Raw genomic sequence first — 144,179 nt, 5'->3', positions numbered from 1 at the left:
AGATTGTCACTGTGAACTCCACTGAAATGAGAGCCTGTGTTTGTAATACCTCCCTTCTCCAGAACCATTACAGGGGATTCAGGTCCATTAATGAGTTGTGAGTTACTTGGATTATTCTTGGGTTGATCCGTTATACCAGAAAATCATTTGAGTGAGCAAAGATCTCACAGCTGTACCACTGGCTGCATCATTGTGACCATTGGGATATCATGCGTTTGGGCCTCATCTTCTTTAGTTAGGCAATTAGAGTCCGATTCAATCAGCTGCTGGTGGGTTGAAGGTTCAGCCAAGTTGAAAGGTCATGGAGAAGGGAAGAGTTTAAAAAGTAAGCCGATAGGATTTTGTGATGTGGGGATGGATTTTGCCGGGGGGGCGGGTGCTCAGGTCGGGTCAGGTTGTATGCCGGGTCGGGTTGGACATGGGGACGGTTGGGCTGAGTTGGTCAGGCCTCAGGGTGGGTTGGGTTGATCCGGGCCTCGATATGCAGGGATGGGGCGGGGGACAGTGGGTGTATTTGGTGTCAAGTCAGGTCAGGCCTCAGGGGTGGTTTGAGTGGGTCGGGCGGTAGTCTTGTTGGGTCTGAGCAGGCGTTGGGTCAGGTCTGTGGAGTGGTTTGATTGGGTCTGGGGGGTTGTCATGTTGGGTCTGGTGGACGTTGCATCAGGTCGGGCCTCACAGGCGGTCAGATCAGGTCGGGCCTTGTGAAAAGGTGGCGTGAGAGTCTAGACTGGGGGATGGGGAAAATCCCACAGGTTGGGATTGGGGGAGTCCCCTGGGTGTGTAGTCAGGTGTTTGGAAGGAGACCCCTGGGGGTGAGCTGAGGTCTACTATTGCGGGATGGTCTGGGTCTGTGCAACAGTTACCCAGAAGTTAGAAAAGGTTGGAATTGGTCCAGCGTTTTCTGGGTAACTATTCATGCAACCCAGTTGGAACTATCCAAAGTTTGTGAACAGGATGGGAATAGAGGGATACGGACCCAGGAAGTGTAGAAGATTTTAGTTTAGACGTCAGCATGGTCGGCACAGGCTTGGAGGGCCGAAGGGCCTGTTCCTGTGCTGTACTTTTCTTTGTTCTTTGTTCTTTGTGATCTGAACTGCATTTTTGGATGGTTCCCAGTTCTGCGCAATTCCCCATTGGAAGTTTGCACTTCCCAGGCAATTGCCATGCAAATCTTACCTGTGAACCTCCTGGAGAGGTGGGGGGGGGGGTGCAGTGTTCGCCGGTTCATCTTTGGATTACCCCCAATATGATACCCTGTAGATCTGAATGTGGTCCAACGACTCTGATATGGAGACGTACTTGAACTAGACAGTATCAATCAGGAGCGAATTGGTCATCAAGTCGTACAGCACAAAAAAGGCCCTTTGGCCCATCGATTTACACTAACAATAACTACCACTAAACTCATTCTGATTGTACCTACCAGCACCTGTCCCATACCCTTGAATGTGATGGGTTGGGATTCTCCGTTGCCCGACACTGAAATTGACGGCAATTGGGCAGATAATGGCTCCAAGCGCCAAAATCGCGGCAGGCGTCGGATTGATGCCGGGTTGCGATGCTCCACCCCCTCGAAATTGGCATCATCGACACGCACGCCGAGCGCAGTCGCAACCCCGATTTAATATCATTATCGGACCCACCCGCGATGCTCCGCCTCCGATGGTCCGAGTATCCGACAGCGCGGGCCACGTGTAGTCTCAGTAGTCGTGGAGCCTGGCGTGGTGGTTGCGAGAGAAAAGAGAGGGCATGTGGAGAGTGTCCAGGACTGCCATACTTCGCCGAGAGCCAGTGTTGGTGGCCGGGGGGGGGTCTGCCAGGGCTGGGGGAGGGGGGAATAGTGGGGGTGGCCAGGAGGTGGGCCGTCGGGTCAGGGTTGACTGGTATGCGGTCCTGCACAACCAGCATCTTCTTTTCCGGTGTGATTAGTGCATGTGTGGGGGGTGTAGGTGAGCGCGCGGCTGCAGCTTGTCAGCCCTGCGCATGTCCAGCACGGACCAGCGATTCTCCCACCATTTTTCGCATGTTGTGGAATCAGTTCCGTCGTGAAACACCAAGGATCCTCCGTTGGCACCAGCACTCAGACATAAGAACAGAGAATCCAGCCCAGGGTGTTTCAAGTGCTCATTCAAGTGCTTTTTAATGATTGTTGGGTTTCCTGCCAACACTTCCTTTCCAAGAACTGCATTCCAGATTCTCACCAACTCTGAGTGAATTTTCTTTTTCTCAAATCCCCGCAATAGTGGACCAGAGCATGACCCAGAAATAGGGTCTGGCAGCCACCATAAAGGGAAGGCAGTAACCCAACTAGCAGCTCTAACAGAGAGTGAGGCTTCAGCTCGGAAGAAACCTTTGTCCTTGTTACATTCAAGAGAATATCTTAACTCCAAATATCACCGCCAAGCCTTCCTTTTCCATTTTGGCATAGTGGCGTTCCACATCTGCCAGAATTCTCATGCAAAAGCAGTAGGGCACTCCATGCGATCATCCCACAGTGGGTGAGCACTGCCCTGTTACCATAGGGGGAGGCATTGCGTGTCAGGACGTGTGGTCAGGCTGGGTCATAATGGGTGAGGAGCTGTGAGTACGATAGATGCTTCTTCAGCCGGTGAATGCTTTTTCTTGTCAGGCATGCCAAACCCACTTCTGGTTCTTCTTTATTGATATGTGGAGGGGCACCAAATGGGTGGTCCTGTTTGATAACTTCAGATAATAATTCACCATTCCCAAAAATGGTTGGAGATCAGTGGCGTTCCTCAGAGTTGGGGCCCATTTTACTCCTCCACAGAGTGCAGGCAATCCCTGTACCCCAAGTATTATACCCCCTTGGCTCTGAACACATATTTGCTCCTCTTCAGCTGGGTGTCCACTTGGGAACCATCTGAGTACTTCTTTCAGGTAATCCATATGCAACTTATTGGGGAAACCCTTGATGTCACCCATGGGGGTCACTGTCTGTGCGGAGTCTGCACATGCTCTCCGTGTGTGCGTGGGTTTCCACCGGGTGCTCCGGTTTCCTCCTACAGTCCAAAGATGTGCGGGTTACGCGGATTGGCCATGATAAATTGCCCATAGTGTCCAAAATTGCCCTTAGTGTTGGGTGGGGTTACTGGGTTATAGGGATAGGGTGGAGGTGTTGACCTTGGGTAGGGTGCTCTTTCCAAGAGCCGGTGCAGACTCGATGGGCCGAATGGCCTCGTTCTGCACTGTAAATTCTATGATTCTATGATGCACATCATCCAATATACAGAGACCTTCAGCAGATCTTGAAGAATGTCCTCCATCGCTTGCTGGAAGGTTGCCAAAGCTGACAAGACCCCAAATGAGAGGCAGGTGTACTCAAATAACCCTCTGGGGGTGTTTAGGCAGCTGCCCTGGGCAGCATTCTCTTTGCCGGTTCTGGTGGCTCTACCCAGCACATGTTCTCCGTCCACATATCTGACAAGGTGGTCGGCTTTCCCCTTCATCATCAGGGTGGTACACTGCAGGTCTGCAGTGGTGCTTGAGTACTGGGCCTGACTGCGGAATTGTGCCTTGGGTTGCCTCTTGGGAGGTGACCTAGCCTGTTTTGCACTTTCCCGTAATGCGACAGGAGTCCCGTACAGAGAACAGGCCAATGTATGGACCCCTGAAACTCATGTATCCCTCCCTCTGCATTTTCCCAGGTTAACGACAACTCAATGGCCTATTTGAAGTCTGACGTGGGCTCCCCTAACAGCTTCCTTTGTGTGGCCGTTTGGTTAATCCACAAACCAGCCTATCCCTCAACATTTCTGAGAGGGATGTCCTGAATTCGCAGTGCTCCACCAGCCATCTAAGGCAGGTGAAAATGTCAGTTGCCGACTCACCCGGAGACCGCACTGTCGTTTTGAATCTATAACACCGCATTATAATGGAAGGTTTTGGATCATAATGTTCAGCCATTAGTGCAACCAACTCGTCGTATGATTTGGAAACCAGCTAGGTAAGTAAGACTCTTTATATTCCCACAGGTCAGGGCCCCCCAGGCTGTCATGAGAATCACTTTTTGACAGTCTTCTCCCAAGATATCGTTGGCCTGAAAGAAGTACTTCATACATTCCGCATATTGCCCCCAATCTTCCAGGCCCGGGTTGAAGGCCTCTAGCTTACCAAACCGGCATTTAAAAATTTTATCTTCATGTTCCTGCAGTGTAATCGTCCAGGGTCGCTGGGCACTTTAACAAACAAATCTGGAGTCTCCTTTGTCCTTGTCACCAGTTTAACCACCAAGGAAGCCAGCGGAAGGAAGGGAAAGATTTATTTTACTTTTGATAATAAGCTGCCCACAGCAGTGACCATCTACAATCACAGTCCCCTTTGGTACAACCAACATACCGGTCCCTGCTCAGGCAGGCATTTCTGCTCAGTTCTAAGGAGCCCCAGCTGGGTGGATCTGGGAAGCTCGTACACCACAAGCTCCATCGGGAGATGAATAATGGTTTCCCCGTGTGCCTCGTGAGGGTTATGAAAAAGACTTAATCCAGCACCAAATGTGAACCTTGATGATGGATGTGGTGAGGTGGAGCTGGGAATGACAGCATCATATTGTGTCATGTCCCCCGTGGTGCATACATAGAACATAGAACATAGAAAATACAGCACAGAACAGGCCCTTCGGCCCACGATGTTGTGCCGAACCTTTGTCCTAGATTAATCATAGATTATCATTGAATTTACAGTGCAGAAGGAGGCCATTCGGCCCTTTGAGTCTGCACCGGCTCTTGGAAAGAGCACCCTACCCAAACTCAACACCTCCACCCAACACCAAGGGCAATTTGGACATTAAGGGCAATTTATCATTGGCCAATTCACCTAACCCGCACATCTTTGGACTGTGGGAGGAAACCGGAGCACCCGGAGGAAACCCACGCAGACACGGGGAGGACGTGCAGACTCCGCACAGACAATGACCCAATCCGGAATCGAACCTGGGACCATGGAGCTGTGAAGCAATTGTGCTATGCACAATGCTACCGTGCTGCCCTTAAGAACAAATAAATCTACACTATATCATTTTACCGTAATCCATGTACCTATCCAATAGCTGCTTGAAGGTCCCTAATGTTTCCGACTCAACTACTTCCACAGGCAGTGCATTCCATGCCCCCACTACTCTCTGGGTAAAGAACCTACCTCTGATATCCCTCCTATATCTTCCACCTTTCACCTTAAATTTATGTCCCCTTGTAATGGTGTGTTCCACCCGGGGAAAAAGTCTCTGTCTACTCTATCTATTCCCCTGATCATCTTATAAACCTCTATCAAGTCGCCCCTCATCCTTCTCCGCTCTAATGAGAAAAGGCCTAGCACCCTCAACCTTTCCTCGTAAGACCTACTCTCCATTCCAGGCAACATCCTGGTACATGTGTGTGTCGGGGGCAGCACGGTGGCGCAGTGGGTTAGCCCTGTTGCCTCACGGCGCCGAGGTCCCAGGTTTGATGCCAGCTCTGGGTCACTGTCCGTGTGGAGTTTGCACATTCTCCCGGTGTTTGCGTGGGTTCCGCCCCCACAACCCAAAGATGTGCAGGGTAGGTGAATTGGCCACGCTAAATTGCCCCTTAATTGGAAAAAATTAATTGGGTACTCTAAAAGTTTTTTCAAAATACAAGTGTGTGTGAGTTGCTGCGATCTCCGTGTCTTTCCATGGTGTTGCACAGTACTCATTTTTCTTCTTTCTTCCAGAGGTGTCGCAGTTGCTTAACCAGGAGACATATTGCGTGGGGGTTGTGGTTTACATCTGGCTTTTCAGAAGAGGAGGTACATTCAAGCCATGATACTAGACAAGATCTGGTGAGCAGAAATCTGTAATGGAAGAAGCTGGAGCCAGCCTGTCTTCCACATATGTTTATTCTCAAAACCCAATATAACATAAGTTCAGACTACTTTTCCCATCCAGAAAATTTCTCCCCCATACCAGTAGAAACTAATTCTTTGAGATGTGCCCTAACCTTTTCCCATTTAGTATCAGCTGCTCAAGCACAACAAGAGCATACACTCAGTTGTCACAGCGTTTACAGCATTAACACTCAGCACTGAGGATATGTTAAATAGCTCCATCAGCTTTTTCCCATTCCTTGTGGGTGTTCAAAGATCTTCATCAGAACTTCTTTCCTGGTCATAGGGCAAAGAAATTAACTTAAGTCTCTCAAGCTTCTAACTCCTCACAAGCAGTCCACCGAGTAAAGTCTATAAATTAAACACGTCTGTTCATTTTTCTGCATTTTACGAGGTGATATCATCGATCAATGTCAGCCTGTGTTCGCTCTCTCACAGCCTACAAAACACTGAAGACCATTGGAATTAGCATTTTTTGAAACATACCAATCCATTATCATTGTGCATTTAGACATAATAGACTGGACTTTCAAACCTCTGTCCATCTCCGAGCGGAGGCTGGGTGGGGATTTACAAAATGCTGATGGGACCTGAGATTCTGGGATTATTGCTGTTTCCATTGTGTGGAATTTTTATAACCCTGGAATCAGGCTTCAACTATTGACCTCACACGTAGCAATGCCACCCATGTTTACCCCATTGTAAGGGTGGGCATTTTGAAATCTCGCTATTTCCATGGAAATGGCCTGTTTTCGTATGCGATTGAAGTTCACAGTGCCTCGGGTGATGTGACTCATGGGGGAAGTCTATTGTCAAGTGAAGGACCTTTTCACAGAACACAGGGCTGGCATTAAAAGAGGAGATAGTTAGGCTACAGTCAAGCTATATTCCCAGGAAGAGCGCAGAGACATGGAGAGTAAGTTGAAGCAGAAAAATAGTACATATGACAGGTGAAATGTTTATGAATTAAGTGAGAACAAGGTTGAAAAACGAGGGAAAGTTTCGAGGGAAAATTGGGGAAAGAAAATAAGAGATGCAAAGAGAGTATGAAAAGAGACTGGAAGCTAACATAAAATGGAATCCAAACATCTACTATTGGCATATAAATAGTAAAAGGGGCCAGTTAACTGCCAAAAAGGGATTCTAAACATGGTGGGAAAGGGGGTGGCTGAGGTCCTAAGGTTATTTTGCATCTGCCCTTATCCAGGGAGAACATGCTGTTAATGTTATAATGAAAGATGAGGTAGCTGTGATTCAGGATGGGCTAAAAAAATTAAAGAGGATGTATTAGAAAGGCTGTGTTACTCAAAGTTGCTAAGTTGCGTGGAACAGATGGGATGCATTCAAGGACCCTGCAGGCAGAAGGAGAGTGGAAAATGCAGAGGCACTGGCCAAAAGCATCCAATCCTCTTTGGACTCAGGGGTGGTGTCAGAAAACTGGGAATTTGCAAATGTGACACCATTGTTCAGAAAAGGGGGTAAGGATAAATCCAGCAATGACAGGCCAGGCAGTTTAAGCTTGGAGGTGAAAACATTTGACGAAACAATAATCCAGGTCAAAATGTGGTCTCTTGGACATGTGTGGGTTAATTCAGGAAAGGAAGCACGTTAAAGACAAATCCTATTTAACTACCAGATGTTGAATTTGTTGGTGTGTCACCGACAGCTGGGGAAGGTGTTTTATGTGCTGCCTGCTGTTGAAAGGAATTAAGCCAGGTGGTTTGGCAAAGAATTAAAAATATTGTATTTTCAGAACAATGTGACAAGAATTTGAAGCCTTTGTTTATTATGCCTGTGTAGAGGAGCAGGTAAGTGGGACTTCGATGTCCCAACTTTGGACTTCAGTGTGGGTTGGGGCAATTTTGGCAGGCCACCAGCAGAGGTAGCTGGCCCGAGAGATTGCTGGACAGTGGTCTCAGTTGGCCCTATGCGCCACCCCCCCCCCCACTCCAAGGGAAGAAGTAAAGTCTTTGGCAGACTGGGGGCAGCGCCAGAGCCCAGAGTGCAGGCTGGAGCAGGGGCAAAGGCAGGAACTAGGAGGAGGGAGGGGGAGAGAGCAGCAGCAAACAGAAACTGAATCCCAGTGTTTGTAAGTTAGAGCATGGTTACAGCCAGGGCCACAAATAGGGCAGAGGCACAGTGGTTAGCACTGCTGCCTCACAGTGCCAGGGACCCGGGTTCAATTCCAGCCTTGGGTCACTGTCTGTGTGGAGTTTGCACGTTCTCCCAGTGTCTGCGTGGGTTCCGTCCGGGTGCTCCGGTTTCCTCCATAGTCCAACAATGTGCTGGTTATGTGCATTGGCCATGCTAAATTGCTCCTCAGTGTCCAAATGTTAGGTGAGGTTACAGGGATAGGGTGGGGTCTGGGCCTGGGTGCTCTGTCGGAGGGTCACTGTAGACCTGCTGGGTCGAATGGCCTCTTTCTGCACTATAGGGATTCTATGATTGTCTCTGGCGAGGAACCAGAAAGTGGAATTGGGGCAGATATACAGCAACTGACGACCTAGGCAGACTGGCTGGCCAGCACCTCCTGGTCTGAGAAGCTGCAAGGGGAGGAGGGTTCCCTAATTAAAGATCAGGAGATAACCTCTCAGTGCTATCCGGTTAGATCTGGAATATTGGCCATGGGTGTCCACTTTAAAGATCATCTCTCGGAATTAAGCTTTTCCATTGAGGTTTGTAAAGATTTGATGCCAGTGGAATAAAAGATCTTTGTTTTATAACATTGATGCAGTCATGTTCCATCTTGGTAGCAGAATTGGGATTTCACAATACCGATATCAAATCACGGTGGAGGAAATGGAAATGCGCCTGGCCGAGATGGAGCAGGCGGTGAAAGAACTGGAAGTGGCGCTGTCGGTGAGGGCATCTGATGGAACTGCTGCTCTACCTGAGGATGAGTCTTCACAGGATGAAGCGTAGATTCAAAGTCGTGACCACAAAGTGGCTTCCAGTGTGGTTCCCCCTTCACACAGCAGGGAAAGGATGGAATATTTCTGCACAGGTATTCTACCTGTCAATGGGTAAGGGCTGGGTCAGATTCGGGGGAAGACTGGGGACACCCAATAACCCAGTGGCTGAAGACTGGACCAAGGATGCTGATTATGGCAGCCAGGAGCCTCAATAAGAGGGAGCAGTTGGCAACACCGATGTTCCAAAAGTCCACTGTGGGTCTTTGAGGTCCTGCAGAGGGTATCTGGGGACAGTGGTAGCCTGCCCAAATTACAGCAGAGGTTTTAGGATTACAGGCAAACTGAAGAAGAAAACCTGGTCTCCCATATTCATGGAGCTGGTGAAGTTGTTCAACTGCATCATCCTCCTGGATGCGTCCTACAAATTGACCATGGACACACAGCTGAAGGGCTGCCGAGCTGAAGTAGTGAGAGATGGAACCATCCAGATGGAGTTGAAGAGGCTGGATAGTGACAAACCCCAATTGTTCTTCTTTGACAGGTGGGAGCCACATCATCCAGACCAGATTCCAAAGACCAGGAAAGAAGCCTCCTTTAGGGAGGTGGCTGCTAGTATGGATGGGGATGTAGACCTCAGCCTGAGGAGGCAAGTGGGACAGATTGCCGCACAACAAGCACCAATCCAGTCCTTGTTGTCTAATCTCCATGCAAACCCTTATGATTAATTCCCCCCTAAGGGATTCTCCAAACAGGTGCTAGAATTGCAATGGGGCTGGACACAAACGAGACTGCACAAACATCAGGCAAAGAGACTCCACCCAGTTCACTGGCCTCCCTTCCAATAGACATTAATCCAATTGTTACTTGGGATTCTCACCGAAGCTCAGGCGGCATCATGTGGGTCGGGGAGGTTATTTTGGGAAGAGACTCAGTCTTATGCAGAGCGATAGAGACTTACCCTCCATCTGGTGTGAGATTTGTATGGTGCAGTTGTCAACCGTTACTCGCCAGTTCTTCCGATAGCATCTTACTAAGGAGTGCGAGTTGATCGACGTCTCTTCCCTCATCCGAATGTCTGCTTTGCAGGTATCAGACATCCCATATCATGGCTACATTGAACTCTCCCTATCCGCCCTCAATCTCATCTTTCATAAACTGGGGTTTCTGGTAGATTGCGACCTATAGATATTTGAGGATAAGGAAGTTGAGAATACCTGTGGTGTTGGGGTCAAAATGTGTTCAGAAATATCTGGGCAGCTTTGGAAGGCATATAAGATATAGGCAGCACGTTATGAAGTCAGTACGAGCGGGTCAAGAGTCCTCGGCCTTGTTCCATGCACTCAAGGTTTGTCGGCCTGCATGGAACTTTAGGGCTGTTTTGAGTAGCAGGGAATCAGACCATTCTTTTTCCCGCCCACATCATAACTGTCCTTGAAGGTTCATGTCAACGGCTTCCAAATGGCCAGCAATAGACATTACTAGTGCGTCATGTTACTCAAACAGTGGGACTATCACTTGGTGTAACTCTGAGAGCTGCCCTTGCCACTGTGGGAGGAAAGGGAAGGATATCCATGCAGATTCCCAATTTCAGCGACAAAGATGTTTCCCTCCAACTGAGAATGCCCGTCGCTGTCATTAAACCTGCCACTGTCCTGGTCACGGACGACATTCCCAACTCGATTGAAAGATGGACATCGGGGAGTTGGTTGAGAATCAGGAAGCAGCTTATTTCAACTTTCACCAAGTACAGGGCAGCTGTCAGTAAGGATGGTAATAACATTGGGTACTATGACCTGGGGTGCCACAAGATGTAACGGCAGATAACTAACCAGCAAGGATTCCTCACCACCAGATCCCATCCCATCACTGGGAGAGAGTCAGCGAGTACCTGCAGAAGGACTTGATATCATCCGAAGGTCATTGGGACCATACACCTCCCCCATAGTCCTCAAGAGGAAGGAAGATGGAAACCTGAGAATGTGTCTGGAATACTGGGCACTAAATGCAAAGATTCATAAGGATACTTATCCTCTACCTAGGTTTGAGGAAACCTTACAAATCTTTATTTCCACAGTCTCTATTTGGACCATCTTTATAACCAGCACAGTAGCACAAGTGGATAGCACTGTGGCTTCACAGCGCCAGGGTCCCAGGTTCGTTTACCCGCTGGGTCACTGTCTGTGCGGAGTCTGCACATTCTCCCCGCGTCTGCGTGGGTTTCCTCCAGGTGTTCTGGTTTTCTCCCACAGTCCAAAGATGTATTGGTTAGGTGGATTGGCCGTGATAAATTGCCCTTAGTGACCAAAAAAGGTTGGGAGGGATTATTGGGTTACAGGGATAGGATGGAAGTGAGGGCTTAAATGGGTCAGTGCAGACTCGATGGGCCAAATGGCCTCCTTCTGCACTGTATGTTCTATGTTCTATGTACCCATCACTGAGCAAGACATTGAAAAAGCAACATTCAAACCCAATACCGGATAACTTTACAAATACACAAGAATGCTGTTCCGGCTTTGTAATGTGCCTGCCACCTTCATTCATGTGAATTTCCAATCCCTCTTTGCGTACCTGCACGATATGTTCACCTTCAGCTCAATGTTCGAGGGGACCCTTGAAAGACGAGGCACCATCTGAGCCCACTTGTTCAAGTTCAACTTGATAATCAAACCAGGGAAGTGGCAACATTTCTGAACAGGAGTCAGGTATCTTGGGCACATGACCTCCAGGGATGACGATGATGACAAAATCCGAATAGTCCGGGAGTGACCGGATCTCAGACGGAGAGGGGACGGTGTAGGTTCCTTGGTTTGGATTGCTGCTATAGGTCAGCGCAAGGCTGGGCACAGGTGGCGCGTTGCTCAGTTCCTTGCTGAGGAGACCAGAGAATATAAGAATGCCAAAGAAGCAGGTGGGGCTGGTGGATGGTGAGGGGGTGGTGGAGGATGAAGGGACAAGACTGTGGTCTGTGCAAGACTGGGCACCAGTGGTTCCTTGCTTTTTGACTTGCTGAGGAGACGAAAGAATGCCAATGGAGTGGGTGATGCCAATGTGGTGGGTGAGGGGGCAGTGGAGAGTGAAGGGGCGGTGGAGGGTGAGTGGGCGGTGGCTAAAGGTGCCAAGGCATGATTCTTCACGGAGTATCATGGAGTTGGACCTCAGCATGTGAAAACTCCTTTTGGACTCTCGTGCAGAAGCTCGGGTGGGATTCTCCGCAATCGGCGCGATGTCCGCCGACCGGCGCCAAAAACGGCGCGAATCAGTCCAGCATCGCGCCGCCCCATAGGTGCGGAATCCTCCGCATCTTGAGGGGCCGAGCCCTAACCGTGAGGGGCTAGGCCCACGCCGGACTGATTTCCGCCCCGCCAGCTGGCGGGATAAGCCTTTGGTGCCCCGGCAGCTGGCGCGAAACTGACTTTGCCGTGCGGCGCATGCGTGGGGATGCCGTGAACGGCTGCTGACGCTCCCGCGCATGCACAGTGGAGTTGGCATCCTCCGCCTCCGCCATAGTGGAGACCATGGCGAAGGCGGAAGGAAAAGAGTGCCCCCACGGCACAGGCCCGCCCCGATCGCGGGCCAGGCCACCGTGGGGGCACCCCCCGGGGCCAGATCATCCCGCCGGTAAGAGAGGTGGTTTGATTCTCGCCGGCGGGACAGGCATTCCAGCAGCGGGACTTCGGCCCATGGCGGGCCAGAGAATCGCCGGGGGGTGCCCGCCAACCGGCGCGGCACGATTCCCACCCCCGCCGAATATCCGGTGCCGGAGAATTCGGCAACCGGCGGGGGTGGGATTCACGCCAGTCCCCAGTGATTCTCCGACCCGGCAGGGGGTCAGAGAATCCCGCCCCTCATCTCATTTATTACCATCTCTGAAAACCAATACCAATTTTCTTGGCCTCAGAGCGGGAATGGCACATTCTTGGCCTCAGAGCGGGTTCAAGGTCAGAAAGGCATGGTTATCGCTTATGCCAGTTAGAGCTTCAAGCCGAACAAGAGGAATGTGCAGAATTATTCCAGTGCGAAACTCAGATTGTGAGCTTCGAGATAGGCTATTCCCAGAAGTTAAGGATTGGTGCAGAGTTTGAAGTATTTACACAGAACAACCTACTCAGCTACTTTCAAACATCTGCCAAGCTTGGAGCAACAGAAACTTGATGAACCAGTGAACTCGCTCAGTTCCCATCCTAGATCAGGTTCAAAGGCAGTATTCAAACCGCTACTCTCCATGACATTCAGGCTCGGAGGATGGAGTTCTCTATCTGCTGCTTCATTGAAACAGAGAGATGAAGCAACTCACCCTTCTGACAGTCACAGGTGTCATGCGTTGACAATGGTTCATGGTCAGGCAGGGGCCCAAGCATCAGAAATGACAACTGTGCTGACCAGGCAATGCTGTGGTGTGACTGGGCAGGATAACTGCCAATATTGAGGACAACTGTCAGAATTGTGAGAGGTGTAGCCAAATCAAGGAAGCAAATTCAACACAGCATGGGTTCCTTGGTTGCCAGTAAGCCTTCAGAGGTCCTCAACCAGTGTAGTAAAGTGACTGAGCACAGTCTAATACTCACCAATGTCTTCACCAAGTTCACGCTAGCTGTTCCAACCATTGACAGAGGCCCGCCCAGTGATCCTCTGCTACCGACCGGCCGAGTTCCCGACAGTGTGGAACTCACCTGCTATTGCTGGTCGGGGTGCAGGCGTGGTGGCTGCGGACTCAGTCCGCGACCGCCCTGGTGGGGGGCGGGGGGATCGGACAGCTGGGGTGGGGCCCTTATAGGTGGCCGGGGGACAGATCCGTGCGGTCGGATGCGCATGTCCAATGGGGGGGTCTAGCTTTTATGTATGTGTCCACGGTCTGAGTCTGCCATGGCGCTCAGCGCGACTGCTGGAGGCCGCCGCCGGCGTGGGGACATCGTCCCATTTTGGGAGAATGATGTCTGGGATTCTGAATCCCACAAAGTCATCAAGCATCTTAATACTGGTGGCAACCTCTATATGTCCTTCAGAATTCCTACTATGCAGAAGGAGGCCATTTGGCCCATCCAGTCAGCACCGACCCTCTGAAAGAGCACCCTACCTTGGCTCACTCCCCTCCAGTCCTGTAATGCCACCTAACCTTTGGACACTAAGGGGCAATTTAACATGGACAATACACCTAACCTACATATCTTTGGACTGTTATGAAACATGTAGCTGCAGGGCAACCTCAGAAAATGGTTCACAGAGGGAGCTAAATATGAAGTGTCAGTGGGGCAGTGGCCCCAGCTACTTGGAGTCGAATAGCGATGGAGAATCCTGGAACAACCAGTGTGTCGTGAATCAGGGGGTGCATCCATGTGAGAAGTGTAATGTGTATTACAATCCCTGACCAGACTCCAACAGTGGCTGGTATACTGGACAGAAACCCCAATATTTTATTGCAATTTTGCAAGACTGTGAGCAAAGGATACTTCACTTCAGGAGTGATTACACAAAGAATTGGGGATATGGTTTTTTAAAACAAACTTTGTTACTAACATAGTATTAAAATATCTTTAACATCACAACAGAAAATAATTTTCAATTAACCCTTAAGCTACACTGTTCAATACAGTGAATACAATACCCTGAACCGCTATCGTTATTCCCACTTAAACAGCAAGATAAAAAAAAATCTCAGCTATCCATCCACTATTAAAATACAATTAATACTTAGGAATACCTGCTTTACAGAGATGTTCCTTGAGAAAGAGCAATCTCTTGATACTGCTTTAAAGAAAAGACCTGACTCCTGTCAAACCCATGCAGAAACTCTGGTTGTGTCTCTTCAGAAGCTGTTTCAGCTGGTTTGTTCACCTTTCCAAAAACACTACTCTTCTGTCTGCAGACAAATCGTTTAACTGAGCAATGGTCACAGGTTCAACTAGTTCTGCACTAACCTGATTTCCCTGTAAAATGTCTGACAACTTAGCTCCATCCAGTAATGACAGCATCTTTCCCAGCTGAAATCTAATTACCTCCACGGGGAATCTTCTTAATCCAAACTACATTCCATTCGACCAAGCTTTTTAATAATGGTTTAATTGCACCCCTGGCTCCCAACATTTCAAACCAAGATGATTTCAAAACATGATGGCAGCAGTCACGCACACACACACTAACTCAGGATTTTAACCCAGACTGCACCAAATACCAATAATACAATACATCTGAGATTCCTATATCACAAGTGACAAGTGCTGTGGGTCATATGGTACTTGGAGGTGGATCCTGACCCGTCACAAAGCCTGAATCCCAATGAAAACACCAGTTTTAAAGAAGGACTGAGAGGGTCATCTCGAGGAAAGGTTGGATATCAGCCCAACCCTTACCATTTGCCCAGATCAGTGATGCCTGAAGGCAATCGCTGCCACCCATGTGGATTCTCATGTGTCAGCTATTGTAGCTTAGTCGAACCGGCTGATTGTACAATTGCTTAGTAAACCTTGCCTTATCATGCGGATAATTGCCAGGGGAGCAACTCTCAGAGAAGTCTGTTGTTGGGAAGTTTGTGTGGGTTCCTCGGCTGTTTCTGCCTTTGGAGGGGGGCCAGATGCCCGGTCCACTGGGAGATATTCCTTGTGGGACACTGGGTCTGCACAAGCAGAGGTCATCAACCCGGGAGGACAGCGAGCAGAGGGGTCGAGAAGAAAAGTCCTCAGCATGCTGGTGGCAGACCCTGAGTCCAGAGCGTGAGCTGAAAAAAGTCTGAAACCATGAGGAGAGCGTGAAAGAGAGCAACAGCAAAGAGCCGAAGAAGAGCCACATAGACCACAGCGTTCAAGGAAGCAGCTCACCACCATATTCTCAAGGGCAATTAGAGATGGGCAATAAATGCTGGCCTAGCTAGTGACTTGAACATCCTATGAATGAATTTAAACAACATAGCTGCTGGAGACCTAGGCACACAAACAGTCCATTGTAAGTTAAGTTTTTCCGATAATGTTTATAATGATGTGATCCTTGTGAAATAAAGGATCCCTGTTTTATACCTTTGTGCAGTTTGTGTGCTTACCCATAACAGCTGTCTGCAATGTAGCTATGAATGCCTCTTATCAACAAACAGCACTCCAAGAGGGATTGTATTCCCCTTTGTCGCACTCACATCCATTATTTTGAAAATCTGCTGCAAATAGTTAGTAAAACATAAATGATACTTATTATGAACAATGCAAACAGAATTCCCTCTCTTTTAATAAACTCATTCCAGACTCCTTTGTGTTATTTTCCACCTATGACATCTATTTGAACTTCTGTTATCCTTTGTCCCTAACCTATGAGGTACCCTGCACCAAGGAAACATTCATTTAAGATTTAAGATTTTCATATAGGTGACCTGGCCACTAAAGCAGATAATCTGGTCATTGTCATCATAGAATCCCTACAGTGAAGAAGGAGGTCATTCGGCCCATCGAGTCTGGACCGACCCTCTGAAAGAGCACTCGACCGAGGTCTTCTCCTGTGCCTTACCCAAGTAATCGCCTTGATCATGGCCAATCCAGCTAACCTGCACATCTTTGGACTGTGGGAGGAAACCGGAGCACCCGGAGGAAACCCACGTAGACAGGGTGATAATATGCAAACTCCAAAGGCTGGAATTTAACCTGGGTCCTTGGCAATGTGAGGCAGCATTGTGTCACTGTGCCATCTTAACATTACTGTTTGTGGGAGATAGCTGTGTACAATTGGTTGTCCCATTTCCTGCATTAATAACAATATTTATTGTCACAAGTAGGCTTACATTAACACTGCATGAAGTTACTGTGAAATGCCCCTAGTCGCCACATTCCAGCACCTGTTTGGGTACACAGAGGGAGAATTCAGAATGTCCAAATTATCTAACAGCACGGGCGTCATTCTCCGCCGGCGGGAGTCTCCGTTTTGCCGGCGCCCGGGGGTTTCCCGACGGCGTGGGGCTGCCCCACAATGGAAAACCCCATTGACCGGTGTTACGGAGACTCCCGCCGGCCGGTCGGGGCAGAAATGTGGCGGGGCGGGTAGGAGAATTTCGCCCCATGTCTTTAGGGTCTTGTGCGAGGAAACTGGAGCTCCCGGAGGAAACCCACGCAGACACGGGAGAACGTGCAGATTCCGCACAGATAGTGACCCATGCTGGGAATCGAACTTGGGACTCCGGCGCTGCAAAGCAACAGTGCTAACCACTGTGCTACTGTGCCACCCTAAAGAACCACTGAAAGAAATATAGAATTGAGAGTATGTATGGATTTGGGAGAGATAAATCATTAAGTTCTGAGGGGAAATAGCAGATCAGATGGACATGATTCCAGGATTCCATTATGGCAAAACGTTGATAAAGCATCAGATAGGAAATGATCCATGGTGTGAATAAATGAGGTTTTTATCAATGTGTCTACATGGCAAAAGCACTTCATTGGCTATAACATACTTTGAGATGTCTGGTGGCCACCAAGAGAGCTATATAAGTCCAAATGCTTTCATTTATCTTTGGCAATAGTGCACCACTGGGGAAGTAAAACAGAGACAAAACTGTTCTTCTGAAAACAGTTCTGGGTGTTTGGGATGATGTGCATTGTCTTGCAGTGTTTGCAAAAGGTAGGAAACTCTTCAGGTATCCTAGTCATTAATAGCATCGCTCTCTGTGAGTTACTGCACTCTGAATATTAGCTGCTGTAAGGCCACTGACACTATCAACCTGAAACAGATAAAAAACATCAAAGGCAGCAACAGAAAAAGTCGAATACTCGAGACAAAACACAAACATCTTGCTTTGTCATAAATCTTGTTCTGTATTGTTGAGTCTTAACAATTGGGAAATAAAATATTATCGGCAAATGCAGTAGAGGCTGTTAACTTGTAACTGAGTCTGCTCTTTGTCAGCCATTTGCAATCACACTTTTTTTCTGTACATTTAGAAGATGTATGTAGACCAGTCAGTTGGGATCTGGGATCTTAGTGGATTCAGGGCTTCCATCCTTGATGGTTGGTCCTGTTTCTAAGCACCCTTTGGGTTACAATCAAATTTACACCCACATTCCCATAGCTCTCTGATTAGGGCTGCCATTCCTGTAATAATAATAATCACTTATTGTCACAAGTAGGCTTCAATGAAGTTATTGTGAAAAGCCCCAAGTCGCCACATTCCGGCACCTGTTCGGGGAGGACGGTACAGTAAAGACATAGTCGGAAAATTAAAAAATTATGCCTTTTTAAAATGGAAAAAGGGCCAGGATTTTCCCCTACCCGGCGGGGCGGGGGGTCCCGGCGGAATGGAGTAGCGGGAACCACTCCGGCGTCGGGCCGCCCCAAAGGTGCGGATTTCTCCGCACCTTTAGGGGCCAAGCCCTCACCTTGAGGGGCTAGGCCCGCGCCAGAGTGGCCAGCGGGAAAGGCCTTTGGCGCCACACCAGCGGCTGCTGACGTCATCCACGCGCATGCGCAGAGGGGGGTGTCACTTCCGCATCGGCCATCGCAGAGGCTATGGCCGAGGCAGAAGGAAAAGAGTGCCCCCACGGCACAGGCCCTCCTGCGGATCGGTCGGCCCTGATCGTGGGCCAGGTCACCGTGGGGGCACCCCCAATGGCCAGATCGCCCCGCGCCCCCCCCAGGACCCCGGAGCCCGCCCGCGCCGCCAGTCCCGCCGGTAAGGTAGATGGATGATTCACGCCGGCGGGACTGACATGGCAGCAGCGGGCCCATCGTGGTCCGGAGAATCGCCGGGGGGGGGCGGGGGGGGGGGCGGGGGGGGGGGGGGGGCGTGCCGACCGGGGCGGTGTGAATCCCGCTCCCGCCGAATTTTCGGTGCCGGAGAATTTGGCGGCTGGCAGGGGCGGGATTCACGCGCCCCCCCCCGGCGATTCTCCGACCTGCCGGGGGGTTGGAAAATCCCACCCATGATCTTTCAGAAACTTAGAGAAATAAAAGTCCCCGGACTGCTATGATTTACAGGACATTTGGTGTAGCTTGGAAACACAAGGGCCATCTGGTTTTCCAGTTTCAATAGACTCCATTATATGCATTTCCCAGGATTGTAATGACAGTTGAGCCGATTATAAATGCATGACTGAGTTTTGAAAAGTCTGGAATCATTTACTTCAACAAGGGTCGGTGTTCACATTTCATGTGGCAGTTTTAATGGTTATTAAATGATTATCTGTCTTTACAGTAGTGAAATATATTTGTTGTTTCTCTAATAGGTTGACCACTTGAGAGGATTTACATTTCTGAATGGATTTTATGAATGAGAGTTTTTTCACTTGGAAGTGAGATGATTGAGGAATCCATTAGATTATTATAAGTTTATTTTTTTCAACTCGATTTCAAGGAAGTGGCTCCTGAGGTCTGCCCATGGTGGATACTTGATGAGTAATTAGAAAGGATGTATGGAGGGCATGGATTAGGTATTGAGGGGGCATGGGATAAGTGAGGCATAGAGAGGCATGTGGGTTCAGTGGGAGCTAGGCAGAGAGCATTGAGAGGATGATGGTCTGACATTCATTATTAAATCTGAGGCAATGTTCCAGTAATAGATGTGGGTGTTTTAGCTTCTAAGTCTTGTTATCTGCACGCCTCCATTGCTGCTGTAGGCATGCCCAACTCCATCCTGCCCACATCTCTCTCACACAAATTAGATGGATGAAGTACTTTTTAAAGGAGTCAGGTCTGCCAGGTAAAGAAGTTTCCTGACTCGATCTTCTTGCCTTCAACTCAGAAACAGACTTCCAACTGCCTAAGGTGGGGAATCTACTCACCATATAGATTGGGTAGGATGGTAACACAGTGGTTATCACTATTGCTTCACAGCACCAGGGACCTTGGTTCAATTCCTGGTTTGGGTCACTGTGTGGAGTCTGCACATTCTCCCCGTGTCTGCATGGGTTTCCTCCGGGTGCTCTGGTTTCCTCCCACAAGTCAGGTTCATAGCTCCTTGAAGGTGGAGTCGCAGGTGGACAGGGTGGTGAAGAAGGCATTCGGCATGCTTGGTTTCATTGGTCAGAACTTTGAATACAGGAGTTGGGACGTCTTGTTGAAGTTGTACAAGACATTGGTACGGCCACACTTGGAATACTGTGTGCAGTTCTGGTCACCCTATTATAGAAAGGATATTATTAAACTAGAAAGAGTGCAGAAAAGATTTACTAGGATGTTACCGGGACTTGATGGTTTGAGTTATAAGGAGAGGCTGGATAGACTGGGACTTTTTTCCCTGGAGCGTAGGAGGCTTAGGGGTGATCTTATAGAGGTCTATAAAATAATGAGGGGCATAGATAAGGTAGATAGTCAACATCTTTTCCCAAAGGTAGGGGAGTCTAAAACTAGAGGGCATAGGTTTAAGGTGAGAGGGGAGAGATTCAGAAGGGCCCAGAGGGGCAATTTCTTCACTCAGAGGCTAGTGAGTGTCTGGAATGGGCTGCCAGAGGTAGTAGTAGAGACGGGTACAATTGTGTCTTTTAAAAAGCATTTAGATAGTTACATGGGTAAGATGGGTATAGAGGGTTATGGGCCAAGTGCGGGCAACTGGGACTAGCTTAATGGTAAAAACTGGGCTGGTTGGGCCGAAGGGCCTGTTTCCATGCTGTAAACTTCTATGATTCTATGATTCTAAGTCCCGAAAGACTTAGGTTAGGTGAACTGGACATTCAGAATTCTCCCTCCATGTACCCGAACAGGCGCTGGAGTGTGGCGACTTGGAGATTTTCACAGTAACTTCATTAACTTCATGAGGGGAGGCTCTAAATGAATATTTTGCTTCAGTTTTCACTAGAGAGAGGGACCTTGTTGCTCATGAGAACAGTGTGAACCAGGTTAGTAGACTCGAACAGGTTGATATTAAGAAGGAGGATGTGCTGGAAAGTTTGAAAAGCATCAGGATAGCCTGACGGGATACACCCAAGGTTACTACGGGAAGTGAGGGAGGAGATTGCTGCGCCGTTGGTGCTGATCTTTGCGTTCTCACTCTCCACTGGAGTAGTACTGGATGATTGGAGGGAGGCGAATGTTGTTCCCCTGTTCAAGAAAGGGAATAGGGAAATCCCTGGGAATTATAGACGAGTCAGTCTTACGTCTGTGGTGAGCAAAATACTGGAAAGGATTCTAAGAGATAGGATTTATGATTATTTAGAAAAACATAGTTTGATTCAAGATAATCAGAATGGCTTTGTGAGGGGCAGGTCATGCCTCACAAGCCTCATTGAATTCTTTGAGGATGTGACAAGACACATTGATGAAGGTCGGGCAGTGGATGTGGTGTATATGGATTTCAGTGAGGCATTTGATGAGGTTCCCCATGATAGGCACATTCAGAAAGTCAGGGGCATGGGATACAAGGAAATTTGGCTGCCTGGATACAAAATTGGCTGGCCGAAAGAAGCCAGCGAGTGGTAGTGAATGGTAAGTATTCCGCATGGAGGTCAGTGACCTAGGGCGGGATTCTCAGCAATCGGCACGATGTCCGCTGACCGGTGCCAAAAACGGCGCAAATCAGTCTGGCATCGCGCTGCCCCAAAGGTGCGGAAGTCTCCGCATCTTGAGGGGCCGAGCCCTCACCTTGAAGTGTTAGGCCCGCGCCAGACTGATTTCCGCACCGCCAGCTGGCGGGATAGGCCTTTGGTGCCCCGCCAACTGGCGCAAAACTGACTTTGCCGGGCGGCGTATGCGCGGGAGCGTCAGCGGCTGCTCACGGCATTCCCGCGCATGCGCAGTGGAGGGGGTCTCTTCCGCCTCCGCCATAGTGTAGACCATGGCGAAGACGGAAGGAAAAGAGTGCCCCCACAGCACAGGCCCGCCCGCAGATCGGTGGGCCCCGATCGCAGGCCAGGCCACCGTGGGGGCACCCCCCGGGGCCAGATCGCCCCGCGCACCCCCCAGGACCTCGGAGCCTGCCCGCGCCGCCTTGTCCCGCCGGTACAAGAGGTGGTTTGATTCTCGCCGGCGGGACAGGCATTCCAGCAGTGGGACTTCGGGCCGGAGAATCGCCGGGGGGGGGCCCGCCAACCGGCGCGGCGCGATTCCCGCCAACGCTGAATATCTGATGCCGGAGAATTCGGCAACCGGCGAGGGCGGGATTCACGCCAGCCCCCGGCGATTCTCCGACCTGGCGGGGAGGCGGAGAATCCCACCCCAGTGGTGTCCCGCAGGTTTCGGTTCTGGGACCTTTGCTCTTTATGGTTTTTTTAAATGACTTGGATGAGGAAGTGGAAGGGTGGGTTAGTAAGTTTGCCGATGACACAAAGGTAGGTGGAGTTGAAGATAGTCTTGCGGGCTGTTGCAGGTACAACAGTACACTGACAGGATGCAGAGCTGGGCTGAGAAGTGGCAGATGGAGTTCAACCGAGAGAAATGTGAAGTGATTCATTTTAGAAGGTCAAATTTTAATGCTGAATACAGGGTTAGAGGCAGGATTCTCGCATGTGTGGAGGAACAGAGGGATCTTGGGTTCCACGTACATAGATCCCTCAAAGTTGCCACCCAAGTTGATAGGGTTGTTAAGAAGGCGTATGGTGTGTTGGCTTTCATTAATAGGGGGATTGAGTTTAAGAGCTGAGCGGTTTTGCTGCAGCTTTATAAAACCCTAGTTAGACCACACTTGGAATATTGTGATCAGTTCTGGTCGCCACATTATAGGAAGGATGTTGGAGAGGGTGCCTGGACTGGAGTGCATGTCTTCTGAAGAAAGGTTGAGGGAGCTAGGGCTTCTCTCACTGGAATGAAGAAGGAAGACTGGTGACTTGATAGAGATATACAAGGTGATGAGAGGCATGGACAGCCAGAGAATTTTCCCCAAGGCGGAAATGGCTGTCACAAGGGGACATAATTTGAAGGTGATTGGAGGAAGGTATAGGGGAGATGTCAGAGGTAGGTTCTTTACACAGAGAGTGGTGGGTGCATTGAATGCACTGTCAGCAGAGGTGGTGGAGTCAGAGTCATTAGGGACATTTAAACGCCTCTTGGACAGGCACATGGACAGCAGTAAATTGAAGTGGTGTCGGTTAGGTTGATCCTATTTTAGGATAAATGGTCAACACGACATCGTGGGCCGAAGGACCTGTACTGTTCTATGTTCTATTGCAGTGTTAATGTAAGCCTACCTGTGACCCCAATATAGATTATCATTATTATATGAGCATGGGATCAAAAAGGCTAGGAAAATGGGATACCTTCGTTAGGTATAAATTTTTGGTAGCCATTTGTGCAGCAGATAGTTTCCCTGGAGTCCTGGCCAACAATCCCATTATCTGATTAATCATTCATCTCACTCTGTTTGCGCCTGACTGCTGTGTGAAAAAAGGACTGCTGTTTTCATCTAGAGTAAGAAAAATATCTCCCTTCAAGATCATTAAGTATGCATTGCACTTTGGATGGTTCTGAAACACATGCTAAGTTGCTGGATCTATCGAAGTCTGTCTTTACCCCTTTGTATGAATTTAATTACATCAATGTGCATTTATAATGGGCTAATTCTGCTGTCAGAGTGAATCTAGCAGCATCTGCCATTAATTAGACTTGCCCTAGCCCATTCAATCACAATAATATTTTTTACCATAAGATGCTGAAAGTGTGAGCTGATAAAAGCATAGTCAGAGAAAGCAGAAATCGGCATGAACTGAACAAGTGATGGTGATCCTCCTTAACCAATCCAATTGAGCCATTGATAATAAAATGTGTAAGGATAGACAAGGAAATGTGAGTTAAAGTGGGTGAATTCAATGTCAAATCGGACACAGAAAGAGAAATAAAGGCCAGGATTTTACCAGCAGCCCATGGTCTTATTGCCAGGACCAAATGTGTGTCCCAAAACAACATGTATGGAAGAGTGGAACTGCAGTGGGGGATTTATTGGCAACAGCCAAAGAGGCCAAGACTGCTGTCCCATTAAAGATGGTAGCCTGCCTTTCCAAGCTACCAGTGCAACCAGTGGACTGGCAGCTCTGTAGCCTTGGCTGCCACATGGATACAAGTCGCCACTGCTGAGGCTGCAAGGAGAAGGCAAGAGTGCCTCCATATTGACATACCCTTGGAGTACTGACAGAAAAAGCAGTTATGTGAGAGGGGTCAGCAAGGCAGACTCTGGCAAATGAAGGTTAGTCCCACCAGAGGCAGCACTGGGGTAACTAAGGTGGCCATTGACAATGGTGGGGCCCTCAGGGGGCCATGATGCTTGGGCAAAGACAGGTCCTTGTTCAGGAAACCACTGGGAGACTGCCTTGGTGCAGCTAGCAGACTCATTATGCAGCGGGCAGGAGGCAGTTTTGTCACTGGTAAAATTATAGCAGGGTCATAAAATGGCACTCCGTTATTTAGCTAATTAGCTGCCTGCCTCTGGTCAGCAACTGCCTAAACCGTTACTGTTTTTGCATTTGTCACTATCTGGTGGTGGCAGGGTCATGAAGGTCTCCCCTCCTAGGACCTTCTGCCACCATTGTATGATTGCTGTAGCCTGCCCAGATCTTATTGAGTAGGGATAATTGGTTACCCCTTGGATTTATTTTAGTTTATTGACAGTTCCTTTGTACAAGAAAACCCAAGGCAATTACAAAACAATTACATAAAACAATAAACAGGCAACAATACAATAAGGCCACCAACAGTCCACCTTTACAATGAAGACAAACTAAATCGCAGAACAGTGACATGAACCAAAAATACAGACAACACTACAATGAAAATACCAGCAACCAAATCAACTCACCCCTCCCTCCTTCGCAGCTCCTGACAGCGTGACGCAGCAATGCACCAGAAAGTCACACTGGAACAGAGCACAGCAGAAGAGCGAAAGAACGCCCCCTCCAAGGGCGAATCTACTAAGGGGCCGGAGCTGATAAGCACACGGCCTCCAAATAACAACAGTGGACAATTAACAATCTAATAAGGATACCAGCATCTAAATCAACCAGCTACTCCCTCCCCCTCCCACAGCACCCAGCTACAGGATGCAGTGGAAGAGTGAGGGAGCACCCTATTCGGGAACCAAGCCACAGACAAAAGGGGCAGCAGCTGACAAACACATGGCCTCCAGACATCAAACAATACAGAATCAACAGTACAAAACCTCTCCCTCCCTTAGACCCAGCAGTAGTCCCGCATCTGTGCAAAGTCGCTAAACCAGTTCATCGGTAAAGTCACACCGACACAGAGCATGGCAAGAGAGAGAGAGCAGCACCCCATCCCCCTCTGCAGCACTGGCAGTGATTCCAGATACTCCAGGTCATCAGAAGCAAGAGGGGCTACAGCAGACATGCCAACAGCCTCTGGGCAGTAAACAGTAAACAACAAGATTGCAATGACAAGCATAGGACTTCCAAACATGAAATATATTCAGGCAACAATACAAAAAAGCACTAGTATTTTAAGCACTAAATAGTTACCAGTGCAATAAAGTCACCATTAGTCCACTAGGTATCTCAGCACAGCCTTCAGGTTGTTCACTTCCCCTCCTCCCATGCAGTACCAGCATCTGATCACCTGACACCACCCAGTCCAAGGCCCAGGCAACAGGAATGAAAGAAACAGTAGCAAGCAACTTGATGCGCAATCAATTACACTCAAGATGAAGTGATTCCATAACTGAAGCTTTAATCTGCAAGAACCTTTTCCCCAGCAGCTTTGATACAGAAAGTGAAGGCTGCTGGGACGGCACCATCTCTTATACCCCACCTTCAGGGCGGAGCTACGCAATACAGCCAATGGTAGACTCCAGGGTCTAACAAATGGTCATCAGCCTCTCAGGTACCGCAATACCTGGTACTACCACACAACTCACACTTCCAAACATGAAATAGTCAAAGGTCAATAAACAGTCAATGTTGCAACAAAAGTACCAGCAAACTGCAAAAGCGGACCCTTCCCTATCTACAGCTTGGCCTTCCACTTGCCTCATTCCAGATAAAAGAAGCAGAAGGGGCAGCAATGAGCAGATGCAGAGTCTTAGATAGTTGCAGTAACATTCCTCTCTTACTCGCTCTGGCAGTTCCAGCAGCAGACTCTCAAGCCAGAAGCCAGAAACAATCAATATTGAAAGACACGCAAATACAAAGCATAGCCGACGGGGTGAGATAGCACCCCTTCCCAGCCTTCAGTTCAATAGCCAGTCAACCAAAGCCTTCCCTTGCCTCACACCAGGTCAAAGAAGCAGAGGGGGAAATAGCAAACAGACCACAGCCTCCAGGTAGCTGTGGTATTGTCCAAGTCACTGCTCCTCTCCCTCTTCTTCTGGCACTGAGAAAGCACCCCTCTCACTTCTTCAGTCCAGTAGCAGGTCAGCTCACTCCAGGTCAAAGAAGCAGAAGGGACAGCAATCAGAAGATAGAAAGTAAGCCTGCAAGCAGTTTGTTGCTGAAAGCAGAAGCATGCAGAAGACACAACCGGCAGCTACTTGGGTAATGGGGAATGTGAGTTACCCCAATAAGGGGGTGAGGCAATCTTTAACTTTTCAGCTATATAAATAGAGACAGCCAGTATGGTACCGGTAGAGCGAGAACCTGTTATCAACTATTGGTCCATCTCATAAGAAATAAGAGCAGGACCAATATTTCTGTTAACATGCGGACTAATGTTTGGGGGTTTGGTGGGAGGATGGGATCGTTGTTATTGATATGGGGATTGACATTACATTAATTACTGATTATTGTTTATTGTTGGGTGTAAATTTGGGAGAAAGTGTGAAAAAGGAGAATAAAAATATTTGAAAAAGAAATAATAGGAGTAGACCACATGGTCCCTTGAATGTGCTCCACCAATCAATAGGATTATTCGCTTCAAATTCACTTTCCTGCCTGCTCCCCACATCCTTTGATTCTCTGCAAGACCAGAAGCTTGTCTATCCAAGTGTTAAATACAGTCAGTAACCGAGATTTCACAACTTTCTTGAGGAGAGAATTTCAAAGATTTGCAACTCTCTTGGATGAAGGAATTTATCCTCATCTCAGTCCTAAAGGATCGGCCCCGTAGCCTGTAAATATCATGTAAATAAATGCAAATGGAACCGCCCTCCCGTGCCTCTCCGGTCCCCGTGATAGTGAATCAAGTGGGCACGATTCACTTTGCCCTCTCTACAACTGTGACCCTGGCCCCCGTTGATCTGCTGCTAGGCCTACCATGCCAGGGCCATGATCGGAGAAACCTTCTGAGCCTATCTGAGGCCCAACGTTTCCCCACCCCCTGTACCGCACATCGGTCCCGACCCCGCTTTCTGCACTGCATAGCAACCCCCAAACCCCAGATTGCCTGATTGTTCCACCCACCCCCGCGTACAGGGGTTACCTGACTAGCCCCCCCACCAGGACCCCTGTAAAAGGGAAACCACCCCCAGGGACTACTGTGATAGGCAGATCCCCCACCACAGGGACCCCTGTGATAAGGGGAACCCCACAGCGACCCAGGGCTCCTGCAATAGGGGGACACTACCAGAAAAGCGATCCCTGTCAGGAAGTCCCCCAGAAGAGCGGTCCAGACAGAGACAATGAAAAGAATCACTTCTTTAACACTCACCTGGGCACTCTGCGCTCTCTCTCTCGCACTCTGCGCTCTCAGTACCTGTGCCTGTGCTCAGGTACAGGAAGCAGCACCTGAAAATTCCTGGAAAGAGCAAAGCAGTCAACTGGGATTAAACCCCCTCAGATCTTTGATCTGCAAGCCATTCATTAATTTTTATGTTTTTTGTAAGAGTACAAAGAGTGCAAGGAGAGCGGCGGGGACACAGTGAAAGAGCACGAGGAGAGCGGCGGAGACACAGCTGCCGGAGAAGAGGGCTTCAGATTTTTGGCGGGAGCAGTGGCCAGGGGTCTATCGGGAAGGTAAGTTTGCCTCTTTAAAAACTTACCTTGAGGAGTGACATCACAGCAAAGCAGTGACCTGATTGGCTGTTAAGGAAAGTGCTCCAATTAGCAGTAGCTGGGAGAAATTTAACTCTTTGTGTGTTGGTAAGTATTGTGATTGGTAAGTAAAATCTTTATTCCTTTCACTTATTCATTATTTGATATTATATTTGTAATCAGTTAAGGTAAAGTGTAAAAATGGCAGGAGATCCCAGACCCGTGTCATGCTCCTCGTGCTCAATGTGGGAGTTCAGGGACGCAGCCGATGCCCCTGACTCCTTCATGTGCAGGTACTGTGTCCAGCTGCAGCACCTGTTAGACCGCATGACGGCTCTGGAGCTGCGGATGGACTCATTCTGGAGCATCCGCGATGCTGAGGAGGTCGTAAACAGCACGTTCGGTGAGTTGGTCACAGCGCAGATTAGGATTGGTGAGGGAGACAGGGAATGGGTGACCAAAAGGCAGAGAAAGAGCAGGAAGGCAGTGTAGGTGTCCCCTGCGGTCATCTCCCTCCAAAACAGGAATGCCATTTTGGATACTGTTGGGGGAGATGACTCACCAGGGGAAGGCAGTAGTAGCCAGGCTCATGGCACCGTGGCTGGCTCTGCTGCACAGAAGCACGGGAAAAAGACTGGCAGGGCTATAGTCGTAGGGCATTCAATCGTAAAAAGGGAATGTGGTCCTACAATCAGAATTTAGGGAGTTAGGAGATATGTTAAAAAGTAGGACCTCAAAGGTAGTAATCTCAGGATTGCTACCAGTGCCATGAGACAGTCAGAGAAGAAATTCAAGAATAGTCAGAATGAATATGTGGCTTGAGAGATGGTGCAGGAGGGAGGGGTTCAGATTTTTGGGACATTGGAACTGGTTCTGGAGGCGGTGTGACCATTACAAATCGGATGGTCTACACCTGGGCAGGACTGGAACCAATGTCCTCGGGGTGCTTTTGCTAACACTGTTGGGGAGGTTTTAAACGAATTTGGCAGGGGGATGGGAACCAGATTAGGAAGTTAGAGGTCAGTAAAGAGGCAGCAACTAAAGCCAGTCAGGTACTAGATAATAAACTCAATGTGACTAAGGGGAAGAGTACACAGGGAAGAGATGATGAACGCAAAGGAACAGGTGGTCTGAGGTGCATTTGTTTTAATGCGAGAAGTGTAGCAGGTAAGGCAAATGAACTTAGGGCTTGGATTAGTACCTGGGAATATGATGTTATTGGTATTACGGAGACTTGGTTGAGGGAAGGGCAAGACTGGCAACTAAATATCCCAGGGTATAGATGCTTCAGGAGAGATAGAGAGGGAGGTAAAAGGGGTGGAGGAGTTGCATTACTGGTCAGAGATGATATCACAGCTGTGATTAAGGAGGGCACGATGGAGGATTCGAGCACTGAGGCAATATGGGTAGAGCTAAGAAATAGGAAGGGTGCAGTAACATTGTTGGGACTTTACTACAGGCCTCCCAAAAGTGAGCGTGAAGGAGAGGTACAAATATGTAGACAGATTATAGAAAAATGTGGGAGCAATAGGATGGTCGTGATGGGAGATTTTAACTTCCCCAACATTGAATGGGACTCATGTAGTGTTGGAGGTGCAGATGGAGCAGAATTTATAAGGAGCATCCAGGAGAGATTTTTGGAGCAGTATGTAAATAGTCCAACTTGGAAGGGGCCATACTGGACCTGGTGTTGGGGAATGATCCCGGCCAGGTGGTTGAAGTTTCAGTCGGTGATTACTTTGGGAATAGCGATCACAATTCCGTAAGTTTTAGAATACTCATGGACAAAGACGAGAGTGGTCTAAAGGAGGAGTGCTAAATTGGGGAAAGGCCAAGTATAACAAAATTCAGCAGGAGCTAGGGAATGTGGATTGGGAGCAGCTGTTTAATGGTAAATCCACATTTGAAATGTGGGAGTCTTTTAAGGAAAGGTTGATTAGAGTGCAGGACAGACATGTCCCTGTGAAAATGAGGGATAGAAATGGCAAGATTAGGGAACATTGGATGACAAGTGGAATTGTGAAACTAGCTAAGATGAAAAAGGAAGCATACATAAGATCTAGGCGACTTAAAACCGATGAAGCTTTGGAGGAATATCGGGAAAGTAGGACAAATCTCAAACGCGCAATAAAGAGGGCTAAAAGCTGTCATGAAATATCTTTGGCTAACAGGGTTAAGGAAAATCTCAATGCCTTTTATTCGTATATAAGGAGCAAGAGGGTAACGAGAGAAAGGATTGTCCCACTCAAAGACAAAAGAGGGAATTTATGCATGGAGTCAGAGGAAATGGGTGAGATTCTTAATGAGTACTTTGCATCAGTATTCACCGAGGAGAGGGACATGACGGATGTTGAGGCTAGGGATGGATGTTTAAATACTCTAGGTTAAGTCGGCATAAAGAAGGGGGAAGTTTTGGGTATTCTAAAAGGCATTAAGGTGGACAAGTCCCCAGGTCCGGATAGGATCTATCCCAGGCTACTACTGAGGTAAGCGAGGGACAGAGTTGCTGGGGCCTTAACAGATATCTTTGTAGCATCCTTGAGCATGGGTGAGGTCCCGGAGGACTGGAGAATTGCTAATGTTGTCCCTTTGTTTAAGAAGGGTAGCAGGGATAATCCAGGGAATTATAGACCTGTGAGCTTGACGTCAGTGGTAGGCAAACTGTTGGAGAAGATACTGAGGGATAGGACCTATTCACATTTGGAAGAAAATAGACTTATCAGTGAGAGGCAGCATGGTTTTGTGCAGGGAAGGTAATGTCTTACAAACCTGATAGAATTCTTTGAGGAATTTAGGGAGCTAGGGTGGAAGCTGAGAGCCAGGATAAACCATGTTGTCATCTCTGGTTTGTTGCCGGTGCCACGTGCTAGTGAGGTGAGGAACAGGGAGAGAGTGCAGATAAACACATGGCTGCAGGGATGGTGTAGGAGGGAGGGTTTCAGTTACGTGGATAATTGGAGCATCTTCTGGGGAAGGTGGGACCTGTACAGACAGGATGGTTTGCACCTGAACCAGAGGGGCACCAATATCCTGGGAGGGAAATTTGCTACGGCTCTTCGGGGGAGTTTAAACTAATTTGTCAGTGGGACTGGGAAAACGAGCTGTCTTCCAGAAGCCAATGTCGAGAGTAGTGAGGTACTGAGGAGGGTATCAACCTCGCAGGAGTGTAACGGCAGACAGAAAGGTGTGTTGTAGTGTGTCTACTTCAATGCAAGGAGCATCCGGAATAAGATCGGTGAACGTGGAGCGTAGATTGGTACTTGGGACTACGATGTTGTGGCCTTTACGGAGACATGGTTAGAACAGGGACAGGAATGGTTGTTGGAAGTTCCGGGGTATAGATGTTTCAGTAAGAGTAGGGAAGGTGGTAAAAGAGGTGGAGAAGTAGCATTGTTAATCAAGGAGAGTTTAACGGCTGCAGAAAGGCAGTTTGAAGGGGATCTGCCTACTGAGGTAATATGGGCCGAAGTTAGAAATAGGAAAGGAGCAGTCACATTGTTAGGAGTTTCTATAGGCCTCCAAATAGTAATGGAGATGTGGAGGAAGAAATTGCAAAACAGATTATGGATAGGTGTGGAGGTCTCAGGGTGTTTGTCATGGGAGACTTTAACTTTCCAAATATTGATTGGAACCTCTATCGGTCGAACAGTTCGGAAGGGGCAGTTTTTGTACAGTGTGTGGAGGAGGGTTTCCTGACACAATATGTGGATAGGCCAACAAGAGGGGGGGCCACATTGGATTTAGTACTGGGTAATGAACTGGGCCAAGTGTTAGATTTGTTTGTGGGAGAGCACTTTGGAGATAGTGACCACAATTCGGTGTCTTTCACTATTGCAATGGAGAGGGATAGGGCCATACGGCAGGGCAAGGTTTATAATTGGGGGAGGGGTAATTATGATGCGATTAGGCAAGAATTAGGGAGCATAAGATGGGAACAGAAACTGTCAGGGACAGGCACAAATGAAAAGTGGAGCTTGTTCAAGGAACAAATTCTGTGTGTCTTTGGTAGGTATGTCCCTGTCAGGCAGGGAGGAAATGGCCGTGTGAGGGAACCATGATTCACAAAAGAGGTTGAATGTCTTGTCAAGAGGAAAAAGGAAGAGTATGTAAGGATGAGAAAACAAAGTTCAGTAGGGTCGCTTGAGGGTTACAAGGTAGCAAGGAATGAGCTGAAAAAAGTGCTTAGGAGAGCTAGGAGGGGGCATGAGAAGTCCTTGGCGGGTCGGATCAAGAAAAACCCTCAGGTTTTTTACTCTTATGTGAGAAATAAAAGAATGACCAGGGTGAGGTTAGGGCCGGTCAAGGACAATAGTGGGAACTTGTGCATGGAGTCAGAAGAAATAGGAGAGGTATTGAATGAATACTTTTCTTCAGTGTTCACATGTTTTTGAGGATGAGCGTGTGATTCAGGTGGGTAGGCTGGAAGAAGTAGATATTCTGAGGAAGGATGTATTAGCAATTTTGAAAAACCTGAGGGTCAACAAGTCTCCTTGGCCAGATGGGATATTCCCAAGGATTCTTTGGGAGGCAAGGGATGAGATTGCAGAGCCTTTGATCTTTGGGTCCTCACTGTCCACGGGATAGTGCCAGAGGACTGGAGAGTGGCGAATGTTGTTCCTCTGTTCAAGAAAGGGAATAGGAATGACCCTGGTAATTATAGGCCAGTTAGTCTTACTTCGGTGGTCGGGAAGATAATGGAAAAGGTCCTGAAGGATAGGATTTATGACCATTAGGAAAGATGCAGCTTAATCCGGGATAGACAACACGGATTTGTGAAGGGTAAGTCTGCCTCACAAATTTGATTGAATTCTTTGAGGAGGTAACTAGGTGGGTCGATGAAGGTAGAGCATTGATGTCGTATACAGGGATTTTAGTAAGGCGTTTGATAATGTTCCCATGGTCGGCTCATGAAGAAAGTAAGGAGGTGTGGGATAGAGGGAAATTTGGCCAATTGGATAAGTAACTGGCTATCACATAGAAGACAGAGAGTGGTGGTGGATGGAAAATTTTCAGACTGGAGACCATTTACCAGCGGTGTACCACAGGGATCAGTGCTGGGTCCTCTGCTATTTGTGATTTTTATCAATGACTTGGAGGAGGGGGCTGAAAGGTGGGTCTGTAAACTTGCTGATGACACCAAGATTGGTGGAGTAGTGGATGAGATGGAGGGCTGTTGTAGGCTGCAAAGAGACATTGATAGCATGCAGAGCTGGGCCGAAAAATGGCAGATGGGGTTTAACACTGATAAGTGCGAGGTGATTCATTTTGGTAGGACAAATTTGAATGCGGATTACAGGGTCAACGGCAGGATTCTGAGGAATGTGGAGGAACAGAGAGATCTTGGGGTTCATGTCCACAGATCTCTGAAGGTTGCCACTCAAGTGGATAGAGCCGTGAAGAAGGCCGATAGTGTGTTAGCGTTTATTAACAGGGGGCTTGAGTTTAAGAGCCGCGGGGTTATGCTGCAACTGTACATGACCCTGGTGAGACCACATTTGGAGTATTGCGTGCAGTTCTGGTCACCTCATTATAGGAAGGATGTGGAAGCATTGGAAAAGGTGCAAAGGAGATTTACCAGGATGCTGCCTGGTTTGCAGGATAGGTCTTATGAGGAAAGGTTGAGGGAGCTAGGGTTTTTCTCTTTGGAGCGGAGGAGGATGAGAGGTGACTTCATAGAGGTTAATAAGATGATGAGGGGGATAGAAAGAGTGGACGTTCAGAGACTATTTCCTCGTGTGGATTTAGCTGTTACAAGGGGGCATAACTATAAGGTTCGGGGTGGGAGATATAGGAGGGATGTCTGAGGTAGGTTCTTTACTCAGAGAGTGGTTAGAATGTGGAATGGACAGCCTGCTGTGATAGTGGAGTCGGACACTTTTAGGAACTTTCAAGCGGTTATTGGATAGGCACATGGAGCACACCAGAATGACAGGGAGTGAGATAGCTTGATCTTGGTTTCGGACAAAGCTAGGCACAAGATCGGGGCCGAAGGGCCTGTTCTGTGCTGTACTGTTCTATGTAAGAGCGAGATGTTTGTGGTGCAGGAAAGGGGCCAGGAGAATAGGCTGAAGGAGCTGCCATTTAGGCCATTTCCAGCAGAGTTGGTAGAGGCGGGCACGATTGCATCATTCAAGATGCATCTAGACAGATATATGAACAGGCGGGAACAGAGGGAAAATAGGCGACAGGTTTAGATAAAGGATCTGAATCGGCGCATGCTGGGAGGACCGAAGGGCCTGTTCCTGTGCTGTAATTTTCTTTGTTCCTTGTGCAAGTCATAGGTCATAGATCATAGAATTTACAGTGCAGAAGGGGGCCATTCGGCCCATCGAGTCTGCACCGGCTCCTGGAAAGAGCACCCTACCCAAGGTCAACACCTCCACCCCACAACCCAGCAACCCCACCCAACACTAAGGGCAATTTTGGACACTAAGGGCAATTTATCACGGCCAATCCACCTAACCTGCACATCTTTGGACTGTGGGAGGAAACCGGAGCACCCGGAGGAAACCCACGCACATACGGGGAGGACGTGCAGACTCCGCACAGACAATGACCCAAGCTGAAATCGAACCTGGGACCCTGGAGCTGTGAAGCAATTGTGCTATCCACAATGCAACCGTGCTGCCCACAAGTCCCTCTGAATGTCAACATTTATAATTTAATGCCTCTTAAAAGTAGTCTGCTTTTCTATTCTTTATATCAAAGTGAATGACCTCAGGCTTTCCATGCTTTGCTCCATCTGCCCATAACTCTTTGCAACATCTTTGCGTCATCCTCAAAGCTTCCACTTCCATATAGCTTTCTATCATCAGTAAATATAGATCCATTGCTTTCTGTTTCTTTGGTTCAATCATTAATATAGATTGCAAATAACTGAGGCCCCAGCAATTATCCTTGCAACACTCCACTAGTTTTAGACTGCGAACTTGAAAAGTCCCAATTTATCTCGACCCTTTATTTCCTGTTTGTTAACCAATTCTTTAATCCATTTAAATATATAACCCCAAACTACATAAGCCCTTATCTTTGTGTATTAACCATTTGCATGGCACATTATTGAATGCCTTTTGGCAATTCAGGTATACAATGTCTTCTGTGTTCCCTGTATCTACCCTACTAGTTACATTCTCAAAATACTTAAATAAAGTTGTCAAGGAATTTGATGAACCAATTTTTCTTTGCCTGATCATATTCTGATTTTCTAAGTGCATTTTGAGACTTCCTTGATAACAGATTAAAGTACTTTCCTCATGACTGATATGCAGTTAGCTGTACTTTGTTAGGACAGTGGTTAGGCTAGTGGTTAACACAGTTGCTTCACAGCTCCAGGGTCCCAGGTTCAATTCCCGGCTTGGGTCACTGTCTGTGCGGAATCTGCACGGTCTCCCCGTACCTGTGTGGGTTTCCTCCGGGTGTTCCAGTTTCCTCCCACAGTCCAATGATGTGCAGGTTAGGTGGATTGGCCATGCCAAATTGCCCTTAGTGTCCAAAAAATGTTAGGTGGGGATAGGTCTTAAATGGGGTGCTCTTTCAAGGGCTAGTGCAGACTCGATGGGCCGAATGGCCTCCTTCTGCACTGCAAATGATTCTATGAAAACAAAGGTAGTTTTAGGCGATTTATATTTATATTGATAAACATTAGAAAAAATATACAGTTTTGTGTGTTTAATTTAACATTTCTGTGACTGGAAAAAAAAACCCTCTAGTTTGGTTCGTGCTGAACAAAAGTATTTGTATATGTAGTGGTTGATTTCAATTCCAACTGTGATTCTATTGTGCTCAGGAAGGATTATGGCATGAAGAATCAACAGTTGTAGCAGTTGTTGCCTAGCAACTGGAAGCCTTTGTAAGGTCAGAAAGCTTTTCATTTTTGTTTTAACTGAATGTATTGCAGTCGGAGATAGGGTACCGGGGAGGGAATATTTCTCAACTCTGCCAGAAGAAAGACTGGACAGCACAGGAGCAGCAAAGAATCAGGTTTCCTACGTAACCAGCTCCTATCCAGATAACCAGGGAATTGGGACAGAAAAAATGTCTTAAGACAACTGATGCTAAGAGTACAGAGACCAAGGTGTTCAGGAAAAGTCAAAGAAAAGTAAACAAAGAGTTCTTATATAAAGAGATAATTGCAGGTTTAGAGTGGGAAAGCAGACGACAAAGATCATTCAAAAGTTTGATGCCATCTACAGTCTGGCAACCGAGAATTAAAGCAATTGTGAAGTTTAAACAGCAGGCAATACAAAGAAATACTAAAGGGGGTGAAGTAAAACCTGGACAGGATTCACTGCTAACGTGGTGTGGAAGCTTTATTTAAATGTCTCATTTGAAAAACTTGGATTGGATTTCGGAGTGCACACCACTAAGGGAAAATATTAATGTGTGAGAACATGTTAAAGCGTGTTTTTGGGAGTGGAGTTTGGAAACTCATGTGACAATTAACTGGCGGGTTTCTGACGTGAATTCCACAGACACTATCTTGCCTTCAGAGCGGAATGCATATATTTGACCACACTCATCTTATGGCTTAAAAGGGGCTTTATTTATTAATGAAGCCATTGTAGCTTAAGGTGTTCTTTGTAATCCGTGTTAATCTTAAAAGGTGTATAATTGTTATGCTAAGGAGGGAGGAAAGGAGTATTGTATTGTTATGTTTCTTTGAGCCAGCGTTCCATTCTTTGATCTCCTCATCCAGTAATAATATCAACTGGGATTGTAACACCTGTAGTTTCCTATTTCCCCTGTCCTATATTTCCTGGGCTGGATTCTACGCCCCACCGCGCCCCATTTCTGCCCTGACCCACTGGCAGGATTCTCCGTTACGCCGGCCGGTCAACGGGGTTTCCCATTGTGGGGCAGCCCCACGCCGTCGGGAAACCCCCGGGTGCCGGAAAACGGAGAATCCCGCCGGCAGAGAATCCAGCCCCCTAACATTCAATCCATTGGACCATTTGAGAATCTAGGAAAGTTTGAAAAATCATAGCAAACACATCGTTCATCTCTGTAGCTATCTATTTTAGAACCCTGGGATGTAAACGATTAGATCCTGGGAGTTTGTCAGATTTTAGACCCACAGCTCTCTCCAGTACTCTTTTCTCTGCTAACATTAATTACCTTAATTTTCTCACGCTGTTTAACCCCTAGTTTACCCTCTGTTTCAGGTGTGCAACTCATATCTTCTGCTGTGAACACAGGCACCAAATATTTGTTCCATATCTCTGCCATTTCCTCATTCCACATGATAATTTCTCATTTTCTGTTTCTAAGGACCAATGTTAACTTTAGCTACTCTCTTCCTTTTTACTTACTTTGCTGGTTTCCAAAGCACTTCTAAGCTCAAGCTTAACTGTTCCTCTTTGCAACATTATAAGGTTCCGCTTTTAATCTAATGATATCCTACCTCTGTAAGCCACAGATGGATTTTTCTTATTGAGCCTATTTTTTGCTTTTGTTTCCAAAGTGCTGGTAATATTCTGGCTAAAGAATGGGATAAAAAGATTAGCTCAAGAAGGTGAGAAAGAGACACCAAGTAACAGTAGAATACATGATCTGACACTTCATATTTTTAACATATCTAATTACAATTAAACCTGAAAGAATGAGACTCAATTAAGTTTTAGTGCTGGTTAGGTTTAGTGGATGTAATTAATGCTGATCTCATCATTAAAAGAATCACTGAGTGATAATCCAGGCTAATTCTATATGCACACTCCTGACATGGATCCATAGAGGTTTCCAGCATTATATCAGACCCGCTATAATTTTAAGCTGCAAGTTTACTTTGTAGCTACTCTCCAAGCGCGACAGCTTTGTACCATTCAACGCATTTCATTTGTGAGCCAGATTTTTTGATGCCGATTTCATGAAGCTAACAGAAAAGCAACTTCTGCATTTAATAATGCATGTGCCCTAGTCTGAAGCTGCTGTGGTATTTACATATAAATAACTGTGTGCACTGTCTCACTGCTATTTAGGCAGAAACTTATGGATCATTGTTAATTGGTCATTTTGTTACATGTTTTTTCTAAGATGTAACATTTGGTCTGAAATTTTCCCATAATTTGTCAGAGACCTCGATTTATCAGGCCGGCTAACCCTGGGTGCAAATACCGTAATGGCCGCTAAATATCACGAGAGCCCAAAAACGGGATTTGTGCCAGCAAGATTTTGGTAGGCAATCTTCCTGATCCCTCCCCGATGACGCGATCACGTTCATGCTCAGGAAGGATGCGGACCTGATTGACATGACTTTGAATCCATTGACATCTACTGAGTAGGGTTAATGTCACATCTTCAGCCCTCTTCGAATCTTTGCATCCACCAGGTCACGCTGGCATGAAATACTGCTGTTTTGTAAAAATAAAACAGGAACCAGGCGCCATAACCTTCAAGAGTGTGGAATGAGGTTTGCACCACTGTCTCTACCTAGCATCTGAGAGTCCTAGCAGGTAGAGGCCACTGGGCAGCTCCATGGATATGTGTGTGAGGGGGGGGGGGGGGGTTATTGGGGGGGTTTTGGGGGGACAGAAAGAGGAGGGCAGCTTATGGGGGCATACGGCTGTACTCGCGGGGTGGGGTGGGAAGGGGTTCCACTCTCTCAATTTCCAGCTGGTGTGCTTCTATCAGATGCAGTTCATGCTTGTTTGCACCCATTTTCCAGGAAGCGTGCATGATAGCTTCACCTTTGGCTAATTGCAGATCCCTGGAATGTTCAGGGATCCTATAGGGCTGTCTCCTCGGGGACAAGGGATATCCCCTCAGATTGTGGCTGATGACGCCACCTGATATGCATCAGAAGCAGTGTGGTGCTCACCAGATGATGAGACAGAAAACGGCTTGCTAAGGTCACCCACCAAGGTGTGTGTTTCTGCAATGGTGGATGGTGCGGGTGAAAACTGTGACACTTCATCGGTGTCCTCCTCCAACATCTCGTCTGAGGTCGTGTCGAGGGTGGGCGGCGGGACAGTTCTGGTGGACAGGCCAGGCTCTTCGGGTGATGTTACTAGAAGGCAAGGAAGACGGTATTAGTGCATGGCCAGGTCAAAGGTGTGTCAAAGATGTGCAGAATTTACCAGAAAATGCCAGTATCAGGTCCTAACTGGAAACTGACATGTTTATCCCCAGAAACATCCTGGGCTAGACTTTCCGCAGCCCCGCGGCGGAATCGCATTCGGCGCGGGGGCGGAGAATCCAATTTCACGCCGAAATCGGGCCCGGCGCCAGTCCGCCGATTCTCCAGGACCCGAGAATCGGCGTGTTCACGGAGTACTCCGCGCAGTTGGGGGGCCATTGCCAGAGGCCTGCCCAGCGATTCTCCGCTCCCGACCTGCCGAGTTCCCGAAGGCGTGGTTCTAACCACCTATCGCCTGTTGGGATGCTCGCGTGGCATATGCGGACTCAGTCCGTGGCCACCCTGGTGGGGGGCGGAGGGATCGGGCACCGGGGTGGTGGTGGGAGTGGTGGGGGGCGGGGGCCTTATAGGCGGGCGGGGGACAGATCGCCGCAATCGTATCTTCAGGCGTGCGGCCAATCGGGGGGTCTGCCATGGTGCTCGGTGCAGCCACTGGAGGCCGCACGGACAGTGACCTGAGACACGAACGAACCCAGAGGCCGCCGCTGTGAGCATGCGCGGACTCAAAACCGGAAGTGCGGTGGCCCATATCCACAGCTAGAGCTGCATAAACTACTCTGGGTCCCTGCTAACCCTCTGCAGGTCAGTGAATCGGCTCCACTTTTTCACAGGGATCTTCAGAGTGAAATGCCAGCATTTGTACGCTGGCGTGGGGGACATAGTCCCATTTTGGTAGAATCCAGCCCCCTAACGTGTTCTGGCTTTCCACCTTCAGTTAGAAATTAGGCTGAGTAATATGCTACCAGGCCGCCTCTGAACAGCAGACTAGCAGGGGACAAGGCAGAAGTGAAAGCAAAGCAGCAGTGAGTAGAGATACCAACATGCTTTGTAAGCTTGTGGGCACATTGACTGTAACGTTCCATAAAAAGGCAGATCATTGTGCTGGCCACTAGCACAGTACCTTACTGTGGACAAGGAGTCACTTCAAAGTCAAGATTCATCCCATTGTAACCCTGAGAAATCAAGGAAAGACAAATTAGGGCAGAGTTCCTCCTGTAGCTTGAGCTAACGCAGTTATTCTGTGCGATCGCTCAATACCGGATCAACAATGACAAGATTAAATTATATAAAACTCTTATGATACTCATGCTCATTTTCTTTATTTCCACCTTAATGGTTTCTTTTTCATATGTTCATGGTGTACGAGTGTTGGTGGCATGGTCAGCATTAATTGCCCACCCCTAAATGCCTTTGGGAAGGTGGTGGTGAGCTACCTTCTTAAAGCACTGTAACCAATGTGCTGTAGGCACACCCACAGTGGTGTTGGGGGGGAGGGGGGGGGTCCAGGATTTTGAAGGTAAAGGAATGGCAGTACATTTCTCAGTCAAGTTTGTGTGTGGCTTGAAGGGCAATTTGATAGTGGTGGTGTTCTCACACAGCTGGTGGTAGATATCGTGGATTTGGAAAGTGCTTTTGAAGAAGCCTTGGAAAGGTGCTGCAGAGCGAGGGCGGCATGGTGGCATAGTGGTGAAGACTGCTGTCTCACGGCGCTGAGGCTCCGGGTTCGATCCTGTCTCAGGTCACTGTCTGTGTGGAGTTTGCACATTCTCCCCGTGTGTTCATGGGTCTCATCCCCACAACCCAAACATGTGCAGGGTAGGTGGATTGGCCACGCTAAATTGCCCCTTAATTGGAAAAAAAAGGAATTGGGCACTTCAATTTTTTTTAAAAAAGGAAAGGTGCTGCAGATCATCTTGTGGATTTTCCCTCTCTTAGGCAGTCCCTCAGGATTGAGGACGATTTGACCTGCAGACTCTGCCACATGCAGGGCAGGTTGTGCTTGAAAGGTTGGGTAGATGATGTCGAGTTGGATGTTCCGCTATACAGACGATCCAACACGGTTGTAGATGGTATAGCTCAGTTTTATTACTCTTAATAACAATGGTAAAAACTGGGCGGCATGGACTGGTTGGGCCGAAGGGCCTGTTTCCATGCTGTAAACTTCTATGATTCTATCTGTAAACTTATGACTGTGGTTCGTAATTTACCCGTTAACCTGTGGACCCAGCCCTAACACTATCTTGAGAGGCACTCAGCACATGGTGTATGTCTGAGTGACACTCTGTGGGCTCTGTGCCCTGAGCTGTCTCCTGCTGGAATCCGCGGAAACTGTGGTGTTCCCCGTTTTATAGTGCGGGGGCTCTCACTGGTGATTGGCTGTGATGTTGCGTGTGTGTTGATTGGTCCGTTGATCTGTCCATCAGTGTGTCTGTGTGTTTGCACCATGATATGTTTATATGAATATCATGACATCCCCCTTTTTACAAGAATATGTGCCGATGTGGTAATAAATATTGGTGTGTACTGAGTGCAGCTGAATATGTGTGTGCAATATCTACAACATGTACATGAGGCTAAACTATATACATAGGAAGGTGTCAGGTGCAACATAGCAATGAGATTGTACCATAAACAAAACAAGTGCAATCATCAAACATCGAAAACAAACTCCTGGAACGACAAAAAGAGAAACACATTAACATTGTGGCATAACACTTTAGTGGGTCCAATGTGCAAACAGGCTCATAAGTCCAGCCTAGTAGGTGGGCGACAAATTTGGGTTGACCGCCTCAAGGGTGGGTTAAGATCCACCGGCTGAGGAATGGGCCTGGCCACAGGCGATAGAGGAACAGGCATAGTGGCAGGAAGCTCCACGAAGTCGACATCAGGGACAACAGGAGGGCGTGGCACCGGTGAATGATCACGTAGCGAGTGCGGAAGCAGCCGAAGAGCCCGGCGATTACGCCAGCGAATGGAGCCATCAGGCATTCGAACCAGGAACGAGCGGGGAGCCACGCGGCAGAGAACTTCGGCAGTTGCCGACCAGCCACCCTCTGGTAGATGGATGCGGACGTTGTCTCCAGGCGCCAAGGCAGGAAGATCAGTTGCCCGAGTGTCATGTGCCACCTTCTGCTGAGCACACTGCTGTCGCATCCTCTGCAGTACTGGAGCATGGCTGGGTTTAGGAACATGAATGGATGGTAGAGTGGTCCTGAGGGCGCGACCCATCAACAGCTGGGCTGGCAAGAGGCCAGTGGACAGTGGGGCCAAGCGATAGGCCAGCAAGGCTAAACAGAAATCCAATCCGGCATCAGCAGCCTTGCAGAGGAGCCACTTGACGATATGGACGCCCTTTTCCGCCTTGCCATTTGACTGGGGATGCAGAGGGCTGAACGTCACGTGTGTGAAGCCATACGAAGCGGCAAAAGAAGACCATTCCTGGCTCGCAAAACAGGGCCAATTGTCCGACATGACGGTAAGCGGAATGCCATGGCGAGCGAAGGTTTCCTTGCATGCCCTGATGACAGCTGACGATGTCAAATCGTGCAGGCGTACGACCTCTAGATAATTTGAAAGATAATCAATTATGATGACGTAGTCCCTGCCGAGCGCATGAAAAAGGTCCACACCCACCTTCGCCCAGGGGGACGTCACCAACTCATGGGGCAGAAGCATCTCAGGGGGTTGCGCCGGCTGAAACCTTTGGCAGGTGGGGCAGTTAAGCACCATGTTGGCGATGTCGTCGCTGATGCCCGGCCAGTATACAGATTCTTGGGCCCTCCGCCTGCACTTCTCAACCCCGAGATGGCCTTCGTGTAATTGTTCGAGGACCAACCTGTGCATACTGTGTGGAATCACAATCCGGTCCAGGTTTAGGAGGACACCGTCAATGACGGCCATGTTATCCCGGACATTGTAGAATTGTGGGCACTGTCCTTTGAGCCACCCTTCCGTCATGTGGCGCATCACACGTTGTAGAAGGGGGTCAGCCACAGTCTCCCGGCGAATACGGGCCAGACTTGCATCATTAGCTGGCAGATTGGCCGATGTGAAGGCCACATGCGCTTCGACCTGACATACGAACCCCCCCGATTCGGGCGGTGTGCTCACTGCTCTGGACAGGGCATCCGCGATGACGAGGTCCTTTCCCGGGGTGTAGACTAGTTGGAAGTCGTACCTCCGGAGCTTGAGCAGAATGCGCTGGAGGCGAGGGGGTCATCTCATTCAGGTCCTTTTGTATGATGCTGACCAGGGGGCGATGGTCGATTTCCACGGTGAACTGAGGGAGACCATACACGTAGTCGTGGAACTTATCTATGATGGTTAACAAACCCAGGCACTCCTTCTCAATCTGCGCATAGCACTGTTCTGTGGGGGTCATGGCCCGCGAGGCATAGGCGACCGGGGCCCATGATGCAGTGTTGTCCCGTTGCAGGAATACCGCCCCAATGCCGGACTGGCTGGCGTCAGTCGAGATCTTCGTATCTCGAGAAGTGTCGAAGAACGCCAATACCAGGGCTGTGGTGAGCTTAATCTTGAACTCCTCCCATTCCTTCTGGTCTGCAGGCAGCCACTGGCACTCCGTAGTCTTCTTCACTAGGTGGTGAAGAGCCATTGTGTGGGAGGCAAGGTTGGGAATGAACTTCCCCAGGAAGTTGACCATCCCGAGAAAGCGTAGCACTGCCTTCTTGTCTGCCGGCTGCGGCATGGCTGTAATAGCTGTCACTTTGTCTGCATCCGGACGCACTCCTGACCGGGATATATGGTCCCCCAGAAACTTTAGCTCAGTTTGGCCAAAAGAATACTTGAGGCGCAGGCCGTGCTCTCGTATCCGAGCAAAGACGCGCTGGAGACGACTGATGTGCTCCTGTGGTGGACCAGATGATGATGTCATCAACATAGACGCGCACCCCTTCGATGCCCTCCATCATTTGTTCCATGATTCTGTGAAACACCTCAGATGCTGAGATGATGCCAAACGGCATTCTATTGTAGCAGAACCTGCCAAAGGGAGTGTTGAAGGTGCACAGCTTCCTGCTGGACTGATCCAGTTGAATCTGCCAAAAACCCTTTGAGGCATCAAGCTTTGTAAAAATTTTAACCCGGGCCATTTCGCTCGTGATCTCTTCCCGTTTGGGTATGGGGTAGTGTTCCCTCATGATGTTGTTGATCAGGTCTTTCGGGTCGATGCAGATCCGGAGTTCGCCAGAGGGCTTTCTTACGCACACCATGGATCTGACCCATGGCGTGGGCTCCGTGACCCGGGAAAGCACTCCTTGGTGCTGGAGATCCTGCAGCTGCTGCTTGAGGCGGTCCTTGAGTGGTGCTGGGACTCTACGAGGTGCGTGAATGACCGGGGTGGCGTCCGGTTTGAGCCGTATTCTGTAAGTGTAGGGCAGTGTGCCCATGCCCTCGAAAGCCTCCTGGTTGTGGGCGGGGAGCGAGTGGAGCTGTGGCCTAAAGTCTGCATCCGGGAAGTCGGACGTGCCTTCTGGAGACAGAGTGTGTACCCGCTGAACGAGGTGGAGAACCTTGCACGCCTGTGCGCCTAGCAGGGAGTCCTTCGATGATCCAACTATCTCAAAGGGCAGTGTGGCTGTGTATGCATTGTGTGTAACCTCGAGCTGGCAGGATCCCATGGTCGGGATAACATTTCCGTTGTAATCGACCATCTGAAAGCGAGATGTCCGAATCAGTGGTTTGACCTTCAAGGCGTAGAAGGCTGACTATGCAATAAGGTTGGCGGAGGCACCAGTGTCTAAACGGAAAGTGATTGGTGATCGGTTGACCGTTAGGGTGGCACACCATTCATCACCCGGATTAATGCTGTTCACTGGCATCGGCTGGTGGGTCCTACTTGGGGACATCCGATTCCTGTCAATGACCGCAACGCGGTCGTCGGTATCACCGGTCTGTACGTCGTCAGGGTATGACTCGGTGTATGGAGGCTGAATGGCCCGCACGTCCCTGCGAGGCTGGTGGAATTGGGGAGCGTTGGCAGGTTGAGCTGCTCGACAGCAGGCAGCGTAGTGTCCCATCTTGCCACAGCGGATGCATTGTCGATTCTTTGCTGGACATTGCCGCTTTAAATGTGCGGATCCACAGTTGCCGCATGTCGTGACGTCATGGCGTTCGTTGCGCCACCGCGCATGCGCAATTTGGTCCTGCGTAGAGTGCGCCTGCACGTCACGTCCCTCTGCGTCAACGTCTCTTTTGGCGCGTACAAGCACAGGAGGCCGCGGAAAGCGCGCAAAATGGCCGTCCTCGTCCGGCCGCGCGCCGGGAGGAAGTCGATCGACAGGACCCGCTCGGCCTCGTAGGACCACTGCCGTGCCAATTCGGCCGCCTGGAATTAGGAGTACCGGCTGGTCGCGTTTTCTTGGAGGACGCAGGCTTCGATGGCGGTGGCTAGGGTGAGGCTCTTAATTTTGAGGAGCTGCTGGCGTAGGGTGCCCGAGGTGACCCCAAAAACTATCTGGTCCCATATCATGGAATCGGAGGTGGCCTCATAGCCGCAGGACTGCGCGAGGATACGGAGGTGTGTCAGGAAAGATTGAAAAGGCTCATCTTTACCCTGCAGGCGCTGCTGGAAGAAGTACCTCTCGAAGCTCTCATTCACCTCGACGCTGAAGTGTTGCTCAAGTTTTAGAAGGACCGTCTTGTACTTCGTCTTGTCCTCACCTTCCGCGAACACCAGGGAGTTGTAGATGTGGATGGCGTGTTGCCCTGCCATGGAGAGGAGGAGGGCGATTTTCCTGGTGTCCGATGCATTCTCCCTTTCTGTGGCTTCTAGGAAGAACTGGAAGCGCTGTTTAAACAGCCTGCAGTTGACGCCGAGGTTTCCAGCGATTTGGAGTGGCTGCAGCGGGCTGATGGTGTCCATGGCGCAGGATGGCGGATCCCTGAAGATGTGCAGGTAGGTCTCACAGTTGCTGGGTTCCAATCCTGGTACTATGTCGTGTTGGGTTTTCCGCTATACAGACGAACCAACACGGTTGTAGATGGTACAACTCTGTTTTATTACTCTTAATAACAACATCTGTAAACTTATAACTGTGATTCGTAATTTACCCATTAACCTGTGGACCTAGCCCTAACACTATCTTAGAGAGACACTCAGCACATGGTGTATGTCTGAGTGGCACTCTGTGGGCTCTGTGCCCTGAGCTGTCTCCTGCTGGAATCCGCGGGAACTGTGGTGTTCCCCGTTTTATAGTGCGTGTACTCTCACTGGTGATTGGCTGTGATGTTGCGTGTGTGTTGATTGGTCCGTTGATCTGTCCATCAGTGTGTATGTGTATTTGCACCATGATATGTTTATCTGAATAGCATGACAGATGAGTTGTCGGGAGATTTGTACATTCCACATTCTGTATCTCCTTCCCGAATGAGCCTTCTCCATTTTTGTCGGTCACATCCCTGGGGATCCCATACATTGCTGCGTATGTGTGATCTCTTTAGAGGTGCTTCGAGAACATCCTTAAAGCGTTTCCGTTGTCCTCCTGGGAGACTCCTGCTGCTCGCAGCAGAGCTGTTGTATCGAGAATCAGGCATACGGACAACTTGTCCTGCCCAGAGGAGCTGCTTTTGAGTGACATCTCGATGCTGGGGATGTTGGCTTGGGAGGGGGCACTGCTGTTGGACTGTTTTAATGCCACCAGATTTGGAAGCCTTTGTGAAGATCACAAAAATTGTACTTTTGCAGTACTTTGAGTTTCCTGCTGGAGGATGTTCAAATCTCCAAAGCTTATAGGAGTGCAGGAATCGCTCCCAGCTGATGTTATGACTGGGCAAGTTAGATCCCAGGGTGGAACCCAGGTTGATAGATCCTGTATAAAAGCAAATTACTGCCGATGCTGGAATCTGAAACCAAAAGATGAAATGCTGGAAAATCTCAGCAGGTCTGGCAGCATCTGTCGGGAGAGAAAAGAGCGAACATTTCGAATCCAGATGACCCTTTGTCAAAGATAGATCCGAATGTTTATCTTTTGTTTTGAACCACGGAGGGCACCTACTGAACAGGGTTACTGGAGTTTGCTGGATTAACTTTTTAAAAAAAATTTAGAGTGCCCAATTCATTTATTTTCCAATTAAGGGGCAATTTAGCGTGGCCAGTCCACCTACTCTGCACATCTTTGGGTTGTGGGGACGAAACCCACGCAAACACAGGGAGATACTGGATGAACTTTTAACAAAATAATAAAACATTTATTATACAAGTAAAGGTGAACTATTAAACACTACACCTTCACCCCAGCCATACTTTCACAGATATATGCGGATTTGTAACAATAACACGAGTTACTAGTTACAAAAATCTCTCATACTGTAATGTTCACAGTAAGTATGCAATCCATGTAAACCAATAGGCAAACTGTGATCAGATACACTGCACACAAAAACCAAGTGAAAGGTGCCACCAAAACAAATTCCTTAGATTTCTCATCAACTCCTCCTCGACACTTGTCACTCTGTGAGTCAACTCATTTGTCTTTCACATGAGGGTTTCCAATCTTCGTTCTCAAAGAACATACCTTGGCAACTTTCCCTAAATGGCGCTTTCTCTTGGATGTCTTCACCAAGGATCCAGTTTTAGGGTTTCAACCTCTCTTCCTGGTATCCCTCTGCTTTGGATTCATGAGCATTCAAGCTTCTATGCAATCTCTCTAATACCTAGCCAGACCAGCAGAACTCCACTGCTTCACAGGCTGGTAGTAAGGAGTTACCAACCTTTTGGGTTTCCTTGGGTCTCTGGCTTCCCGTAATCCCACTTTATCACAGGTGTACAATTTGGCACCTCTGCTCCTCACTCTTAACTTTACTCACCAGGACCTTTTCCAGTTTCCTGTGTTTTTCCCTTAGACTAAAAGGGAACTTCCTCCTCCCCCTCCCTGCTTTCGGGACTGTTCTGTTCTTTGGTACAAGACCCAATCCCCTCCGTCTCCCTTCATGTTCTGTTGGAGAGACTTCATCTTCCCGCTGCATTTTGGAGCATAATCATCAACTGAGCCTCAAACTGCTTTCTGTTCCACTGTGGCCTCTCTGGTGCTGAGCAAAAGCCCAGTTTTTTATATCCTGTGTTGGCTTTAGCATCATAAAACCTCATTAACATACAGGTATCGAAACATACCCAGAGACTTGCAGGCAACTTTCAAAAAATGAAACCAACACCGATGCTCCCTTAGCACACAACTGCAGAAATCTAAACTAATCTTAAATGTAATGCTACATCTTATTCTTAACACCTACAAATACAAATATGATTTGCTTAACTATCTCTATTTCTTAATAATATTGAAGCTCTATGACTGAGGTTTTGGAGTGGTTTTGGTTTTGGATTGAAAGTGGTGTAGGATGAACAGTTTCCTCTCTGTTCTGTCGATTATGTCCACACTTGTGTGCACTTTTCCAGAGGTGATGGGCAGTATTGCAGTGGGGAAAATGGAGGATAGCATTGGATCACTGATATAGCCTTATTTGAACCTAGTTTTCAGAGATAGGGCTCGCTGTGGCTCTGTTGCTGAGAATCACGGTTTGCATGTCATCGTGGAGTAGGCGCAGGATTGTGCCAAATTTCCGAGGGCAGCCAAATTTGCGGAGGATACTCCATAAACTTTTGCAGTTAACGGAGTCAAAGTGATGGCAAAAAAGTTAATGTGAGGGCAGTTGGTTCTGTTCCTTGCATTTTTTTTGAATTTACCACAAGGTGAAGGTCATGGCTTCATGATCGGTGAAAACTGGAAGGAGTTCCTTAGGAATTGGGAGGACATGATTAAGGAGGATCCTTGCAATGATCCTTCCAGTGGCAGACAGCAAGTGATATCTCTGCAGTTACCACAATTGGACTGGTCTTCCATCTTGAATACACTCAGTGCCTCTGAGATCCCCCAGAATGCACTCCTCTTCCCAGATGAGGGTTACACGATTGGGCAGCCATTTTCAGGAGTGCATCTCTATTGTTTTTCAGAATATTAGCAGAGATTCCATCTATTCAAGGGGTTTTGTTGTTTTTCAGCTCTCAAATCAGTTTTCAATTTTTTTCTGACCAGAGTAATGCCGAGACTTGGTTGGATGTTAGGACAGAATTGCAGACTTAAAACTTCTGGAGGGGAAAAAATAGTCTCCTCTCAAAGGGATTTAATTTGCTGTAATTCTTCTAAATGCAGCTGCGGTGTGTGAGGAGCGAGGGAGTGGATTGTATTCTGCTAAACATGCTGTGCTCGGTAAGGAACAGTAAGAATCTTCCTGGGTCTTGAGGTTGTAAGCAGCCCAATAAACTAGAGCAGCTTTTTATTTCACTGGCAACCATCCACGAAACAAGTGCAGTAGGCTCTGGAAAATAAACAGCCCGAGGCATTGTGTGAACAAGTTATAAATTGCTGCTTATTATTCAACAACAAAATCTCACCAACTCATCAACTGAAAGTTAAACTACACAGGGAACTAAAATGTCAATGCTTCTGTTTTGTATTTCTAACATGCAAATAACTTCTTCAGGATACCAACTGACCTTTCCAGCATGAAATAAGTATTTCTTAACTCTGGGAGCTATAGTCCATCTGAGAAAGCTGCTGGAAGTTTCAACTGGTCATACAAAAGAAATGGATGATAGGCAGCTCTCAGATCCAGGCTAACATTTGAATTTGCAGGGACGCATTGAAAAGAGAGAAGTGAAAATGGTATTTTGGGGACAACTAAAACCAAGTTATTTGCAATAATCTCTGAATCACACACTGCCCTGATTTACACGCTGCCCTGAATCACACACTGTCCTGATTCACACACTGCCTTGATTTACACACTGCCCCAATTTACACACTGCCCTGATTTACACACTGCCCTGATTCACACACTGCCTTAATTTACACACTGCCCTGAATCACACACTGTCCTGATTCACACACTGCCTTGATTTACACACTGCCCCAATTTATACACTGCCCTGATTTACACACTGCCCTGATTCACACACTGCCCTGATTTACACACTGCCCTGAATCACACACTGTCCTGATTCACACACTGTCCTGATTCACACACTGCCTTGGTTTACACACTGCCCTGAATCACATACTGTCCTGATTCACACACTGCCTTGATTTACACACAGCCCTGATTTACACACTGCCCTGATTTAAACACTGTCTTGGATTACACACTGCCTTGATTTACACATTGCCCTGATTCACACACTGTCTTGGATTACACACTGCCTTGATCCACACATTGCCCTGATTCACACACTGTCTTGGATTACACACTGCCTTGATTTACACACTGCCCTGATTTACACTGTCTTGGATTACACACTGCCTTGATTTACACACTGCCCTGATTCACACACTGTCTTGGATTACACACTGCCTTGATTTACACATTGCCCTGAATCACACACTGTCCTGATTCACACACTGCCTTGAATTACACACTGCCCCAATTTATACATTGCCCTGACTTACACAATGCTCTGAATCACACACTGTCCTGATTCACACACTGCCTTGATTTACACATTTCCCCAATTTACACACTGCCCTGATTTATACACTGCCCTGATTCACACACTCCCTTGATTTACACATTGCCCTGAATCACACACTATCCTGATTCACACACTGCCTTGATTTACACACTGCTCCAATTTACACACTGCCCTGATTTACACACTGCTCTTATTCACACACTATCTTGATTTACACACTGCCCTAAGTCACATACTGTCCTGATTCACACACTGCCTTGATTTACACACAGCCCTGATTTACACACTGCCCTGATTTACACACTGTCTTGGATTACACACTGCCTTGATTTACACATTGCCGATTCACACACTGTCTTGGATTACACACTGCCTTGATTTACACACTGCCCCAATTTACACACTGTCCGGATTTACACACTGCCCTGATTCACACACTGCCTTGATTTACACATTGCCCTGAATCACACACTGTCCTGATTCACACACTACCTTGATTTACACACTGCCCTGATTTACACAATGTCTTGGATTAGCTAAAATCCAGTTACAAATTAAATAATTCGAGATGCAGCAAAATAAAAAGGAAAAGGAGATGCAGCAAAAAGGAAAAGAAATTGAGGTGGAAATGAGAAGGATAGAATTAAACAGAGAGGAAAAAGCAATTGAGAGAGAGTTCCATCTTAAGGGACTGGAAATTATCAGAGAGCTGCCAGGAACTAGAGGGGAGCTTAATCCTAGAACGGAACCCAGTGGTGATATGTTTAAATGTATACAGGCTGTCCCAAAATTCGATGAGAAGCAAGTAGAAACATTTCTTAGAGCTATTGAGAAAATAGCAACCCAAATGGAGTGGCCAAGCGAGATGTGGACATTACCCATGCAGAGTAAATTGATGGGGTAGACACAGGAAGTTTATGCTTCACTGTCAGAGGGAGTGTCTAAGAATTAGGATGAGGTAAAATAGGCTGTTCTGGGTGAATATGAATTGGTTCCCAAAGCAAATAGGCAACACAACCAGGACAGAAGTATTCCGAATTTAAAAAGTTACGTGGAACAATTTTGATAGGTGGGTACAAGCATTGGGATTTGTAACTCCCTATGAGGCTCTGAGAGAGGTTATTCTCTCAGAGGAATTAGACATTTAAGAATTCCCTCCCTTCTAAGGGAGACAGTGGTGCAGTGGTATTGTCACTAGACTAGTAATCCAGAGAACCACTGTCATGCTCTGGGTACCCGAGTTCAAATCCTGCCATGGTAGATGGTGAAATTTGAATTCAATAAAGAAAATCTGAATTAAAAGTCTAAAGGTGACCATGAAACCATTGTCGACTGTTGTAAAACCCCATCTGGTTCACTAATATTCTTTAGGGAAGGAAATCTGTCGTCCTTATCTGGACTGGCCTACATGTGACTCCAGATCCACAGCAGCGTGGTTGACTATTAAATGCCCACAGGAATGGGCAATAAATGCTGGTCCAGCCAGCGACACCCACGTCTCATAAACAAATTTTTAAAAATGTTAAGAACCCATGTTGAAAAACAGAGGGTGAAGACTGCTAGACAAGCAGCAAATATGACTGACGATTATGAGCTAATCCATCAATTTAAACCTTTGTTCCATCAACCTCCCATAATTTTGAAATGGGTAAGAAGTGGGAGAGTGAAAGGAAGGAAGGTAGCCATGGTAAGTAATGGATAGCTGGGAATGCTCCGAGTTCTCCTCAGACCAGGAAGGAAGATACCGAGGATGAAGATGAAATAAAGTGGGACATATTCGTTCAGAATGTTGGAAGTTGTGAGGAAAGCCCATTGAACTTGTTGGAGTTGATAAGGAGGATTCTGAAAAGGGAAACAAAGTGAAGAACACTACAGGGCAGACTGTAGTTCTCGATAGAACTAGGAGACCCGAGGTAAACACTGCTGTGGGAGCAAATGTGATGAATGAGGTAGATGAGAGCTATACAGGGTTTTTGTCTAAGGGAAAGATCACCACATTTGTATCAACTGATATAACCAAACCCAATCCATATTTTAAGGGACACAGGTGCTACACACTTTTACTGGAGAAAGATTTGGTTTTCCCTCCAGACAGTTCAATGAAAGTTAAGGTGCTGGTGAATGGCACAGGTGGAGGTTATATCCTGCTTCCATTCTATAAAGTATAATTGGAGCGTGATTTATTGTCAGGTCCGGTAGTTGTTGGAGTGGTTAAGAAGTTACCAGTGGACGGAGTAGGCTTACTTTTGGGGAATGATTTAGCAGATGTAAAGTTTGTAACTTCACTCCTGATTACAGAGAGTCCAATGGAAGATAAGGAGGCAGAACAGTTATAGCAATAATTTGCTGATATTTTTCGATCATGTGTGATGACCAGGACAATGATGAAACAAAGTTCACCACCAGAGATTAAAATTATGCCACAATCAGATGGTAGAGTAGCCAAAACTATTATTGAGAATGGGGATAATTTTGATGAAGTGTTGGTAGGACTTGTTTAATTGAGGCCCAGGAAACAGATCTAGAGATACATAGATGAGCACAGTCAGCTCTCACAGACGTTGAGACTGAGGGGGTTACAAAATGCTATTACATTGAGAACGGAGTTCTGATGAAGTGGAGACATCCTCATAGTTCTGTGGACAAGGGATGGATGATTGTTCATAAGATAGTGGTACCACCTTAATATTGTAGTGAAGTATTGCGGATAGCACATGAGATACCAATGGCAGGACATGTGGGAGTTCGGAAAACACAGGCATCAGTCAACAGGCATCTTTCCTGGCAGAACTGCACAGGGATGTTGTGCAATTCTGTAGAACCTGTCATACCCATCAGGTAATCGGTAAACCATAGCATGTGATTGAGCCCACACCTTTAATACCCATACCAGTGTTTGAAAAACTACTTAGTTGGGTATTAGTAGATTGAGTAGGACCATTGCCTAAAATGAAGGCAGGCATCAGTACATTCTTAAGGTCATGGACATGAGTATTTGATTTCCGGAAGCTATACCTTTGAGAACCATTACTGCTAAGATAGAACAACAAAGAACAAAGAACAAAGAAATGTACAGCACAGGAACAGGCCCTTCGGCCCTCCAAGCCCGTGCCGACCATACTGCCCGACTAAACTACAATCTTCTACACTTCCTGGGTCCGTATCCTTCTATTCCCATCCTATTCATATATTTGTCAAGATGCCCCTTAAATGTCCCTATCGTCCCTGCCTCCACTACCTCCTCCGGTAGTGAGTTCCAGGCACCCACTACCCTCTGCGTAAAAAACTTGCCTCGTACATCTACTCTAAACTTTGCCCCTCTCACCTTAAACCTATGCCCCCTAGTAATTGACCCCTCTACCCTGGGGAAAAGCCTCTGACTATCCACTCTGTCTATGCCCCTCATAATTTTTTATACCTCTATCAGGTCGCCCCTCAACCTCCTTCGTTCCAGTGAGAACAAACCGAGTTTATTCAATCGCTCCTCATAGCTTATGCCCTCCATACCAGGCAACATTCTGGTAAATCTCTTCTGCACCCTCTCTAAAGCCTCCACATCCTTCTGGTAGTGTGGCGAGCAGAATTGAACACTATACTCCAAGTGTGGCCTAACTAAGGTTCTATACAGCTGCAACATGACTTGCCAATTCTTATACTCAATGCCCCGGCCAATGAAGGCAAGCATGCCGTATGCCTTCTTGACTACCTTCTCCACCTGTGTAGCCCCTTTCAGTGATCTGTGGACCTGTACTCCTAGATCTCTTTGACTTTCAATACTCTTGAGGGTTCTACCATTCACTGTATATTCCCTACCTGCATTAGCCCTTCCAAAATGCATTACCTCACATTTGTCCAGGTTAAACTCCATCTGCCATCTCTCCGCCCAAGTCTCCAGACAATCTAAATCCTGCTGTATCCTCAGACAGTCCTCATCGCTATCCGCAATTCCACCAACCTTTGTGTCGTCTGCAAACTTACTAATCAGACCAGTTACATTTTCCTCCAAATCATTTATATATACTACAAAGAGCAAAGGTCCCAGCACTGATCCCTGTGGAACACCACTGGTCACAGCCCTCCAATTAGAAAAGCATCCCTCCATTGCTACCCTCTGCCTTCTATGGCCTAGCCAGTTCTGTATCCACCTTGCCAGTTCACCCCTGATCCCGTGTGACTTCACCTTTTGTACTAGTCTACCATGAGGGACCTTGTCAAAGGCCTTACTGAAGTCCATATAGACAATATCTACTGCCCTACCTGCATCAATCATCTTAGTGACCTCCTCGAAAAACTCTATCAAGTTAGTGAGATACGACCTCCCCTTCACAAAACCGTGCTGCCTCTCACTAATACGTCCATTTGCTTCCAAATGGGAGTAGATCCTGTCTCGAAGAATTCTCTCCAGTAATTTCCCTACCACTGAAGTAAGGCTCACCGGCCTGTAGTTCCCGGGATTATCCCTGCCACCCTTCTTAAACAGAGGAACAACATTGGCTATTCTCCAGTCCTCCGGGACATCCCCTGAAGACAGCGAGGATCCAAAGATTTCTGTCAAGGCCTCAGCAATTTCCTCTCCAGCCTCCTTCAGTATTCTGGGGTAGATCCCATCCGGCCCTGGGGACTTATCTACCTTAATATTTTTTAAGACACCCAACACCTCGTCTTTTTGGATCACAATGTGACCCAGGCTATCTACACCCCCTTCTCCAGACTCAACATCTACCAATTCCTTCTCTTTGGTGAATACTGATGCAAAGTATTCATTTAGTACCTCGCCCATTTCCTCTGGCTCCACACATAGATTCCCTTGCCTATCCTTCAGTGGGCCAACCCTTTCCCTGGCTACCCTCTTGCTTTTTATGTAAGTGTAAAAAGCCTTGGGATTTTCCTTAACCCGATATGCCAATGACTTTTCATGGCCCCTTCTAGCCCTCCTGACTCCTTGCTTAAGTTCCTTCCTACTTTCCTTATATGCCACACAGGCTTTGTCTGTTCCCAGCCTTTTAGCCCTGACAAATGCCTCCTTTTTCTTTTTGACGAGGCCTACAATATCATTCGTCATCCAAGGTTCCCGAAAATTGCCGTATTTATCTTTCTTCCTCACAGGAACATGCCTGTCCTGTATTCCTTTCAACTGACACTTGAAAGCCTCCCACATGTCAGATGTTGATTTGCCCTCAAACATCCGCCCCCAATCTAGGTTCTTCAGTTCCCGCCTAATATTGTTCTAATTAGCCTTCCCCCAATTTAGCACATTCACCCTAGGACCATTCTTATTCTTGTCCACCAGCACTTTAAAACTTACTGAATTGTGGTCACTGTTCCAGAAATGCTCCCCTACTTAAACTTCTACCACCTGGCCGGGCTCATTCTCCAATACCAGGTCCAGTACCGCCCCTTCCCTAGTTGGACTGTCTACATATTGTTTTAAGAAGCCCTCCTGGATGCTCCTTACAAACTCCGCCCCGTCTAAGCCCCTGGCACTAAATGAGTCCCGGTCAATATTGGGGAAGTTGAAGTCTCCCATCACCACAACCCTGTTGTTTTTACTCTTTTCCAAAATCTGTCTACCTATCTGCTCCTCTATCTCCCGCTGGCTGTTGGGAGGCCTGTAGTATACCCCCAACATTGTGACTGCACCCTTCTTGTTCCTGATCTCTACCCATATAGCCTCACTGCCCTCTGAGGTGTCCTCTCGCTGTATAGCTGTGATACTCTCCTGAACAAGTAACGCAACTCCGCCTCCCCTTTTACATCCCCCTCTATCCCGCCTGAAACATCTAAATCCTGGAACGTTTAGCTGCCAATCCTGCCCTTCCCTCAACCAGGTCTCTGTAATGGCAACAACATCATAGTTCCAAGTAGTAATCCAAGCTCTAAGTTCATCTGCCTTACCCGTAATGCTCCTTGCATTAAAACATATGCACTTCAGGCCACCAGACCCGCTGTGTTCAGCAACTTCTCCCCGTCTGCTCTGCCTCAGAGCCACACTGTCCCTATTCCCTAGTTCTCCCTCAACGCTCTCACCTTCTGACCTATTGCTCCCGTGCCCACCCCCCTGCCATACTAGTTTAAACCCTCCCGTGTGACACTAGCAAATCTCGCGGCCAGGATATTTATGCCTCTCCGGTTTAGATGCAACCCGTCCATCTTATACAGGTCACACCTGCCCCGGAAGAGCTCCCAGTGGTCCAGATAACAGAAACCCTCCCTCCTACACCAGCTGTTTAGCCACGTGTTTGTCTGCTCTATCTTCCTATTTCTAGCCTCACTGGCACGTGGCACAGGGAGTAATCCCGAGATTACAACCCTCGAGGTCCTGTCTTTTAACTTTCTGCCTAGCTCCCTGAACTCCTGCTGCAGGACCTCATGCCCCTTCCTGCCTATGTCGTTAGTACCAATATGTACAACGACCTCTGCCTGTTTTCCCTCCCCCTTCAGGATTCCCTCTACCCGTTCGGAGACATCCTGGACCCTGGCACCAGGGAGGCAACATACCATCCTGGAGTCTCTTTCACGTCCACAGAAGCGCCTATCTGTGCCCCTGACTATAGAGTCCCCTATAACTATTACTCTTCTGCGCTTTGACCCTCCCTTCTGAACATCAGAGCCAGCCGTGGTGCCACTGCTCTGGCTGCTGCTGTTTTCCCCTGATAGGCTATCCCCCCCGACAGTATCCAAAGGGGTATATCTGTTCGAGAGGGGGACAACCACAGGGGATTCCTGCACTGACTGCCTGCCCTTTCTGGTGGTCACCCATTTCTCTGCCTGCACCTTGGGTGTGACCACACTTACATAACTGCGATCTATGACGCTTTCCGCCACCTGCATGCTCCTAAGTGCATCCAATTGCTGCTCCAACCGAACCATGCGGTCTGTGAGGAGCTGCAGTTGGGTGCACTTTCTGCAGATGAAGCCATCCGGGACGCTGGAAGCCTCCCGGACCTGCCACATCTCACAGTCAGAGCACAGCACCCCTCTAACTGACATTGCGTCAATTAATTAAAATTAAAATTTGTCTTTTTTTTTATAAATACTTTTTTTTTAAATATCAAAGTTACTGTCAACTATCTGTTTCCTAGCACTAGATTTCTAATAGAAATGCGATAGCTAACTATAATATTCTCCGATCTCTGGCTTAGATATCCTCTAAATTATAATTAAGTTATTATGTTTAATTAGTTCCCAAATACTCAAAAAAAATTTAGGTTAGAATCCCAACCAGCCACTCAGGTCACAGCTTTTCTGTGATGTCACTTCAGTTTCCCCCCGACACACACAATTTGAAAAAAAGGTATAAAAGTAAAAATCACTTGCTTACCTTCTGAGATGTTCTCAGGTTCTCTCGCTGGCAGAGACTGCTCCTCCACCTCCAATCCTTGACCTGCACAATGCTAATAATATAATAATATAATATGGCACTTACCTTACACCAATGGGTCTTATTATTAGGTTAGAGGAGGAGGGCGGGTGGGAGACACTACACGTGTAGTGTCTCGGGTTTCCTCTCCACCAGAATTTATTGGTTGGGGGGGGGGGGGGGGGGGAAACTTGCCAGAGGTCGAACTTCCGGTTCCCGCCGAAATCCAAAGGGCTGCTCCTGTAAAGGTAAGGTTTTTAAACACACTACTCACCTCCAAGAAGGCCCCTGCGCACCGCTGCCGCCGAAATCCAAAGGGCTGCTCCTGTAAAGGTAAGAGCTTTTAAACTAACTACTCACCTCCCAGAAGGCCCCTGCGCACCGCTGCCGCCGAAATCCAATGGGCTGCTCCTGTAAAGGTAAGGTTTTTAAACACACTACTCACCTCCAAGAAGGCCCCTGCGCACCGCTGCCGCCGAAATCCAAAGGGCTGCTCCTGTAAAGGTAAGAGCTTTTAAACTAACTACTCACCTCCCAGAAGGCCCCTGCGCACCGCTGCCGCCGAAATCCAAAGGGCTGCTCCTGTAAAGGTAAGGTTTTTAAACACACTACTCACCTCCGAGAAGGCCCCTGCGCACCGCTGCCGCCGAAATCCAAAGGGCTGCTCCTGTAAAGGTAAGAGCTTTTAAACTAACTACTCACCTCCCAGAAGGCCCCTGCGCACCGCTGCCGCCGAAATCCAAAGGGCTGCTCCTGTAAAGGTAAGGTTTTTAAACACACTACTCACCTCCAAGAAGGCCCCTGCGCACCGCTGCCGCCGAAATCCAAAGGGCTGCTCCTGTAAAGGTAAGAGCTTTTAAACTAACTACTCACCTCCCAGAAGGCCCCTTCCGCACCGCTGCCGCCGAAATCCAAAGGGCTGCTCCTGTAAAGGTAAGGTTTTTAAACACACTACTCACCTCCAAGAAGGCCCCTGCGCACCGCTGCCGCCGAAATCCAAAGGGCTGCTCCCGTAAAGGTAAGAGCTTTTAAACTAACTACTCACCTCCCAGAAGGCCCCTGCGCACCGCTGCCGCCGAAATCCAAAGGGCTGCTCCTGTAAAGGTAAGGTTTTTAAACACACTACTCACCTCCAAGAAGGCCCCTGCGCACCGCTGCCGCCGAAATCCAAAGGGCTGCTCCTGTAAAGGTAAGAGCTTTTAAACTAACTACTCACCTCCCAGAAGGCCCCTGCGCACCGCTGCCGCCGAAATCCAAAGGGCTGCTCCTGTAAAGGTAAGGTTTTTAAACACACTACTCACCTCCAAGAAGGCCCCTGCGCACCGCTGCCGCCGAAATCCAAAGGGCTGCTCCTGTAAAGGTAAGAGCTTTTAAACTAACTACTCACCTCCCAGAAGGCCCCTGCGCACCGCTGCCGCCGAAATCCAAAGGGCTGCTCCTGTAAAGGTAAGGTTTTTAAACACACTACTCACCTCCAAGAAGGCCCCTGCGCACCGCTGCCGCCGAAATCCAAAGGGCTGCTCCCGTAAAGGTAAGAGCTTTTAAACACACTACTCACCTCCCAGAAGGCCCCTGCGCACCGCTGCCGCCGAAATCCAAAGGGCTGCTCCTGTAAAGGTAAGGTTTTTAAACACACTACTCACCTCCAAGAAGGCCCCTGCGCACCGCTGCCGCCGAAATCCAAAGGGCTGCTCCTGTAAAGGTAAGAGCTTTTAAACTAACTACTCACCTCCCAGAAGGCCCCTGCGCACCGCTGCCGCCGAAATCCAAAGGGCTGCTCCTGTAAAGGTAAGGTTTTTAAACACACTACTCACCTCCAAGAAGGCCCCTGCGCACCGCTGCCGCCGAAATCCAAAGGGCTGCTCCTGTAAAGGTAAGAGCTTTTAAACTAACTACTCACCTCCCAGAAGGCCCCTGCGCACCGCTGCCGCCGAAATCCAAAGGGCTGCTCCTGTAAAGGTAAGAGCTTTTAAACTAACTACTCACCTCCCAGAAGGCCCCTGCGCACCGCTGCCGCCGAAATCCAAAGGGCTGCTCCTGTAAAGGTAAGAGCTTTTAAACTAACTACTCACCTCCCAGAAGGCCCCTGCGCACCGCTGCCGCCGAAATCCAAAGGGCTGCTCCTGTAAAGGTAAGGTTTTTAAACACACTACTCACCTCCCAGAAGGCCCCTGCGCACCGCTGCCGCCGAAATCCAAAGGGCTGCTCCTGTAAAGGTAAGAGCTTTTAAACTAACTACTCACCTCCCAGAAGGCCCCTGCGCACCGCTGCCGCCGAAATCCAAAGGGCTGCTCCTGTAAAGGTAAGGTTTTTAAACACACTACTCACCTCCAAGAAGGCCCCTGCGCACCGCTGCCGCCGAAATCCAAAGGGCTGCTCCTGTAAAGGTAAGAGCTTTTAAACTAACTACTCACCTCCCAGAAGGCCCCTGCGCACCGCTGCCGCCGAAATCCAAAGGGCTGCTCCTGTAAAGGTAAGAGCTTTTAAACTAACTACTCACCTCCCAGAAGGCCCCTGCGCACCGCTGCCGCCGAAATCCAAAGGGCTGCTCCTGTAAAGGTAAGGTTTTTAAACACACTACTCACCTCCAAGAAGGCCCCTGCGCACCGCTGCCGCCGAAATCCAAAGGGCTGCTCCTGTAAAGGTAAGAGCTTTTAAACTAACTACTCACCTCCCAGAAGGCCCCTGCGCACCGCTGCCGCCGAAATCCAAAGGGCTGCTCCTGTAAAGGTAAGGTTTTTAAACACACTACTCACCTCCAAGAAGGCCCCTGCGCACCGCTGCCGCCGAAATCCAAAGGGCTGCTCCTGTAAAGGTAAGAGCTTTTAAACTAACTACTCACCTCCCAGAAGGCCCCTGCGCACCGCTGCCGCCGAAATCCAAAGGGCTGCTCCTGTAAAGGTAAGGTTTTTAAACACACTACTCACCTCCAAGAAGGCCCCTGCGCACCGCTGCCGCCGAAATCCAAAGGGCTGCTCCTGTAAAGGTAAGAGCTTTTAAACTAACTACTCACCTCCCAGAAGGCCCCTGCGCACCGCTGCCGCCGAAATCCAAAGGGCTGCTCCTGTAAAGGTAAGGTTTTTAAACACACTACTCACCTCCAAGAAGGCCCCTGCGCACCGCTGCCGCCGAAATCCAAAGGGCTGCTCCTGTAAAGGTAAGAGCTTTTAAACTAACTACTCACCTCCCAGAAGGCCCCTGCGCACCGCTGCCGCCGAAATCCAAAGGGCTGCTCCTGTAAAGGTAAGGTTTTTAAACACACTACTCACCTCCAAGAAGGCCCCTGCGCACCGCTGCCGCCGAAATCCAAAGGGCTGCTCCTGTAAAGGTAAGAGCTTTTAAACTAACTACTCACCTCCCAGAAGGCCCCTGCGCACCGCTGCCGCCGAAATCCAAAGGGCTGCTCCTGTAAAGGTAAGGGAAGTGGGGAAATTGACACAGTTTTTCACATACTGTGGCCTACCCTTAGAAGTACAATCTGACCAGGGTTCTAACTTCATGTCTAAGATTTTCTAGGACATAGTTGATAGTTTGGGTATCAAACAGTTAAAATCAACCACTTATCATCCACAAACTCAGGGAGCTTTGGAGAGATATCATCAAACTCTCAAAACCATGATTAGGGCCTATTGCCATGAATAGGCAATTCAAGAGACTGGGACAAAGAATTGGATTTTTTACTATTTGTCAGCAGAGATTCTCCGAACGAATCTACTGGGTTTAGCCCATTTGAGTTGGTTTATGGCCATGAGATACAGCGCTCATTAAAATTGCTAAAAGAGAAATGTCTAAAACCACAGAACAATTCCTTTCCGTTGTCTTACGTGTCCATGTTCAAACCTCACAGGAGCCTGCCAAGCAGCCCAAGGGCATTTAAAGATTTCTGGAGCCAGCATGAAACTGGGCCGATAAACAAGCTTGGACCCAAACCTTCCAGGCTGGGGATGAGAGCCAGGATTCTCTGACCCCGTGCCGGGGGGACGTGGGAATCACGCTCCGCCACCCCGACGGCGGCTTACCGATTCTCCGGCGCCGATTCTCGGGCGCCCGCGGGATCGTCGCCCCGCCGATTGGGAGCCGTTGGAAGCATCTCCTCCCGGCGATTCTCCGGGCCCCGACGGGCTGAGTGATAGCCGAGTTCCAGCGAGTCCCGCCGGCGTGGGTTACTCAGGTCCCACACGGTGGTATGTCTGCAGGGGTTGTCCTGGAGGGGGGATCCGACCCTGAGGGGGGGGCCTCCACGGTGGCCTGGCCCATGGTCGGGGGCCTATGTACCTCCACGCCGGGCCCCTGTAGGGCTCCGCCATATTGCCCGGGGGCCAGTGCGGAGACGGGAACCCAGGCGCATGCGTGGAATCTTGCCGGCCGTTCCGCACATGTGCGGAAATACGCCAGTCTTTCCGTGCATGCACAGACTCGCGCGGGCCATTCCCCGCCGGCTGGAGCTGCGGGGATGACTTCGGCGGCAACCTAGCCCCCTAGAAAGGTGAGAATTCCTCACTTTCGGGGGGCGTTGATACCGGAGTCGGTGGCGCCGGTTTTCATGCTGGAGTGGGGTCATAGCCCAATTTTTAGAGAATCCCGTCATACATGACAATTAGAGGCCCAGTTTGCCTATTTGGAAGAAGGACAGTGGAAAGATCTAATAAAGGTACTGAAAAAATAGACAAATTTATAGGGACACACCTGGGTGCACTCCATTGACCAGTCATATATAAACACAGGAAACACCCATGATATAAACACCCATATTGGCTGAATCCACAAAAACTGGTTCAGTTGGAGATAGGGATCCAATATATGACTTAATTGAGCCCACTGGAGAAATTGGAGCCCATTTAGTGCCTTAGCCAGATTGAACCACACGGTTCTGGATAGATTACTGGAAAATATATGCCATCACTCTAACAGATTAATTTCCAATTCCAAGATTGGAGGACTACATTGATAAAATATGTAGTGCCTCCTTCCGCCAAAGATTGGTTTGGTGAAAGGTTATTGGCAGGTCCCGTCAACACCCAGGGCAATGGAGATATCTGCTTTTTAATAATAATAATCTTTATTAGTGTCTCAGGTAGGCTTACATTAACACTGCCATGAGGTTACTGTGAAAATCCCCTAGTCGCCACACTCCGGTGCCTGTTTGGATACACTGAAGGAGAATTCAGAATGTCCAGTTCACCGAACAAGCATGTATTTCAGGACTGGTGGGAGGAATCCGGAGCACCCGCAGGAAACTCACGCAGACACGCGGAGAACGTGCGGACTCCACACAGTCAATGACCCAAGCCGTGAATCAAACCTGGGACTCTGGCGCTATGAAGCAACAGTGATAACCCTCCCCCCAGGGTTTAACACCCCAAGGGTTGCTTCAATGCAGGATAATGCCGTTTGGACTCAAAAATGCACCAGCAACATTCTAACAACTTATGTCCCAAGAAATGGCTGGGACGCCTGTGTGATCTACTTGGACAATGTGGTAGTGCATCGTGAAATATGGAAAGAACATATGGAGCAATTGGAGGTGCTATTCAAACAACTGGAGCTAGCCAGGCTAGTATTCAAAATGGAAAAAAGCAAGTTTGCCAAGGCAAAAGTCACCTGTTTAGGCCATGTGGTGGCACAGGGACAAGTGGTGCCAAAGCAAGGACAATGATTCCCGTTCCCAAAACAAAATGGAAATAATGAGGTTCCTGGGTATGTGCAGATCCTACACGAAATTTGTACCGAACTTCAGGACCATGAATGTACCATTAACCAATGTGCTGGGGAAGCAGGCTGCTAAGTGGCATTTGAGAAGTTGAGGGCCATCTTAATGAGTGAACCGGTGGTGGCCATCCATACATTTCCAGACCATTTAAAATGGCCACAGATGCCAGTGACCTGAGGGTGGGGGAAGTGTTACTACAAGACGATGATGCAGGAATAGAGAGGCCAGTGGGGTATTTTTCAAAAAAACTACGCCTGTGCCAAGAAGGTATCCCACCATTGAAAAGGAAGCCTTAATATTGCTACTAGCCTCTCAGCATTTTGAAGCATGACAATATACAAAACTTAGTTTGTACAGCCCGTAATCCGCTTGCATTTATAGAAACATTTACAACCCAGAACGTAAGATTATTCTCTTAGAGTTTGTTATCACAACAGTTCAATATTAAAATTGTACTCATCCACCATGAAAGGGATAATGTGATTGGGGAAGCTTTGTCACTGGTTTAAGAGCTAACTAGTTACCAACGTAGAGACTGAGAAGAGATGGGGATGGATGGATGGGTGTGTGTGTGTGATTTGTGATTTAGAAACAGAGAAACATAGAAAATAGGTGCAGGAGTAGGCCATTCATCTCTTTAAGCCTGCACCACCATTCAATATGATCATGGCTGATCATGCAAATTCAGTATCTCACACCCACTTTCCCTCTATACCCCTTGATCCCTTTAGCTGCAAGGGCCACTTCCAGCTCCCTCTTGAATATATCTAACTACCTGGTACCAACAGCTTTCTGTCTTGCATACCTCATAATGAAACGTCCTGCCCTGACATTTTATTCATTTTAGGGATGGGGGTTAAGGGCCCTTCCTGTTGATTCCCATATTTCCCCTTTCTTTTATTTTGCAGTTATCATTTTTTGTTCTATGAATGCTGAATAGGATCCTTTAAGTCAAGCAGCAGAGAGAATGAGGAATTCAAGAAGTTGCAACGTAGTATATGGTGCTAGACATGGTGCTAGACTTCAAGCAACAAGACTCAAGCTTTGTAGAACCTGGGAGATGGGTGGGATTGGTTTGATTGGTTGGTTGGTGACCAATGGGGTGCCCAAAAGAACATAAGAACATAAGAACTAGAAGCAGGAGTAGGCCATCTGGCCCCTTGAACCTGCTCCACCATTCAATGAGATCATGGCTGATCTTTTGTGAACTCAGCTCCACTTTCCGGCCCGAACACCATAACCCTTAATCCCTTTATTCTTCAAAAAATTATCTATCTTTATCTTTAAAACATTTAATGAAGGAGCCTCTACTGCTTCACTGGGCAAGGAATTCCATAGACTCACAGCCCTTTGGGTGAAGAAGTTCCTCCTAAACTCAGTCCTAAATCTACTTCCCGTTATTTTGAGGCTATGCCCCCTAGTTCTGCTTTCACCCGCCAGTGGAAACAACCTTCCCGCATCTATCCTATCTATTCCCTTCATAATTGTATATGTTTCTATAAGATCCCCCCTCATCCTTCTAAATTCCAACGAGTACAGTCCCAGTCTACTCAACCTCTCCTCGTAATCCAACCCCTTCAGCTCTGGGATTAACCTAGTGAATCTTCTCTGCACACCCTCCAGTGCCAGTACATCCTTTCTCAAGTAAGGAGACCAAAACTGAATACAATACTCCAGGTGTGGCCTCACTGACACCTTATACAATTGCAGCATAACCTCCCGAGTCTTAAACTCCATCCCTCTAGCAATGAAGGACAAAATTCCATTTGCCTTCTTAATCATCTGTTGCACCTGTAAACCAACGTTTTGCTACTCATGCACTAGCACACCCAGGTCTCCCTGCACAGCAGCATATTTTAATATTTTATCGTTTAAATAATAATCCCTTTTGCTGTTATTCCTACCAAAATGGATAACCTCACATTTGTCAACATTGAATTCCATCTGCCAGACCCTAGCCCATTCACTTAGCCTATCCAAATCCCTCTGCAGACTTCCAGTATCCTCTGCACTTTTTGCTTTACCACTTATCTTAGTGTCGTCTGCAAACTTGGACACATTGCCCTTGGTCCCCAACTCCAAATCATCTGTGTAAATTGTGAACAGTTGTGGGCCCAACACAATCCCTGAGGGACACCACTAGCTACTGATTGCCAACCAGAGAAACACCCATTAATCCCCACTCTTTGCTTTCTATTAATTAACCAATCCTCTATCCATGCTACTACTTTACCCTTAATGCCATGCATCTTTATCTTATGCAGCAACCTTTTGTGTGGCACCTTGTCAAAGGCTTTCTGGAAATCCAGATATACCACATCCATTGACTCCCCGTTATCTACCGCACTGGTAATGCCCTCAACAAATTCCACTAAATTAGTTAGGCACAACCTGCCCTTTATGAACCCATGCTGCGCCTGCCCAATGGGACAATTTCCATCCAGATGCCTCGCTAATTCTTCCTTAATGATAGATTCCAGCATCTTCACTACTACCAACGTTAAGCTCACTGGCCTATAATTACCGGCTTTCTGCCTACCTCCTTTTTTAAACAGTGGACTCACGTTTGCTAATTTCCAATCCGCCGGGACCACCCCAGAGTCTAGTGAATTTTGGTAAATTATCACTAGTGCATTTGCAATTTCCCTAGCCATCTCTTTTAGCACTCTGGGATGCATTCCATCAGGGCCAGGAGACTTGACTACCTTTAGCCCCATTAGGTTGCCCATCACTACCTCCTTGGTGATAACAATCCTCTCAAGGTCCTCACCTGTCATAGCCTCATTTCCATCAGTCACTGGCATGTTATTTGTGTCTTCCACTGTGAAGACCGACCCAAAAAACCTGTTCAGTTCCTCAGCCATTTCCTCATCTCCCATTATTAAATCTCCCTTCTCATCCTCTAAAGGGCCAATATTTACGTTGGCCACTCTTTTTTGTTTTACATATTTGCAGAAACTTTTACTGTCTGTTTTTATATTCTGAGCAAGTTTACTCTCATAATCTATCTTACTCTTCTTTATAGCTTTTTAGTAGATTTCTGTTGCCCACTAAAGATTTCCCAGTCCTCTAGTCTCCCACTGATCTTTGCTACTTTGTATGCTTTTTCCTTCAATTTGATACTCTCCCTTATTTCCTTAGATATCCACGGTCGATTTTCCCTCTTTCTACCGTCCTTCCTTTTTATTGGTATAAACCTTTGCTGAGCACTGTGAAAAATCGCTTGGAAGGTTCTCCACAAAAGACCGTAGTCTGCCCGGTAACAGGTGGTGATTGGGCCCCACTCGAGTGGGATTTCTAGAGACTCAAGGAACATAAGAACATAAGAACTAGGAACAGGAGTAGGCCATCTGGCCCCTCGAGCCTGCTCCGCCATTTAATGAGATCATGGCTGATCTTTGTGGACTCAGCTCCACTCTCCGGCCCGTACACCATATCCCCGAATCCCTTTATTCTTTAGAAAAGTATCTATCTTTTTCTTAAAAACGTTTAAAGAAGGAGCCTCAACTGCTTCATTGGGCAAGGAATTCCAGAGATTCACAACCCTTTGGGTGAAGAAGTTCCTCCTAAACTCGGTCTTAAATCTACTTCCCCTTATTTTGAGGCTATGCCCCCTAGTTCTGCTTTCCGCGAACAGTGGAAACAATCTGCCCGCATCTATCCTATCTATTCCCTTCATAATTTTATATGTTTCAATGAGATCCCCCCCGCATCCTTCTAAACTCCAATGAGTACAGTCCCAGTCTACTCAACCTCTCGTCATAATCTAATCCCCTCAACTCTGGGATCAACCTAGTGAATCTCCTCTGCACTCCCTCCAGTGCCAAAATGTCCTTTCTCAGGTAAGGAGACCAAAACTGAACAAAATACTCCAGATGCAGCAACCTTTTGTGTGGCACCTTGTCAAAAGCTTTCTGGAATCCAGATATACCACATCCATTGGCTCCCCGTTATCTACTGCACTGGTAATGTCCTCAAAGAATTCTACCAAATTAGTCAAACATGACCTACCCTTTGTGAACCCATGCTGCGTCTGCCCAATAGGACAATTTCCCTCCAGGTGCCCCGCTATTTCCTCCTTAATGATAGATTCCAGCATTTTCCCAGCAACCGAAGTTAAGTTTACCGGCCTATAATTACCCGCTTTCTGCCTACCTCCTTTTTTAAACAGTGGTGTCACGTTTGCTACTTTCCAATCCTCTGGGACCACCCCAGAGTCGAGTGAATTTTGATAAATTATCACTAGTGCGTTTACAATTTCCCTAGCCATCTCTTTTAACACTCTGGGATGCATCCCATCAGGGCCAGGAGACTTGTCTACCTTTAGCCCCATTAGCTTGCCCAATACTGCCTCCTTAGTGATTACAATCATCTCAAGGTCCTCGCCAATCATATCTTTATTTGTGTCTTCCACTGTGAAGACTGACCCAAAAAACCTGTTCAGCTCCTCAGCCATTTCCCCGTCTCCTATTATTAAATCTCCCTTCTCATCTTCCGAAGGACCAATATTTACCTGAGCCACTCTTTTTTGTAGAAGCTTTTACTATCTGCTTTTGTGTTCTGAGCCAGTTTACTTTCATAGTCTACCTTACTCTTCTTTATAGCATTTTTAGTAGCTTTCTGTTGTCCCCTAAAGAGTTCCCAGTCCTCTAGTCTCCCATTACTTTTTGCCACTTTGTCTGTTTTTTCCTTCAATTTGATACTCTCCCTCACCTCCTTAGATATCCATGGTCGATTTTTCCCCTTTCTACCGTCTTTCCTTTTTGTCGGTATGAACCTTTTCTGAACACTGTGAAAGATTGCTCGGAAGGTTCTCCACTAATTTGGAAAGCAGAGTTGGGTCCCTGGACACCCAGGGAAAGGACCTGCTCGCTCTCTCTCTGTTGTGTTTTCTCCATAAATGTTGCTGTATTTCTGAAACCACAGAGTGCTGAATGAATCTACAATGAAAACCATTACCGACTGGGAAGGAGAAAATTTGACCTGAAAACTTGATTTGAAGGACAGTGCGTGAGAAACAATTATCTGAAACTTTAATATATTTTTTCACCCTCTCTTTCCCTCTGTGTTTGTTTGTTATCTGTTTGTGTGTGTGTGTGTGTGTAGAGGGTAGGGACAAGTTAAAGTGGTGGGTTAGGAATTAGATGATAGTTAACTAATTGTATTTGCTGCATATTTCATTATAGTTCTTATTATAAATAACAATAATTGTGTTTAAATTTATAAACCATGGGCGGGATTCTCCGGGAATCTGCGGGGCGGGCAGAAACGGCGCAGTGGAGTGGCGGGAATCACTCCGGCGTCGGGCCGTCCCAAAGGTGCGGACTCCTCCGCACCTTCAGGGGCTAGGCCAACGGCGGAGCGGTTTGCGCCCCGCCGGCCGGCGTGGAAGGCCTTTGGCACCTCGCCAGCCGGGGCCGAAGGGACTCCGCCGGTCGGCGCGGGTCCGCGCATGTGCAGGTCCGTGCATGCGCAGGAGCGTCAGCATCTGCTGACGTCACCCCCGCGCATGCGCATGTGGAGTCACTTCTGCACTGGGAATGGCGGATGACCACGGCCTCCAGTGCGGAAAGAATAGAGTGCCCCCACGGCACAGGCCCGCCCACAGATTGGTGGGCCCCGACCGCGGGCCAGGACACCGTGGGAGCACATCCGGGGGCCAGATCCCCCCGCGACCTCCCAATAACCCGGACGCCGTCCTCGCCGCCAGGTTCCGCCGGTAAGGGACCAACTCCAATTTACGCCGGCGGGACTGGCTACAGGCGGGCGCAACTTCGGCCCATCGCAGGCCGGAGAATTCGGGCGGCCCCGGGGCCCATTGAGTCATGCCGGACCCCGCTATTCTCCGGTTTGTGGGGGGTGGCGATTCTCCGACCCGGCGGGGTGGTTGGAGAATACCGCCCCTGGTGACTGTAATTATTGGGCATCCAAGGGGCCAAAGACTTTGGGTATTTTCCTAAGAATTATCTGTTTATTCAATTCTGTTATGATTCCAGGTCAAGGGGAGTTGGAATTGACCGTCCCCTAGCCCAGGGTGTCGTAACACCTCCTTCTGTGCTATAACAATTCTGTGATAGCCCGAGGTAGTTAGTAGCAGCTAGGTATGCCTGGTGTTGGTGCTGACATGTCCTCCTACACTTTATTTTGAAGCAGAGTTGGTCCCCTGGTTTGATAGTAATGGTGGATGAGGAATATGTCAGGCCATGAGGTTACACAATGTCTTTGAATCCAATTCTACTGCTGCTGATGGTGTCTTATACCCAGTTCTCAGCTGTTAGAACTATTCTGGATTATAGGTCAAGAACCATGACTTTTTATTCATCTACATGACATGAAGTCAGTTACAATCTGCTTGTCTAATTCACAACTGGCCTGTTTGTTCAGATATTCAATGAGAATGATGTTCATGTCTCTTCCCCCAAGTTATTAATATGTATTGAAAATTGCACTGCTCCCAGCACCATAGGATTACATTCAGGGCTCATTTGCAGTTGTCTCCTTTATTTGAAGCTGCCAACTCACTCCTCTCCAAATCGCCAGTTAGTAATTTAACATTCACAACCATCACAGCTGGCAGCCTAACCTCTCCTTCTATTGAGCTCAGTGGCATGCTGGAAGTGTTAACACACAGCATCGATCCCGAAAAGTAATGCTTCAATCAGAGGCCTTTTTGTTTTCAGTTGGCAGGTGCCTTTGAAGGGACTCTTACTCAAACAATTCATGATGTAACAGACTGGCACAATCTGAGTAATTCACTGGACAATTTGACATGAAATAAAAAGGCAATTAGGTGAATTAAAAAGATTCCTAACTCTCGCCATTGCGTGTTATCTCTAAGAAGGCCTCAGCTGGTGCTTTTAATGGTTCAGACCTTGCCCTGAATTCATCCCTTATATTTGCTTCACTCGTTTTCACTTACGGAGCCTCTATTTCAGCAGAATCTGCACAGAATTAGTTTTCAAATGATTCTTACTGTGCTCCTTCTAACCAGAAAGGCCTCAGTAATAAGTTAATGGGCAGTAAATTTTCAAAACATTGCACGACATGATGACTCTCATGAGAAACTGTTGTATTCATTTTAGGCTGAGAGGGAGAATTAACTTCTTTTTACTTTAACCCCCTCATATATTGTGGCTGTAAGTTACAATGCTTCATATAATTGAACAATAAATTCAGGCTGCAGTCCAAGAAAGGAAATATTATCTGGCCACGGTAGGCCCCTGAGGTACTCTCACATTGGGTTATTGTGCACAGTGTAGGCCTCAGGCCTATGCCTGTCGTGCTGATGATTTTGTATGCCATGACATGAGTGTGCAGGGTGCTTCATTAAAGTGTCACCCTCTTCTTCAAATTTAAAGTCCTCTTTGCCAGGTGACTGGCACATCCAGCAGCCCCTACTTACAATCGGTAATGAAGGAAATGCCATCGGCCACAATATAATTCTCCTCTGTGGCCTTCTCCTATAATCACAGGATGCCTTTCACTTATAGCCTGAAACACCCAGATGTCCAGCGACCCTTCCTTCCAAATTATCTTTGTACACCAAGGAGATCGCCTGGGGAAATACCAACAACTTCAGGCAGTGTGAGGCCAGCCCACCCATCAGTGTTTTGCACTCAACATTCAAAGTTCCAATTTTCATTCACACTGGGAAAAAAGGATTTACCATAATAGTTACACAGATAACTTGTAGAATCACTCACTTCAGTTGAGTGCCTGGTGTGCCTGATGAGGCGACTCCACCCCTTTACCAAGATCACGTTATCCACCAATAAAGGTGTGGATGTGACACAATAAGGTCTGATATTAGAGGCGCACCTGTAGACTCTAAGGAATTGACGTGATCATGCAGTTACAGTGCTCACAATAAAATAAAGAATTGTATTTTTATTGCACGTTCACAAAACTCACGTTCCAAAGCACTCTGCAACCAATGGCGTACTTTTTGAACTGTTGGAATATAAAGAAGAGAGAGGGTGTTGCAGGGAGAGAAATATTTAGAAACAAATGATCAAAACTAACATTTTTTAACATCAATTATTACATTTCTTCTTGAGTTTCAACCAGAGGCCATTTAGAGCTGTGATAAAGCTTTCAGAATGTGAATGCTGCCAGAATACTGAGCTCTGGCCTGTGGACAAAACCCTTTAGTTTATTGTCGGAAGCTCTCGCCAGACAGAGGCGGCACTCAATTAACACTGGATTATCCCATTAATTGTCGCACACTGATACCATCTGGGTGCAGCTATCTGGGAACATGAAAGGGGCAATAGCCTCATGGAGTGCCTTTGTAAAATCTTTCCTCTGAACATTGCCCTGTGAATGATTCCATTTCCTTGCACCTTCCAGATCTGAAGCTATCTTATCTTTCTGTTTGTCCTAAGAATGTTGCAAACAAAGACACCCCCTCTAATCTCACTGAGTCTTTTCAAAGTGTCTGGGGAGCGGCCAACTGGTTTTAAAGAGAAATCTGCATTCTTTTGAATTTGCCATCGTCCTGAGCATCAAAAAGGAAGATGTTTCCTCCCAAAAAATACACTCTGAAATTTATAAAAGTACATTACGAGTGGACTAGTGGTATTGTCACTGTATTTGTAATCTAGGAGAGACCCAGGATAATTCTCTGGGTATCCAGTTTTAACTCCCACCATGAAAGATGGTGAGATTATCCACTGCCCGATGGCAGTATCGAATTCCCGATTGTGCAGAGAATGGAGCATCACGAGCACCAAACCCGTTGTGATGCTCCAATCTCTGCCAGCAGCCTCAGCGTGCTCCCTGTCCGCACCTGCAAGTAGCTGGCTAGAAGCCTTATTCATCCTCTCCCCACCATGGGCATAACAGGTCATCACCACCCCACCACCCCATAGCAAGCACGCATGAGGATGAGCCAACTCCACCCCCCCCCCCCACTGACCCCCACATCAGAGCCCCGCAACAGACTCTCCATCACATCCCCCATCAGAGACCCCCATTAGAGACACCCAACAGAAAACCCTCCACCACCAGACCCCCATCAGAGCCCCATCAGAGACACCCATCAGAGAACCCTTGAGCACATTTGCTTCACAGCGCCAAGGTCCCAGGTTCGATTCCCGGCTTGGGTCACTGTCTGTGCGCAGTCTGCACGTTCTCCCCGTGTGTCCGTGGGTTTTCTCTGGGTGCTCCGGTTTCCTCCCACAGTCCAAAGATGTGCAGGTAAGATGGATTGGCCCTGCTAAATTGCCCTTAGTGTCCAAAATTGCCCTTCATGTTGGGTGGGGTTACTGGGTTATGGGGATAGGGTGGAGGTGTGTGCTTGGGTAGGGTGCTCTTTCCAAGAGCCGGTGCAGACTCAATGGGCCGAATGGCCTCCTAATGCACTGTAAATTCTATGAAATAAGAGTCAAGAAAACTAATAATTGGACAAACTTAAAGGCTTTGTATCTGAATATGAGTTACTTTTGGAATAAATTTAACGAGTTAACGTACAGATAGAGACAAAGGGGTATGATTTGATGGCAATCACTGAGATGGTTACAAGGAGAGCAGGTCTGAGAGTTTAATATCCAAGGGTACTCAAAGTTTTGGAAGGACAGACAGAAAGGAATAGGAAGTGATGTAGCTTTGTTTGTAAAGGAAGGGATCAGTGCTATGGTGAGAAGTGATATTGGCACAGGAGATCAAGATATGGAAACAGTTTGGGTATGAACAAAAAATAGCAAGTAAAAGAAGTCCCTGGTGGGAGTAATCTATAGGACCCCTAATAGTAGTTTCACCAAAAGACACAATATGAACATAATATAAAGGCAAATACTAAAGTATACCACACTGTAAAGGTCAGTGGCAGGCTGGAGGATTGGGATACTTTTAAAGACCAACAGACGGTTACTAAAAAAGGATTAAAAAGAGCACAGGTAAATTATGAAAGGTATCTGGTACAAAATATAAAAACGGACAGCAAAAGATTATATAAGTATATAAAAAGGAAGAGAGTAGCTAAAGTTAATATTGGTCCCTAAGAGGATGAAAATGGAGAGTTAGTAATGGGAAACACAAAAATGTCAGAGTCACTAGATCAATATTTTATCTCGGCTTTCATGGTTGAGGACACTTGAATCATCCCAATAGTAATGGGTAATGCAGAGGTTGTTGAAAAGGAGCAATTTAAAACAAACACCATCGCTAAGGAAAACGTACTGAACAAGCTATTGTGATTAAAGGCAGACATTGTAGGGTCTTAAAGGAAGTGACAGCAGCGATAGTGGAGGCATTGCTTATAATATTCCAAAATTCCCCGGATTCTGGAAAGGTTCCAGTGGATTGGATAAATGCTAATGTAACACCCTTGTTTAAAAAGAGGGAAAGGCAGAAAGTAGAAAATTATAGACCAATTAGTTAAATGTCCTTCATTGAGAAATTATTGGAATCCATTATTAAGGAAGTAGTAACAGGACATTTGGAAAGCCAAAACATAACCCATCAGAGTCAGCATGGTTTCATAAAGGGTAAATTGTGTTCAACTAATTTGCTGGAATTCTTCGCAGATGTGACTAATAACATGGACAATGAGGTTCCTGTAGATGTAGTGCATCTGGAATTCCAGAAGGCATTTGATAAGGTGCTGCACAAAAGGTTAATTCACAAGGTAAGATCCCACGGGGTGGGGGTAATACATTAGCTTAGATAGAGAACTGGTTGTCCAACATAAAGCAGAGAGTGTGGATAAATGGGTCTTTTTCTGGTTGACAAGCTGTAACTAGTGGGGTGCCAGCGGGTTCGGTCCTCGAGCCCAACTATTTACAATCTATATTAATGACTTGGATGCAGAGATAGAAGGGACCGCAGACAATTTTGCAGATGACACTAAAATACATGGGAAAGCAAGTTGCAATGAGGAAATAAGAAATTTCAAAATGGATATAGCTGGGTTAGGTGAGTGGGCCAAATTTGGCAGATAGCATTTAATGTGGATAAGTGTGAGGTTTTCCATTTTAGTCAGAGGAATAAAAAGGCAACTTAATATTTAAATGGAGAGAAACTTCAATGCAGTAATTCCTCCGCATTTCTGTTTTAAATCTGCCACCCATTAGCCTAAAACCCACGTTCTCGAATGTTCAACAAGGGGGAACAACCATTCTACATCTCCCCTGTCAATCCCCTTCGGCATCTTATGCACCTCAATTAGATCTCCTTTCACCCATCTAAACTCCAGCAAGTATTGGCCTAAACTGCTCAATCTCTCTTCATAGAACATGCTCTTCATTCCTGTAACCAATCTAGTGAATTTCCTCTGAACTGCCTCTCATGCTCACTCAAAGGGTCTCGAATCTATGGAATTTTCTATCCCAGAGTGCAGTGGACATCAGAACACCAATTAACTTTAAAGAGAAGATAGATAGGTTTTTAAATTAGTAATGGACTGGTGTTATGGGGAGTGGGCAGAAGGGTGGAGATGAGGCAAAGATGAGATCAGCCATGATCGTATTTAATGGCAGAGCAGCTTTGAGGGGCTGAATTGCTGACCCTGCTCCTAGTTCTTTTATTCTTATGTTCTAGGTTTTGTCTCACCAAAGTACTGTACAGTTATAGAAGGCCTTCTTTATTCCTGTACTCCAATCGCCTTGCCATAAATAACATGGAATTCAATTGTGTTATGATCACTAGTTCCCAGTGGGTCTTTTAGAAAAAGATTACTAATTGACCCTGCCTCACTACACAGTAACAGATCTAAAATTACTGTATCCCTAGTTTACTTCCAAAGTGTAAATTAGGAATTAAGTTCATTATTGCATTAGAGCTTGTAATAAAAGCAACATTTTTGTCTGCTGCTCTGTCCAATGGTATAACTGCTGTTAGGGGGCCGATGAATTACTCCCAACACCATTTTCTGACTCTTACTATCCAGTTTTTCACCCATATTGACTCTACTACATGATCTACAGGTTGGATCTAGACTTATTGGAGTTTAGAAGAAGAGGTGATCTCATTGAATCATATAAGATCTTGAGAGGACTGGATAGGGTGTCTGCCTGGAGGATGTTTCCTCTTGTGGGTGAACCTAAGGGGGTGATTCTCGGCCCGTGCTGCGCCCAGTGCAAATCCCGCTATATCGGGAGAATAGCAGGAGAGCCTCAAAACGAGATTCACGCTGGGAGCCATAAGGTGCACAATGCACCCGCCCCCCTGCAGCTAACATAACTGCTTCATGGCCCCACTAGGCATGAACCAGATTAGCATTTAAAAATTATAATTTAAATATACCGGGACTGATTGAAGCCGATTCTCCTGGCTCCCGGTAATCACCCCACCATTGGCACAGTGTGAAGCAGGCGGCAATCACTACTAGTCTCCATCATCAGAGACCAGATGTGATGAACCTGGCAAGGGGGTCTATATAGCCTGCAGGCAGTGAGGGACATGGCACCCCTCCTTGCACCCTAGCAGATTGGCATCCTGGCACCTTGGGAATGTCAGCCCGGCATATTTGATTTCATGTTTAAATCTCTTCGCAGAATGTCATTCCTAGGTCATTGGTACATATGTGAACCATGACAATCAGATCCTTCCCCTTCCCACTCCAAGATCATCTCCAGCCATGTGGAGATGTCTTTAACCATAGCATCGGGCAAGCAATACAATGTTCCAAACTTCTGGTTGCAGCTGTACAGTACACTATCTATCCTCCTGACTATATATTGTTCTCAAATGCGATCTCATTTCTTTTCACTCCGTCCACTTGATTGACATCCTGCACCAGAGTGCCACAGTCAGTTTCACGACCTACTCCTCATCCACAAAGGGATCAAGCATTTTGGTCAAAGTCACTCTCTGCTAGATCCTATACCTGTCTGACTTGCAGTCACATCCTCCGGCCCCTGAGCATTGGTCAACTCTGAAGTTCTACCTAGCCTAAATGTGTGTCCAGTTAACCCTCTTCCTCCTTGATGCTCCACAGTGCCTGCAAATCAGACTCCTGCTCAGCAACTTTGAGCCAATGCTGCTCAATCCACAAACAATTACCACAGATACAGTATGGTTGGGTGGAGCTACAATGCAGGATCTCCTCCCTCCTTTGAATCACATCCATACCAATTTCCTGGCTTGCACTCATTCTTCACTGCACTCAGCCCTTGCCATCTCTCTCTGTGCTCCCACATGGTGCAGTAGAAACCTGTTTGTCTTAAAGAGGACTGTTGGTTCACACCCAAGTTGTGACTGGCCTGGGCGACATGTGTCCTCAGACCCACAGCAATGTGATTGGCTCTTAAATGACCTCTGAAATTGCCCAGCAATCATTCAGTTGTATTAAGCTGCAACAAAATCTACAAAAATGAAACCAGATGGATCACCCAGCATCGACTTACACACTGGAAATTACAACGGCACATCCAGCAATGTCAACTTGGGGTATATCTTCTGAGGGCTTGCGCTAAAATTGGGAGAGCTGTCCAATACACTCGCCAAGCAACAGCTTGACGTAGCCATCACACTCATGGATTCATACTTTACAGATAATGTCTCAGACATCACTATCGCTGGATGCATCCTGTCTCACCGACAGGACAAACCCACCAGAGGTGGCAACACAGTGGTGTACAGATGTGAGGGAATTGCCCTGGGCGATCTCAATATCGATTCTGGACTGCATGTTGATCTCGTGGCATCAGGTCAAACATGCGCAAGGAAATCTCCTGCTGATTAACACTTACAAATCCCCATCAGCTGATGAATCATTACTCCTCCATGTTGAACACCACTTGGAGGAAGTGTTGAGGGTGTGAACCTCCCCTGGGTGGGGGACTTCAATGTCCATGACCAAGAATGGCTCAGTGGTACCACTACAGACAGAGCTGGGTCTGCAGCAAGTGGTGAAGGAATCAACAAGTGAGAAAAACCTACTAGACCTTGTCTTTACCAATTGACCTGTTGCAGATACATCTGTCCACGGTATTATTGGTAGGAGTGACCACTACACAGTCCTTGAGGCGACAAAACCCCATCATCACATTGAGGATACCCTTCATTGTGTTGTGTGGCACTACCACCATACTAAGTGGGATGGATTTCAAACAGCTCCAGGGTGCGATTCTCCCAAAAAATGATTAAGTGTAATTTTGGGCGCAAGTGCCACCCTAGCACTGCTGGGTGCCTGGGTGGCACTATCAGGCTGGCAGGGGCACTGCCAGGGTTCCAGTCTTGCAGTGCTAGGGTACCTGGTTGCCAAGTTGGCATTGAAGTGATCAGGCCCGGAGGTAGAGGGGAGGTGAGCCAAGGTTCGCAGGGGCCTCCCCAAGGTTTTGAGGGAGGGCAATGGGTTTTGAAAACAGGGGGTACCTGAAAGGGGTTATGGGAAAGATCAGCAGGAAATCCCTCTAAGAGCAGCCTTGGCAGAGAGAATCTCCCTGAGGCCAAAAGAAAAGGCAAAGTGCCTCTGAATAGCACGGTATTTCTCGGTGCTGTAGGCCTGACAACATGCAGGTAGAGAAGGTGGTTAAGAAGACCTATGGAATTTTTGCCTTTATTAACCAAGGTATTGAATATAAGGGCATTGAGGTTATGCTGGAGCTGAATAAACTGTTGGCTAGGCTCCAGCTGGAGTATTGTGTGCAGTTCTGGTCACCACACTATTGAAAGGAAGTGGTCACCACACTATTGAAATATGGACAAAAGAGTTGAATTCCAGAGATGAGGTGAGAGTGACTGCCCTTGACATCAAGGCAGCATTTGACCGAGTATGGCATCAAGGGGCCCTAACAAAACGGGAATCAGGGGGAAAACGCTCCACTGATTGGAGTCATACCTGGCACAAAGGAAGATGGTTGTGGTTGTTGGAAATCAATCATTTAAGCTCCAGGACATCACTGCAGGAGTTCCTCAGGGTAATGCCTAGGCCCAACCATCTTCAGCTGCTTCATCACTGACCTTCCATCCATCATAAGGTCAGCAATGAAGATCTTCACAGATGTTTGCATAATGTTCAGCATGATTTATGACTCCTCAGACACTGAAGCAGTCAGTGACCATATGCAGCAAAACCTGGGAGACATTCAGGCTTGGGCTGATAAGTTGCAAATAACATTTACTCCACTTGAGTGTCAGACAATGACCATCTTCAACAAGAGGTCCTCAACGTTCCATGGCATTACCATCACTGAATCCCCAATTATAAATGTCTTGGGATTTACCATTGACTTGAAACTAAACTGGACCAGACTTAATACTGTGGCTACAAGGGCAGATCAGAGGCTGGGAATTCTGCAAAGCGTAACTCACCTCCAGACTCCCAAAACTCTGCTCATCGTCTACAAAGCACAATCAGAAGTGTGTTGAAATACTCTCCACTTGCCCGAATGAGTGCAGCTGCAACAACACTCAAGAAGCTTCACGCCATCCTGGACAAAGCATCCTATTTTATTGGCATCTATCCAACTCCTTCAACATCCACTCCATCTGCCACTAATGCACAGTGGCAGCAATGTTTATCATCTACAAGATGGAACTCACCAAGGCTCCTTCAATGGCAGTTTCCAAACCTGTGATGTCTAATGTCTGGAAGGACAAGGGCGGTAGATGTCTGGGAACACCACCACCTGCAGTTTCCCCTCCAAGTCACCCACAATCCTGATTTGGGACTACATCACTGTTTCTTTACTGCTGGGTCAAAATCCTGGAACTCTTCCCTAACAGCACTGTGGGTGTACCTACATCGTATAGACTGCAGCAGTTCAGTGGTTCCCACCATCTGTTCAAGAACATTTAGGGATGGGCAATAAATTTTGTCCTGGCCAGCGAGCCCCACATCTCATGAAAAAATAAAGAAATATCATCATTTATGCAGGCTCCCACTTTTCCTAGATTTATAATTAACTGCCGCTACCTGGCAGTTTCTGTTGAACAAGGCTTATTAACTAGCTTAAATAAAAACAGCAAATGTTGGAAAATCTCAGCAGGTCTCGTTGCTTCTGTGCAGCAAGAAACAGAGTTAATGACTGGACTTCTCTGGCTGTTAGCTGGTGACAGAATTCTTGAGACCTGCCAGCAGCGCCCCCCTGCCCGTGGGTTTCCCTGCGGTATGGGGTGGCTTCACAGGAAATCCCGTTGACAAGCAGACGGAGTAGAGAATCCCACCGCCAGCGAACAACGCCACAAAATTCCCCATCCTAGCTAGCAACGGTAACGAGGCCAATTCGCAATGGAGAAACCCGACCAATGTCTTGAATCCGCCTGTCTCTTCTTCACAGATGAAGAGAGGTAGAAATGTGATGGATTGTATGCTGTGGAAGAGATGGGATTGTTAACTGGCTCACTGTCAGGATCTGGCTGTTGGACTAAATTGTAGCTTGGCAAAAACATATGCGAGATATCAGCTCTGGAATTCCTTCCCTAAAAGTCTCTGCCCCTTTACCTCCTTCTCCAACTTGTAGACACTCCTTTCTTTGAAATTTAGAGTACCCAATTGATTAAGGGGCAATTTAGTGTGGCCAATCCACCTACCCTGAATATCTTTGGGTTGTGGGGGTGAGACCCACGCAGACACGGGGCAAATGTGCAAACCCCATACAGACAGTGACCGGGGTTGAGGTCTACAAAATTATGAGGGGCAGTCAGAGGCTTTTCCCCAGGGTAGAGGGGTCAATTACTAGGGGGCATAGGTTTAAGGTGCGAGGGGCAAGGTTTAGAGGAGATGTACGAGGCAAGTTTTTTACACAGAGGGTAGTGGGTGCCTGGAACCCGCTGCCGGAGGAGGTGGTGGAAGCAAGGACGATAGTGACATTTAAGGGGCATCTTGACAAATACATGAATAGGATGGGAATAGAGGGATACGGACCCAGGTAGCGTAGAAGCTTTTAGTTTAGACGGGCAGTATGGTCGGCATGGGCTGGCAGGGCCGAAGGGCTTGTTCCTGTGCTGTACTTTTCTTTGTCCTTTGTTCTTTGGGGCTGGGATCGAACCCAGGCCCCTAGCGCAGTGAGACAGCAGTGCCAACCACTGTGCCATGGATCGTGTCACCCTCCTTAAGAATACCTCTTTGACCAAGCCGTTGCTCACCTGGTCTGCAATCTTTTTACTGCTTCAACGTCAAACCTTGTCGCTGTGAAGCACCTTGGGACATATAACTATATTAAAGGTGATATATAAATGTACTTTGTTGTTCTTGGTTTAAAGTTGGCACAGAGTGAATTTATTTGGTTCTGGTTAGGTTTGATCAACAAATCGCTCACGGATTAGAGATTGGTTTTGGCTGTAACCTAAACATAACATTTATTATTCGAAAGCTTTCCCAGTGTTATCCGGCGGAACTGAAACAAAGGGAAGAGCTGGAGGTTGGTAATGTCAGTCAGAATGGATTACTGAAATGTCTGTAGCATCTGTTATGGGCCAGGGTTTAGAGAACCCCAAAGTGTATCATGGAAGTCACCTGACCCACAACTTTTAATAGATTGTGGTATGGGGAGAACACGGCCCACTCTACAGGTGTGATACAGCAGAAATGGAAAAGTATTTTTTAAAGCAAAACAATGTTTATTCTATGAACTCAAGTTGACCTTTTTAAAACATACAGTGAACATCTTAGCAACCATCAATTCGAATACAACCCCCAAAGAATACAACGCTAAGTAATCCTTAATAACTTCCCAAACAACACCCAGAAGACAAAAGAAACACCTTTTAACAGAAGCACATTAGGTTTACATTCACTACTGAGAACATTTATAACTCTGAATTCACCAAATGATCAAGAAATAGTCTTTTCATGGCAGAGAGATCAACAGTACACCTGCTCTGTCTGGCTTCAGCTCCAACACTGAAAACGAAACTAAAATACACCTTGCAGCAAACAACTTAAAACAAAAGTAAAAAGCTGACAGACAGCCCAGCTCCACCCACTCCCTGACATCACTGCAGTAGTAAACACCCATTTCTTAAAGATACTCTCACTACAGATATTTATATACACACCCATTTATAAACACCCATTTCTTAAAGGTACTCTCACATGACACATCTCAAAGCCTTGAGGAAGTTCACTGATTATCAGCTTAAGCGAAAGCGTACGTCAGACAGTGGAATGTGAATCTAGAAGAGCTGGCAGCACTTACAATATAATGATGCTATACATAAGCAAACAGGGAGACATGCAAGTGACGGAATTGTAATTAAGATGGTTACTTTCACAAACAAAGACTAAAATCATCAATTACAAGTAGGGATGTCCTTTTAATATAAGTGACATGCATTTGCCAGAATGTATTGCCAAAATAACAGTGGGTTCAATGCATCTCCATTGTTAGTGTATAAATTGTCCAACAGCTTAATGTGGGGACGAGACTCGCAGTGAAATTGAATTGTCAGAATTTGCTAGTCAATTTGCATCATTACCCTCATGAAAACATGAATTTGTCATTAACCTCCCCACGAGTTTCAACAATTGCTGCATTTGTGTATTAATTACCAATTAAATACATCCATAAATTTAAAGCTGGTGTTTAACAGTGTAAGTACCTTTTTAATAAAGAGATTAATGTCCTCCAATAACACTCAACCTCTCTTGCCTGGAAAGTGAACAGCAGAACCTTTGGAGTCTCATTCCTGAAGGTGGTAAATTTTTGTTAAAGATTTTTAGAACTTCAAATATAGTTTTCTTTAAATTCTTACTGGATAGGATTCTCCGTTTGGGTGCTGATGCTGGGACTGAATTGCTCACGGTTCCTGTTTCTGTTGGGACGCTAGTTAGGGAGAAATTCAGGATATGCAAACGGCCCAGTACTCTGCCCACGTGAATCTGGAGCAATTCCCATTCCCACCGGTGCTTGATTCATTGGGTCCAGAATTGGTGGCTGGAGATTGACAAGCTGGAACTGCTTATAGGCACTTCATTCCCCACGCACTCTCATTCCAGCCAAGAAGATGGCACCAAGGAGATCTGCACCACGATTCCTGGCCCACAATCTGGATAGGATTCTGAATGCAGTGGGGGAGAGGTAGGACACCCTCTTCCCCAAGTTGGGCAGGAGGCTCCAGGCTGCCATCATGAACCGGGCCTAGGGTGATTTGACAGAGGCAGTCAGCACTGCCTGTCAGGCAGACAATCACTCAGTGTCAGAAGAAGATGAAAGACCTCCACAGGGCAGCTTGAGTGAGTCACTACCTCTGTTCACCTGGCATCACGCCTGTCCTTCATTCCTCACATCACTGCACCCCCCCCCCCCCCCACCCCACTTGTCCTCTAGAGGCCCATCGAAACACATCTGTCTGCACCAGTATTGTCTGCTTTGGCCAAGTGCCTTGTACACACATTCTACCAGCTACAGAATCCCCCACTCCCATGCAACTCACCTCCATACGTCTCACCATTGTGGTGATCTTTGTGAGAGATTTCCAGACTGGAAGACGTAGTGATCACAAAGATACACAAAGCTCTTTTGAACAACTAAACTAATTTTAATAACACTACTAAATTTGAGTTTGACACTTATTCTGAATAGCAAACATACATGTAAGCATTAAACTCACTCACTAACACTATCTCTATTTACTAATTATAACTGTTATATCTTAACTAACTCTGCAATACACTATAAATCTTATCTTCTTCAGCTCCTGTCTAATCTCCTTCCCCGAGTTGAAGAGCCAGTGCAATTTATAGTACTGTTCCTTAGCTCCCTGTAGTGGCTCGGCTTAACGCAACATTAACTCTTCACATGCTGTATAACCGTACAATGTCATCCCCCATTTTTGAGAAAAATGTTGGCTACACATTTTCTTATTTACAGTATTATACAACATGTCAACAATGATAGAACTAATGTAAAATTTACAGAATCACAGATTTAATCTATTTGGAGGTTTCCTACATCTTCTGGCCCTTCTCAATGTTACAACAGTGTTATTTGAATTGTCTGGTTTATTTGATAATATAGCTTTTGGAAAATCATTTGAAGGAAATATGAGTTGTTGACTCATGGTAGCTGATTCTGTGAATGTAACAGGTTGTTTGAGTTTCAAGAGTTCTCTTTTGTTTCCACGAAAAATCTTTCCAGATTCTGTTCAGCTCACATCTGTTCATTGAGTACTTTTGCAATGTCCATCCATCCATCTTCAGGATTATGAATGCAAACAATGCTTCTTTGAAGATAGTGGTTTGGAATTTTTATCGTAATACTTATTTTGCTTACTCTTCAGTTGCTATTTCATTTCCATTATAGTCTGTTAATGCACAATGTGTCTTTTTATATTTTGGATGGGTTGTTACTTTGGCCAAATCCGATTCTGTTACCAGGGGGCGAAATAATCGGCGCGATGTCCGCCGACCGGCGCCAAAAAAGGCGCAAATCAGACCGGCATTGCGCCACCCCAAAGGTGCGGAATCCTCCGCATCTTGGGGGGCCGAGCCCTAACGTTGAGGGGGTAGGCCCGCGCCGGACTGATTTACACCCCGCCAGCTGGCGGGAAAGGCCTTTGGTGCCCCGCCAGCTGGCACGGAAATGACATTGCCGGGCGGCGCATGCGCGGGAGCGTTAGCGGCCGCTCACGGCATCCCTGCGCATGCGCAGTGGAGGGGGTCTCTTCCGCCTCCGCCATGGTGGAGACCATGGCGAAGGCGGAAGGAAAAGAGTGCCCCCACGGCACAGGCCCGCCCGCGGATCGGTGGGCCATGATCTCTGGTGCCGGAGAATTCGGCAACTGCCGGGGGCGGGATTCACGCCAGCCCCCGGCGATTCTCCGACCCGGAGAATCTCGCCCCAGATTAGCGTGTGCGCCAGTGTCCAATTGAAATTGTACCTCTGATCCATTTATGATCAATGTTTCTATCCAATCTTTATTTGTGTCGGATAGTTGCCTGATTGGTCTATCAGCAGTATCATTTCCATTTATTTTAGTGATTGCATCTATTATGAAGTTGTCCAATGATATATGCATAGTGAGATCAATGTTTGATTGAAAAAATGTTTCTTCTTCTTCCTTGTTTTGTATAGTGTTGACTTTTTTACGCTGTTGAAATGCCTTTTAAATTGATTCTGGTGTGTTGTGTTAAATCTGCATTGTGTAGCAAAATGATTGAGTTTGTTACATGTTGTACACCTTTTTCCAAATGCAAGACAGTGTTGCTTTAGGTGGGAGTGGCTGCAGCATGTACGTGTCATCACATTGGTGATGTCATGCGCAAACCTCTCGTGCGCATGCGCAAATAGGTCAACTTCCGGTTTGCATACTTTTTCAAATTGCGCATGTGCGAACGAATCCTACACATGCGCAGAATGTCGAATGTCTATTTTTTTCTTACCCGCGCATGTGCAAAATGTGGCAGTGCGATTCATTATAAACTGCATCACAGAGGCAATGGCGCTGACCACATTGCTGAAGTTCGCGCCTTTTTCACGGAATCTGAATTCAGCACACTCATTGGTGGCTTGCTCACTTGCTTTGCAGAGGTTGATGGCTTTTTCTAAAGTTAAGTTTGGTTTTCTTAGTAAACGTTCCCGCATTTGCTCTTCAAATATGCCAAAGACAATTTGATCACGCAGGATTGATTCAATAATTGAGGAAAAATTGCAGGATTGCACTCGGAGCCTCAAATCAGTTACACACCTGGAGGGTTACAAAGGGAAATTTGCTGTGGCTCTTCGGGGGTTTTAAACTAATTTATCAGGGGGATGGGAAAACGAGCTGTAGTCCAGAAGCCAGTGTTGAGAGTAGCGAGGTACTGAGGAGGGTATCAAGATCGCAGGAATGTACCGACAGACAGAAAGGTGGGTTGATGTGTGTCTACTTCAATGCAAGGGGCATCCGGAATAAGGTAGGTGAACTTGGAGCGTGGATTGGTACTTGGGACTACGATGTTGTGGCCATTACGGAGACATGGTTAGAACAGGGACAGGAATGGTTGTTGGAAGTTCCGGGGTAGAGATGTTTCAGTAAGAGTAGGGAAGGTGATAAGAGAGGTGCAGGAGTAGCATTGTTAATCAAGGATAGTTTAATTGCTGCAGAAAGGCAGTTCGAAGGGGATCTGCCGACTGAGGTAATATGGGCCGAAGTTAGAAATAGGAAAGGAGCGGTCGCGTTGTTAGGAGTTTTCTATAGGCCCCCAAATAGTAATGGAGATGTGGAGGAAGAAATTGCAAAACAGATTATGGATAGGTGTCGAGGTCTCAGGTTAGTTGTCATGGGTGACTTTAACTTTCCAAATATAGATTGGAACATCTGTAGGTCGAACAGTTCGGATAGGGCAGTTTTTGTACAGTGTGTGCAGGAGGGTTTCCTGACACAATATGTGGATAGGCCGACAAGAGGGGGGGGCACATTGGATTTGGTACTGGGCAATGAACCGGGCCAAGTGTTAGATTTGTTTGTGGGAGAGCACTTTGGAGATAGTGACCACAATTCGGTGTCTTTCACTATTGCAATGGAGAGGGATAGGGCCATACGGCGGGCAAGGCTTATAATTGGGGGAGGGGTAATTATGATTATCATAGATTATCATAGAATTTACAGTGCAGCAGGAGGCCATTCGGCCCATCGAGTCTGCAGCGGCTCTTGGAAAGAGCACCCTACCCAAGTCCACACCTCCACCCTAGCCCCATAACCCAGTAACCCCACCCAACACTAAGGGCAATTTTAGACACCAAGGGCAATTTATCATGGCCAATCCACCTAACCTGCACATCTTTGGACCGTGGGAGGAAACCGGAGCACCCGGAGGAAACCCACGCACACACGGGGAGGATGTGCAGACTCCGCACAGCCAGTGACCCAAGCCGGAATCGAACCTGGGACCCTGGATCTGTGAAGCAATTATGCTATCCACCGTACTGCCCGAATTAGGCAAGAATTAGGGAGCAAAAGATGTGAACAGAAACTGTCAGGGAAAGGCACAAATGAAAAGTGGAGATTGTTCAAGGAACAAATACTGCGTGTCCTTGATAGGTATGTCTCTGTCAGGCAGGGAGGAAATGGCCGTGTGAGGGAACCTTGGTTCACAAAAGAGGTTGAATGCCTTGTCAAGAGGAAAAAGGAAGCGTATGTTAGGATGAGAAAACAAGATTCAGTTGGGTCACTTGAGGGTTACAAGGTAACAAGGAATGAGCTAAAAAAAAAAGGGCTTAGGAGAGCCAGGAGGGGGCATGAGAAGTCCTTGGCGGGTCGGATCAAGGAAAACCCCAAAGCTTTTTACTCTTATGTGAGAAATAAAAGAATGACCAGGGTGAGGTTAGGGCCGGTCAAGGACAGTAGTGGGAAATTGTGCATGGAGTCAGAAGAAATAGAAGAGGCGTTGAATGAATACTTTTCTTCAGTGTTCACCAAGGAGAGGGGCCATGTTTTTGAGGATGAGAGTGTGATACAGGGGGGTAGGCTGAAGGAGGTAGCTGTTCTGAGGAAGGATGTATTAGCAATTTTGAAAAACCTTAGGGTCGACAAGTCCCCTGGGCCAGATGGGATATATCCAAGGATTCTTTGGGAGGCAAGGGATTAGATTGCAGAGCCTTTAGCTTTTATCTTTGAGTCCTCACTGTCCACAGAGATAGTGCTAGAGGACTGGAGAGTGGCGAATGTTATTCCTCTGTTCAAGAAAGGGAACAGGAATGACCTTGGTAATTATAGGCTGATTAGTCTTACTTCGGTGGTCGGTAAGTTAATGGGAAAGGTCCTGAAGGGTAGGATTTATGACCATTTGGAAAGATGCAGCTTAATCCGGGATAGTCAACACGGATTCGTGAAGTGTAAGTCTTGCCTCACAAATTTGATTGAATTCTTTGAGGAGGTAACTAAGTGTGTAGATGAAGGGAGAGCAGTTGATGTCGTGATTTTAGTAAGGCATTTGATAAGGTTCCCCATGGTCGGCTTATGAAGAAAGTAAGGTGTGGGAAGGAGGGAAATTTGGCCAATTGGATAAGTAACTGGCTATCACATAGAAGACAGAGGGTGGTGGTGGATGGACAATTTTCAGACTGGAGACCAGTGACCAGCGGTGTACCACAGCGGTCAGTGCTGGGTCCTCTGCTATTTGGGATTTTTATCAATGACTTGGAGGAGGGTGCTGAAGGGTGGATCAGTAAATTTGCTGATGACACCAAGATTGGTGGAGTAATGGACCAGGTGGAGGACTGTTGTAGGCTGCAAAGAGTGATTGTTAGGATGCAGAGCTGGGCCGAAAAATGGCAGATGGAGTTTAACCCTGATAAGTGCGAGGTGATTCATTTTGGTAGAACAAATTTGAATGTGGATTACAGGGTCAACAGCAGGGTTCTGAGGAATGTGGAGGAACAGAGAGATCTTGGGGTTCATGTCCACAGATCTCTGAAGGTTGCCACTCAAGTGGATAGAGCCGTGAAGAAGGCCGATAGTGTGTTAGCGTTTATTAACAGGGGGCTTGAGTTTAAGAGCCGCGGGGTTATGCTGCAACTGTACATGACCCTGGTGAGACCACATTTGGAGTATTGTGTGCAGTTCTGGTCACCTCACTATAGGAAGGATGTGGAAGCATTGGAAAGGGTGCAAAGGAGATTTACCAGGATGCTGCCTGGTTTGCAGAATAGGTCTTATGAGGAAAGGTTGAGGGAGCTAGGGCTTTTCTCTTTGGAGCGGAGGAGGATGAGAGGCGACTTAATAGAGGTTTATAAGATGGTGAGGGGGATAGATGGAGTGGACGTTCAGAGACTATTTCCACGGGTAGATGTAGCTATTACAAGGGGGCTTAACTATAAGATTCAGGGTGGGAGATATAGGAGGGATGTCCGAGGTAGGTTCTTTACTCAGAGAGAGGTTAGAGTGTGGAATGGACTGCCTGCTGTGATAGTGGAGTCGGACACTTTAGGAACTTTCAAGCGGTTATTGGATAGGCACATGGAACACACTAGAATGACAGGGAGTGGGATAGCTTGATCTTGGGTTCGGACAATGCTCGGCACAACATCGAGGGGAGAAGGGCCTGTTCTGTGCTGTACTGTTCTATGTTCACACCCATTATGATGCATTTGTCATTTGCTTCAGCAATGTGGGCTGACTCCTGGACCCTTTGCCCATCTCTCCAGGCACCCCCCTCCCAATGGCATTCACCCACCCTCCGGCCGTGGACATGTCCCTGGGTGTTCAAATGTTGCGTGTGTGGTGTTGCCTCCCACAGTTTCAAGCAATGTCCAGGCATCAATGTGTGATTGGGATGCTAAGCAATGACTCCCACATGCTATATGGCTCATCCACCCAAGGGAATACATTTGGCATCTGTGAAGTGCTCACTTAACCATGATTGCCAATTTTGTGCTTAAGTGATCACTTCACAGATGCCAAGTGTATTCCCGTGGGTGGGCGGGCCATGTCGCAATTTCCTGTCAGCACTTTAGCCACACAGCTAGAGGCCTCAGCAGTCAGTGGGGGGGTATGGGTCATTTGTGGGAGAGACGAGCAGGGACAGGTGTTTCCCCCAGAACGGGTAAACATGATCCGGGGTTGGCATGGTGGTTAAGTGGCTCTTGTGGGAGAGATTGGACTCAAGGGCATAATCGCAGTCTAAGGAATCGCCTATTTAAGTCAGTGATGAGGAATTTCTTCCCTCAGAGGCAAGTGAATCTGCAGAGAGCTATAGAGGTTGGGTCATAAGTATGTTTAAGGCTGAGTGTTGCGACCCCCTCAGGAGCCATACTCTATATTGTATACTGTTCCCCTCCGACACTTGGAGTACGAACAGCCCCTTAATTAGGAGGAAAACCATAGGATATAAACCCTGACCTGGGACCCGGACCGGAGAATCGCCGCAACCGCGCCACGCCGCCCCGATGCCGGCGCGCGATCCTCCGAGGTGCGGAGAATCGGCGGCATTTACGCTGGTGGGTTTGGCACGGCGCCTTCGCGGGCCACTGTCCGCGGCCGGGCTGCCGATTCTCTGGCCCGAATGGGCCGAGCGGCCTCACGGAAACGGCAAAGTCCTGCCGCCGCCGTCTACACTTGGTCGCTGCCGGCGGGAACTCTGCACGATGGGTCGGGGGGCGGGGAAAAGCGCTCCTTCACCGGGGGAGTGTGGGGGGGGGGCTCCGATGGGCTCTGGCCTGCGATCGGGGCTCACTGATCAGCAGGCTGGCCTCTCCCTCCCAGGGCCTACTTTGTTCTGCCTCCGGCCCTACAACCCCCGCGCCATGTTGCGTCGGGGCCGGAGTGTTCTGTAAGTGTACCGCGCATGCGTCGGTTGGCTCTTCGCCACTGCGCATGCGTGGATTGGCGCCGTCCCCAGTCCTCGTCAGGATGTAAGGCTGGAGCGGCATGAAGCGCTCCAGCGCAGGGCTGGCACCCTGTGGGGGCCAGGATCAGTTCGCCCCATGCCCGTGTCGTGCCGTCATGAAACGCGACGGCGTTCACGATGGGGCGAGCACTTAGTCTCCATTTTGGAGAATCGCGCCCGTTACCTTTGGCTACCACTCTGGCGATGAGGATAAAGTGCAGCTGCTGTAGCCACTGGACTTTTTGTCACCAACCAGCTTCATCTCGACTTGGTGAGGCCTCCACCCCGAACAGAGCGATGGCGCCCATTGATACACTGGAACCATTTGACACTGAAACCGACGATTGGGCCCAATGCGTTGAGCAGGTTCAACTGCTATTTCAGTCAAATGCCACCGCGGAAAATGAAAGGTGCTGCTAACCACCATCGGCGGTCCACCCTCTGCTTTAATTAAAAGCCTTGCCTACCTGGACAGGCTGGACATTCTGCCGTTCGCAACGCTGGCCGACTTGGTCAAAAGGCACTTAAACCCACAGCCCCCAATCATGGTCTGGATGTACTGTTCAGCATGGCCTTTCAGGCCCTGACCAAATCCAACCAGGAGTTTTTGGCGTGTCTGCGAATGCGAGGCATCATGCAAATTTGAAACTGCCTTTGCAGAATCCCTGCGAGACCATTTTGTCTGTGGGCTACGGGAGACCGAGAGATGCAATGTAAATAACTGACGGAGACTCCCCTGACCCTCCAGAGAACAGCAGACATCATACTCTCCAGGGAGAGTGCCTTGTGCAGTTTTCAGGAACTCCAGCGCCTAGAGGTCCTCACGATTGGCCGCCGACTAGACTGTCAGCTAGCCGTAACTGGAGGTGATCAGCTGCGGTTTTCACGAGCAGGAACCCACTGCAGGTTCCATGGCCAGAGCCAGGTCTCCACCCGGAGCAACCGCAGAGTTTCCGACAACCCAATGTTCCAGGGTGGTATTCGTTGGAATCGAGCGCGACACCGCGACTAGCAGCAAGGCTCTTGGAGAACGGTATGGGTACGCCATTCCCCGGCAACAGATCAATCGTCATCCTCCTTGAGAGGCCAGACTACTACGTGGACGACCAAGAAGCAGAGGACACTCCCCAGACGCTGCACTGTGTTACGGGCCTCAGGAACGCACCCATCCGGTTAATGCTACAGATAAATGACCACCCCACTGAGATGGAACTCGACACCGGGGCGGCTATTTCGGTGATGAGCCATCGGATGTTCGGCACAATCTAGACCGACCTTACCGCCACTGGACCATCGTCCACTTCTCAAGAGGTCGAGGGAACCACTACCTGAAGAAATAAATGTTTTTTTCAGACTTGCGGGGGGCAATGGGGTGGGGAGGCGGGGGGTGGGGGGGGGGGGGGGGGGGGTGGGCGGAGAGTGTTCCGATGTCCTCAGGGGCCAAACCCCATATTGTATACCGTTCCCCTCCTACACCTTGGAGTGTAAACTCCAAGTGATTGGGGGAGAAGCTTCATCCCTAATTGGGAGGAACCTCACAGGATATAAACTCCGACCTGGGAGCAAGTTGGGGAGGGTGATCCTGCTGGGTGAGGAGTAGTGTAATTGTAGTGTTGTGAGTCGTGCAAATAAACCTAGTTGTTATCCTGCCTATCTGGTGTCGGCTATCACACTGAGATAGATAGATTTGTAATCAGTAAGGGAATCAAGGATTCTGGGGGTAAGGCAAGAAAGTGGAGTTGAAGATTATAATTTCAGATAAGCCATGATTTAATTGAATGGCAGAGCAGACTCGATGCGCTTATATGGAGAGTCTGGCCTCACTATCTATGCCCTGCATGGATTCGATTGAGCACCATGCTCTGACTTTGATGAAAATCATGACCAGGAACCTGCGCTCTCTGATCAGGAATTAAATGTCTTTTTGTGCTGCATGTGTCCCAAGATTCAGTACACCTGGGGCGGGATTCACCAACCCCGCGGCTGGTCCGGGAATTGCCGGCAGGCTGCGCGAATCACGCCACGCCGCTCCGAGTGGAGAATCGCTCCACGCGGCCCCCCCCACCCCGCGATTTTCCGGCCCGGATGGGCCGAGCGGCTGTAAAAAAAAAAAAACGAGTCACACCGGCGCCGTTCTAACCTGCTCTGAGCTGGCGGACCTCGGCGTTGAAGGGTCCGGGGGTGGCCTGTGGGGGGAGGGAGGGAGGGGTTCCGGGAGGGGTTCCGACCCCGGGGGGGGGAGGGGGTCTCCGATGTGGCCTGGCCAGCGTTCGGGACCCACCGATCGGCGGGCCGACCTCGCTGTCTCCCGGCCTCCTTTTTCCGCGCGGCGCCTGTACTCCTGTGCCATGTTGGTTCAGGGCCGGCGCAGACAAGGAGACACCGCGCATGCGCGGTAATCACGCCGGTGGGACTGCGTATGCACGGGTTCACGCCAGACCCACTGTGCATGCGTGCATCCCCCGGCACCTATTCCACGGCCGGATCAGCAGCTGGAGCGACCAGAATTGGTGATCCTGGGGCCGTGTTGACGCTGTCGGGAAACGCGACGGCGTTTACGACGGCGTCAACACTTAGCCTCAGGATCAGAGAATCCCGCCCCTGGCCTCCCTGTTTGTGCTAGTTCATCAAGAACTGGCCAGCTAGTGTCATCAAGAAGACAACTAAATGCCCAAAAGTGACATTCTAGCCTGAAAAGCATGAGAAGCACCAGATATTTGACAAAGAGCCTGTTCGCTCGACAAACCTGACCGGATCTGCCCAGAAGAATCAGCGGCCTGCTTTCTGAGTGTGATGGCTTGGATACAGTCATTCATTTTGCTAACAATTGCTTGGTAATTTGGAGAATGTCTCTTTGAGATGTCAATATTTGCAGGGTCCACAGACTGGGTTATTAGATAAATCTTTGTGAATATATATAATAATCAACATGCATTTCTGGATCATAAATTTTCTTTCTCTGCCTTCCACAGTGATTCTATTGGTCTTCCACTATAAATATAGTGGGAAGCCAGAGCAGCTCACACAGAATTAATGGCTCAAATCTTCCAAGAAGTGGCAATTGCTGTTGAACCGCCACTCGGCTCTTAATTTTTCACGCAATGACTAAGATCCCATTTTGAGCCCAGCTCCTTCAGAAATGTGGAGAATACCTGAAACCCAGATGTTTTCTCACAGGGCAGAATTGTGAGAGGAGTCGAGCCATGCCCCCTTTTTAGTGCACTAGCTGATGTGTCCGGGTAAGTAAGAGATTGAATGTCCAAAAGCTTATGCTCATTGTGCTATTTCCAGCTTCATTTCTTACCACAGACAATCTGGGGCTAGATTCTCCGATTTGGAGACTATGTCCCACGTCGGTGTGGAAACGGTAAAACAGACGCAAAACGGCCACTGATTTCCCCGTTTTGCTGGGGGCTAGCCTGCCAGCAGCGTCGAGCAGCTGGCTCTAGCTGCCAATACGCCCTGGAGAGGCGGGTCCGTGGCCCCCATCATGGGGGATGCCGTTTGCGGACCCGGCCCGCAAAATAGTCCCCCACTTTGGCCGGCTCGCATGCCCCGGACCAGTGCCCCCAGCCCCGAATAATGTTCCCCCTGCCGCAGATCGCCCTCCCGTGACTGTGGCGGCGCTGGACTGAGTCCGCAGCCGCCTTGCTGAGTTCCCAACGAATGAGACCACAGGTGTCCCATGCCATCGGGAACTCGTCCGGTCGGGGGCGGAGCATCGGGGGGGGGGCGGGCCACAGACATTGGCCTGAGGCCGTGGATACGTGGCGCGGCGTATTCTGCGAATACGGCACTTTGGAGGGGGCGAAGCATCGCGAAAGCGGCACCGCACCCCATTCTATCGGTAATTTGGATTCTCCAGCCCGTCGCCGAACGCGATTTCGGAGACCAGAGAATCCAGCCCATGATTTTCAGAAATAATAACTAGAATAGTAATTATCCCATGGCCAGCATTTCTAAATTAAATTTCTTGGAATTCTTTATTTTGTAAGCTTTCATAGAATCCCTACAGTGCAGGAGCAGGCCATTTGCCCATCGTGTTTGCACTGACCCTCTGAAAGAGAACCCTAGCTAGGTCCACTCCCCCACCCTATCCCCATAACATAGAACATACAGTACAGAAGAAGGCCATTCGGCCCATCGAGTCTGCACCGACTCTCTGAAAGAGCACCCTACCTAGGTCCACTCCCCCACCCTAACCCCATAACGCCATCTAACCTGTACATCTTTGATCTGTGGGAGAGAACCAGAGCACCCAGAGGAAACTCATGTAGATATGGAGAGAAAGTGCAAAATCACACAGTGACCCGAGGCCAGAATTGAACCTGGGTCCCTGGAGCTGTGAGTCAGCACTGCTAATCACTGGATCACCATGCCGCCCATATTTTCTGCTGATTAACTTCCGCGACAGTGTAATCCTCCCTCATCCCCATTCAGCCCCTTGATCACACAAAAAATGCTCAACTCCCCGACCACTCACTCCCATACATTGCTGAGTCTTCCCACATTGGCTGAACAGGAGCCAGTGAACCCAGAAGGTGAGTTGGGGAAAGGGCACAGGAGGAGGTGAGCACTTTCTGAGGAGGGAGAGGGCAAGTCAACATTTTTCATGGCGGGGAGGAATTGAATATTTTCCAGGGAGGGTGGGAGTGAACATTGTTGTGGATGCTTCACCTTGGCACCGCAGTTGGTGTATTTAGGGTTACACTGGTTTTATACTAGCAATGAAAATCTCTAATTAGACCAGGACAAGTATAACACAATCGGCCCAGTTCTCCATGGTTCAGATCAATCATGGAACAATCCGGGCAAGGTAAATTAACAATCAAAAGTTTGAACTTCCCGTGAAAGTACTGGGGATGTGCTTATATCAGAGTTTCCTCATGGTCTTGAGGCACATCAATGACATACGCTGAGTCGGAGGTCTGTCTCCAGATCAGAAGATTTGAACCAATGTTTCCCTTTGTAATTCATAGTTGGGCAATATTGCAACAAGTGTCTCCTATCACCAGCTACAACTCTGTCTAGCCTGGCCTTGTGAATAGGTTAATAAATATCCCACATGATAATCATTATCCTGCTGGAAAATCCCAGGGACAGAAAGCAAGCACTCTTTATTTTATTTGCTTTATTTGGCTGGTGTAGAACGTTACAATCAGGAAAACCTATCTAGTGCCTTTGTTTCTTTGTGCACCACTTCGGTTAGAGTATTATTTAATTGGGAAAGCATTTCTTTAATCTTCCCATGGGTCAGATCAGGATATAACTGCCACACTATTTTGAGGTTTCTTCAGTGATTTTCTGTTGTGTTAAATAGCTAAGGATTGGGTGAAACATCCTGCAAATATTCAATTTTAACTGTATGTTTTTCATCATGGACACGGGTCCTAAACCGAAGTGTAATGCTATGGAGAGAAGTAAAATTTTGAAATGTATTATTATCTAACCCCTTTTCAACTGATTTGTAGATTGAAGTACTGCATTTTTAAGCGTTGAATGTCTGCAGGGTGTGTCGTCCCAACTGTTACTTTAACCGAGTAACTCTGTGGGAATCGTACAAATGCTGTTTTTCCCATTTTTGTTGGGTCTCCATAAAGATTCCACTGAAATTATGGCAGATACACAGGAGGATGCTTGTCGAAGTTAATGATATTAGGTACTTGCTGCAGCTTAGTTACTATGTATAATCGTATTTGGAAATAAATCTGATTGTGAGTCTGATGCATTGGGGATAAGTAGTCTTTCAGACATGACAGCAGAATGAGACAGGCAATTCATTTGACCTCAGCTGTTATAAGGATAGTTGTTAAGTAGTAGCATGGATAGAGGATTGGTTAATTAATAGAAAGCAAAGAGTGGGGATTAATGGGTGTTTCTCTGGTTGGCAATCAGTAGCTAGTGGTGTCCCTCAGGGATCAGTGTTGGGCCCACAATTGTTCACAATTTACATTGAAGATTTGGAGTTGGAGACCAAGGGCAATGTGTCCAAGTTTGTAGACGACACTAACATGAGTGGTAAAGCAAAAAGTGCAGAGAATACCAGAAGTCTCCAGAGGGGTTTGGATAGTTTAAGTGAATGGGTTAGGGTCTGGCAGATGGAATACAATGTTGACAAATGTGAGGTTATCCATTTTGGTAGGAATAACAGCAAAAGGGATTATTATTTAAACGATAAAATATTAAAACATGCTGCTGTGCAGAGAGACCTGGGTGTGCTAGTGCATGAGTCTCAAAAAGTTGGTTTACAGGTGCAACAGGTGATTAAGAAGGCAAATGGAATTTTGTCCTTCATTGCTAGAGGGATGGACTTTAAGACTAGGGAGACAATGCTGCAATTGTATCAGGTGTTAGTGAGGCCACACCTGGAGTATTGTGTTCAGCTTTGGTCTCCTTACCTGAGAAAGGACGTACTGGCGCTGGAGGGTGTGCAGAGGAGATTCACGAGGTTAATCCCAGAGCTGAAGGGGTTGGATTACGAGGAGAGGTTGAGTAGACTGGGACTGTACTCATTGGAATTGAGAAGGATCTTAAATAAACATATAAAATTATGAAGGGAATAGATAGGATAGATGCGGGAAGGTTGTTTCCACTGGCGGGTGAAAGCAGAACTAGGGGGCATAGCCTGAAAATAAAGGGAAGTAGATTTAGGACTGAGTTTAGGAAGAACGTCTTCACCCAAAGGGTTGTGAATCTATGAAATTCCTTGCCCAGTGAAGCAGTAGAGGCTCCTTCATTAAATGTTTTTAAGATAACGATAGATAGTTTTTTGAAGAATGAAGGGATTAAGGGTTATGGTGTTCGGGCCGGAAAGTGTATCTGAGTCCACAAAAGATCAGCCGTGATCTCATTGAATGGCGGAGCAGGCTCGAGGGGCCAGATGGCCTACTCCTGCTCCTCATTCTTATGTTCCTTTATGTTCTTATGTTCATCCTGGGGATGCTATCTTAGGCATTGCAAGTATAATGGTGCTGCTTTTGGTTTGCAGGAGATCACTTTTCTTTTCTTTGAGCAAGATATCAATATGGTTAGATAATGCAAACTCCAATCAGTGTGCTCAAAACCACATCCCACCAGGAGAGAAAGGGAGAGGGAGAGAATAAGGACGAGAGTAAGAAATGATTTTAGGCCACTCCTGTGTCATTTAATTGGGGAGGTTATGTTTTCTTCATTATTGCCTTGGGGTTCCACTACGAGGTTGTAGTAATTTTAATGCTGGGATATTTTTGACACCATTTCCTGGAATTTGAATGAGTAGCAATGGTGAGGTTGGCAGCGTTTGCCCTTATCACTATGTAAAACTGACACTAATTTTGAGCACTTGTGTGGAAACATGGAAGTTTGGAAGTTGCTATCCGTGGTATCTTACTCATCTGCAAAGTAGATTCATAGATTCATAGAATTTACAATGCAGAAGGAGGCCATTTTTGGCTTCAACCACTTTCTGTGGCAGTGAATTCCACAGGCCAACTACTTTCTGGGTGAAGAAATTTCTCCTTATCCCTGTCCTAAATAGTCCACCTTGTATCCACAACCTTTAACGCCTGGTTTTGCACTCCGCCACCATTGGGAACATCCTTCCTGATCTACCCTGTCTAGTCCTGTCATAATTTTAGTGGTTTCTATGAGATGCCCTCCTCATTCGTCTGAACTCCAGTGAATATAATCCTAACTGACTCAATCTCTCCTCATATGTCAATCCCACCATCCCAAGAATCAGTCTGGCAAACCTTTGCTCTATAGCAAGAAAATCCTTCCTCAAATAAGGAGACCAAAACTGCGCACAATATTCCAGGTGTGGCCTCACCAAGGCCCGTATAATTGCAGCAAGACATCCCTGCACTTGAAATCAAATCCTCTCGCTATGAAGGCCAACATAACCATTTGACTTCTTTACTGCCTGCTGTACCCACATGCTTACCTTCAGTGACTTATTTAAAAAAACTAAAATTTAGCGGACCCAATTATTTGTTTTTTCCAATTAAGGGGCAATTTAGCATGGCCAATCCACCTAGCCTGCACATCTTTGGGTTGTGGGGATGAAACTCACGCAGATATGTGCAAACTCCACACGGACAGTGAACCAGGGCCAGGATTCGAACCCGGGTCCTCAGCACCGTAGTCCCAGTGCTAACCACAGTGCAACATGCCGCCCTACCTTCAGTCACTTATGATGACACCCAGATCTCGTTGCACATTCCATTCTCTCAATCTATAGTTTTTTAGATAATAATCCACCTTCCCGCTTATTATTTTTTTTATGATAATCTTTATTATTGTCACAAGTAGGCTCACAGTAACATTGCAATGAGGTTACTGTGAAACTTTCTGCTGCGAAAGTGGATAACCTTGCATTTATACACATTATACTACATCTGCCATGCATTTGCCCATTCACTCAACTTGTTGAGATCACACTGAATGATCTCTGCATCCGTCTCACAGCTCACCCTCCCACTCAGATTTGTATCATCTGAAAATGCAGCGGAATCCTCCGTCGTCGGGATCCTCCGGTTCATCGGCAGCGCACCCATGCCCGCAGTGGGGTGGCCACAATGGGAAACCACATTGGCTGGCTGCAGGAACGGAGGATCCAGCCCATGGTGTTATAGGTCAGCAGTAAATCTTTTTCTTTTGATAATGACTGCAAACTCCCGGGGGGTGGGGGGGGGGGGGGGGGGGAGTGTGGGGGGGGGGGCGATGCCGCCCCGACGCTGGTCCGCCGATTTTACGGTGACCGGAGAATCGGCGGCATTGGCTCCAGCGCGGTTAGCGCGGCTCCGGTCGGGGGGTGCCCTACGCGACCTCCCCCCCCGGCGATTCTCCGCGCTGGATGGGCCAAGTGGCCGCCAAGATAGGCGAGTCCCGCTGGCACCGTTCACATGTGGTCCTACCCGGCGGGACCTCGGCGTCCATCCTGAGGGGCCGCCTGGTGGGGGGGAAGGGGTGGTCCGATCTGGGGGGGAGCCTCCACCGTGGCCTGGCCCGTGCTCAGGGCCCACCAATCGGCAGGCCAGCTTATCCTGGTGGGGCCTCTTTTACTCAGCATTGGGCCCCTGTAGCTCTATGCTATGTTGCGTAGGGGCTGGCCCGGAGAAGGAAACTAGCACGCATGCGCGAGTTCGCGCCGGTGGCAGCGTGCATGCGCAGAAACGTGGTGCCCGTTTGTCGGTGGTATCGGCAGCTGGAGCGCGTGAGTCGCTCCAGTGCCTTGCTGGCCCCCTGTAGGGCGCAGGACCGCTGATCCTGGGGGCCTGTTGACGCCACCGTAAAACGCTCCGGCTTTTACGACGGCATCAATACTTAGCCTCAGGAACAGAGAATCGGTCCCCTGTCTCCCTGCATCCATCGCAAGTTTTAAAGTCCTGAATGAAGAAAATAGATTGGAAGCTGATCAAAATGTTTTGTGCTTTGATAGTGTCAAGTTGTCCCAATATGTTTATAGGCAACAAAGTACTTTGATGCTGTTGAAATCATCAGTGTGCAATGGGCAAATTGCTTAGATAAGCTCCAGTCACATCATTATTCAGTTTGGGTATCCTCACGTGGTGAATATTCAGGGGTTAGATGTGACCAGTATCGGTTATCAATGGCCTTCATTACAAAGGCAGCCTTAGAGAGCTTTTTAATTGGCGCTGATTTTGTGTTTGAGGATTTCTGACTGAAGCGTTTGATGAAAATTCAAAGTTTTAGATATGTATAAGCAAGATGTCTCCGAGGGGGGCAGGAGGCATAGGTTACCAAAGCATAAAACCTATTTATGGGCTGCAGATGCTTCTTTTCACAGAGAGCCACAACCTACTGGAGAAGGCTGCAAGCACATGTAGTGAACGCAGATCCAAAATTCAGAAGGACACTGTACCCGTTTCTGCCACTGAATAGTTCCGCCTTCAACACCATACCAGCCTAGTTTATATCAAAGCTCCAAAACCTAGGACTTGGTTCCTTCCTCTGGAAATGGATACAAAGAACAAAGAACAATACAGCACAGGTACAGGCCCTTTAGCCCTCCAAGCTTGTATCGGTCATGATACCTACCTTGGCCAAAACCCTCAGCACTTCCTTGTGCCGCATCACTTTATATTCATCCTATCCATGTATTGGTCAAGATACCTTTTGAAAACCGTTAATGTATCTGCTTCTACAACCACCCTTGGCAACGCGTTCCAGGCACTCACCAACCTCTGTATAAAAAAACCTGTCTCTCATATCTCCTCTCAACCTTACCCCATGGACCTTAAACCTATGCCCCCTGGTGACTGACCCATCCACCCTAGGAAAAGGAGTGTCTGCCAATCCACTCTATCGATGCCTCTCACAATCCTGCAGACTTCTATCAGGTCACCCCTCAACCTCCGTCGTTCTAATGAAAACAGTCCGGGTCTATTCAACCTCACCGCATAGCTAACACCCTCCAGACCAGGCAACATCCTGGTAAACCTCCTCTGTAACCCTCTCTAAAGCCTCCACATCCTTCTGGTAATGTGGCGACAATCTGGGGCTGGTATAGCACACTGGGCTAAATCGCTGGCTTTTAAAGACGTCCAAGGCAGGCCAGCAACATGGTTCAATTCCTGTACCAGCCTCCCCGAACAGGTGCCGGAATGTGGCAACTAGGGGCTTTTCACAGTAACTTCATTGAAGCTTACTTGTGACAATAAGCGATTTTCATTTTCATTTTCAGAATTGTGCGCAATTTTCCAAGTGCGGCCTGACCAAGTTTCGATCCAACTGTAGCATGATTGGCCAGTACCACATACTTCCTGACCCATAGACGACAAAAGATAAACAATAATACCTCCTCCACAATAGTCCTCAATATCGGGGCCCCAAAAGATTGCGTACTTAGCCCCCTACTATATTCCTTATACGCACATGACTGTGTGGCAAAATTTGGCTCCAACTCCATCTCCAGGTTTGCTGATGACACGACTGTAGTGGGTCGGATCTCATACAACGATGAGTCAGAGTATCCAAGGGAGACAGAGCACCTAGTGGCGTGGTGTAACGACAACAATCTCTCCCTCAACGTCAGCAAATTAAGGAGCTGATCATTCACTTCAGATGGTGAAGTATCTTACACCCCCCGACCTGCATTAATGGCGCCAAGGTGAAGATGGCCGACAGCTTCAGATTCCTACGTGTGCACATTACTAAAAATCTGTCCTAGTCCACCCATGTTGATGCTACGACAAAGAAAGCACGACAGTGCCTATAATTCCTCAGAAACTAAGGAAATTTGGCATGTCCACATTGACTCTTACCTATTTTTACAAATGCACCATAGAAAATATCCTATCTGGCTGCATCACAGCCTGGTATGGCAACTGCTCGGCCCAAGACTATAAGAAATTACAGAGAGTTGTGAACACAGCCCAGGCCATCACGCCAAACCGCCTCCCATCCATTGACTCTGTCTACACCGCCCGCTCCTTGGGAAAGTGGGCAGCATAATCCCACCCGGGTTATTCTCTCTTCCAACCTCTTCCATCATGCAGGAGATACAAAAGTCTGAGAACATGCACTAACAGGTTCAAAAACAGCTTTTCCCCCACTGGTACCAGACTCCTGAATGACCCTCTTATGGATTGAACTGATCACTTCACACATCTCTATTGAGAACTACTACAATCTGTATGCTTCACCTGTATGCTTCACCCGATGCTTGAGTCTATGTATATACATTGTGTATTTATGTATGTCCTATGGGGCAGCACGGTAGCACAGTGGTTAGCACTGCTGCTTCACAGTTCCAGGGATGCTGATTCAATTCCCGGCTTGGGTCACTGTCTGCGCAGTGTCTACACGTTCCCGCTGTGTCTGCGTGGGTTTCCTCCAGGTGCTCCGGTTTCCACTCACAATCCAAAGATGTGCAGGTTAGGTGGATTGGCCATGCTAAATTGTCCTTAGTGTCCAAAAAGGTTAGGTGGGGTGACTGGGTTACGGGGATAGGATGGAGGCATGGGCTTAAGTAGGGTGCTCTTTCCAAGGGCCGGTGCAGACTAGATGGGCCGAATGGCCACCTTCTGCACTATAAATTCTATGATTCTATGTTTTCTCATGTCTGGAACGACCTGTCTGGACTGTATGCAGAACAATACTTTTCACTGTACCTCGGTACACGTGACAATAAATCAAATGAAAGCAAATGACAGTGATGGAAGCAGAGACAATACTTTCAAAACGAAACAGAATAGGCACTTGAAGGAAATGAACTTTCAGGGCTGCCGGGGTAGAGTGGTGAGAATGAGACTGACTAGATTTTTCAATGGGCTTGATGGTCCATCAATAACTGTGTGGTTCTGAACAGGAAAGGGGTGGGGTTGCAGGATGGGTATTGAGGGATATGGTGAACTGAGGTTACATCCCGTCAGAATGGGATGGTCTCAATGGACCAGTTAGACATTTGTCTGTTTTAGTATTTTGCCTGAACATCCCAGGAAGCGTGAAACAGATCAGATGGGAATATGCTCATTCTTCTTGGAGTGTGACCAAGCATCAGCAAAACTTGGAATCATCAACAGGGAAGCAGCTTTTCTTAGTAAATGAAAATCACACATAAATATTCAGTTACTTACGCATTTGCCAAACATATATACATATATAAACGTCTCACATCTCTATGACAACTCATCGCACTTCTTTGGAAATCCAGTTATGTAGCTGTAAATAGACAACTGTGATTTCTGAAATCTCTTGCTTCCTATCCCTCATAAATCACACATTGCAATTCAGCTGCAGTGCTGTGCTCAATTCTGGATGGCAAACTTTAAAGAAGGATGGCAAGGCCTTGGGGAGGATGGCAAGGCCTTGGGGAGGACACAGAGGGGGTTTACTATGATATTGCAGATGAGGAAGTTCAGTTATGTGGAAAGATAATAGAAACTGGGATTGTGCCCAACCACCACTTGTATTTATATCGCACATTTCACATGGTGAAAACATCTCAAGTTTCTTCATGGGGGTGATTATCAAAAAAAATTTGCTAGTGAGAAACATAAGGAAAGATCATGACAGGCGATCGAAACCTTGATCCAAGATTTAAAGGAACACAAGACACAGAAGAAATAATAGCAGGTTAAGGTTGTAAGGCCCATCGAGTCTGCGCCACCATTCAGTATGATCGTAGCTGATCTTGGAGCTTCAACTTCACCTACCCTCACTAGCCCACCTCCTCCCCAACGCTCTCCTCCTTCCTGTTGATTCACCGAGAGACCAAAAATCTATCTATTTCAGCCTTACATAGATTTCATAGAATTTACAGTGCAGAAGGAGGCCATTTGGCCCATCAAGTCTGAACCGGCTCTTTGAAAGAGCACCCTACCCAAGGTCAACACCTCCACCCTATCCCCATAACCCAGTAACCCCACCCACACTAAGGGCAATTTTGGACACTGAGGGCAATTTAGCATGGCCAATCCACCTAACCTGCACATCTTTGGACTGTGGGAGGAAACTGGAGCACCCGGAGAAAACCCATGCGCACACGGGGAGAATGTGCAGACTCCGCACAGACAGTGACCCAAGCCGGGAATCGAATCTGGGACCCTGGAGCTGTGAAGCAATTGTGCTAACCACTATGCTACCGTGCTGCCATATTTTCAATGATGGAATATAAACAACCCACTGGGGAAGAGAATTGCAAAGATTGACAGCCCTTTGAAAGAGGTTCCTCCTCATCTCAGTGTTAAATGGCAAATACCTCGGGCGGGATTCTCCGTCCCGCTAGACCCATTTACTGTCGTGGCGCTGCCGGCAGTGGGATCCTCTGCCCCGGCAGCCGACTAATGGAGTTTCATTGTGGCCACTCCCACGCCGTCGGGAAATCCGTGAGTGCACTGTCGGTGAAATGGAGGATCCTGCCGATGGAGAAACCCGGCCCTAATTTTTCATATTGTTTCCCCCTCGTCACAGACTCCCTCCCAAGGGGAAACATTCTCTCAGCATCCACCCTGTCAATTCCCATTGGGATTTCGGCCACAATTATCCACCCCTATTCCCCACGGATGCAAATCATTTATGGCTGCTAACTCTGGCGAGAGGGCCATAATGGGATTTACACCGTGGACATCTCACTTCGAGATCTTCCCCCCTCCCCCAGTCACTGGCGGCGTAATCAGTTTCACATGCAGCGAGGGCGTGAACCCGATTACCATACATTTAAATGCATTTAAAGATTCCAAAATGGCTTCATGCCGTTGCTTCCGGGTTTGCCGTATGTTTGCCCCCCGCTGACGTGACACCACGTTGGTGGAAATCACGACTCGTTTCCAAAAACAGAAACAAGTTGTGATGACGATGCCACGGCTCCGAGGTGAGTGCAGTACCCGAGTGGTGAGGGCCAAGGCTGGGCAATTCCCACCTGGCACTGCAAGGTGGGTGGGGTCTCCAGGGAACCCCATTGGAGGCTTCCCATTATGTGGGGGGGGGGGGGGGGTTCGATGGTGGGGGGAATGATGTGGCGAAGAATGCCTTGAATGCATGGGTGAGGGGGATGGTGCCTGCATTGGTAGGGGGCTCTAATGCCCCGATGCTGGCAATGATGGGGAGCAGCGTCAATCTGAGTTCTCTGTCGTTGCTCACTCTTCGGCGTCTCCCACAATCTACCTGGAGTGGCGCTTGCTGGCGTCTTTAGGACCTGCCTCAGGAATGATGACTCAAATCACGCCCCCTGCTTTTTTCACTCAAAGTGTCAGACGATCTGGGCAAAAGTGCCTTGGTTTCCAGTCAGAACCTGTTATTTCGTCAATTTTTGGGCAGATTGTGTCCCTTATGGGCACAATTCTGTGGACTTTCTTTTTAAAAATGTTTTTTGTTGGATTTTTGCACAGAATATATTTTGCCATTATGTACACAGGATATGATATGTATGTAAGTAGGCATCCGTTCGTGCCGACGAGGCACTTCCGGAGGGCAATCCTCGAATGGGTCTGGTGCAGGTGTTGCCCCTCGCTTCTCCTGGACGGATTTTGCCGCCGTTGTCTTCTCGTGCTCACTACCGCTTCAGCCGATCCTCCCGTCTTCCGTCTGTATTCTCCTTTTTCTCTGTTCCTGTGGATGTCAGGTTGGTTAACGTTTCCCTGACCCCCCCCCCCCCCCCGCATCCCCCCCCCTACCTCCCTGGCTCTCCTCTATTGTTCCCTGTCTCCCCCCCCCCCGCGGTTCACCTTTCCTTTCCTCCTCAACCCCCCCCCTCGTGGTTCACCTTTCCTTCCTCTTAGAATGAGTTGTCCCCCCCCTCTCCCGTTCTATCTCCCCCTTTCATGCTCTGGCTGCTTCCCCCTGGTTCCTGGCTACCTGGCTGTTCTTCTCCTTGTTTGTTGGCCACAAGCAAGTCCCGGCACAATCGGGTGAATGGCTCCCACGTTCTCGAAGCCGTCGTCTGACCCGCGGATGGCGAATTTAATTTTCTCCATTTGGAGAGATTCTGAGAGGTCGGACAGCCAGTCTGCAGCTTATGCTGGTGCTGCTGACCGCCAGCCGAACAGGATTCTACGCCGGGCAATCAGGGTGGCATAGGCAAGGGCGTCTGCCCTCCTCCCCAGAAATAGATCTGGCTGGTCTTGTTAAGTGGGCTCTATGTACCACTTTTAGTTGCGTCAGGCTGAGCCTTGCGCACGTGGAGGTGGAGTTGACCCTATGCAGTGCTTCGCTCCAGAGTCCCCACTCTATCTCGATCCCCAGGTACTCCTCCCATTTCCTTCTTGTTGCGTCCAGTACGGCGTCGGCCCCTTCTACCAGTCGGTCATACATGTCGCTACAGTTTCCTCTCTCTAATATGCTTGCATCCAGTAACTCTTCCAGTAATGTCTGTCATGGCGGTTGTGGGTAAGTCCTTGTCTCCTTTCATAGGAAGTTTTTGATTTGCAGGCACCTTAGCTCGTTCCCCCTGGTCAGCTGGAATTTCTCTGTCAGTTCGTCCAGTGTTGCGACCCTGCCGTCGGTGTATATGTCCCTGACTGTCAGTGTCCCCTCGTCCTGTCTCCACCTTTTGAAGGTGGTGTCAGTCAGCGCTGGTGTGAACCTATGGTTATTGCAGATGGGAGCTTTGTCTGACATTTTGGTCAGGCCAAATTGCTGCCATAGCTGGTTCCAGGACTGGAGGTGGCTATCACCACCGGGCTGCTGGAGTGTTTTTTGGGTGGGGATGGGAGTGCCGCCGTGGTGAGGGCCAGGAGGGAGGTACCCTTACAGGAGGCTTCTGGCTCCTTGATCCATCCCCTTACTCGCTCGGCCATCGCCGCCCAGTAGTAGAATTGTAGGTTTGGGAGGGCTAGCCCTCCACTTGATTTTGTTTTTTGTAAGACCTTCTTTGTGATCCTAGCATTCTTCCCCCCCCCCCCCCCCCCCACTCCCCATATGAACGCCATGATTAGTTTGTCTACTGCTTGGAAAAAGGCCTTGGGGATGTAGATCGGGATGGCTCTGAGTAGGAAGAGGTACCTGGGCAGCACGTTCATTTTGACCGTCTGTACTCTCCCCGCAAGGGAGAGTGGGAGTGTGTTCCATCTTTGCAGGTCCTTTTTTACTTCCTCTGTTAGACTGGTGAGGTTCCATTTGTGGATCCCTTTCCAGTCATGGGCTATTTGGATCCCCAGGTAGCGGAATTTGAGTCAGTTTTGTTTAAACGGCAGTCCCGTTAATGCTGCCCCACCTACTTGTGGGTGTACCGGGAAGATCTCGCTTTTGCTCGTGCTGAGTTTGTAGCCCGAGAAGGCGCCAAACTCTTTCAGGAGCGCGATGATTCAGTCCATTCTGCTTTGTGGGTCCGAGATGTAGAGGAGCAGGTCATCTGCATAGAGTGAGACTCCCCTCCAGCTTGTTGCCGCCCTGAGTGCACTTGCTAGTGGCTCGATCGTTAGGGCGAACAGCAGCGGGGACAGTGTGCATCCTTGTCTGGTGCCCCTGTGCAGCTGGAATTATCGGGGGTTGGTGTTGTTTGTCCGTATGCTCGCCATGGGAGCGTTGTATAGGAGTTTTACCCAGGAGGTGAATCCTGTTCCAAGCCCAAACCGCTCCAGTACCTCCATGAGGTATTTCCATTCGACTCCATCGAAGGCCTTCTCTGCTTGTAGGGAGACGATCACCTCTGGTGTTGTCTCCCCAGAGGGGGTCATTATCACATTCAGCAGGCGCCTGATGTTGGAGGTAAGGTGTCTACCTTTGACAAAGCCCACCTGGTCTTCTGCGACCTCCTCTGGCACACAGTCTTCTAGCCCAGTGTTCTTCAAACTTTTTTTCCGGTGACCCATTTTTACCAACCGGTCAATCTTCAGGACCCAACCCGGCAGACCTTCGCGACCCACGCCGGCCGACCTTCGCGACCCACGCCGGCCGAGCTGCGCGACCCACCATTTTCTCTTAACTTGTTTGCTGCTGACAAAAATGGAGGAAATGGTTTTGGGTCCCTTTGGCCCTCGTACACGCTCCTCCAATGGAACCTGTTGGATGAAGGTGAAGCCTTCTGTTGTCGGAAAGTATGGAGTCTCCATCTGTCCAAAGTTCTGAATTTTTTTCCTGTAAAATTTTATCAAATAAATACCCCCCTGAACTTTAAAAAAAATAAAAATAAAATGAGTAAAATAAATGAAAAAAATGAATAAACCCCCCCCCGAACTTGTAAAAAAAATAAAATGGATAAAATAAATAAAAATTAAATGAATAAAATAAATGAATAAATTTATAAAACCACGACAGAACTTGTAAAACAAAAAACTGCAACCGTTTAAAAAAATAGCGGCCGCACTGCGCATGCGTGCCCGATCATCCTGCGCGCATGCGCAATGCGGCCAAATTTTTTTTTTAACGTGTTCGCGGCCGCTTGCAACAGGCGTTGTGAAAAGCCGGCTACTGCGCGGGGATTTGCGCGATCGGGAGCGTCGCGGACAACGGCTCCGCGACCCTCCCGACATCCGCCCCCGACTTTGAAGAACACTGTTTTGGCATCTGCGTTCAGCAGTGAGATGGGTCTGTATGACCCACATTCCGTTGGGTCTTTATCTTTCTTAGGTATCAGCGAGATTGAGGCCTGTGCTTGCATGTGTGGCAGTGTGCCCTTGGCCAGCGAGTCTGTCGCAAATTTTTTGTAGCGGTCCGCCGGGAATCAGTCCGGTCCCGGTGCTTTCCCCGCCTGCATGGAGCTTATGCTGTCCATGATGTCTCCCAGTCCTAGTGGTGCTTCCAGGCCTCGTTTTCTGCCCTCCCCCACGATTGGAATGTCTAGTCCATCAAGGAACTGTTTCATCCCGGACTCCCCCGTTGGGGATCTCTGAGGTGTACAGTCCTTGGTAAAAGGCCCTGAATGCCTTATTGATCTTTTCTGGCTCTGTTTGTAATGCGCCTCTAGTATCTCTGATTTGAGCAATTTCTCTGGTGGCTGCCTGCTTTCTCAGCTGGTGTGCCAGCGGGCAGCTGGCTTTGTCTCCGTGTTCGTATAGGGTCCCACGTGGTTGGTGGAGTTGAAGCACTGCTTTCCTGATGGAGAGCAGATCAAAGTTCCTTTGCAACTCTTTCCTATCTGCCAGGAGCTCTACGGTCGGGGCCTCAGAATATTTACTGTCTACCTCCAGTATGGAGTCGACCAGCTGCTGCCTAGCTGCCTTTTCCTCCCTATCTCTTTGCGCTTTAAAAGCGATGATTTCCCCTCTTAGTATGGCCTTTAGCGCTTCCCAAAATGTGGAGGGCGTGACCTCCCCGTTCTGATTGTTCTCCGTGTATTCTGCTATGGCTCGCAATATCTTTTCATTGAAGGCCTTGTCCGCTAGTAGGGCGACGTCCAACCTCCATGTGGAGCATTGGGCCCTACCCGTCTCCAGCCTCATGTCCATGTAGTGGGGAGCGTGGTCTGATGTCACAATTGCGGAATATTCCACTTTGTCTATCCCTGGAAGCACCGTTTTCCCCACCACAAAGAAGTCAATTCTGGTGTATATGTTGTGTACTGGGGAGAAGAAGGAAAACTCCTTCTCCCCTGGATGGGTAAACCTCCAGTGGTCCACCGCTCCCATCTGCTCCATAAAGTGACCGAGTTCCCTTGCCATGTTTGCAGTTTTCCCCGTCTTGGGGTTCGATCTGTCAGTCGTTGGGTCCTGTACACAGTTGAAGTACCCCCGGGTAGCCCCCTTCACTTTGGGGTTTCCCTTCGCCCAGAGGCCGTACTGGGTGGATGCTTGCAGCGATTCCTTGTTCCGAGCCCTTGGTTGCGGCACTCTGTAGCCCTATTGCTGTTCCTTTTCTAGCCTTGTTTGTCCCTCCGTCCCTGTGTTCCGCCCCCCCTGTGCTCCTCCACCCCCCCCAGTCCCTCCCTCTGGGGGAGGTAGGTTCTTTACCCAGAGAGTAATGGGGGCATGGAATGCACTGCCTGTGGAAGTAGTTGAGTTGGAAACATTAGGGACCTTCAAGCAGCTATTGGATAGGTACATGGATTACGGTAAAATGATATAGTGTAGATTTATTTGTTCTTAAGGGCAGCACGGTAGCATTGTGGATAGCACAATTGCTTCACAGCTCCAGGGTCCCAGGTTCGATTCCGGCTTGGGTCACTGTCTGTGCGGAGTCTGCACGTCCTCCCCGTGTCTGCGTGGGTTTCCTCCGGGTGCTCCGGTTTCCTCCCACAGTCCAAAGATGTGCAGGGTAGGTGGATTGGCCATGATAAATTGCCCTTAGTGTCCAAAATTGCCCTTGATGTTGGGTGGAGGTGTTGAGTTTGGTAGGGTGCTCTTTCCAAGAGCCGGTGCAGACTCAGGGGGCCGAATGGCCTCCTTCTGCACTGTAAATTCAATGATAATCTATGATTAATCTAGGACAAAGGTTCGGCACAACATCGTGCGCCGTAGGGCCTGTTCTGTGCTGTCTTTTCTATGTTCTATGTTCTATATTCTCCTCCCCCTTTCCCGCATGTCCCTCCTTTGTCCCTCTTTTCCCTGCTCCTGTCCCCAATTGCCCTCCCGCCTCTGTTGAGTGGTCCCACCCACCTCTGCCTGGCGCCGTCCCCTCTGTTGGGGTGCACTGTGGCCCTGCTTTGTTGCATGTCCCCGGTGCTAGCTTTCTTGCTAGTGCGGCGACCCCCCTCTAGGGAGTTACTATTTCGCTTCTCCCCTGCCCAGCCTCTGTGTTTTTTCGCCCACTCTTCCCTCCCCCCCCCCCTACCCTGTTTGCTCACCCTTCTCCGCTACTCTCATAACCTTGTGCTGGGGCCTGGTTTCCCACCTATGTCGATTCGTTGGGTAACGGTTTGCTTTTTGTTCAGGGTGCGCTTGCCATGTTGGGGGTGGGGGCGGGGAGGCCTGGCATTGCCTCACCCCTCCCCCTCCCCGTCGGCACGTTGTTGCCCCTTACCAGGGGCCCCGTGTTTCTACCCTCGCTGTTGGCTTTCCAGCCCATGTTCTTCGATAGATTTGTTTGCGTCGGCGGGGGATGTGAAGAAATACTCTCTTTCTTGGTATGTGACCCAGAGTTTCGCTGGGTACAGCATACCAAAGCACACCTTGTTCCTGTGAAGGGCTGCTTTTGCTCTACTGTATTTGGCCCGTCTCCTGGCGAGGTCTGCCCTAATGTCCTTGTACACTCTAATGAGGTGCCCTTCCTATCTGCAGGTTCTGTTTTGCCTGGCCCAGCGCAGGAATGTTTCCCTGTCTTTGTACCGGTGCAGTTTGGCTATAACTGCCCTCGGGTGTTCCCCCGCCCTGGGTTTCGGGCACAGCGACCGGTGTGCTCTGTCCATTTCTGGTGGGTTGGGGAAAGTTTCCCTCCCCACTAAGTTGCCCAGCATCTCGGCCACGTAGGCCGTGGGGTTTCTACCATCGATCCCCTCTGGTAGGCCCACTATCCTGACATTTTGTCTTCTTCAGCGGTTTTCCTGGTCGTCTACTCTGCCCTTCAGGCTCCCCTTCGTTGTGCCCAGTCTCGCCACCTCCTTCTCCAGGGCCGTGATCCGGTCGCTCATGTCAGTCGCAGCTCTCTCCAGCCCCTTAATGGTCGCCTTTTAGGTTTCCAGTTTCTCCTCCTGGGCTTCCAGTTTCTTCTCTGCTCTGCCCAGGGCGAGCTGCACCTCCGCCAGGGCCTTGGCCATTGCTGTCTGTACTGCGGTCTCTATGTCTGCTTTGGTCCCTGCCTTGCTTTCTTGCTGGTGTTCCCTCAGTGCCTCGGCAAAGGCTGCCTTTCAGTTCCCCTCTGGCCCAGGGGGAGAAAGCTCCTGTCTGCCCAATTCTTTTAGTTGCGGCGAGGCTTCCATTCCACCACTTTGTGTGCCAATTAGCTCATCTGAGCAGGCTCGTGTATTGCCCTTTCTCCCTCTGCTTTGGCTCCTTTCTGGCACTTTTTTTTTTCTTTCCCCCTTAATCCCCTCCTTCTCCTCTTTTTCTCTCCACCCTCCCTTCTGAGGAGACTCTTTTCAGGTAAGTTTGGTTTTCTTTTTTGAGAAGCGTGGATGGAGAGAGGGAGTGTTCTGTCCCTTTAACAGTTTTCTTTTTCTAAGTATTTCTTCTCTTTTGTTTTTTTTTTCTTTTTTCCTTTTTCTGCCCCCTTTTTCCCCCCTCAAAAGGAGGGAGTTTTCATTTTCTTTTTTTCCCCCCTCCTCCTCACTCACCCTGGAACCAGAGAGAGAGAGAGAGAAAGGCTTCTTGGGCCGGGAGTCCCTCTTTGTTCCGCCGCTGCCTGCCTCGTGGTGGTTGCTGCCGCCGGGGGGGGCCCTTGCCGCTGGCTCGGACCCTGCTTTGGCTCAGGTCGCCGCTCCTCCTGCCCCGCATTTCGTTGCCCCCCGTTGTTGTCCCATGCCCCGCTGCCACCCGCGTTCTGCTTTCTGCTGTGCGGGGGGGGGGGGGGGGCTCGGTCGGTCGGGCCGACTTGCAGGCCCGCGCTCCGCTGTGCCATCTCTGTTCGGGGGGGGTGGGGGGGGGGTGCGACTCTCTCCGGTCACTTCCTGGTCTCCAGCCCACGGCTCCTCCCGCATACCTTTCCTCCCCCCGGCTCCTTGCGGCCTCCTCTCCTTCTCCCGGGGGGCTCTCCCCTCGTGCCTCTCATGCCGCTCGCTCCGTTCCTGAGCGCCCGGGTCTCCGGCCCGGCTCCACCTCGGAGTCCGGGTCACTCCTCTTCCTTCTCTCCCGCCGTGTGGGGTCCCAGTCGGCCTAGCTCGCGCATCCGGGCGCGCGTTCTTCGTGGGGGGAACGGGACGTGACTATGTTCCCCCCCTCCGGAGCTCCTCTATGTGCGACTGCTCCCCTTCACCACCGGAAGTCGAATCACGATTCTGCGGACTTAAGTTAAAAACAGAGAATAAAAACATAGATCATACAGTGCAGGTGGAGGTCAGCCGGCCCATCGAGTCTGCACCGACCCACTTAACCCCTCACTTCCACCCTATCCCCGTAACCCAATAACCCCTCCCAACCTTTTTGGCCACGCTGGGCAATTTATCATGGCCAATCCACCTAACCTGCATGTCTTTGGACTGTGGGAGGAAATCGGAGCACCCGGAGGAAACCCATGCAGACACGAGGAGAACGTGCAGACTCCACACAGACAGTGACCCAGCGGGGAATCGATCCTGGGATCCTGGCGCTCTGAAGCCACAGTGCTATCTGTCATAATATACACCAGTATATCATGGTGCAGACACACACACTGATGGACACACAGCAAGATCAACCAACACACACAACACCGCAGCCAATCACCAGTTAGAGCACACGCACTATAAAGTCAGGGGGCATCAGAGTTCCCGCTCATTCGGGATGCAGCTTCTTAGAAGGACAGAGCTTACAGCTTACAGCACAGATCTTCACCATGTGCTGAGTGCATAGACTGGTTAGGACAGGCATCGGTCTTTAGTTTAATCTAACATCGTGTTGACCCACAGTGAAAGTATGTTCAACAGTTTCTGACTTAATAAAATAGTGTTGCACTATTTTAAGTGTTGGTGGCCTGTATGTGTTCCACGGATCCAGAGCACCCAACACATCATTATCCACTTGTGCTGCCCTCAAAGTCTGGTTTTGCGCATGTTGGGGGGGGGGGGGGGGGGGAGTTTTGCGCCATGTTGACGAGATCGTGGCTTCTATTAAATGGCACTTAGTGCCAAAAATGAGACCCACGAGATTCACAACATTATTGAGACTTCCCTTCGCCGTCTCATTCGCCCAACTCGCGCCTAAGCAACGAGGGGGATCTGCTTTTAAACATTCCCTCACCACTCCCTGTCAACGCACAAGCATGGCAGCATGCTGACCTTCTCCTCGCTTTGGGGATGCCTACCTCAGAAGGCTTCTCGACGTTCTGGATGAGAGGCAGTGGCAGCGGCCATCAATGTGGGCAGCAGGACAAGGAGGACCACCATTCAAAGTCAGAAGCAGACCAACAACATCCAACAAGATGGCGAGGTAAGCTGCCACCTCTCTCCTGGCATCAGTTCCATCTGCCACCCTTCAAATTCCCAAACACTCCCTCCTCCCCCAATCGACTGGCTGACACCTCACACCCCCCCCCCCACAGCTGATCTTCATGCTTGTTCCTCAGAAACGCCTCACATGCACCAGCACAACCCTTTCATGTCCAGTTGCGGTGCCCACACATGCCACCTGCCATTGATGCCCCGATCCATCAAGCATGTGATTCACAATGCCCTCTCTTTATCCCCGCAGGAGAAGATAGCCCATAATAAATGGGAAATAGCCAAGACGGGGGGAGGATTTTCAGAGATTCGAGTCCTCATCCCCTATAAGGAATGGGCCCTGGGAACCGTTGGTCTGCCCGAGGAGAGAGCAATCACTGACAGCAAGGTTGGTCTGTGCCAGAGAGGTGAGGATACACTGCCTCTTCACCCAGATGACCTGTCTCAAGTGATTTGTTCATGTCAGACAAAATGATGCTTTCCTCTCACTGACCACATGCTCATTGTCTCACAGGCTCTCCATCTGAAGGGGCCGGGCCATCTGAAGTCGCCCCCACACCCGCCACCCAAGAGACTACCTCGGAGGAGAGCTCCGAGGTGACCACCATTGCGGCATCACAGCTATCACCCTCACCTTGGTGGGCGTTGTTAGTGGACAGGCTTTGGGGCCACAATCGGGTCAGCACGACACAGTTGCGGATACACATCAGGTGGAGGCAGGAACATCCATGGGAAACAGTAGTCGGAGTTCTTCTGGATCCCAGGAATCAGCTGCCTAGCCTCTGGACAAGGTTATCCCAGAGCTGATGCACATGATAGGACACAGCCGTGAGATTCAGTGGAGGGTGTCAGCCACATTCCAGCGACTGCGTAGCTGATTCGAAGAGTCCCAAAGGGTGCAGGTGCAGGAGATGATGCTGACAATGAGTGGCACTGAGGCCAACACTGCTAGGGTGGCGACCGCAGAGGAAACCCTGGAGCAGTATGTTCACATCTTGAGTGGTGGTGCCTAAGGCATGGCTCAGTCTTTGACGACCATGGCTCAGGACTTTGACATCGTGTCCCAGTTAATGAGGAACCTATCCCAGATGCAACTGGACATTGCCGTGCCTCAGCATGGCTCAGTCACAGAGGAACAAGTCCCAGATGCAGGTGGACAAAGCCAAAGCACTCCAGTGTGCGGCCCAGTCACTGTGGAGACTCACTGTGGATGTGGTTAGCACTGTTGCTTCACAGCTCCAGGGTCCCAGATTCGATTCCCCGATTTCGTCACTGTCTGTGCAAAGTCTGCACATTCTCCCCGTGTCTGCGTGGGTTTCCTCTGGCTGCTCCAGTTTCCTCCCACAGTCCAAAGATGTGCAGGTTAGGTGGATTAGCCATGCTAAATTGCCCGTAGTGTCCAAAGGAAAAAAGGTTAGGTGGGCTTTCTGGGTTACGGGGATAGAGTGGAGGTGTGAGCTTAAGTTGGGTGCTCTTTCCACAGGCCGCTGCAGACTCGATGGACCGAACGGCCTCCTTCTGCACTGTAAATTCTATGATTATAAGATACTATAATGATGAGTCTCCAGGACTGAAAGCACCAGATGAGTCAGAGGCATCTGGAGCTCACTCCAGCTGCTCCTCTAGCCTATGGAGTCCCCCCAGAGCCTTACGGACACCATCAGGGAAGAGGAAGTGCTGGACGCCAACTCAGAGCCTGCCACCAAAGAGATTACAACTCAGTTCCTCTGAATCCTCCTCCCCCTCCTGATATGGTGCATCTCAAGGGCAGCGGGGAACAGAGTGGCATGGTGACGCCAGTGACACTGGTAAAACATGTCACACGTGAAACATGTGAAGCCTCTGTCAAGCTACTCTTCACAGCAGGCCTGCCCGCACCCCCACCCCCTGTTGACGTCTGCTTCCCCCCCCCCCCCCACTCCCCCCGCCCCTGTCCCTGGGCACTGTGGTCCAAGATCAAAAGCCCCTGATGCAGAACCCGTTCAGAGGATAGCCGTGAGCGCACTGTCCGCAGAAAGACACAAGTCAGACTTTTGCACAAATTGAGGAGCACCAGAGCTTTCCTCAGTGAGTTATCATCTCTCCTGCCTTGAATGGTGACCCACTGACAGTGCCAACACAGGCTCATGACCCTGGAGTGATGTTACACAGACCTTTGGAGGGGGAAACAGGGTCATAGGAGAGGTGGCAGTATGATGGAAGGGAAATGGGGGTTAAAGAGGGGGATGAGGAGGAGGGGACAGCATAGCCTTATAATTTGGACTCAGCTCTCAGTTAGTAACTGACTTTGGGATCTCAAACCCAAAACCACTTCTCCTTCAAAATCTGAAACTTCTCCTCTCATTTGGCAGTACTTCCCTGCATATAACCCACATGGGCTTTGCATCGATATTGGAATTGGCACAATTATCAAAGCCATACCTCAAGAAATCATTGTTATACTGCTTTGCTCCTCAGTTAAGTCTCTTCTTTGTCGGCTGTTAGCCAGAGGCCTGGAGCGCTGTACAGAGCTGACACTAGCACTGCTCTGTCCTGCCCTGGACATTGCCTCTTTGTGTCTTTGGCTATCTCTTACTTTTAAGACAGTCCTCCTGCAGGCAGCTGTAAAATTGGAGCAACTCCGCTGGGTTTCCTCTGGGTACTCCAGTTTCCTCCTGCAGTCCAAAGATGTGTGAGTTAGGCGGATTGGCCATGCTAAATTGTCCTTTGTGTCCAAAAATATTAGGTGGGGTTACTTGGTTACGGAGGTAATAATAATAATCACTTATTGTCACAAGTAGGCTTCAATGAAGTTACTGTGAAAAAGCCCTAGTCGCCACATTCTGGTGCTTGTTTGGGGAGGTCGGTACGGGAATTGAACCCATGCTGCTGGCATTGTTCTGCATTACAAGCCAGTTGTTTAGCCCACTGTGCTAGGTAGGGTGGAGGCGAGAGCTTAAATAGGGTCTTCTTTCCAAGGGCAGGTGCAGAATTGATGGGCCGGGTGGCCTCCTTCTGCACTGTAAATTCTATGGTTCTGTAAATTTTATGAACAAAATGCCACCTTTCTGTGCTGCAATATTCTACAATTCTATCATTTTCCAAAGAGTTCTCTTCTGCTTGGAACAGGGTTTATTATGTAGTGCGCCATTCATCAAGTGTAATTGCACCAACTCAGACTTGTTCCTAGAACAACGTTGACCTTATGTTGGAATGAAATTTAAGCCCTATGTGTACATAAAGCTTCAAATAGAAGCTCTTTAAATAACCTCCTCTATTTGGCTTTCGATGGTCAGTATAGGTACCACTGGGTTGCTTTACTATGCTTGGAGACTGGTGATCTGATAGTCTCCGGCAGACCCCTGAGGGAATCTGAATCTTTCCAGCTCCAATGACAAATGTAGTTGACACAATTCACCCGTTAATAAATAGTGGCATTACAAGATGTTCAATTTCTTGCTATCAAAATGCAGTTAGTTTTAGTTATCTAAAATTGAGCAGCAAAACAGAATACCTTCCCATATTTTGCTGATCAGCTGGTAATGGACTGACTGGGATAAACTGTGTCAGAAGATTGACATAATTTAAAGATCTAAATCTCCCTTCAGAGTCAAGCCAATACAGTGAGTAGTTTGCATTCACGAGTGATGGAATGCTTTAATCTGCACTGTTGCACATGAATCTTCCACTGTATGGAACACATTTTAATTGAAAAGATGGCAGGATATGGGGGATTGTCAGCTGGGGATTTGATAAGAGAGATCAAATTCATTTTTCTTTTCCCCCCCCAGTGAATAATGTGCAGCAACGTTTGTGCGATTGTTAAATGCTGCGTGAAGGATGTGCATGCTTAAGTGTGCTGGTAAAGCATGTACAATTCACAGGTAGGACTCTTAGCCCTTGTTTTCGATCAGATTCTAATGGGAATGTGTGTGAGACAAATCTCGAGAGACATGAACACCTCTTGATCGCAACAGATGCCAGCGATGAGTTTTGTAATTGTTCTAAGATACATGGCAAAGCAGTGCTGCCTGTTACAGATCAGATGCTCTAGTTAGGCATTTTGTGAATGTGTTCATGCCTCTTTGCTGCAGGTAAATTACATCAGGCAGCACGGTAGCATTGTGGATAGCACAATTGCTTCACAGCTCCAGGGTCCCAGGTTCGATTCCGGCTTGGGTCACTGTCTGTGCGGAGTCTGCACATCCTCCCCGTGTGTGCGTGGGTTTCCTCCGGGTGCTCCGGTTTCCTCCCACAGTCCAAAGATGTGCAGGTTAGTTTAGGTGGATTGGCCATGCTAAATTGCCCTTAGTGTCCAAAATTGCCCTTAGTGTTGGGTGGGTGTACTGGGTTATGGGGATAAGGTGGAGATGTTGACCTTGGGTGAGGCGCTCTTTCCAAGAGCCGGTGCAGACTCGATGGGCCGAATGGCCTCCTTCTGCACTGTAAATTCTATGATAATCTATGATATGATAATCAGCACCTAGTAATGTAGCTGCTGCTATTGTTCTTCAGCAATGTGACCTGGCACCCTCATTTCTCAAAGCTTTCTCCATTGTTTTTTCAAGAGTGACTTATTAATTGTAGAATCTACAGTGCAGAAGGAGGCTATTTGGCCCATCACGTCTGCATTGGCCCTTGGAAAGAGCACCCCACTTAAACCTGCACCCTATCCCCATAACCCAGTAACCCCACCTAACCTTTTTGGACATGAAGGGCAATTTATCATGGCCAATTCACCTAACCTGCACATCTTTGGACTGTGGGAAGAAACTGGAGCACCCGGTGGAAACCCACCAGGCATGGGGAGAACGGCAGACTCCGCACAGACGGTGACCCAAGCCGGGAATCGAACCTGGGACCCTGGAGCTGTGAAGCAACTATGCTAACTATTGTGCTACCATGCCACCTTCAATTGCTTTCTCCTCACTGCAGCTAACTTAAACATCTGTCCACCAGCATTGTTCAAAAAAGTAATACATTCTATTTTGACCTTTGGGCATGTGAGTAATGGGCAGCAATGGGGGACACCTGTTCTGACAACACAGAGGCACCAACCACACCCCTTTGCTGATGCCCAAGCTTCAGTTAAATCTGGCAGGGGATCTGCAAGATGCCAACATCCCTGACACCAGGCAAGAATGGTCAAAATCAATCTCTTAGAAAAATTATGATCAACTTGCAACATTGGTTTATTTCTGCTTCCTGGTTAACCCACTTGGAATGAATTTGTTTCAATGTGGAGATTGATCGTGCCATTGGGGTATTGGGTTGGGGAGTGCATGAAATCTGAAGGTGAGGAGACTGATTTAACATGAGGAGTCAGTAGCTGAAAATGTAGCTAATGATGGCAAATCCATTGATTGTAGCTTAGCTTCCTCACAGTGGCAAGCTCAGAATTGGAATGACTCCAGGCTAAAATCCGATGACAAAACTAGAAGACCAAAAGACATAAGAGCAGAATTAGGCCATTCGGTCCATCGGGCCTGCTCCACCATTGAATCATGGCTGATTTGTCTCTCATCCCCTTTCTCCTGCCTTCTCCCCATAACCCCTGATCCCCTTATTAATCAAGAATGTATGTAAAGAAGTATGCGGAGAAACCGCTGTAAACAGAATGGTAATGACAGCTCGTGATCACGAATTTGGATGTGGCGAGTATCTGGAACTCTGGCACTTAATGTTTGGGAGTATTGTACTTTGTTAGGATGAATCCCCAGTCATTGACTTTGTGTTAAGATGAGACTGTTCCCCTACTCCTCCACTGCAAAGTATACAACCATTTCCAAACTTCCTGAATTGGACTTTGAAGGCATTTCCTTTGGAATTATTCTGGCTCGATTCTCTGAAATTTAATCTCTCTTGTGGAGTGAGATATCATAAACATAATTGGTTTTTGCAAGAAGAAATGTTAAAATGCTGAGAGTATTAAAAAAATCCCAGAATTTATCTATCTGGAGGTCCTCGGGTTTTAATTTAATATCAGTTACTGCAGAGAGCATCTAATTAACAAAGAGGATTTTAGCACTTTCATTGCATTCAAGTAAAATAAGGAATGTGCTGTCGATGGATATACCTTTGTGGAGAGATGCGAGAGTTCAATGTGTAGATTCCATTGTTTTCTTCGACTTTTCCATGGGATGTGAGAGGAGCTAATTCTGTTGAGGAATCAAAAAAGCTGCAAAACATTTATTGCTTCCGTGCTACTGGCACGATCGTTAAGATCATGCCACAACCCACCTCCCCAACTGGTGGAAGGAGATTAGGTGGAGCTAAACCCTGCACCCAGACAATGTGATCTCAACTCATTGGGGTGGGGTGAATTGTACAGCTGTCCTCACCAGCAGCGTCTTCCAGTCTCGCCGGCGGCGAACCCCCGACGTGAGTTTCCCTACGTTTGGGGATAGATTCAACGCAAAATCCCATTGACAGTGGCAGGACCAGAAGATCCCATTGCGGGCCAATGTTGGGCCACCCCCGCAGGTGGCAAACATGCTGCAGGGAGGCACGGGAAATCCCCCCTTCTCCCCCCACCCTGTGTATGAGCCTGCTGCCATTTTAACAATGGTGGATAGCTGTCTGACTATTCCAGTGAACAAAAGCAGGGTACTTCATTAATATATTTAACAACAGTTTCCACAGAGCAATGAGGTCCCTGAATCAAAGTCCAGCCCCCCCACCCCTCCCCCACGCAGTGTGTTTTCTGGCGACGGAGTCGGGGCGCCATTGGTTGCCAGCGGGATCTTCCCATTTTGCCAAAGTCTCCAGTGTTTTGTGTGACTCACCCACCCTGCTATCGGGGAACCCTTTGGGGGTGGGAGGGGTGGGAGAAGAGGGGTTACCTTTTGGCAGGACCGGAAGACCCTGCCAGCAGGAAAGGATGGACAATCGCACCGTAAGAGTTGCTATGTGGGTCTCCCAAGCTTTAAGAAAGCCTCAGTGAAGCTCCAAAAGGTAAGCAATCTTTGTGGGCTAGGAAGATAGGAAGAGCAGGAATGCTTTTCCCAGACCCTCAAGGAACCACAGCCACAAAGGCTCCCATGGTCTGGAAATGTGTTGGAGAAAGGTGGGGAAACCCCAGCTGGCCGTGTACCAATAGGGGATCTCTGCCTCCATTCACAGTGCCTATGGTACAACCATACTGTCCGAGAGATTAAAAGCAGTCATAGAGTCATAGATTTTTACAGCATGGAAACAGGCCCTTCGGTCCAGCTCGTCCAGTATTTAGAATCTGGAAATTGGTGGTCCTTAACCCTAGGGGCACCTACCTGTCTCTGCCATATTCTCTGGCCAGAGGAACCTTCTCCTTGTTACGGTGTGATTACATAGGATAAATGGCAAAAGTAAAAAGTAAAAAGACAGTAAAACTGTTTTTTCCTTCTGGGCACTGAAAAGGACATTTGTCCCAAAGTCCATGCTGGTGCTTATGCTGCAGCCTCCTCCCAGCTTTCCTCATCCATCATATCTACCTGCTCCCTGATATGCTTTATCCAGTTTCCCTATAAATTTATCTATACTATGCACTTCAATTCTTCCTGTGATAAATCAGCTGAATGGCCTTTTATGTTGTGTCATTCTGTGTTTCCATGGTTACCATGGTAATTAGTGTTGGTTTGGGGCCTATGTTAATCGGTGTGACTGCAGGAGAGCAGTGTTCCAGATACATTATATTCCAATTATTTTGGCAATACTGGGGCGAAATTCTCCGTTATCGGCGGAAAGTCCGCCGATCGGCGCAAAAAACGACGCCAATCCGACTTGCGTCACGTCGGAAAAATGGGTCGATAGTCTCCGGCCCGAAATGGGCTAGCAGCGACGTAACGGGATCCGCGCTTGCGCAGTGGTTCACGCCGTGCAGCGTCATATACGCCGCACGGCGTGACGGCTCATAAGGCCACGCTGCTCCCCCCCCCACCCGACCGGAACACCCGACCGCAACACCCGACTGGATGGCTGGCCGTCGCTCAGCCCCGAGGTTCGAGTCACGCGATGTGGAGGCGCTCCTGGACGTGGTGGAGAAGAGGAGGGATGCCCTGTATCCCGGGCACGGCCGCAGAGTTGCCCCATGCCACAGCCGGCGTCTGTGGAGGGAAGTGGCAGAGGCCGTCACCGCTGTGGCCCTGACACCATGGACAGGCACCCAGTGCCACAAGAAGGTGAACGACCTCGTCAGAGCAGGCAGGGTGAGCCTCCCCCATATCCCCCCCTCCCCATATCCCCCCCTCCCCAATATCCCCCTCCCCCATATCCCTCCCTCCCCCATATCCCCCCTCCCCATATCCCCCTCCCCATATCCCCCATATCCCCCCTCCCCCATACCCCCATCCCCCATATCCCCCCTCCCCCATATCCCCCTCCCCCATATCCCCCCTCCCCCATATCCCCCCTCCCCACATCCCCCATATCCCCCCTCCCCCATACCCCCCTCCCCCATACCCCCCATATCCCCCCTCCCCCATATCCCCCCTCCCCCATATCCCCCCTCCCCCATATCCCCCCTCCCCCATATCCCCCCCATATCCCCCATATCCCTCCTCCCCCATATCCCCCCTCCCCATATCCCCCTCCCCATATCCCCCCTCCCCTATCCCCCCTCCCCATATCCCCCCACCCCCATATACCCCCCTCCCCATATCCCCCTCCCCCATATCCCCCATCCCCCTATCCCCCCTCCCCATATCCCCCCTCCCCATATCCCCCCTCCCCCATATCCCCCCTCGCCCATATCCCCCCCTCCCCCATATCCCCCATATCCCCAAGTGAATACAGCCCTAACCTTAACCTCTGCAATGCACGCGCAACCGATGGCGTGCATTCATATACCTGCCTAACACTGTTGCCTTTTACCGCTGCCCCCCCTCCCCCACAATAGAAGCGCGCACACAACAATAGGGAGCATGTGAGGACTGGAGGAGGGCCCGCTGATGAAAGGCCACTGACCGTACACGAGGAAAGGGCCCTGGAACTGGCTGGCGGACCTGAGGACCGGGAGGTTGCTGATGCAGAGGTCGGGGGCGCACTAGCGAGTGAGCCACCGACAGCCCGTCCCCATATCCCCCTCCCCTATATCCCCCTCCCCCGTATCACCTGATCACTGCCTGATGTCTAACCATGCATGCTTCATTGTGTATCGCAGGACCAAACGTCCAGGCACCCATCCCCGCAGATGCAGACCGCCTGCAGGATGCCCCTCGGAGACTACAGGAGACGGAGAGACCCGGACCCTCCAGCATGCGACGCCCGCAGGATGCCCCTCGGAGACCACGGGAGACGGAGAGACCCGGACCCTCCAGCATGCGACGCGCGCAGGATGCCCCTCGGAGACCACGGGAGACGGAGAGACCCGGACCTTCCAGCATGCGACGCCCGCAGGATGCCCCTCGCACACCACGGGAGACGGAGAGACCTGGAGCAACAGGGAGATGACACCCCCGTCATGTGCGGGAGCGACCACCCAGCGACAAGGGGGGCAGCCACAGGCCCCCGTCACATCCGAGCCAGGACACCACTGCCCAGGACACCACTACCCAGGACACCACTACCCAGGACACCACTACCCAGGACACCCCTACCCGGGACAGCACTACCCAGGAAGACGAAATACCGGACAGTGACTCAGTGTGGATGGGTGGAGACGAACCCCCACCCCAAAGTGCCATGGACTCAGAGTGGGACGAAGAGCACGACACAATGCCACTGCTGTCACCAACACCCTCCACCATCGCAGAAACACTCACCACGGTTGGGCACTTTAGTGATGAGGCGTCTGGTACACTCACTGGTGCGCACAACGCAGCCATCCCGGTACAGCAGGTGAAGGTAGGAGCAGCAGAGGGACCGGGCGGTCGGAGGGCAGCCCAGCCCAAGCGAACATCTGCCGCCCAGATGGATCCCGGGTTCCTGCAGTTACCACACCCACACATAGATCCGATGCAACCACCGACCCGGAGACGAGCGAAGAGGGTGACGGGCGGCTTGCGGCGGCTGCGGTCGCAGGTGGAGGAATCCAACCGCGTCCAGGAGCTGGGAGTGGTGCCGGTAATGCGTGCCACCCAGGCCGACACCGCACAGGTGGCGTCCGCGGTGGAGGCAATGGGTGCGACGGTGTTAGACATGGGGAACGGTTTGCGAGGCCTGGGGCCTTCCGTGCAAGCGGCGTCTGTGGCCCAGGAAATGGCTGCCCTCTCACAGGAGGCCATGAGCCAGCGCCAGATGGCAGAGGCGCTCAACGCCATAGCCCAGTCTCAGCAGGCCATGGCCCAGTCTCTGCAGGCCATGGCCCAGTCTCAGCAGGCCATGGCCCAGTCTCTGCAGGCCATCGCTGAGGGCATCGGCGCCAGTGGCCATGTGCGAGCCAGCGTCGCACTGTCACAGACAAGGTTTTCCAACCCCCTGGGCTCCATGGCTGCAAACCTGCAGACCCCTGTCGATATCAGCACGGGCCTCCAGGACTGGCAGCACCAGATGTCGGGGGGGCGTCGGATGGCCAGTCCGTTCGCATCCCCCACCCATGTAGAGGCCTGGGGGCCATCGGGCACCCAGAGGGAGGAGGAGGTTGTGTGGTCCATCCCGGCTCTCTCGGGCCATACTACCCGATTCCCACGCCCATCTAGTCAGTGAAGCGGGCGTCTATCAGTCTGTCCCGTGCCCGCTGGGCCAGCCGGTAACGGTGGATAGCTACCCGCCTGTGTCTACCCCGTCTGCCTTGACCATTGCCCCCATCCCCCTCATCTGGGGAGGACTGGGCCTCTTCCTGCTGCTCCTCCACTCCGCCCTCCTCTGCCTGCGGCATATCGCCCCTCTGCTGGGCTATGTTGTGCAGGACGCAGCACACCACAATGATGCGGCCGACCCTATCTTACCGATACTGGAGGGCGCCCCCAGAGAGGTCCAGGCACCTGAAACGCATCTTCAGCACACCAAAGCACCTCTCGATCAATCCTCTTGTCGCTACATGGGCATCATTGCAGCGGTTCTCCGCCTCATTGCGTGGCCTCCGTATAGGCGTCATCAGCCACGATCGCAATGGGTAGCCCCTGTCGCCCAGCAACCAGCCCCTCAGCCGGGGACGGCGTCCCTCGTACATGCCGGGGATGGATGACCGTGACAACACGAATGAGTCGTGTACACTGCCTGGGTGACGGGCGCAGACGTGCGGGATCATCATGCGGTGGTCGCAGACCACCTGTACGTTCATCGAATAGGTCCCCTTCCTATTAGTGAACATGGCCCTGTTATCTGCAGGTGGCCGCACGGCGACGTGCATCCCATCGATCGCGCCCTGGACCATGGGGAACCCAGCCACGGCAGAGAAGCCCACGGCCCGGGCATCTTGGCTGGCCCGGTCCACGGGGAAGCGGATGTAGCGGTGCGCCATGGCATATACGGCATCTGTCACTGCCCGGATGCACCGGTGCAACGATGTCTGCGATATGCCAGACAGGTCCCCACTCGGTGCCTGGAATGACCCCGTTGCATAAAAGTTCAGGGCCACCGTAACCTTGACGGACACGGGGAGAGGGTGTCCCCCGCCAGTGCCACGTGGTGACAGGTGTGCCAGCAGGTGGCAGATGTGTGCCACGGTTTCCCGGCTCATCCGGAGTCTCCTCCTGCATTCCCGGTCCGTGAGGTCCTGGTATGACTGCCGGGGCCGGTACACACGGGGCGCCCTCGGGTGCCTCCGTTGCCGTGGGGCCGCGACGTCCTCCTCCCCCTCCTCATCCTGTCGGTCAGGTGTCCCTCCAGCCTGGGCGGCTACCGCCTGCCCCTCTGCAGCAGCCTGCGCCGCCTCTCTGGCACGCTCTTCCTCCTCCTCCTCCTCCTCCTCATCCAGGGCAACATAGACATGAGCGGCTGCCACCACGGCGGCCAACATCGCTGGATGATCTGAAAACATGACGTCCTGGTAGGGGGGAGGGGAACGACGACATGTCATCATTGCCCATATCCCCTCCTCCCCCCAGCCAGGTGGCATGGACCGCATGGGTCCAACTGTTGGAGGCTGGCACCTGGCCAGGTGGACCAACTCACTTGCCCTCCCATCCCCCTCCTCGGCACGGACCCCCCCCCCAACCTCCACCCCAGCACGGACCCCCCCCAACCTCCACCCCAGCACGGACCCCCCCCAACCTCCACCCCGGCACGGACCCCCCCCCCCCAACCTCCACCCCAGCACGGACCCCCCCCCAACCTCCACCCCAGCACGGACCCCCCCCAACCCCCAACCTCCACCCCGGCACGGCACGGACCACCCCCAAACTCCACCCCGGCACGGCACGGACCCCCCCCAACCTCCACCCCGGCACGGACCCCCCCCAACCTCCACCCCGGCACGGACCCCCCCCAACCTCCACCCCAGCGCGGACCCCCCCCCAACCTCCACCCCGGCACAGCACGGACCCCCCCCCCAACCTCCACCCCGGCACGGACCCCCCCCAACCCCCCAACCTCCATCCCAGCACGGACCCCCCCCAACCTCCACCCCGGCACGGCACGGACCCCCGCCCAACCTCCACCCCGGCACGGCACGGACCCCCCCCCCAACCTCCACCCCCGCACGGACCCCCCCCCAACCTCCACCCCAGCACGGACCCCCCCCCAACCTCCACCCCGGCACGGCACGGACCCCCCCCAACCTCCACCCCGGCACGGCACGGACCCCCCCCAACCTCCACCCCGGCACGGCACGACCCAAAGATGTGCAGGCTAGGTGGATTGGCCACGCTAAATTGCCCCTTAATTGGAAAAAAAATGAATTGGGTACTCTAAATTTATTTTTTTTAAAGTCTCACTGCCCAGGTTCAGGTGTGAAGTAGTTTTATGAAGATGAAGATGACTTGCCGCCCAGCAGAGAAATGACACTTTTCAGAGTGGACCAGTGAAAGGTGGACGTGAACAACTAAAATGTTTGCATTTCTGAGGAGAATAATTTGTGATTTGGGGACATAGCCTCACTCAAATCTATGTATAACCTGTATCAGAGACTTGTGTATGGGTGTCTCATGTTTAACGGGTATTGTAGTCAAAGAGGTGTGTCAAAAATGTAAATAAAACAAAGTTTATTTCCTACTCATAGTGAGGAAGCACAGCAGGCAAAGAACAGCTCTAGTCCCAGCCAGAACCATCTAAAGATGCCGGCTCCCTTCTGGGCCAGTTTTGTGAGTGCCACGAAGAATCCAGCACGAGTTTTAAGGATACAAAGAAATAACATGTATTTACAATAACATATATATACAACAGCAGCAGTAACTTTGCTTGCTGCTCACTCCTTCCTGACTGGTTCCAAACTGGCCAGCTTTATTTGTACAGGGAGTCTGCGAATGATTTCTCCACCCCCCTCATTGGGAAAGCTCATACACCCACAGGATTGTGGGATTGTCATTAGTCCCCAGTCAATGGTAAGCAGGCAGGTTATAACAGCCAGCTTTTATCTTGGTGATTTAACGAGCCCCGCTGTTGGGCCTTCTCCCCTCAGCGGGAAGCTCGTATTCCACGATCCCACGGGGAGATCAGTCAGGTCATTCCCGTGGGGGTGAGGAAGAACTTCTTCTCTCAGAGAGTTGTGAATTTGTGGAATTTGCTTCCACAGAAAGCTTTTAGAGCCAGTTTGTTGGATGTATTCAAGAGGGAGCTTGACGTGGCCCTTACGGCTAAAGGTATCAAAGGGTATGGAGTGAAAGCAGGAGCGGAATATTGAATTTGCATGATCAACTATTATCATATTGAATAGTGGTGTGGGCTTTAAGGGCTAAATGGCCTACTCCTACACCTATTTTCTATTTTTCTATGTAATAACAAGGCAAATTCCGGATAAGTATCTGAGGGAGAAATAAAGAGCAGGATGTGCTGTAAAGGTGAGATGGAACGTACATGTGGAGCAGAAACACTGGCAGAGGTTACTTGGGATAAATGGCCAGTTTCTGCACTGTCAAATTGATGTAATTGCAAATAATGTAAAACCTGACAGGGATTAAAGATGGTGGAAGAAGAGGTGTGGAATTGTTAGGATAAAGTACCTCAGTACTAGCTGTGACCCGTGCATCAGAACGGAGCTAGTGCAAAACTGGAGAAAACCCCATGAAGGAAAAGGGTAGAACAAGTGTAATCAATGGCAACAAAGAAAGATTGAATAGGTGTTAAATCTCTAATTAGCTAGAGAAGGAAGGAAATGTGCTAAGCAGATGAAGACTGATTTTGGTGTTTGTAGAGTTAAAGCAGCAGGTCCTATGGTATAGTGGGTAGTGTCCCTGACTTTGGGTCGGACGTTCTGGGTTCACGTCCCACTTCAGGACTTGATGGTCAAGAAAGGCGTGTTCATAACACGGCCAAATCAGGTTGATTGTCAACTTGCAAATCCTCCCATTAAACAGTAACGGTCAGCAGTGTAAGCAGGAGAGATTCCTGGTTCATCATGTGATGGAACCTCTATCATGAGGCAGTTTATTCCACTTCGAAGGGTTAAAACTAACTCATTGGCTTGAACTCGGAAAGATAGAAACGCAGGAGAATTATGGAATGGAAGGAGGCCACTCAGCCCATTGTGTTCATGCCGGCCAAAAAATAGTTATCCAGCCTGATCCCAATTTGAGCTGTAGATCTGCAGCCTTTTAGGTGAGGGCACATTACGTGCCTAACCAAATTATGTGCCTAACCAAATATTTTCTAAACATTATGAGGGCTCTTGTAAACAAGTGAGGCTCCGGGTTATTAGAAGTGCACTGAGGAGATGTTGTGTGTATCAGGCTAGATGTAACCAAGGGGTGGGATTTTCCAGCCCTTCCTGCTGGCAGGATATTCCGGCCCTGCCAAAGCCAACCCCCACCGTAGGTTTCCATTGACTTCGGTGGGACCCGACGATCCTGCCGGTGGCCACTGGCGAGCCTCCGCCATGGGAAAACCCACCATGGGGGCAGGAGGAACACTTTCTGCATAAACAGGCATGGAAAACTGATTAGCAAATTCGCTGGTTGTGGCTAAGTATAGAGGACACTTGTAATAACAAGTAATTGACATGTTCGACGAGGTAGAAAATCTAGAGCCAATATTTTTGCAAAAGCGCGTAAAAAAGGGCTTTGATGTATTAGGTTGTAAAGTACCATCAGGAACCTTTGCTGCTCATCAAGGCTAAATTTCATTTTGAAAACTTTGCTGTTAATTTATAGAAAGCACAAGGGACGAGAGTAAAGAGAGAAGCTTCTGCCAGTCATCTCCAACAGATTTGCCATTGATTTAGACTAAAACTAGACTGTTCCTTGTGGAACAGATTTGTAACAAAGCCTTGGATGAAAAGCATTTGCATATCCGAAAATAAATTCTCCTGAAAACGACTTGCTTAAGTGATAGTTTACACGGAAAGACAACGACGCAAGCCATATTTATATATCACTTTTAATGTAGAAAACATTCCAAGGCTTTATGAAACAATGTATGACTCCAACCCACATAAGGAGATGTGAGGCCAAATGATCAAAATCTTGGTCAAAGGGGTAGATTTTAAAGAATGGCTTACCAGAGAAATGAGAGAGTGATAAAGAGGTGGAGAGGTTTAGGGAAGGAATTTCAAGCCTTGGGCCGAGGCAGCTGGAGGCACAGATGAGTGATTAAAATGGGGATACTCACAAATCAGAGTTAGAGGACAGATATCTTGTAGGTTTGTAGGTCTAGAGGAGGTGACAGACATAGGGTGCTGAAGTAGAAGATCAGCTATGATCTAATTGAATAACGGGCCCGGGGCAAAGGGATGAATGGCACATAAACTTGTGGCTTTGAAAAGAGCTCTTTCAGTCCCGTGGCAAGGGCAGGAAACCTGATTGGTCAGGAAAGTGATTCAAACATGGATTTCTAGGAAAGATGTGAATGGATTTGGGAAGCAACAAAATGTTTAAGGAATTGTGAGGGGAAAGGTAGGTTGGAGATGAGGCAGTCGTTTGCAATGTCAAAGAGGCAAGTGGTGCTTTTTCTGTAAAGAGAGCAACAAAGACTTGCATCTTGTGTCTATCACGACCACTGCACATCTCAAAGTTCTTCAAAGCCAATGCACTGCATGGTCATTCGAAGTGTAGAACTGCCGTATTAAAAACATAAGAGACAGGGCCAAGACTAGGCCATTCAGCCCTTTGAGCTGGCTCCGGTATTCAGTTAGATCCTGGTTGATCTTCTACTGCAGCACCTGTTTCCTGCCCTATCCCCATATCCCTTGATGTTGTCAATGTTTAGAAATCTATTGATCTCAGTCTTGACCATGTTCAAAGACTGAGCCTCCACAATCCTCTGAGGCAGAGTATTCCAAAGATTCACCACCCTCTGACTGAAGAAATTCCTCCTCATCTCAATCCTAAATGGTGTGCCCCTTTATTCTGACATAGTGACCCCTGTTTCCTCTTCACCTATTCTGCTAGCTGCATCTACAGGTTTGTTAGACATAGGGTGGATCCTCCGGCTGCCAGGCCACGTGGTTCTCGGCAGTGGGAGGCGGCGCACTGTTCACTGGTGGCTGGATTCTCTGTTCCCGCTTCTGTCAGTGCAAATTCCCATTGAAGCCTCTCCATGCCGCTGGGATACCAACGGACTGGGTGCATTGCTGGCGGAACCAGAGAATCCCACCACCAGTAAACGGCCGGAGAATTTCAACCATACTTTCCCTTTCTAAAAAATCCATGTTGACTCTGCCGAATTCTACCATTTTCTAAGTGACATATGAACAAATGAAATAGGAGAGGGAGAAGGCCATTCGGCCCTCATACCTGCTCCCCCATTCAGAAAGATTGTTTTTTTTTATTTTTCCAATTAAGGGGCAATTTAGCGTGGCCAATCCACCTACCCTGCGCATCTTTGTATTGTGGGGGTGAAACCAACGTAGACACAGGGAGAATGTGAAAACTCCACATGGACAGTGACCCAGGGCCGGGATCAAACTCGGACCCTCGGCGGCGTGAGGCAGCAGTGCTAACCACTACAACACCATACCGCCCCCATTCAGTAAGATTGTGGCTGACCTGTTTGTGGTTTGAGATCTACATTCCCATCCACACCAGATAGCCTTGCCTAACAAAAATCTACCTACCCCTGCTTTAAAAAATCTGTATTGTCCCCCACCACCCTGCCTTTTGATGCAACAAGTTCCAAAGTCGCACAACTCTGAGAGAAAAGATTTCTTCTCATTTCTGTCTTATAAGGGCAATCCTTAATTTTAAAACAGTGCCCCTGTTATCACATCCTTTATTATAGATTCTGGCATTTCTCCTAAAACTGTTGCTCGACTAATACAGGAAACATGGCAGACATTTGTGCGTAACAAACAACAATGTAATAATGACCAAATAATCTGTGTCAGTGATGTTGATTGAGGGATAAATATTGTTCAGAACTACAGGGATAGTTCATGGGTCGGGAAGCAGCTGTGGAGAGAAAAATGGGCTTAACCTTTAAGTTCTGTGACATTTAAAAGAGCTACCAGCAGGTTAACACTGGGTGTGATTCTCTGTCCTGTTTCTCGGCGACAGGAGGCTCCTGCAATTGGCAGGTGGCGGGATCTTCTGATGAAGGCACTGTCAATGAAATTTCCCAATGAATCCGCCCAACACTGCCGGGAAACCCACAGCAGGGGTCTGCTGTTGGAATACCAGAAGTTGTCGCTGGCATACACAGCTGGAAGATCTCGCTCTCTGTTCCTCTCTCTGTTGAGTATTTCCAACATTTTCTATTGCTCCTTGATTTCCAGCATCTGCAGCATTTTGCTTTGGTATCGGAGATAGCTCCCCTGCTTTTCAGAATAACACCCTATGCTCTTTTTTAAAAATATAAATTAAGAGTGCCCAATTATTTTTTTTCCAATTAAGGGTCAGTTTAGCGTGGACAATCCACCTACCCTGCCATCTTTGGATTGTGGGGGTGAAACCCACGCAGACATGGGGAGAATGTGCAAATTCCCCACGGACAGTGACCCAGGGCCAGGAGTCGAACCTGGGTCCTGAGCGCCGCAGTCCGAGTGCTAACCACTGTGCCACATGCCTTCCCCCTACACTCTTTTAACCCAACGTGAGAAAGCAGATGGGTTCTCGGTTTAATGTCTGAGCCAAATCTCAGCACCTCCAACAGTGCAGCACTCTCACAGCGCTGCACTGGTGTAACTACCTTGATTTCTGTGCTCATTTATTGGAGTGGAACTTGTTGCTCTATAAATAATGCTGGTGAATCACAAGCCTTCCCTTATATCATGGGTTTCCTCCGGGTGCTCTGGTTTCCTCCCACAGTCCAAAGATGTGCAGGTTAGGTGGATTGGCCATGATAAATTGCCCTTAGTGTCCAAAATTGCCCTTAGTGTTGGGTGGGGTTACTGGGTTATGGGGATAGGGTGGAGGTGTTGACCTTGGGTAGGGTGCTCTTTCCAAGAGCTGGTGCAGACTCGATGGGCCGAATGGCCTCCTTCTGCACTGTAAATTCTATGATAATCTATGATATCGATCAAATGACCACACAACCAGTTAGTTAGTTCAAAAGATGGTTTATTTACATACACAAGAGTTATCTCGACATGCAAACACAATATCTACTACGAGTTAAACTACACCTATCACCTATACTTAACTTCAGGGCGATTGGCACTGTGCAAATGGCTAAGGCCTTTATCTGGATTTCACTTAGCTGGTTCAAAGGAAGTGGCTCTGTCTCTGCTGGGCTCATCCGTCAGGTAGCGATTGTTGGTCTTGAACTTGGCTGGCTGTTCCTGCTATGATTGGGTTGGCACAGGTTGGATCCAAAAAAGGCAGAACACATGGCTGTGTCCTCTTTTATCCCTCTGGGGTGCTCTTTGGGGCGGTCCTTAACCTTGGACCCAATAGTTCGAAAGGGTTCTGATCACTGTCTTTGATATTGGCCAATTAAGGGGCGGGTGTCTTGGTGGCTGGGCAGGTCATTAACGGTCATTGACCTTGGCAGTCGTGCTTTCTGATTAAGGGGAGTGGCGCCGATCAGTCTGTGGCTGTACCGGTTGCTTGATTGGAGTTCTATTGTCCTGGGAAAATCGACCATTAAAATGCAAAGGAGCGGGGGTTTCGATCAGGTCTGGTGACCTGTGTTTCAGAAACACATAGGCTCTGTATCTGTCTGAGTCTTGGGTTGGCCATAATTCCCATGGTCCTTTGCAGATGGCCACCTTAGATGGCTACATTCCGTCCTCTTGTTCCTGAACGCGAAGCTTGGTGAGTCACACTTTGATCCCTGTTCGTCCTTGATGGATCGGTCACCCTTGGTCAAGGCAAGGTTCTACTCTACTCTGTCTTATGGTTTACAACATTTACCTAATATTTCATGAATACATTCACAAATTAATTCATCTCACGGTTACTATAATTTAGGTCACTATAAAACATTTAATTTATCTGCACAATTGGTCTCTAGCTAACTCTGACTAAGGTACTCTCATGCTGCTGGTGAATAGCAAAGAACTTACATACAGTACAAAATTTAAAACAGCAGCATCATATTTCTACTTAATCCTAATAAAGTTAAAGAGAGGTACATGGTTTACCTTTAGCAGCGATTGTTACGTGAGTTTACTTTTGTTGAATTCCAAAGAAAGGGGACTGTATATATCGGGGAGCGGGAGGCTTTTGCTCACCATTTAGAGTCGGAGTGTCTGAATGACACTGCAGATTATTGCAGTTACTAGAAGGGCCTCTGCTATGTATGAAAGGGGGTTCCATTTGGCAACGTTTTTGCAGCAAGTGGGGGTTTCGATGTCTGTCTTTATGTGTGGTGTACTGCCCGGGCTGGTGGTCTGTTGTGTGGTAGTGTTCGGGGCTGGTGTGGGGTTTGCTAAAACAGTCCGTTGCGCGCGCAGTTGCAGAAGTCCAAATGCATGTCAGCAGTCCTTGCTTCATCCTGTGTTTTCTGTTTTCCGGGTAATCCTGGGGGTGCAAGCATAGTATCTGTTATTATCTTTGGTTAATATCTCGTTTTATTAGTCTTTCTCTCCTTACTCCAATTACCCATTATGATTGTCATCATGTGTGACTTGCTAATTTTTTTTTTGAAATACCATTTTTAAAAAATATATATATTTATTAAAGCTTTTTAACAAAATTTTTCTCCCTTACAAACAATAACCCACCCCCCCCTCGTAACAAAAAAAAACGAAAAAAAAAACGAGAAATTGCGCAGAAAAAGATATAAACATGGCAAAATGATATATTTACACAGCTTTGTACACTGGCCCTCACCCGTACGTGCCAGTTTCCCCAACCCTGCATGTTATCTCTTGCTCAACCACCCTCCCAGGCAGTCCCCCCTTTCTCCCCCCCCCCTCCCAGGACGTGTCCCCCCCCACCCCAAGGTTGCTGCTGCTGCTGACCGACCTTGCTCTAACGCTCCGCGAGATAGTCTAGGAACGGTTGCCACCGCCTGTAGAACTCCTGCGCAGACCCTCTCAAGGCGAACTTAATCCTCTCCAACTTTAGGAACCCAGCCATATCATTTATCCAGGCCTCCAGGCTGGGGGGCTTCGCCTCCTTCCACATTAGTGTAGAAGTAACAATTAGCAAGATCCTTCGCCGGGCTACTCGGGATGCAAAGGCCAGAATGCGGCCTCTTTCGCCCCCTGCACTCCCGGTTCGTCCACTACTCCAAATATTGCTAGCCCCCAGCTTGTCTTGACCCAGACTTTCACCACCTGAGATATTGCTCCCGCCACTCCTCTCCAGAACACCTCCAGTGCCGGGCATGACCAAAACATATGGACATGGTTCGCCGGGCTCCCTGAGCACCTTCCACATCTGTCCTCTACCCCAAAGAACCTCTACTCAACCTCGCCCCCGTCAAGTGCGCTCTGTGGAACACCTTAAATTGTATCAGGCTGAGCCTGGCACACGAGGAGGAGGAATTAACCCTACCTAGGGCATCAGCCCACAGACCTTCCTCGATCTCCTCCCCCAGCTCCTCCTCCCATTTACCCTTCAACTCTTCTACCAGCGCTTCCCCCTCTTCTTTCAATTCCTGGTGTATTTCCGACACCTTGCCCTCCCCGGCCCACACACCCGAGATCACCCTATCTTGAACTTCTTGTGCCGGGAGCAACGGGAATTCTCTCACCTGTCGCCTCACAAAAGCCCTCATCTGCATATATCTAAAGGCATTTCCCGGGGGTAACTCGAACTTCTCCTTCAGTGCCCCTAGGCTCGCAAACGTCCCATCGATGAACAAGTCCCCCATTCTTCCAATCCCCGCCCGATGCCAGCTCTGGAACCCCCCGTCCATCTTCCCCGGGACAAATCGGTGGTTACCCCTGATCGGGGACCACACCGATGCTCCCATTGCACCCTGGTGCCGTCTCCACTGGCCCCAGATCATTAGCATTGCCGCCAGCACCGGGCTCGTGGTATACCTTGTCGGCGAGAGCGGCAGTGGTGCCGTCACCAACGCCCCCAGGCTCGTTCCTTTACAGGATGCCATCTCCATCCTCTTCCATGCCACCCCCTCTCCCTCCATAACCCACTTGCGGATCATCGCCACATTTGCTGCACAGTAGTAGCTCCCCAGGTTTGGCAGCGCCAACCCTCCTCGGTCCCTACTGCGTTCCAGGAACCCTCTCCTTACTCTCAGGGTCTTATTCGCCCACACAAACCCCATAATACTCCTGCCTACTCACGATGGGAAGGCACTGAAACACAAACAGAAACCTCGGAAGGACCACCATTTTGACCGACTGCACTCTACCCGCCAGCGAGAGCGGTAACATGTCCCATCTTTTGAAATCCTCCTCCATTTGCTCCACCAACCTCGTCAGATTCAGTTTATGTAGGGTCCCCCAACTCCTGGCTATCTGGATCCCCAGATACCGAAAGCTCCCCTCTGCCCTCCTCAGCGGTAGGTCCCCTATCCCTCTTTCTTGGTCCCCCGCCTGTAATACAAAGAGCTCACTCTTCCTTACATTGAGCTTATAGCCCGAAGACTCCCCAAACTCCCTTAGAGTCTGCATGACCTCCACCATCCCCTCCATTGGATCCGCCATGTACAGCAAAAGGTCATCCGCATATAGCGACACCCGATGCTCTTCTCCCCCTCGGACCACCCCCCTCCATTTATTAGACTCCCTCAATGACATGGCATTGTCCATGGGATCTAGGGCAGCACGGTAGCATTGTGGATAGCACAATTGTTTCACAGCTCCAGGGTCCTAGGTTTGATTCCGGCTTGGGTCACTGTCTGTGCGGAGTCTGCACATCCTCCCTGTGTGTGCGTGGGTTTCATCCGGGTGCTCCGGTTTCCTCCCACAGTCCAAAGATGTGCAGGTTAGGTGGATTGGCCATGATAAATTGCCCTTAGTGTCCAAAATTGCCCTTAGTGTTGGGTTGGGTTATGGGGATAGGGTGCGAACCTTGGGTAGGGTGCTCTATCCAAGAGCCGGTGCAGACTCGATGGGCCGAATGGCCTCCTTCTGCACTGTAAATTCTATGATCTATGGCCAATGGTTCGATCGCCAATGCGAACAACAGGGGGGACAGGGGGCACCCCTGCCTCGTCCCTCGGTACAGTCGAAAGTATTCCGACCTCCGCCGGTTCATCACTACACTCGCCATCGGGGCTCTGTAAAGGAGCTTAACCCAATTGATAAACCCTACCCCGAACCCAAACCTATGCAGCACCTCCCAGAGGTACTCCCACTCTACTCGGTCAAAGGCCTTCTCCGCGTCCACAGCTGCCACTATCTCCGCCTCTACCTCCTCCGATGGCATCATTATCACGTTTAAGAGCCGCCGCACATTGGTGTTTAGTTGCCTGCCCTTTACAAATCCCGTCTGGTCCTTGTGGATTACTCCCGGGACACAGTCCTCGATCCTCATGGCCAGCACTTTTGCCAGCAACTTTACATCCACATTGAGGAGCGAGATCGGCCTGTATGATCCACATTGCAGTGGGTCCTTGACCCGCTTTAGGATCAAAGAAATTGTCACTTCCGACATTGTCGGGGACAGGGTCCCCTCCTCTCTTGCCTCATTAAAGGTCCTCACCAGTAGCAGGGCCAACAGGTCTGCGTACTTCCTGTAGAACTCCACCAGGATCCGTCCGGTCCCGGGACCTTCCCCGCCTGCATGCTCCCCAAACCCTTGCTCAGCTCCTCCAACCCAATTGGTGCCCCCAAACCAGCCACCTCTTGCTCCTCCACCCCCGGGAATCTCAGCTGATCTAGGAATCGTCTCATCCCCTCTTCCCCCGCTGGGGGCTGGGATCTGTACAGCTCTTCATAAAAGGCCTTGAATACCTTGTTTATTTTCGTGGCACTGCGAACCTTTTGACTCCCCCTATTTCCCTCGCTGCCATCCTCTTACGGAGCTGGTGTGCCAGCATCAGACTAGCCTTTTCCCCATACTCGTAGGTCGCCCCCTGTGCTTTCCTCCACTGTGCCTCCGCCTTCCCTGTGGTCAACAGGTCAAACTCCGTCTGGAGCCGTCGTCTTTCCCCAAGTAATCTTTCCTCCGGAGCCTCTGCGTATCTCCTGTCCACTTTCAAAATCTCCCCCACTAACCTCTTCCTTTCCATACCCTCTGTCTTCTCCCTGTGAGCCCTAATGGAAATTAGCTCTCCCCTGATCACCGCCTTCAACGCCTCCCATACCACCCCCACCCGCACCTCCCCATTGTCGTTGGCCTCCAAGTACCTTTCGATACACCCCCTCACCTTCCCACACACCACCTCGTCCGCCAGCAGTCCCACATCCAGCCGCCACAACGGACGTTGGTCCCTCTCCTCTCCCAGCTCCAGTTCCACCCAGTGTGGGGCATGGTCCGAAACGGCTATAGCCGAATACTCCGTCCCCTCCACCCTCGGGATGAGCGCCCTACCCAGAACAAAGAAATCTATCCGGGAGTAGGCTTTGTGTACATGGGAGAAGAAAGAAAATTCCCTGGCCTGCGGCCTTGCAAATCGCCATGGGTCCACTCCCCCCATCTGATCCATAAACCCCCTAAGTACCTTAGCCGCCACCGGCCTCTTTCCAGTCCTTGATTTGGAGCGGTCCAGTGCTGGATCCAACACTGTATTGAAGTCCCCTCCCATTATCAGGCCTCCTATCTCCAGGTCCGGAATGCGCCCCAACATGCGCTTCATGAATCCTGAATCATCCCAGTTCGGGGCGTATACGTTTACCAACACCATCCACGTCCCTTGCAGCCTACCGCTCACCATTACATATCGCCCTCCATTGTCCGCTACAATAGTCTTGGCCTCAAATGACACCCGCTTTCCCACCAATATTGCCACCCCTCTATTCTTCGCGTCCAGTCTCGAGTGGAATACCTGTCCTACCCATCCCTTTCTTAGCCTGACCTGGTCCACCACCTTCAGGTGTGTCTCTTGGAGCATGGCCACGTCCGCCTTCAGTCCCTTTAAGAGCGCAAACACTCGAGCCCTCTTCACCGGCCCATTCAGGCCCCTCACATTCCACGTTATCAGCCGGATTGGAGGGGCTCTCACCCCCCCCACGCCCCGCCGACTAGCTATCTCCTTTTCTGGGCCAGTCCCGTGTCCACTCCTCCCTCACCCTCCAGTCCCCCAGAGGGGGGACCCCCATCCCGGCCACCTCTTCTGTGTCCCATTCCCTTTCGGCCAGTGCAGCAGCAACCCTTCCCCCCCCCCCTCCTCCTCCCCCCCCCCCCCCCCCCCCCCCCCCCCCCCCCGGCTAGACCCCTGTCTAGATTTTTTGCTCCCCCCATGTCACTCCCGTAAGTCAGCTGTCGCCTGCTGACCCCGGCTTCCCCTGCCGTCCCATTGACCTCCCCGCGTGGGAGTCTCCCAATCCATATGCATTCCTTCGTTCCCCTTCCCGCCTTTCCAAAGCCCGTCCGCCCCCTCTGGCGCAGCTCCTGTCGCAGCCTTGTCTCTCTCCCCCAGCACATGTAACATTTCCTGCGCGTGATTGACCCCCTATATACAACAACCATCACACATCAAACCCCAAAACATCCCCCCCACCCTCACAAACCCTCAGTTAGAGTCCAACTTTTCGGCTTGTACAAAGGTCCACGCCTCTTCAGGCGCTTCGATGAAATACCATTTTGAGAGACAGGAAATGCAAATATTTAAAGTGCAGAGACTCTCGCAGCTTGTGGTCGACACGGGGAGTGGGCGGACAATTCCTTCGCTCAGTCTTTTCTTTACTTGCAACCAATGGGGCTTGAGGCTTATATTTATCAGCCAAATTTCAGGGTTTCGGTTTTATAGAGTTTCGTCCCAGGGTTCAGAGGTAGTTCGCGTGTTGCAGCGTGTATAGCAACCAATTGTGTCAAAGCAGGTGGGGAGCGACCAGAGGGTCGCGGAAGGTAAAGGAAAGAAGAGGTGAGCATACGGAACGTGGCAAAATGCATTCTTTATACCACAATCAAAGGGAGATTAGAGAAGGTGACACTAAGGCCTGCCAAAGACAGTGCAGAATGTGGAGATCCATTCCAGAGTGTATGAAGTGACGGGAACATGAAAATGAAATGAAATGAAAATCGCTTATTGTCACAAGTAGGCTTCAAATGAAGTTACTGTGAAAAGCCCCTAGTCGCCACATTCTGGCACCTGTTCGGGGAGGCTGTTACGGGAATCGAACCGTGCTGCTGGCCTGCCTTGATCTGCTTTCAAAGCCGGCGATTTAGCCCTGTGCTAAACAGCCCCTGCGTGTGGGCCGCTGCAGGATAAGAATGGGTGGAATCCTCGGGTAGGGCGGGGATCAGTGCCGTTACTCCCTACCTGGGTGACCTGGGTGGACGGTAAGAGTTTGTAGTCGTGTGGAAACTTGTTATAAAGACTGGGAGAATAGTGATCTCTGTTTCCCCACAAACCTGTGCCTTTAACTGACATTGGGTAGCATACCATCGAATCAGAAGAGTAATTTTCTGTCGGGCGACATGAATTAAAACCATGTAATAGAAAAAAGAAGAAGGAAAAAGGCGGGGAGGCACCATCAGAACTTTGGACACCTTAATACTTAGGCGGTGTCTCTTTCTCATCATCTGGACACCTCAGGGTTCTGTACCAAACAGTGTTGTAAAAGCGTTACCGAAACGAGAGCCAGTGCCTGAATCATCACCATCTCCCGGTTGCCAGACTCGTGTCTGCAGTTTCTGTGCCTTGGCCACGTGGGCCGTAAGATAATCCGAATCATTGTGCCTTACTAGTCTGCAAGAGTTGCCGCGGTGCAAAAGAGGAGCTTGTTTGTCGTGAGGCATAGGGGCGGTGGGAGTGGAGGGTAGGTTACTGTGGTCGGGCGGTGGCTGTGGCAGTGGCTGGGGGAGGGCATATAGGGGGTCAAAGATATCTAAGTCGTGGTTCAGGGGGCTGGGATGACTGGGAGCAGAGAGATCCCGCCAGTGTTCAGGATAGTAACCAAATCCGGGAGGCCCTCGCTGTCGTTGGAGTCAAGTTCAAGGTCAAAGTCTGTACCTGTGGGCGGAGACAAGTTCGGGTCTGTGGGCGTAGACAAGGGATAAATGCCGGCATGACTGGGGAAGGTTGGTATAGGGGTTGGACTAGGTTGTTGATAGCCGGGGCGCAATCGTCTCCTATTGCCAGAGAGATGTGGTGGGAGTGGCTGCATTGTGATCCATAAACTTTGAGTTGGTTGATGTGGAACCAACCAGTTTTACCGTTGGGGTACATTATCTTGTACACAGAGGGGCACACATTGTTGGAAATGGAGTAGGGTCCTGCAAATTTGGGGGAGAGGAAAGAACTGGGGTTGTAATGTACTCTATGGGGTGGACAGTTTTGTCAAAGCAGGCTTTACCCTGCTTCCTTCGAGCGCCTAATTGGACAGCTGCAGCGAGTTGTGCCGCTTTAATGTTATCTGTAACCTGTTTTTTTGTGGGTGAGGGCGGTTACTGTGGGGCTTGCCAGATCGAGGCCTAATAAATATTCAATATCCTTCATGGGCCGTCCGGTCATGAGAGTGTGCGGGGTGAAACCTGTGGAACTGGAAATGGTGTTCCAAATAAACATGAGAGCAAATGGGAGGACTGTGTCCCACATGGTATTGTTCTGTTGCATCATCTTCCTAATCGTCACTTTTAGAGTTCAAATCATTCTCTCGACAATGCCACTGGATTGGGGGTGATATGCTATCTGGAATTTCTACCTGATCCCAAAAATTGTTAAAACATTTTGCATGACTCTGCCGTTGAAGTGGGAACCTTGGTCTGACTCAATGCTGAGGGGGAGACACCAGCGTGTGAATATCTGTTGGGTCAAAATCTTAGCGGTGGCCTTTGATGTGTTTGTCCATGAGGGAAATGCTTCGACCCATTTAGTAAAGGTGTCGATTACAACCAGCACGTACTTGAAACCGTTTCTGCAAGGGGGAAGGGGGCCAATGTAATCGATTTTCAAGTTTGTCCAAGGGCCATTCACAGGTCAGGTGTGACGTAATTGTCCTTTCTTTGAGTAACGTTTGGGATTGTTCTGAGCACAGATAAGGCAATTCTCGACATAATGGGTTACATCGCTTTTTAAATCGGGCCACCAACACAAAGGTCCTAAATGGGCAAAGGTATTGTCTATCCCCTGATGTCCATGTCCATCATGAAATTGGTGAATGAGCTAGTTTCTGTCCTGGTGGGGACCACATAAATTCCGTTTTTTAAAACTATACCGTCCTGTACAGTCAATGCGTCCTTGCATTTATCATAGGGGGCTGGAAAGTTGCTGTCTAAAACCTGTTTGAGGGTGTTGTTTGCTTTTTGGGCTTGGGATAGATCCTCAATATTGGTCTGGGAAACCTGGACTGAGTGTATCGGTTCGCTTTCGGGTGGATGACAGAAGTGACCATGGCGTGATCCTGCTTTGGCGAAGGTGACTGCCTTTACATTACCGGCTGGGGAGGAGCGATGATGGCTTCTTACTTTAATAAGACCGTTTGTGCTATCTGAGGCTGTCTTGAGAATGTGCTTTGACAACGGGGCAGAAGGTAGGGGTTTTCCATCGGCTGAAACAAAACCTCGAGATTTTCACAGGGGTAGGAATTCTGTTAAACTATTGCAGTCATGCAGGCTGTCTGAGTGTATGTCTGCGGGGGTTGGAAAAGAGTCGGGGTGCTGAATTACACAGGCTATGGCTGCGAGTTCTGCTGCTTGTGAACCTATTTGGCCGGGCAATTTTAAAGAGATCTCTTTTAGTGGGCGTCCCTGCACGTCTTCCACGTAAATTCCACAACCAGTAATTCGAACTCCATTTTCGATTGTGGAGGAACCGTCTACATAAATTTTCAAAGTATCCCCTGTGGTTTGGGAATTCTGTGTCTTACTGCCTGCTCGTGGGTGTAGTGACTTTGGGATAAAGGGTCCTGTGTGGTGTTGGGCTGCTATGATCTGGCACTCATGTGGGGTCCCTGCATATTGGAAATTATTGGCCAGAAATGTGTGGGTCTTGGTGCGGTTTACCGTAATGTCCCTGGCTTGTAATAGTAGTGTCCAGCGAGCTGCTCTCATTTGGTTGACTGAACCGTCCTTTAATCTACCGTCTAGTGATAGTTGCGTGGGGGTGTGCTCGGTCAAGATCGTGACTGGGTTAAGGCCTGTGATGTACGCAAAGTACTGTACTGCCCAAAAGACTGCAATCAAGTGCCATTCGCAGGCTGAGAATCCTTGCTCTACGGGGTCTAATACTTTTGAGGCATAGGCTATGGGCCCTAAGTGATCGAGTCCGAACAACGTCAATCTGTGGAGTTAATCACTAAGTCGCCTGAACGGGCTCTAACATTGTTCCTAGGTGGGCGTTTGGTTGTTGGTATCGTTGCTGGTTCGGGGGGTTTTGTCGGCAGTCGCGGGCATAATGTCCCATGTGGCCACAATTGTAACAGCCTCGTGGTGCCTGTGCTCTGGGGTGCTGTCAGTCGTGTCTACCCTCGTTTATCCATGCTGGGTCCTGGATAGTCCTAACTGGGTGCATGTTTGCTTCTATCTCGCCTGATCTGTCTGTCAGTGTAGGGTTTGTTCCCATGCTCTAGAATCATAGAATTTACAGTGCAGAAGGAGGCCATTCGGCCCATCGGGTCTGCACCCTACCAAAGCCCACACCTCCACACTATCCCCATAACCCAGTAACCCCACCCAACGCTAAGGGCAATTTTGGACACTAAGGGCAATTTAGCAAGGCCAATCCACCTAACCTGCACATCTTTGGACTGTGGGAGGAAACCAGAGCACTCGGAGGAAACCCACGCACACACGGGGAGAACATGCAGACTCCGCACAGACAGCGACTCAAGCCAGGAATCGAACCTGGGACCCTGGAGCTGTGAAGCAATTGTGCTAACCACCATGCTACCGTGCTGCAAGTCGTTTCAATACCCAAACTTCATTGTGTGCATGGTCTGGGGGGTCGTAGTTTATACAAGCCTTTTGACCAGCGTCCGTGGCATGCAAGACATTTAATGGTGTCCTCCTCATTTAGGTGTGCACGGTTCAATTGTCCGTAGACTGCCATGAAATGAATCCATAGGCGACCCGCAAATGCAGTTAGAATTTGCCTGCAGTGATTTAAACCCTCGACTGGATCTCCTTTGTTATATCTGATAGCATCTAATATGGCTGTTTTCATTTCCTGTACATAAGAACATAAGAACTAGGAGCAGGAGTAGGCCATCTGGCCCCTCGAGCCTGCTCCGCCATTCAATGAGATCATGGCTGATCTTTTGTGGACTCAGCTCCACTTTCCGGCCTGAACACCATAACCTTTAATCCCTTTATTCTTCAAAAAACTATCTATCTTTATCTTAAAAGCATTTAATGAAGGAGCCTCAACTGCTTCACTGGGCAAGGAATTCCAGAGATTCACAACCCTTTGGGTGAAGCTCCTAAGCTCAGTCCTAAATCTACTTCCCCTTATTTTGAGGCTATGCCCCCTAGTTCTGCTTTCACCTGCCAATGGAAACAACCTGCCCGCATCTATCCTATCTATTCCCTTCATAATTTTATATGTTTCTATAAGATCCCCCCCGCAACCTTCTAAATTCCAACGAGTACAGTCCCAGTCTACTCTTTCCATTGCTTTCGTGGCCATTTCTTCTCTTATCTCTTTCTCTACTTTTAATTTGGAACAGGGGAATAAGGCGGCGATTTGAACAGCGGGTATGGCTTCAGCTATTTCCCGGCTCACAATCCCTCAATAGTTGTACACAATTCTAACGAGTTTACCTTACTCTTCCTGTTAGGTACGCATGCGGGTTAGAGCACACTTCTGAAATTTGGTTATTTGGTCGATATGGGACTTGCACTTGTGGTTCTTTCTCTTTCTCGCAATTGGATTCAAAGTTTGTGAGTTCCCTCGGAGTGACAAAGTCACTTCTAATCGAGTCCCGTCAGAGGTCGCCAATAATGTTGCTCTGTAAATAATGTTGGTGAACCACAAGCCTTCCCTTATATCGATCAAATGACCACACAACCAGTTAGCTAGTTCAAAAGATGGTTTATTTACATACACAAGAGTCATCTCGACATGCAAACACATTATCTACTACGAGTTAAACTATACCTATCACAATAACCTATACTTAACTTCAGGGCGACCAGCACTGTGCAAATGGATAAGGCCTTTATCTGGATTTCACTTTGCTGGTTTGAAGGAAGTGGCTCTGTCTCTGCTGAGCTCACCGTCAGGGAGCGATCGTTGGTCTTGAACTTGGCTGGCTGCTCCTGCTACGATTGGGTTGGCACAGGCCGAATCCAAATGAGACAGAACACATGGTTGTGTCCTCTTTTATACCTCTGGGATTTCGCGCACTTTGCGGTGGTCCTTAACCTTGGACCCAATAGTTCGACAGGACTCTGATTACTGTCTTTGATTTTGGCCAATAAAGGGGCTGGTGTCTGGGTGGCTGGGCGGGCCCTTAGCGGTCATTGGCCTTGGCAGTCATGCTTTCTGAGTAAGGGGAGTGGCGCCGATCAGTCTGTGGCTGTACCGGTTGCTTGATTGGAGTTCTAATGTCCTGGGAAAATGGGCTGTTAAAATGCAAATGAGCGGGGGTTTCGATAAGGTCTGGTTACCTGTGTTTCAGATACACATAGGCTCTGTATCTATCTGAGTCCTGGGTTGGCCATAATTCCCATGGTCCTTTGCAGGTGGCCACTTAGATGGCTACAAACTTGAATTTGGAACCTTCTGATTCCGAGAAGTGTGCCGTCAACTGAGCCACAATTGAAGTTGTCAGGATAGGGGATGACGGGCAGCACGGTAGCATTGTGGATAGCACAATTGCTTCACAGCTCCAGGGTCCCAGGTTCGATTCCGGCTTGGGTCACTGTCTGTGCGGAGTCTACACATCCTCCCCGTGTGTGCGTGGGTTTCCTCCGGGTGCTCCGGTTTCCTCCCACAGTCCAAAGATGTGCAGATTAGGTGGATTGGCCATGATAAATTGCCCTTAGTGTTCAAAATTGCCCTTGGTGCTGGGTGGGGTTACTGGGTTATGGGGATAGGGTGGAAGTGTGGGCTTGGGTAGAGTGCTCTTTCCAAGAGCCGGTGTAGACTCGATGGGCCGATTGGCCTCCTTCTGCACTGTAAATTCTATGATTCTATGATTCTATGATAAGAGGAGATTTCAAAGGAGAAAAGCAAC

This window comes from Scyliorhinus torazame, chromosome 14 (genome assembly GCF_047496885.1).
Source record: "Scyliorhinus torazame isolate Kashiwa2021f chromosome 14, sScyTor2.1, whole genome shotgun sequence".
In the NCBI taxonomy this organism is placed as follows: domain Eukaryota; kingdom Metazoa; phylum Chordata; class Chondrichthyes; order Carcharhiniformes; family Scyliorhinidae; genus Scyliorhinus; species Scyliorhinus torazame.
This window is presented reverse-complemented; position numbering follows the sequence as displayed.